The sequence below is a fragment of the Micrasema longulum genome, unplaced genomic scaffold (assembly GCF_059751315.1).
Source record: "Micrasema longulum isolate JH-2025_06_02 unplaced genomic scaffold, ASM5975131v1 h1tg001288l, whole genome shotgun sequence".
NCBI classification, from domain to species: domain Eukaryota; kingdom Metazoa; phylum Arthropoda; class Insecta; order Trichoptera; family Brachycentridae; genus Micrasema; species Micrasema longulum.
Genome location: NW_028278475.1, coordinates 1 through 106,086, shown reverse-complemented (window position 1 = coordinate 106,086; position 106,086 = coordinate 1). Strand labels below are relative to the sequence as shown.

General features: G+C 31.6%; 1 protein-coding gene across 1 annotated transcript; it reads left to right on the top strand.

Annotated features, from left to right (window-relative positions):
* Nucleotides 1-14,655: 14,655 nt before the first annotated feature.
* On the top strand, nt 14,656-102,988 carry LOC148276077 (adenylyl cyclase 78C-like; the record flags this gene model as incomplete). The annotated part of the gene is made up of 11 exons (XM_088234787.1): nt 14,656-14,757; nt 48,321-48,448; nt 49,861-50,064; nt 63,001-63,117; nt 65,738-65,855; nt 68,185-68,258; nt 75,438-75,530; nt 90,267-90,450; nt 92,404-92,585; nt 101,830-102,022; nt 102,839-102,988. Coding segments are annotated over exons 1-11 (1,540 nt in total), but the record flags the coding sequence as incomplete, so codon positions are not given.
* Between the last annotated feature and the right edge of the window lie 3,098 nt (nt 102,989-106,086).

Below are 106,086 nucleotides of genomic sequence, written 5' to 3'. Positions count from 1 at the left end.
ACACATTCGTCTAAGAGGTCGTATTTCAACCGCGTTCGCTCGGATTTCATCCTTCCTCTGCCAGTTCTATGTTTCACTTGTTCTAAATATTTTTTTAAATATGCTTATATGTCTTCTTGCCCATACTGATCATCGTGGTTTCGGATGTGACGGGGTTTGAAGAACACCTATATGTGTTCCTTGTAATTTCATAAATGTCTGTTGGCTTTCCAATAAAATAAAAATTAAAAATGTACGTCAGCCGAACGGTAGCCGAAATGGAACAAATCCATCGCACACGGTTTCACCCAAAAAGACGACACGTATTTGAACGTAGTTATGCAGAAAGCAGCCAGTCCACAATTTCGGAAAAATGAGATATTGATGTTGTTGGGTGCAGTAAGATCGATTCTATGTTCTGCTAAAAACAGCCGGACCGCTTTCATATGAAAAACTTTTTTAATCACCTCCGGAAAAGGGTGTTGATCACAATAACGGCATTTCTTAATTTGCAGAAAACACCCAAAAAACTAGAAAAATCTTATAGTACTTTAAAAATCTTTTAAACCTGGTCAAATACACAATAAGATACAACAACAACAAACCATCAAGCCGTTTCCCCGTAGGGGTAGGCAGAGAGGATAGAACGCCATAACACTCTATCTTGGCATACAGACCTGGCTTCCTCTACATTCATACATCTTCTCATGCACGCACGCCGATTATTCCTACTTTTGACATGTCCATCTTCAAGTATTTGATGGACTTGATCGCGCCATGTCTTTCTCGGTCTTCCTCGTTTTCTGCATCCATCAACATTTGCATCGTAGATCCTTTTAGCCGTTCTTTCGCTGTCCATTCGCTCTACATGTCCAAACCAACGCTGCACCCCTTTCTTGATTCTGTCAATAATGCATGTCTCAGCCTTACACACTTCACGGATCTCGACATTTGTGCTCCTGTCATACATTGTTTTACCACACATTCGCCTGAGGGATCGCATTTCGACAGCATTCGACCTACTTTCATCATTATTCAAAATTCTTGTTTGTAATATATAAAAAAACTTATGTATTCATTGTGTATCGTTTGTTAAAGTCAAAAACATTCAAACTATTGTGTAGATTTCAAAGCACTTGAAAATGGTCAGCAGATTGAAGTTCTCTACACAGATTTTTATAAGGCGTTTGACAAAGTAGATCATAAAATTCTCATGTATAAATTACTTGCCTTGGGAATAAGAGATCCATTACTCTCATTTATTAAATCGTATCTAACTGGTAGGAAACAAAATGTTCGGATAAATAACTATTTACCAATCAGTGTTGATGTTACATTGGGTGTACCTCAGGGTGCTCATTTGACACCCCTGCTTTTTAATTTGTTTATTAATGATGTTGCTAAATCATTATCTTACTCTCGTTTTTGGCTCTTCGCGGACGACAACGAAATTCTCAAAATAATTCAAACTTTACAAGACTGTTTTCTTCTCCAATCAGACATTAACTCTTTTAATCGATGGTGTAAAGTCAATAAATTAGAACTAAATATTTAAAAATGCAAAATAATGTCATTTCATAGAACAAAACAACCAACTTCCTTCGAGTACCTATTAGAAAACTTCAAAATTGATGTAGTTTTGTCCATCAGAGATTGAGGAGTTGTTTTGGACTATAAACTGACAAACAACGAGCATATGGATAATACAGTAAATAAATCACTGAAATTACTTGGCTTTATTAACAGAATATCCTCTGATTTTACTGATGTCCGTACAATCAAAACTCTTTATTGCTCAACTGTTCGCCCTCTTCTAGAATATGCCTCCGTGGTCTGGTCTCCATTCTATATCAATCGCATAAATCACATTGAATCAGTCCAACATCGCTTGCTTCGAAAAATAGCGTGGATGCTCGGACTAGAGAGAGATAATTATTCTTATGCTGAAATAGAGTCAATGTTAAATATTTCTAGTCTACAAAAACGTAGAACTAATATTGACTCCATATATATGTTTGGCATACTAAATGGTATAATCGATGTTCCATCATTACTGGGACAAGTAAAATTCAATATTCCGACTCGTAGATTGAGAAACAATGAAGTACTGTTCATCGATCAGCATAGAACAAACTATGGCCTTAATTCTCCAATGACCCGTCTTTGTCGTATTGTTAACTCAAGACAAGATCTGGACTTTTTTGGTTTAAATTTACAACGATTCAAACGAGCACTAAATAAATAGTTCAGATCTTGTCTCGATGTCCCTTGTGTTTGTCAATGCTTCTTTTCTTTTTTTAAAAATGTTTTAAACTATCTTTTATTGTTTTATTTAAACCTTATAAATTGTATACATGGACAATGTCCGTTAATAAATAAATAACTTCACTCTTTTCACAAAATGGCTATTATCTCAGTTACACTTTTCTATGGCTGGCTGCTTTCTGTATAACTACGTTCATTTGGCCGTGAAAATCTATGCACCTACCGACTATGTTGGCGATGTCGGGCTACACAAAAAACGATAATAGCTTGTTGTGATACCGACTTATTTAGCCCATACTAATTTGTATAGAAGAGTGCCCTTTGTTAGTACACGCTAGAACACCAATTATCGATTGTCTCCTAGCGAGCTTGATTACATGTGATAACGGATTTATTTGTGCGAGTGCTTCAGTAATAACACGTTATGTATGTTCGCGTCTACAATATATGAGTACTCACCAACTTACATAACCGACTACGCCATTTTTTATTTATTTTGTTGAACAAAACGTAAAATGGAAAGACCATATTAGTTAACTAGATAACCGAATTAGAAAATGTAAATACACATTTTATTTATTTATTTTATTTTACTTTATTTTATTTTATTTTTATTATATTTTATTTGATTTTATTATATTATATTATATTATATTATATTATATTATATTATATTATATTATATTATATTATATTATATTATATTATATTATATTATATTATATTATATTATATTATATTATATTATATTATATTATATTATATTATATTATATTATATTATATTATATTATATTATATTATATTATATTATATTATATTATATTATATTATATTATATTATATTATATTATATTATATTATATTATATTATATTATATTATATTATATTATATTATATTATATTATATTATATTATATTATATTATATTATATTATATTATATTATATTATATTATATTATATTATATTATATTATATTATATTATATTATATTATATTATATTATATTATATTATATTATATTATATTATATTATATTATATTATATTATATTATATTATATTATATTATATTATATTATATTATATTATATTATATTATATTATATTATATTATATTATATTATATTATATTATATTATATTATATTATATTATATTATATTATATTATATTATATTATATTATATTATATTATATTATATTATATTATATTATATTATATTATATTATATTATATTATATTATATTATATTATATTATATTATATTATATTATATTATATTATATTATATTATATTATATTATATTATATTATATTATATTATATTATATTATATTATATTATATTATATTATATTATATTATATTATATTATATTATATTATATTATATTATATTATATTATATTATATTATATTATATTATATTATATTATATTATATTATATTATATTATATTATATTATATTATATTATATTATATTATATTATATTATATTATATTATATTATATTATATTATATTATATTATATTATATTATATTATATTATATTATATTATATTATATTATATTATATTATATTATATTATATTATATTATATTATATTATATTATATTATATTATATTATATTATATTATATTATATTATATTATATTATATTATATTATATTATATTATATTATATTATATTATATTATATTATATTATATTATATTATATTATATTATATTATATTATATTATATTATATTATATTATATTATATTATATTATATTATATTATATTATATTATATTATATTATATTATATTATATTATATTATATTATATTATATTATATTATATTATATTATATTATATTATATTATATTATATTATATTATATTATATTATATTATATTATATTATATTATATTATATTATATTATATTATATTATATTATATTATATTATATTATATTATATTATATTATATTATATTATATTATATTATATTATATTATATTATATTATATTATATTATATTATATTATATTATATTATATTATATTATATTATATTATATTATATTATATTATATTATATTATATTATATTATATTATATTATATTATATTATATTATATTATATTATATTATATTATATTATATTATATTATATTATATTATATTATATTATATTATATTATATTATATTATATTATATTATATTATATTATATTATATTATATTATATTATATTATATTATATTATATTATATTATATTATATTATATTATATTATATTATATTATATTATATTATATTATATTATATTATATTATATTATATTATATTATATTATATTATATTATATTACATTTCATTTCATTTCATTTCATTTCATTTCATTTCATTTCATTTCATTTCATTTCATTTCATTTCATTTCATTTCATTTCATTTCATTTCATTTCATTTCATTTCATTTCATTTCATTTCATTTCATTTCATTTCATTTCATTTCATTTCATTTCATTTCATTTCATTTCATTTCATTTCATTTCATTTCATTTCATTTCATTTCATTTCATTTCATTTCATTTCATTTCATTTCATTTCATTTCATTTCATTTCATTTCATTTCATTTCATTTTATTTTATTTTATTTTATTTTATTTTATTTTATTTTATTTTATTTTATTTTATTTTATTTTATTTTATTTTATTTTATTTTATTTTATTTTATTTTATTTTATTTTATTTTATTTTATTTTATTTTATTTTATTTTATTTTATTTTATTTTATTTTATTTTATTTTATTTTATTTTATTTTATTTTATTTTATTTTATTTTATTTTATGTTATTTTATTTTATTTTATTTTATTAACATAAACGGCAAATCTGCCTTTTACAAACATTTGTAATATTAACATATTCGGCTTAATTTTTTTTTTTTTTAAAAAACATGAATTTCCTTATTTCCAAGATTTATAAAAAAAAAAAAACTAAAAATTATACAAGATTTATATTTCAAAAATTTACCCAACAATTATACAGTAGAAAGTATATGGTAGAAAGTTTAAACAATAAAACATTCTACAGTAAAACAACAAGAAAATCAAAAGTACTGTTTCATACAGCTGGGCAAAGTGAACAAAAAACTGTATATATTATGAAATGCATGAATAAATAAATATAATTACCATTCACCATCTTTGAAAAAGTTCAAAAGGTTTGTTCTATAGGAACAATACCCTACACTAAATATATCAGATACGTGGGAATAACTATTGCCGAGTTCATGAAGTCTATTTAATACGGCATTACAAGTATACACTGTCCGTGAATTGTTGCCACAAAACGGTGGCACCCGACTTTTAAATTAAGGAATATTTTAAAAATCAATCATTTAAAAATATCTTATTACTCAATTGTACAATCTTAGTTACAACATGGTATTGTAGGATGGGGTGGTGCATATGCCAATATATTAAACCCTCTTACAATAGTACAAAGATAAATTATTAAAGTAATTTTAAAGAAACCCTCAACATTCAATACGGAAAGTCTATAAAAAAATATTTAAGGTTCATACAGTAGACACTTTATAAAATAAGTTCTAATATACAAATGTATAACGAAGAAAAAATAAAAGAATTTGAGATAAATAAGTCACTCAGATACCAACATAATATTAAAATTCCCAAATTCCATACAAGTCATGGTCAAAATAGCTTTGTATTCAAAGGTGTAAAAAGTTATAATAATCTTCCCAATGAACTAAAAACTATTAAAAATAATATATCAATAAATAAATTTAAAGTTAATCTAAAGAAATTTTTTGAACACGTGTAAAAACAACATTAAATTTTAATTAGTATAAATGTATTATTGTTTTATATTTTTTTTATATATCCTATGTTTATATTTTTCTTTCTCGTGTACTCGTATTTAAAATGATATAAATTCTTATAAATAAACAACTAAAAAAGTGTAAGTCACCCTCCAAGCCAAGAGTTAGTCTCTTTTTTTGGATAGTTACAATGATAACATTTACTAGATGTGTAAATGTAGATATGTTTAGAATTTTACAAAAACATGTACTTTTTATGAAATTTATTAATATATTTTTTTTTTAAATGACTCCTCTACAGTTTGTATTAAATGCTGCAGCGAGACTTTTTTTCGGAATCTCTAAGTTCAGATTACTGGCTATACCTGTTATTATATTATTTCTTTTTTCTCTGCTGCATTGACATGTTTTTATACTACTTTTTATTTATCAAGCTGTATATGTATATAAAATCAAAATATTGCTGCTCTTACTATAATGTGTCATTAATTTTGAAGATGTTTTTTGAATTGACTTAAATTTATTGTCTCATATTTCATTTAAAGATTCTTCTCAACGTTTTTTTGAATCCCATAAAATATGTATTCCATGAACGCACATATAAAACATACACAAACATATACATTACATGCGGCACATATACATAGCCCAAACCACTCAAGATGTACATTCAGCAACTATCCCAAATAATCAACTTCATAAAGAAATTTTATTTTTTACAAACAAATTTTTAAATTTTGTTGTTCAACAATATGTTTATTTTTTTACACTGTCCCCATTATCAAAGTAAACTAATTAGTAGATAACCTCAGTGTACGACAATATTTAACCGCCAATCAATTAATCGAATTATCCCCGGCCGCAGCCGCCCCTAATAAGGGGGTGATGGAAAAGCTTTCTAGAAAATGGCCCACTTCCGCAATCCGGTTGGCGCTTCCGCGGAAATTGCGGAAAATTCCGCAACAGGCGGAGAGGGCCTACGTACCATAGTAGACAAAGTATTTACAAAAAATACATACAAGAGTTAAAGGAGATGCAAACACCACCAAGTCCGAACATGCACTGAAATTAAGTTAATAATATTCAGCGATTTGTTTGTAGGGGTTGGATTCAAAAATGAACAATTCATTTAACAATGTTTTATTATGTCCAAATGCTTGCAGACTGGCTGAATTTCCTCCCTAGGGAGATGTTCATATTTAAATTTATTTCAACAGAGAGGGAAAACATTTTTGAGAAGGTAATATGGAAGTCTAGGCATTTACAGGGCTTATGACCTGTCATTGGCTGGTTTAAGTGGCCACTTTACACACTGTGTAACATTCACTATACTGCCCATGTTTGAACATCCACATTTCCTCAACTCTTTCATCTGTTGACTTTTGTGAAGTAAAAGAGCTGAAACCTTTATCGCCACTTTATCTATTTGAAATAAATTTAAATTCGTTTAACGTTCTACCCTTTAGCCCCTCCTCTCTAATCCTCACCCCTACAAACATCTTGCTGAATATAATTAAATCAATTTCAGAGTATGTTCGGACATGATGGTGTTTGCACCCCCTTTAAATCTGCATGTAATGTAATGTATTTTTTTGTAAATACTTAGTTTAGTATTAGTACTACGTTGATGGTAAAGGTGAAAGTGTATTTTAGTATTTGCATGTTGGTGTTGTGAGTGTCCTGACGAAGAGACGGGTACGTCTCGAAACCGGTAGACATAAAAAGTCGGTAAGTTGTTGAATACACATATTTACTGACATGAATTCTGTACCCTAGAGGCAGACGGATGCAAATCCAAACGTCAAATGTTCAACACAAGCCAAAAGAATCTTCTTTCTCTAAAGGATTTCTAATAATTTACAACATTTATTTGTATTTTTAATATCTTAATACATTGGTTCTTTCACTATCTATATTTATTTTTTTTGATAAAAAAATATTTGCGCTTTTATGATTTACCCAAATATTTCATTTTGAGGGCCATTTTCAACGAGTTGTAAATAACTCACTATCAGAAAATAGAATCGAGTTGGGGTAGAGTGGGATTCGAACCACGGACCTTAGGTCCGTGAGTCCAAGACACTAGCCACAGGACCACAACCCGATTATACATATATATCTTTTAAGATATTTATTTTTATTTTATTTTATTCAGAAAACATAAAGTCATACATAATAAGCATTAAAAACAACATTTTTTTAACATAAAAAGACCCATTAAGTTTTCATAAATTATGCAAAAGATATAAACATAAATGTGTCAAAAAAATAAAAATAAATAAGAATTTTAAGTGAGAAAAGAATAATTATTGACACTTGCGTTTTCCATGGGGGTGATAAATTAAAATAAATAAAAATACTGAATGTACACTCCGAGCCATCCACGCACACACATGAATGCACATATCAAACATATACATAGCATAAACCACTCAAGATGCACATTCAGCAACTATCCCAAATAATCGACCCCATGAAGAAATTTTCTGTACAAATGCAACGTGCAGTTTAAAATGTCTACATCAATACTGAGTCCATTATAATTTCTACATGTATATATATATTACATATATATATATATATATTTTAAGACTTTCTGATAGAAGAATCCTAACTGACCTAATATTGCTTTTAAAAGTGATCAATTCATTAATTGACTGTTCTGATTTGCTGGAGTTGGTGTGTTTCCGTGTACCTGGTCGACATACCCGCAACAGATCTCCTTTTTGTTCTGCAAGTTCTAGGACCAACTATCACATGCACTCGCCTATCCCTAGGCTCCATAGATGTGGCAATCAGTATGAGGACAAGGCTGATACTCGTATATTTGGTTCTGGACTTGATAGTTTTAAAACTAGTCTGATTTCTTTTTTTCTCTCGCAATATTATTCTTAAACTTTTCTTTATACTTAAAAATGTTTTTCCTTTTTTGTTTTTTCATATTTATGTATTTATTTCGTTAATATTTTTGGTTGCTTATGTGTATTTACCTACTTGTTACTAATGTTATAGTTGTGCAATTTTATAAGTTTTTGTTATGTTTTTATATATATTTTTTTTTCATATTTATGTTCAATATATGTTAAAGGCAATTTATGCCGTTTATGTAAAAAAAATATTAAAAAAAAATTATAAGACTTACATTTCTTGAAAATCAATGGACATGATCATAAACTGGATACGAAAATCGAAATGTCATTTCATCAAATTCTGGGTTTTCATCCGTCTGCCTCTGAGGTACAAAATTATTCTAGCAGTTTCTTTGCCGTTGTTAAGAGTAAGGAAATATATTATACCGTATCGATTTCAGAAAAAAAGTTGTTTCTACTCTAAACTTTAGAATCGTAAATATTAAAGTGTCTTTGAACTGGAACCTGAAGCGTAAGAGTGATCACTTTACCTTTATATAAATACGAAGTTAATGGGCTGAAACAATTATTTATTTGAACGAGAATCACCTAATCGAATTATTTCGCAATAGTTTTCAGTTTTGATGCTTCTTCGGGGGCAAGTTGGTTCAGTAAACAATATTTAGGGAAAATATGAAATTCGCCATCAATTTTATAATTATTACCCAAGTACTTTTATCGGGTCAATAACCTAGCGAGAAAAGATTGAACTTAAATCGAAATCTCATTTATTTATTTAATAAAGTCTACAAAAATCCGCACCGCAAATCACTAAAATTTAATTATTTTTGCAATCTCCTTCACAACCTTGTAATACGCCCTCCAAAGCTTTTAAGATATTTTTATTGCCCCGAGAATTTAAATGTAACCTAATTTAATGAATTTCGGATCACTTAAGATGAGAAGTCGCTTATAATCAATCCAATTACCTTGATTCGAAATCGCTTCTCACAATCTAGATTTTTTACTTCTATTACAGAATCCTTCAAGAAGTAATTTATCTTAAGGGTTAAATTATTTTATCATCACAAGAAGAACCATTCCTCGGGGAAATCAAATAGACGGCTTTAAAGGATTTTCAATTTAAATACCAAAGGACTACACCTCACTCCCCGTATAACAGAAATAAAAATATATATAACATAGTCATAGGATACGCTCGTGGCTCGGAGAAGTTTCTCTGAAATTGGTTTTTAAAATGTTTTCTTAAGCATGCTTATTACTAATGCAAACGCCTAATTGTACGGAAAAAACTTTTCTAAAAGTAGCAACATTAGGGTCAACTCAAGTTTACGGGACTCCAGAGCAATATGTCAATAATTCTTTCTCTGTGATTTAAGGAAAAAAATACCCCGAAATAAAAGCATTACTTTACGAAATTTGACTCTCAGTGTTGGCAATAATACTTAAAATAATGATCATCATCATCATTAGCCATGATTAGGATCGCAGACATTTTATTTGATTTATTAATGGCTGCACCCAGTAATGCTTTACTATTGTTAGATTAAATTATATACTCGTGTATACATAGATTAAATTAACACAATCGAAAATTTATGGAATTAAGTTCAAGTTGAGTAAACGTTAAATTTTGTTTTAAGTAACCATAGCAACAGGTTCAGTTTTCTTAAATTAAACCTTTAGCCCTTTTAATATACACAGACCTTCTTAACTTTCTTCTATATCCTTTCTTTCCCACCTGCTGACAAGCCTCTAGAATAGAAGCTTAGCGGGTTATTCCTTTAAAAAAAAGACCCACCCTGAGGACTCTAAAATTATGAAACTATACTCACGGCCGAACACTCAGTCATGCCTAACGCGTGTTTAGTCGTTCTTCAACCGCCAGCCGGGTTTTGACGTGAGCTTAACATTTAACTCGGAACCAAAATGCGCGTATAAACCGTTCCGATATTCGCAAAAAGATAAAATGCAAAATTTCATTGGTAAGTAGGTACCTAGGTATTTGTTTATGATTGAATTCCAAAACTTGAAATGATTCATATTCAAATTTAGAATTCTTTTTGTAAATAAACTCTGTTATTCTACCCGACAGGGGTGCACTTTATGTACTCGTATTACGCAAAAAAAAAGATTTTCTACCTATTATTTTTAACTTATTTAGTTACGGAATATTTTTTTAAGGAATTTATTATTAATACACCAAAACAACTAGACTTTTTTCTTGCAACTGGCGGGATTTGAACTCGCGACGCCAGTTTCACAGTTGATCGTCTAACCAACTGCGCCACGGCGTCTATCAAATAAATTAAGGACACAAACGTCAACAGATGGAAGAGTTGAGGTTGAAATGTTTAACATAGACAGAATGATGAACGTTACACAGTGTGTAAAGTGGCTACTTAAACCAGCTAATGACAGATCATAAGCCCTGTAAATGCCTAGACTTTAATTTTGCCTTATAATAATGAAATAAAATAAAATAATTGTTATTTATTAAAAATCACCACCACCGTTTATATCTTCCTACGAAAAAATATCTATGCAGTACGCCCAGCGCCCAGGCCGTGCTCAGTGAACGACGAAACTAACCCATTACCTCAGCTTATTCCTCCATACAAAAAAAAGATACTTTATTCATTTTTAAAAAAAATATACAGTGTTAATGCTATTTACCATGTGATAGAGGACGAAAAACTTGATTTCAACATAGTTATAACTTATAACCCAATTTCATTATATTTGGAGTTGGCGTGGTTGACTTTTCGCAAGCAGATATGTTACCAATACCACACAAAATATTAAGGTACATCAAATCTATAATATTGATAGTCTAAAAATGATTGATTGAGTCTGTCGTCTCGCAAATTCACTCGGTCTGGTAAAATTAGGGTGGGTGACACATATTTATTATTTTCCTTTTTAGTTTCATTTCATTAGTTTCTACTCGCAGGTGAAAATTTTGCTAAAAGAAATCGAGTGGAGATTAGTTGACCTCATGGTGTACCAGGGGCGAAACGTGTATTGAAGCGATTATGCGCAGCTTACCATTATATTTTACAGACTATAATAATGTTTTATTGTAACTTTATTTACCGAAAAACAAATAAATAATCGCCATTTATTTTAAATCATTTTCACCGTTTGAATTTCTACCCTTATGTAAATATAAATTTTAATAAAGCTCCTGCGGTGAGCCAAGAAACTATCCGATTATTCCAGCTTATTTTTTCATACAAATAAGTATACTTTATTTTTAATGTCTCAACCCCAGTGCGGGTTTTTTGCAGATTACACAAATTATTTGAAGATTCTTGATTTGGAAAACAGTATTTCAAACATTGTTTCTTAAGAACTATTTTTTCTGAGATGGTACTTTTGACATAAGACCACAATTATTTTCATGCGTCATATTGCAGGACATGCGCTCCACGCGGCCGTTTTTAGCACTATTAATTACCAGAACAATTCGGCCAGTTGACATTTCAATTGAATACCTAATATCGACTGAATTCATCTTGGTATTTTTTAATGTATTCAAGTGATGGATAATATACCTATGTAATATATCACGAAGTTACATCGTTTGAGTTGATTTCATGGATGAGAGTTGTTGTATCACACAGATCCACAAAAAAATATTAATTTATAGTAGGTATTTATTACTTATATTATATTATGTACCTCCTATGTGGGTACAAATATATGTTTTTTTTGTATAGCTTACCCGTAAATAAAATCACCGCTCGCCACTGTGGTGTACGGATTCGTGTTTTTACCTGCCTATTAATTAATAAAATAATTAGAAAAAAATGATGTATAATGAATCCACCTAATGTTCAGCACTTTTAATCTATAGTATTGAGCAGGTCAGCGGTAGCAGAAGACATACGTCGTTTGGAAAGGAATACACATGCGTCCTTAATTGTTTTGTAAGGCGCTGTCTCTCCCTTGCGTCCGATTGTTGTCTCTTTCGCTTTCATATTAAAAGTTTTCAAACGTTTTTAAGTTAGTTACTGGTGAAGATACTTTAATTTATGTAAATATTAATTTTACTTTATACCGTATTGATATAATATATCAAAGTTGAAATTACTCTGTGTTAGTTTGTTTATGACGTAAAAAATGCTAAAATTAAAGTATGTTTGCTTTATAAAATGGGTTGATTTTTGTTCAAACATGTTGAATTTTGCTCAGGAGAGCGGTATGAAGTTGTTAAATAGTTTTAAATGTATCCCTCGAAGTAAAAACACAATCAATTGCTGTGGATATTTAAGAAAAAAACCTTCATTGGTACAATAAAGGTTTCAGCTCTTTAACTTCACTATAATCAACAAATTGAATAATTGAAGAAATACGGATGTGTAAACAATGTAGGCAAAATGGTGAATGTTACACAGTGTGTAAAGTGGCCACTTAAACCAGCCAATGACAGGTCGTAAACCCTGTAAATGCCTAGAATCCAAATTCCCTTATTTACGGTCTCCATCCCTGTTGTAATTTGTTAAGAAAAAAACATTTTAAATATGTATTTTTGATGTTTGAGGCACTTACTTTGTGGAACATTGTTATTTAATATATTAAAATAAAATAAAATCACTTTACCCACTTATATTTTTTATAATTTTTTAACCAACTAGTTTCGGCAATATTATGCCTTCTTCAGGGTTAATTACAAACTAACATAACATATATAAATTTTTCACAGTGAAGGTAGATTGGGCGTGGCTACGGGGGTAGATAAGAGAGGGGGTTGTCAAATTATAAAAAATATAAGTGGTACATAAAAACAAAGTGATTTTATTATATTTTAATATAATATTTAAAATATGGACTGTTAAAAATATACACCTTCCTTCCTGTGCATTACATATTTCAGGGATGATGTATTATAACTGATATTTTTGAACAACGAATGCAAAGAACTGAAGTATCAATTTCCAGGAGGGTAATTGCTGAAAATCGTTATAACTTTTAAGTACCCTGCCTGCTAGTATCCATTATTTTGAGTGACCGATTAATTTTTATTACATTTCGATTGCTCCGAACAATATAAAATGTGAGGTCCAAGGGGACGATATTTTTAGTCATCCTAGATTCTTATCAAACGAGGCCCGAAGGACTGATTAAATAAGGCTCGGAAGGGCCGATCAAATGAGGCTAGGAGGGCCGATTAAATGAGGCTCGAATCTTCTAGCATGCAACAGTCCGCCGATTCTGCTATTGTTTTCTGCTGACTGTTTTCTACTAGATATATTATTTTACCTTTAATCAAGTGACATTGATCAAAGGAATCGAATATTTTCTATCAGTCTTTAATGGTCCATGAATCGAATCAAAATTAACATTTGGCATAAATGCAATAAAATCTGTATTCGTTATTGAGGCCGATTTTCCATTTCACAGAATTTCTTATTTATTTATTTTTTTGTCACATTTCATGTTTATATCTTTTGCATAATTTATAAAAACTTAATTGGTCTTTTTATGTTAAAAAAATATTGTTTTTAATACTTATTATGTATGACTGTATGTTTTCTGAATAAAATAAAAAAAAAAAAAAAAAAATAATAATAATAAAAAATAAAAAAAAATAAAAAAAAAGTATTAAAAAATTTAAGTAATAATAATAAAATAAAAGTAAATAAAAAAAATAATACAATATAAAAATCTTTTACCGTTAGTGTTATTTTGCAGATTTGAAGATATGAGTAGCTCTGGTCAGCCGTGGAAGGCAGCTCTTCGAGATCCTCCAACTGGAGGAGCATCTGAAGATTTTCTGGATGTCAACTATAGAAAACTAGGTGAGTTGAGGGGTCAGATATTAGAAACATCGAACATTTTGAACTTTGTTTGAAACCGTTAAAATTTTTATAAAACATCGTTTCGAATCTTGACGTCACAATTATCAATGCCAAACATGTCGCATTTTTGTAGGGACATTTGAAAAAATATATATTTTTAAAATTAATATACGAAAACATTTCTCCGCAATATCCATATTGATTTCGAATATACAATTCATTTTCCTAAATCCATTTCACATAATATTTTTTTTTTTCTGTATTTAATAGTACAATACGCCCAAGGGGCACCTACAAAAATAATAAAGTTAAGTGCAAACAAAGTAAATAGGTAACAATATTAAAAATAGATATCAGTTTTTTTTTGTAACAACAGGTTTTTTGTAAACAGAAAAAGCATGCTGCAATGCAAAATCAAATGTAAAAAATGGGAAAAATATAAATATATATATAAGAAAAATGATAAAATTAAAAAGCCAATTGGAAATAACTTTAAACAAAAAATAAGAAAAAAAAATGTATGAACAAATTAATATTAAAAATAAATGTTAATTTACAGTAAGTATATATGATAATATATTATACTAGCTGACCCGACAGACGTTGTCCTGCCCGAACGTTGGCTTGCCTTGGGCAAATACTTTTTTTTGATAAGTAGGTACCTAGGTACTTGCCTGTGATTAAATTCCAAAACCAAAATAAGTTGATATTCAAATATTACATTTAATTAGGTACTTGTTTATGGTTGAATTCCAAAGCAAAAAATAAATGTTTTTTTCAAATATGGCATTCTTTTTGCAAACTCCGGTCGTCTCACCAACAAAGTGGTGTACTTATGTAGGAATACGATTTTTACAAATGTATTGAAATTAATATTATTAAAAATCCAATAAAAAGAAATAAATGGGTAGAAATTATAAGGAATTTAAGGAAAAAATCTGATTGAGATCCACAAAAAACAAATGATGTTTGTAAACATTAAAAAACAAACTTTTTTTATACACAAAATAAACAACATCTTTCCATTTTTTTGCAAATGCATTCTCCTCAAATGCAACCCTGATAGATCGTTGAATAAAAAAAATATGCTCCTGACTTCTTTTTTACATATTCGATTAAAGATTTTAATATCTACAAACACGCACAGCGCAAAGATCTACATTTCTCTGAAAACCGCACGTAAATCGGTTAAGCCGTTTAGGAGGAGTACGGTGACATCACACGTACAGAGGAATTATATATATAAAGATAACACCTGGTACATGGTACACATATTTAAAATATTTGAAAAATAAATTACAAAAGGAGAAGATAATAATATATTGTGAAAACACCCTTTTAAACCAATATTTCATATCCATGTCAGGAATCGTAGCCGAGACCTCTTGCTTCGTAGGCAAACGCGCTGACCGTTACACCACAAGACCGTCAATAAAAAAATCATAGCAATGATAATACGATACATAAAAATAAATTTTGTTTTTGCTTAGTTGGATAGTCTATTCACAAATAAAAAAAGAAAAAACACCCTACTTCTTCAGTATGCAATATTTCTTAAACGCAAAGCTTCAAACTTTCCTTCTAAAACGCCACCCTATTTTTCCAAATATATTATGTACGCAATACGCATATATTTTAGTACTTACGCAACAAAGGCATAACGAATATACAATACAAAACAAGCCGCAGTTCTTTGTATGGATCACATAAAAAAGTTACTGCATTTTTTCTCAAATAATGAAATACATTTTAGAGTTGGAAGTTATAGGCAGCGCAACTCTAAATATTATATTTAACTAGCGGATTTAACAGATGTTGTCCTGCCAGAACGTTGGCTTGCCTGCTATTACCTTGGAAAAAGACTTTTCATTGATAAGTTGGTACCTAGGTACTTGTTTATGATTGAATTCCAAAACTTAAAATAATTCATTTTCAAATATAGAATCATTTTTGCAAATGTCAAACTCGGCTCTTCTCACCAACGGGGGTGCATGTTATTTACGAATGCGATTTTCAAAAATGTATTGAATGTCACTTAATATTATTTAGTATTACCGAAAATCCAGAAAAAGAAAGAAATTGTAAGGAATGTAAGGAAAGAACCTGATTGGGATTCATAAAAACTAATGTTATTATTATTTATTATTTATTTATAAATTTATTTGAAAAAATAATATACATACTTAATAACAAGGAATCTATATAAAATCAATTAATGTAAAATGAAAACGGAGTATTCTCTGTTTATGATAGTCTCCATCTAACATGGCCAGCCTGTTCTAAGATGGAGATTTTCTATATTTAAAGTAGTCTTATACTAATAAAACAATAACATAAAAAAGAAAAACTAAAACTACTTAATTATAAATGCCTAGCTTATCAAATGTAAGAAATTAAAAATCATTTTTATACAAATATAGAGTATATATATGTGGCAAGAATACACGTTACCTTAACATAAATAATAAAGTATAATATATAATAAAACAAATATAAAGCAATGAAATACATAAAAATATAAATAATATGTGTACCAATTATATAAAGTACTACGTTTTTTTATTTACATATATTTTTCAAAAAAATCTCTCGCTACACTATTTATATGTGCAGTTATTTTTATTTTAAAATTTGTTTTACATTTTGAGTATTTTATATTTGGAAATAAATCATTAAATATAAACCTTTTTAAACACAAGAAAACAACATCCTTACCTTTTCCTTGTAGACGCATTATCGTCGAATGCAACCCTGATAGGTCGATGGAAAAAGATTTATGTTTCTAACTTTTTTTAACTAATTGATTGAAAATTTTATATCTACGAACACGCACAGCGCAAAGATCTACAGTTCGCTGAACACCGCACGTAAATCGATTAAGCCGTTTAGGAGAAGTTCAGTGACATTACACGTGCAGAAGAATTATATATATATAAAGATAAATAATAACGCATAAGGAAAAACAGAGTGGCATAATACGGGTTTTGGATGGCGATTTTTATTTTAAAAAACTAACTATCGTAGCGATAAAATAATTGCACCATGCATAGAGACCACTGTATAAGATTGTTTCGGTAATAAATTTATAGTATCAATGCTGTCTTCATTATTACCCTTATTTTTTTATTTTCTTTTATTCAGGATATTATATGTATACACGGTTTTTCAAGGCCAGACCGCGAAACTTCAGAGGATCATTCCTCATGGTAAGCTTTAAAAAATACTCTCAAAAAAATCAAAAAAGTAATTTAAAAAAAAAAAAATTAAGATCTCAAAATGGAAACAATCTTTAATTTTTCGGACAAGCATCCTTTCCGACACCCTCTGACATTTAAAAAAAAAAACGTACATGATTAACGAAGCGATACGCACCAAACGCGGACAAGGGAAGCGGCTGGGTAGGAGGAAGGTAGGGGTTTGTGGAGGGACTGCTTGTCCGAGAAATTCCACACAGTAGCCAGGCTCTCTAGGCTTGAAGGGCGTGAATTATTTACGGAGACCCGAATAATATTTTTTAATGTATTTTTTTCCATTTATTCAAAATTATTTATTAACAACTCTTACGGATTATTATATTTATTTTACAAAAATAATACATTTTATTTTATATTCCTGGAGCAAAAATATTTCGGCATGGTTTGTCAAAAGTGTCTTACGAACACAACATTTTACATATTAGTGACAGAAGCGCCACCTTTCCTATGGATCTGAGCATAAATGAGAGCTATGTATGGTGCAAATATAGAGCTTCTGTTAGAAAATTGGGAATCAAGGTATGGTGCAAATATAGAGCTTCTGTTAGAAAATTGGGAATCAAGTTGTGGTAGAGTGGGGATTGAACCTCGCCCCTCTGATCCGTGAGTCCGTGACGCTAGCCACGGGACCACAACCTATTATTATTATCGTAGTATATTATATCGCACCTTTAGGACGATAAAGACTCAACTCAAAAAATCTACTTTTTGGGAGACTGCAAAAGAAGAATGTAAACTGTGACACTTTAGTATTTTTCGAAGGAAGCACGAAAGTTTGAATTAAAATTATACCAAAGGCTATGAATCTATGGAAGAAAAGCATTTTTTGTTATTATTATAAGTTCAAATAAGCTAAAAAATGTGGCTTGATTGTGGGATTTTAGTTTTAGTAAAAATATAACAAGTGAATATTTTTTTTTTTAATTGGAAAAATGTATAATTATGCTATTAAATACAAGACATTTATTTAATGAGTCATAATTAAATTGAATAAAAAACAAACAAACGCATGCATACATTAATTTTGTTAAGTTTAATCAAATTTTTCTACTGAATATCGCTAAACTGAAATTTTATCAACTACCTTTGGTTTAAAATCTTCTCCTTATATTGCTTTTTCAAATTTTAAATATTACTTCCTATACCTGTTATTCTTTTTTTTCTCTGCTGCATTGACATGTTTTTATACTTTTAAACTACTTTTAATTACTTGTATTGTATATGTATATAAAATCAATATATTGCTGCTTTTACTATGTGTCATTAATTTTGAAGATGTTTTTAAATTGACTTAAATTTATTTTCTTGTTTAAAGATTCTTTAACGGTTCGTCTCATCGTTTCTTTGAAATCCTTAAAATATGTATGTGTATATTTTTGTTTTTCCTTTTTCAAAAATGTTATTATTATTTTATTTTATTGTTACATCTGAGCATGTTTTTCATTCTTTATTTTAATTCTTAACTTTCAATTACTTTCAAATATCTGCCTTCTAATAACGTACAAAATTATAAATCAAACCGCTCATACACGCGTTTGTGTAATAATCATGTAAAAAGTGAATTGAACAGGAATGTTGCGTCTCATGAAATGAAATAATACGGACCAAAATGGACACCAAGTCGTTGGAACAATAGGCATAACCCCCCAGTCTACACACGTGCGTTTCCAGAAATTCTCCCGCAGCCAGTGGGCCACATGGTGACGGTATCTACCTACTGTCTATAAAAGATTCTCTTCGGACATCTGTCTCCCTTTGTTAACCATGAAGTTGATACAGTGCTTTATTTATTTAGTTTTTTATTGCTTACTTCTTGGCACGAACACTTACTACTTTGCTCTATTTTTTGTAAATTTATTAATATCATTCTAACTTTGTTGAAATTCCACTCGTCCATGCGCTTTGTAGCTGCACGATGATTGGTTATCTAGCTTTCATATATCAACTTTAAAATACCTAAATTTTGTAAATGGGGTCTAGAATTCCAATCGTCTATGCGCTTAGTAGCTGCAAGACGTGTTGTAATCTTACTCCTTTTTACTATTCATATTATTTTTATTTTTTTTAGTATCATTAATACACTTAATTTATTTGTCAATTTTTAGAATGTGTAAATGGGGGCTAAATTTCTAACTGTCTATGAGCTCTGTAGCTGCAAGACGTTCTGTAATCTAGCTCCTATCTGTTATAATTTTTGATTGATCTTAATTGAAAACGAGAAACTAGAATCCCAACCGTCCATGCGCTCCGTAGCTGCAAGACGTACTGGGATATTTATTAATTGTACAGCGCCCTTGAGGTGATTTTCACAAAAATGGCGCTATATAAATTATCCAACTATATATATACTTTTACTTTAATTTTTAAACAACTTCTATTTATGTTTTTTTTCCTTCTCTTTTTTGTACTTTAATTAATAACCCCACATATTATAATATGGAAACTTCACTGGTCCACTAGAGTTAAGTCTAACTGTGTAAAATATAAAACTTTGTAACTGTACTGTATGTTTCCTAAATAAAAGAAAAAAAATGCCCTTTGATAAATAAGATAATGACATAATTCTTATTAGGTCAGATCAGGTCAACAAACACATGTTTTTATTTATTCACGAAATGACATAAAGTTAAATAAGTCACTAAGATTATCGGTAAGTTGGAACGAAACAATCACAAAGCTAAAGCGATCGTTTTAATATTATAAAAAAAAGGTAAATTGCCATTTGTATCGGAATAAAATCGACTCAACCGGCCTTCGGTCACTATATGTTTGTCTGCGCTGCGTCCTTCACACAGCAATATAAACACAACACTAATAGCGTCGCTTCCGTACTGACACGGTACCTAAATTCTCTGAGTAACAAAGAGAGTGATGTAACAGTTTTGTCCTATTCCCAATAGAATGTTGCATTTTTTTAAATGAAGATATATGGATAATGTTCATTGACGTCGTTTTATGATCTCAACTCATTTTAAGTTTTTTTTAGTTAAGGTGTTTTCGTTCTAAAGGTGCAATGTGTAGTATGTGGTCACAACTCAATATATGACTGTAATTCCATGGAGTTGGGACTCGTGTTAGGAATATGAACAATTTTTTTTTATTTTTATGAAGACACATTCTTTGAAAACAATTTTTTTTAATGAAATACTGCAAATAAATCCTGTCTTTTGTTCTATCAGCATATGTTACTCTTGTTTGTTTTTTTTTCTTCATGTTTATGACGTACCATATTTATTTATTTATTTGACACTTTATATACATATACAATATATATATATACATATAAAAGCGGGCATATTGCCTTAAGGCAATTTCTTCCTACCTACCCAAAATATGATATAAACTTTTAACTAATTAAAAATGAATGGCCCACGCTCAGACGCTGAAGGCGTTTTTTCAAAATAATTTATTTTATTTGTTTATTTTGGAAAAAAAACAACAGTTTTTACATATATCGTATTCAGAAAATAATAATGTCAAAAGTAGGAATAATCGGCGTGCGTGCATGAGAAGATGTATGAATGTAGAGGAAGCGAGGTCTGTATGCCAAGATAGAGTGTTATGGCGTTCTATCCTCTCTGCCTACCCCTACGGGGAAACGGCGTGATGGTTTGTTGTTGTTGTAGAAAATAATAACATGTATAAACGAAAATTGTGAAAACAGTCAATATAAATTTTCCACAGTAAGCTATTGATTAAGTACATTATCGGTATCAAAATAAAAGCAGAAGAAATGTTGGGCACTTAGAAGTTGCAAATAAAATAAAAATAGATATATTTATACACAGTTATGAAAATAAAGTTAATAGAAACAAGATAAAATTAAATTTAAAGAATAAGAAAAAAAAAAGTTACATAAAAATCATGTAAAAGGTACAAAATATAATAATGTACATACATAATTACTGACATCGTATTATTTTATAGCTTAATTTTGAGACGTATTTTTTAAAGTAAATTTTTGTAATTAAAATTCTATGTAAATGTATGGTAAAATAAACAAAAAAAAAAAGGGTAAACAAAAAAATTATTTCTGAATAGGTGAATAAATAAATGTGAAACTTTAATCATATTTTGGTATGTAACTATTCAACAGACTAAGATAAGCCGTCCTCAGACTTTATCCCTTGTCAAAAACCCCCGGAAACTTGAACAAAGTATGTACTTGGAATCTCGACAAGGGTGGCATTACAACCCCGTACCAAAAATGCGCATTACAAGTTGTAAAAGTTGAATTAAAATTGATGGCGGAACTTTCACAATAGTCTCAAATCTACAATGTCGTCTTAAGTCGCAAACATTGAATAACAAAACCATAAACATGAACTGAATGAGAAACTTTAACTATTCAATTGTTAATATCAATTATCATCAAAATTTAAGATGGTGTGCGTCGAACGAGCGATTTGATGAATAGGAATTTTAATACGGTATTTTTCTTATTTAAATTTATTTCAACAGAGGGAAAACATTTTTGAGAAGGGGATATGGAAGTCTAGGCATTTACAGGGCTTATATTCTGACTATATTTGAACATCTATATTCCTTCGATTCTTCCATCTGTTGAGGTTTGTGAAGTTAAAAAGCCGAAACCTTTATTGTTGCGGGTTTTTTTACTATTTTTTTTATTTGAAAATTTATTTTTAAACCCTTACGGATTATAACATTCATTTTACATAAAATAATATATAGATTTTTCATTCATACTCTGTTGTTCAAAATAATATTTTTTACATCTTTTGAAAAGTTTGTCTGAGTCTTTTGTTTAGTTTTGTCTGGTAGTTTATTGTATAATTTCAGTCCCTGGTTCATTAGTCTTGATTGTCCTTGTCTTAGAAAGTTGTATATGGTATTTGTTTGATATTCTCGTATTATGTCCATGTTGACTACAATTTTTTACAAGTTTTAGTTCTTCATCTACAATTACATTAGTGGCTAATTTATGGATAAATTTTACTGGTTCTAGTTGAAAGAGCTCAGTTATATTTAGATGCTTAGTTTGTTTAAAAAGTTCTCTAGTTGCACTTAAATAGGGAAGGTCATATACTAACTTTAATATTTTATTTTGTTGTTTTTGTAGTCTGTTTATGTCATTTTGATATCCTGCTCCCCATAGTAGTTGCGTATAACATATTTTAGTTTTTACATAGGCTTCATACATTAGATTTTTTCCGTTTTTGGAACAAAGTTTTTGATTTTTAAAAAAAGACTCGATAATGTCGCCACTTTGCTAATTAAATTGTTGCTACGAATTGTCCATGTTAATTGTCTGTCTATTGTTAGTTCTAAGTATTTAACATGTTTAATTTCAGTAAGTCATTCATTATTTATGTAAGCATCTACTTTATGACGTTTTTTCTAGATCAAAATGGATAATATTGCTTTTTTTGTTCATTAAGTGTAAGTAAGTTTGTGTTTGTCCATTTAGTCGAGATAGTTAGGTCTTTGTTTATGTCATTGTTTGTTTAAACGTCTGTTTGATTTTTATAGAATAGTCCAATGTCGTCGGCATACATAATAATTTTTCCCTTGAAATTGTTCAGTGACAAATTATTAATGTATAAAATAGTTAGATTTATATATGATGGAATTGTTTCACCTACATACCAGGCAACGCCTGAAATTATTTATCAATTTATTACGTACTTCTTTTTAGATCAGGTGGATTTATTTTTGCAGACAAGGACTGGATTTAAGACCCTGGGGAGGTCAGGGAGACAGAGATTAAAAACATTTTAGAGAAGGGAATGTATAGAAGCTGTAGCGGCGTTAGGGTAGGGCGCCAGATATAAAGAGGCGCCGCAGGCGCCCCATTTTATCCTCTCGCTCATCGAGCGAGTCCATTTTACTCGTAAATTTCGTAAATCTAGTGACAAACTCGTAAGAGTGGCCCACGATGAGCCTATAACTCCTCCAAAAAACAAATTTGAAGTTGAATTTTTCTAGTCTTTTGGACACTACCTTTATTTCACTCAATGGAAGATTTGAAAAGTTAAATGAGTACTCGAAATCTTGGTCTTTTTTGTTCAACATAAAAAAGATTCCGGAAAAACCAGACTTCTCAAACTCTGTAGAATTTTCCAATTAAAATTAACAGTAGATTTTAAATCCGATATAGATGTTTGTATGTTGTGTAATGAACTCGTAAGTCTGAAATCATTTTTGCCTGATCAAAATGTGTTTAATCCCGTCATTGTTTTGAATTTTATCAAAGATCGTAACTAAGAAGAACTGTATCCAAATGTATGGATAGCGTTGCTAGTTAGGAAAGGAGTTTTTCTAAGCTTAAACTGATAAAAAATTATCTACGATCGATAATATCTCAATCTAGATTGACAAACTTGGCATCTTTGTCAATCGAAAACGAAATTGCGGAAAACATAACCTTAAATATTTAAATAAAAGAGATCTTTGATTGAAAGGCTAGAAAAGTAAAATTGTATTAGTATTTTTTTTACTAAATGGTTATTTCATTATAAACCTTGCCTTTTTTCGTATGGGTTTAAAGGGGTGGAAGATAGGGGGCGCCGTTGGAATCCCGCCCAGGGCGTTGGTAGAGCTAAAACCGGCCATGTATAGAAGTCTAAGCATCCACATGGCCTGTCATTTTCTAAAATGTTCGTAAATTTATGGATTAGTTACGTAAACCTTGGCGAAGAAGTTTGTTTACTTTGAAACCGGTCGATAAAAAAAATAGTGGTTAAAAATACAGTTGTTTTATTTGTTTTATGAAAATATACATATTCGTACAAGAAAACAAAAAGAATTTAATTAAAATTAAACATATGTTTTTAATATATAAAATATATATAAATAATTAACATATTAAACAGCTCCCCAGGGAGTTGAATCCAGTCCTTGTCTACAAAAGTTTGGACAAACTCAAAATATTGTTGATAAATTACCTGGTCCATGAAGAAGTATAGAAATTGAAAAAATAATATTTTCAGGCGTTGCCTAGTATGTAGGTGAAATAATTCAATTAGTTGAATCTCACCTGCATAAATAAAGGATCCGGCTCTTTAACTTCACAAACATCAACAGATGAAAGAATTGAAGGAATATAGATGTTCAAATATAGGCAGAATGGCGAATGTTACGCAGTGTGTAAAGTGGCCACTTGAACCAGCCATTCACAGGTCATAAGCCCTGTAGATGCCTGGACTTCTATATTACCTTATCTTAAATGTTCTTCATCTCTGTTGTAATTTGTTAATATAAACAGCTCCCCAGGGAGTTGAATCCAGTCCTTGTCTACAAAAATTTGGACAAACTCAAAATATATATAAATAACTTTAAAAATTATATTTTCGGCGAAGATTCCTTCATCTGAGTCTTGACTGAATAATAGGATATCATCTTTGGAATCTTCAGACGATGGAATCATAAACTCAATACTATAATTATTTTTTATTCCTGATTACTTTTTTTTTTGCACCACTACAGGGCCAGGAGACCAATTACTGTGGTCAATTACAGAAAAGTCACATTTCAATTTTTATGTTCTCACCGGGAATTTAACCTGAAACCTTCCGTGCGTGATTCGAGCGTCTTAACCACTCGGCGTTTGTAAGCACCTTTTGGTGCACATAAAATTTTAATGACAAAAAGTTGTTTTTTTTCAATGCTGCATTTTCATGGAAAGACCCGACCAACGTTACCCATGTAATAAATACATTTCGAAAATCAAAATTATTTCTTCTGTCATTCCTTACTGCTACAGGAGCTCCCCAAACAACAACTTGCAAAATACTATAAATATTATAAATATACGTATGTTTTTTCGTTTTTATTCAATGGTCTCTATATTTGAGAGGGATGTTGGAAAATAATAATTCTCTTGAAATCAACATTTTATTCATGTTTAGCGTGTACTTTAAGCTCACTACTGATAAATTAATGATCCCCAGAGGCATTTTATATGAAGAAACGTTGATTGAATATTTTGTACTTTTTGACGGTACGCATATTTCTTTTTGCGTTCAATGGGGAAGTTCAGTGCTACGGAATATTGGATATAAAAAAGGTAAAAATTAGAGCATTTAATATTGTACTGCAAAGTTTCTCTAAAATTAATAAAAAATAATAATAAAAATGAGCTACTTTCGCTAAGATGATGATTTCACAATAAGAACGTTCAGCGGTTTATTTTATTTTTTATTTGTTAATAAACTATTGAACCAAACCAAAAATTGTTTTTTTATTTTTTTGTGTATCGTATTATCAGCGCTGTGATTTTTTAAAGTTTTATATTTCTGAAATGACTCCGCATGTGACGTCTCACGTTCTCTTCCGCTACTTCTGTCAGTTCGCCGATTGATCCGTTGTTATATCGTAAACCGGAAATCTTTCACAACTCTCTTATCGCTTTATCCTCCCCTTACGGGGGTGGTATTCGGATCCTCTGCCTCTGATCACCCAGGGAGTCCTTCTTTATTTAAAGCCGTTCTACCATTGTTAATGTTCGTGTTTTTAATTATGTTTGCTGTGTTACTTTAGTTTAAAGTTATTGTTTTTGTATATTAGCACAGATTACAGATGAGGAATACACGATGTCATTATTTAGTTTATTTTTTCATGTGTCTACAATAAAACACGCATAAAATATTAAAATATCATTATCATCGTTCCTTTTCCGCACCCAATGGTGCATAGGGCAATGCATTGGTACACCAATCGCAGTGTATCTTGATTATTTTTGTTACATGAAGGTAAGACGATCAGTCTTACGCTTCAGTCCAGGGACTATGAAATATTCTAGTGTGAAAACACCCTTTTGAATAAATATTTCATCATGTCGGAAATCGAACCCGAGACCTCTTGCATTGCAAGCTAACGCGCTGACCATTACACCGCGAGGCCGACATTACATTGTTTTGTACAATTGTATAATATGGACTTTTTTTTATTTTTTTTTTTATTAACATACACGGCATAATTGCCTTTTACAAATTTATAATATAAACATATAAGGTTTGATATTTTTTAAACTACATATTTGCACTCAAAACTTAGGAACAATAATCAAGCCTAAAAATTATATAACATAATATTTAAGAAAAAAAAAGTTTAAATAAAACAAAAGTTTGAAATAAAAAGTATACGAGAACTTTAAAAATTAATATAAAATATAAATCAAATTTTAAACATAATAAGGTTTATAATAAAAATATATATAAAAACAGAAAATCATATATGAAGTAACTACATTAAATATGATTACTACTCATCTTTGAAAAAGTTTATAAGGTTTGTTCTATAAGAACAATACCCCACATTAAATATATCCGATATGTGGGAACAACTATTGCCGAGTTCATGAACCCCATTGTGCCCCGGAGGAAGGGGCGGAATGGGAAATTTCCTCTTTTTTTTAGACACTATTTTTTTTATAGTAATTATATGTTTTGGACGTTAGTATTGGTTTTTTTTGTAGATAAATAAGTAAATAAACCTACAAATTGACAAATTATGATGGTATTCATTTTAAACTCTCACAAATTGCAATCAAAGCTTAGCTACCCCGTTCCGCCCCGGATTCCCCTACGTTTATTAGTGTAAATTGTTTGTGCAATTTTTGAATAGTAAAAAAACAGAGGCATTGGGGGATTCTGAAGGGTAGGGACGACGTGTTAGCCTCTGTCCATACATCCGCCTCCCCCCCCCTTAATCTGCATAGAGTTTGTATTCCTTAGGAATATTTATAATAACTTTTTTTTATGCGCAGCTGACAGAGAGTCCCTCAGGACTTTATAACAGCTGCGGGTGGATGTAAAAAAAACTTTCATCGTTGTTTTGTTGTTTTAATTCAAAGTAATCAGTGTTCAAAGTTTTTGTTAAATTTTTATAGGGGACTAAAAAACCTTTTTGTGTCCAATTTCCCGTATGTCTGAACTTTCTTATTCAGCTTATTTTACTGGAATAAACTTTTTTTTTTGGGTACACATATTTAAAAAAATATATTTTATCAATCGTAATTTCCAGAGTTTATCGTCCCAAGGCACCGCTCGCGGCAATCCTTTGCAAATCGTATCTACGTACAATAATGTATCGCTTAAGGAATCTAATATGACCAATAAATAATACATAAGTATAGACGTATTACACATATATTGCATATAGAAGAATGTATCGTATATAAAGAAGGTTATTGTAAATACCAAATGCGCCCCTAGCCCCTAGCTACTATAAAAGCAGTTAACCTTTTCCATAAGATACTTTTTCTACAAATTATAACAGTTACATTTTTTTATTTATTTTTTATTTTACTAACATAAACGGCAAATCCGCCTTTTACAAAAAATTATAATACTAACATATTTGGCATAATATATATATTTTTTAAAACATGAATTTCCTTTTACCAAAGATTTATAAAAAAAAAAATACAAGATTTATACAAAAAAATTAACCTAAAAATTCACTAGAAAGTTTAAACAATTCAAGAATAAATGTAAAAAACAATATTAAATAATAAAACATTCTAAAGTAATACAACAAGAAAATCATAAGTAATGTTTCATACAGCTAGGCAAAGTGAACAAAAAACTGTATATACTGTGAAATGCATAAATAAATAAATATAATTACCATTCATCATCTTTGAAAAAGTTCAAAACGTTTTTTCTATAGGAACAATACCCTACACTAAATATATCAGATACGTGGGAATAACTATTGCCGAGTTCACGAAGTCTGTTTAATACGGCATTACAAGTATACACTGTCCGTGAATTGTTGCTACAAAACGGTGGCACCTGTCTAGTCATTCTTCCAGGCACCCTGAAGTTGATGAGAGATAATAATTTGAATATATAAATAATTTAGTTTCCCTACTGATATTTTTTTGTCAAATGTTTTGTCGAAAATGTCGAAACTAAGGCTCAATCGTCCCAGTGGAGGGGGGCATTCTGGATCGCCAAGACGAAAATCGCCGAGCTCATAAAAACTCAACTAACTATAGCGGCTGCCACAGACAAAGTTAACAATGAATACAACTGAAATTTTTGGCATATTTCAGGGGTATGTTTACCAAATTATCATTTTTAAATTTGATATTCGGACTCTTTAAACCCGCGAAATTTAAAAAATTCCCATTATTTTCTGAACACACTCGTATACGGCAAAATTGCTTTTTAGAAAACTTATGATATGAACATATTTGAAATTTCATTTAAATTATTTATTGACAATTCTTGATGGAATTCCATTGTAATGATGTAATAACTTATATTTACATATAAGTTATTGATTTAAAAAATACATGGTACACTTCCACTTATTTATTTTGACCAATTGGCGCTTTTAGCCTCTAATGGGCATCTTCAGACTGGTCATATTTGATATATTAAAATAAAATCACTTTATCACTTATATTTTTATAATTTCACAACCAACAAGTTTCGGCAATACTATGCCTTCTTCGGTGTTAATTACAAGCTAACATAACATATATAAAATTTTCACAGTGAGGGTAGAGTGGGCGTGGCTACGGAAGTAGAGAGAAGAGGGGGTTTGTGTGTGGATTAAGGGAGAGGGAATGAAAAACAAAGTGATTTTATTTGAATATATTAAATAATAATGTTCCACAAAGTAAGTACTTCTTCAACAGGAGAGGTGGCTTTGATAAAACTGTTTCTAGATCTCAGACGCAAGGCCGTTGGTTGGTGGTGGTGTAGGGGATGTCTAGGATCGTAGGTTTGTTTGAACCTCTCTGCTTCTGCTTCTGCGGCTGTCCTTCTTCGAATGTGTGGTAAAGCGATTCCGATCATTCGGTGTTGGCTTGAGGCATTCTGCTACTATTCGTGCCATTTCATTAACTGCTATGTCCACCTGTTTGGAGGGAGCAGATTTTTGCCACACCGGACACGCATACTCCGCAGCTCATATGCATAAGCCTTGCACCGAAGATCCAAGTACTGATGGCGTTGCACCCCACGTGGTCCCCGTGAGTTGACGTATTATATTGTTTCCTGCACATACCTTTTGCTTAGTTTGCAATCAGTGCTCCTAATACGTTAGAGTTCTATCACGTGTGACTCCAAGGTATTTCGGTGTTTTGCAATGCTCTATCCTCTCTCTCATCCATTCTAAGTTCAGCTCTCTGGCAGCCTCCCTATTCCTTAGGTGAAATGCAGAAACTTGTGTTTTTCTTGGATTTGGTTTCAGGTTATTTGCCATATAGTAGTCTCTTAGTATCTGCAGGGATTAAGACAGATTTTCCTCAGCCATCTGGAATGTGTCCACCTGGGCAGCCACGGCTGTGTCATTGGCATAAATGAACTGTTTGGTTTTAAAGCCAGTTGTGGGTTGGTCGTTTGTATAAATTGTAGAAAAAAGGCGCAAGAACACTTCCCTGAGGTAGTCCATTTTTTTAGTTCTTTGAGGACCCATTAAATTTTAAGATGGAGACCTTGGGAGAATAAGCGAGGCGTCGAAAGACCTCAAAAATGATGGTCCGACGACATAGCTGCTGTAGGGGGTAAACATTGGCTGCAAGTAGCTACTGACCGAGAAAAATGGAAGAATATGAAAGAGGCCTATATCCAGCAGTGGAAAACAGAAGACTGAATAAGAAGATTCTTTCCTTTATCTTGTAAATAGTCATTATTATGTATTAAAATGTAATTGCCTATCTTGGGACGGGGTATGTACCCTTGTTAGCTAGCCGGGCAAAGTGTACAAAAAAATGTATGCATTATGATTAACAAATTACAACAGGGATGGAGAATACCTTGATAAGGAAATATGGAAGTACAGGCATTTACAGGCATGTCATTGACTGGTTTAAGTGGCCACTTTACACACTGCGTAACATTCACCATTTTGCCTATGTTTGAACATCCATATTTCTCCAATTCTTACATTTGTTGATTTTATTTTTTATTTTTTATTTTTCTTTCTGTTGACGCCCGCGGGGCTTTTACATTATACATACTATATAATAAGAAAAAGTTACACATTAAACATAAATAACATTTTTTCAAATATATTTTTTTTTTTGAATATTTTTAAAATTTAAAAATAAAGTTACATAGTTAACATAATACACTATTAAGACATAAAACATACATTATATTATGTTTATAATATAAGGCATAGTAGGATTCAAAAAAAACTTTTTTTATTTTTTTATTTTTTTTTTTACACCGGTAAACTAAACTTTAAAGTGAAGTTATCCAAAATGTTAAAAACTGAAAAGAGATAAACTAAAAATATAAAACATAACACGGGCTAACTTTTAAGCATACATAAATACGATCGAAGATTTATTGACTAGACTCCGTCGCGTCGGTCGCCTGTAGTACTTTGGTCTTGAATATGCTCAATGAGTAACGAAATATATCAACATCGCCATATTCATTACCAAGGCGATGGAGTCTAGCTATAGGTGAATTTACATAGTAGTTGTGTAATTTTAGTGAAGTTAAAGAGCTGAAACCTTTATCGTTGTGAAGAGATTCATCTGACTGAATTATTTCACATACTAGGCAACGCCTGAAAACAATTTTCCAATTCGTTAACTTCTTCTTGGACCAGTTGGTTTCATTACAATATTTGAGTTTGTCCAATCTTAATGGCTCCCGTGGGGGTGAAATCCAGTCTTTTGTCTACGAACATTTGGACAAACTCAAATATTGTATGTATTATGATAATATGTATGATTGAATAAATAAAAAACGCCTCGTTCTCGAAGGGTTGAAAACTAACTTAGATATACAGTTGGGCTCCATAATGTTCTGTAAACACACTGTGTGCAAATGTTGTGCCTTTTTAAAGTGTTTACTAAAGGGTTGATAGGACTTTGAGTCCCAGGGGGAAATCAGATGGAAATACCGAGAGATCTAAAGAATGAATGTCTAAACAAACTGTCTATTCGCGAAGTAAATACTTCTATTGATTGCCTTCCGTATTTTCACGTTTCAACAGACGTCAACGAAGATGAATAAAAACTATTAGCATTTGTATTTTCAAAATCAATATGGATATTTTGGAGAAATGTTTTCATATACTTAATAAAATTCAAAAGGTAAATTCATGAAAAATACGTCGCGAGATAAATGCGACATGTTTGGCCTTGATAGTTGTGACGTCAAGATTCGTGAGAATGTTCGAAACAAATTTGAATGGAAGGGAACAAATAAACATGAATCCCGACGTATTAGGGGCGTGGTCAATGGAATCACCGCTTTTACGGAAATCCGAAATTACAAATTCAAATTTTTTTTTTGTGCTACTAATAATTAGCAAAAAAAATGTTTTTACTAGACAGTAATTCATATATCAAGGTTCGTAGGTTTTCACGGCCTTCAGAATACAGATAGTGTTTTTCTGGGTTATTATGTCGTGTTTGTGGGCTTTGTATTGCCGACGTTTCGGAGCACATTGCAGTGTCCATCTTCAGGGCTGAATGTATGAGTGTAGTTTTTAGTGTGTTTAATTGTGAGGAATTTGTACCGTGTCGCAGTCGGGCAATGTATGTGGTTAAGTGTGTGGAGTTTGTACCGTGGGCTTTGGAAGCACCGGGTACCATGAGGTTCGTAGTCGACTACGTAGTCGAAAACTAACACTACACTCATACATTCAGCCCTGAAGATGGACACTGCAATGTGCTCCGAAACGTCGGCAATACAAAGCCCACAAACACGACATAATAACCCAGAAAAACACTATCTGTAGTAATTCATATACTTTAAAAATGTAAAAAAAACTTTTCGTAGGTCAATTATCAAATAATTAGTAAAAATTTAGTGTAAATACCGCTTTTCCGCTATTTTGATAAAATGTATTTGATGTTCAAAAGTTTATAATGGAAAATATTGGTCCAGAGAAAAAAAAAAATATGATGATTTATTTGTAAATTTTATTTTCACGGACTTTTGTATATTTTTTTTCTATAAAACTTTCAGAGACGTAATTATACACAAAAAACTGATTTTAAGCACCATTTTTTCGAAATGCTGGCATGAGCGGTGGTCGTTCAAGGCCACAAACTTAAGGTTTTACTAAGAACCCTATATCCACTGATCCCGATAACACTTTGTATCCCGGAGCCGTGTAAACACGTGATGATATAACCACGCGTTGTGTCCCGGTCCCGTGTTTTTACGTGATTTACCAGCTGTTCAAAAAAGTACATTTTATTGACATCTAGTGACTTTTTTTAGTACTTTTTCGCTGCTGGTTAGCAACGTGAAAACACGGGACCGGGACACAACGCGTGGTTATTATAATCACGTGTTTACACGGCTCCGGGATACAAATCACAAAAAAGGAGTGAGACCCTGTATATGTGCGAACATTGCAATGTGGCTCTCCATAAAGGCCAATGTTGGCAAAACTAACATACAAAAATGACTGATTGAATTGTTTCAAATAAATTTGAGAAATTAAAATTGATTTAATTTAGTGTTTTCATAATTATGACACGTTTAAGAAACCCTTCACAATGCATAAAATTTCACAAAAATGGGCCGGGCACAGAGTAAATTCTATGTGTATTCGGCCGGTGCTCAAAGTGTTAAGTTTCAAAACATAATAACCTTTTTTATAAAAAAAAGTAAAAAAGTACATACCGAATGACCTTGAACGTCCCATACTTCTAGTAAATCTCGACAACCACCCGATGGATCTAAACCTGGTTTTCGCAGTCATGTAAAGTGTCCTAAAACAAAGCTACTCGTAATTGTAATATCTTTGAAAAAAAAAATTTAGTACGAAAAAATTCGTTTCTTACCGAAAAATGCCGTATTTTACCAAAATCTGGAAAAATTCCCATAAGATACCGCGGTAACTTTACCGCCTTGCATTTCTAGTGAGTACCGGGAACAGAGTGAACGGTGCACTTAAATCAACCTTGGCAAATAAATGCTTGTCGAAAGAGGCAAAATTAGCAGTTCACAACGGAGTCCTAATCCCGACCACGATGTATAGGAGCCAAGAACGGACTTGGAAAAACAGGGATGAAAGTAGGCTGAATGCAGTCGAAATGCGATCTCACAGGTGAATGTGTGGTAAAACTATATACGATAGATGCACAAATGTTGAGATCCGTACTTTATGTAAGGCTGAGACAAGCATTATCGACAGAATCATTACATAGCCTCTTCTACAAAATTAAAGATTATCTACCAATAAAGGAAAACATTATGATGTACGAAGTCAAAGGTAAATTGAGTTACATGATCGCCTTCTGGGGAACTGGCAACAAGACAGACATAACAAGAATACAAAGACAACAAAATAACATTCCTAAACTAACATACAACCTACCTGACCTCTACGACTGAACTGTACAAAAAAACACACCAGTTTGACATAAACTACTTGACTGAAATTGAGACCTTAAAAATTGTGCACAAAATAACACTGGGAAACATACAAGACGACGACATAATATTAGTAAAAAATGCTGACATACACAAATATAACACCAAACAACAACACTATCATATTGAAAAAGCAAAGACAAACACAGGACAGTCAAAAATACTACATAATGGACTTAAACACTACAACGACTCACCTTACTACTTGAAAACTTTTAATGGAGACAAATTTAAAATCAATCTGAAAAAGCACACGATGACTGAACTAACTAGACTAGACGAGATATAAAATGACTAGACAATATTAAATTTCTAATGTAACCCTAACGGGTTTTTTAAAATTGTAAATAAATAAAAAAAAAATCAAGAATGGAGCTCTGCGCTGGTTTGGACATGTAGAGCGAATGAACAGCGAAAGAACGGCTAAGAATATTTACTATGCGAAGGTTGATGGATGCAGAAATAGAGGAAGACTGAGAAAGATACAAAAACACTGTAAAATGAAACATTTGTCATTGTGTAATAAGTTTATGTTAATTTAAATATGTTTATTTTATTATGATATCAAAATTTTGAATTTGTCAACTATATTATGAAAACCCTTCTCCTCCATTTCTCCACTCCTTCTAACGAGCTCTTTTTTTTTCTCATGTCTTATATAATACATTATTTTTCTCTTCATTGTGTAACACGTTCTCTCATTATATTTGTGAAAAACTTTAACTGGATGTATGTACTATTTTTTATATTTTGTGTTCTTATATAACAACTGTTGTTTTTCCTCAATAAATAAAAATAAAAAATAAAATAAAATAAAAGACATGGCATGACCAAATCCAACAAATACTTGAAGATAGGCATGTCAAAAGTCGGAATAAACGGCGCGCGTGCATGAGAAGATGTATGAATGTAGAGGAAGCGAGGTCTATATTTAATTATTTATTTATTTATGCTTTATTAAGTTAGTACATAACATCTTAAGAACTAATATAAACTTTTAATAATATTTTTTAAAAATTATCTAAATTTCTCAATAACATATTTTTTAAAATTAATTTTAAATATTTCCTTTTTTTTTTTATTTCATTTATTTCTTCAGGTAACTCATTGTACAGCTTCAATCCCTTGTACAATGAGTTTTGAGATTCTGTTTTTTTCCTCATTGGTATTTTTTTTTTGTACCCCTTGTTTCATATGTATGACATTTTTGGCTAAATTTTATTATTGTTTTTATTTTATTCATCCCCTTAATTATTGTATAAAAATTTTAAACCCCTTGTATAAAAATTTCCACATTATAATTTTTTTTTTTGCTTTACTGTATGCAAAGATAGAGTGATGTGGCGTTCTATCCTCTCTGCCTACCCTACGGAGAAACGGCGTGATGGTTTGTTGTTGTTGTTTTAAAATTGTATTTATCTTCGTTATTTCCGTATGAAGAATACAGTTGTGTGTGAAATAGAACCAAAACCTTGGACGAGTGTTTTTGACTTGATGGCAGCTTTGAGTCAAAAACCCTGAATAAAGAAATCAAGCGGAGCTATTTGCACAACGTCCGTTCCACTATGAGTTTTAAAACATTGTTTTTGCAATATGGCATGGAGCCTTGTAATAAATAATTCAAAGAAATATCGGGGATAAATTCTGATACGCGAAATAAAAATATTTCTGGAGGAAACCTAAGAAACGTATTTATATGGTTTCTGCTTTTGTAATAATAATTCATGCCCCCAGGCAAACGTCAGAATTTCAAATTCAAATGAGAAATATCGAAATCTGTTCTGAAATCAAATCAACCAATAAGAATATCGGAATACCAAATTGCGCGAGGGCTCAAACGCCATCTATTGGAAATTCTTTGAATTTTTAAACGATTGATTTCAAGACTTAGTAATGCACACCGATTTAAGATACGGATACAGTTCGTGTGAATACAATGAGGAACTTCAGCCCTACGGGAAATTGGATACAAAAAATGTTTTCTTACGTGGGGTAAAAATTAGAGTATTAAATTGTATTGCAAAGTTTCTTGAAATGTACAGAAAAAATAATAAAAAAATATTTTGATAAAAACGCACTACTTTAAATGACGTCACCGGTTCATGTGAATCGACCTATGATCTGAGAGCTATGGAAGATTTCCGGTCTGCTTGTCGCTTCTGGACCAATGGGAAGAACTGAATGAGAATAAGCGGAAATGAACCTCTGACGTTACATGCGGAGTTATTTCAGAAATACAAAACTTTGAAAAATCGTAGCGCCGATAATACGATACATAAAAATTAAAAACAAAAAATTTGACTCAGTTAAACAGTCTATTAACAAATTTAAATTTTTAAAAAAACCACTGAACTTCCTCATTATTATTTCAATCTGAGGCCTTGCAGCCTGTTTCCCGTATCTGTCGCGCACACGAATAATCAAACAAAAGGTCATTTTTTTCCTCCTTCTAAGTGTTCAGTTATTACATTTAGTCGCAAAGTAAAATTTTAACGAACTAACTATGTGCTTAAGGGTCAAAACCTCCAACGCGCATTATGTGTAAAGGATCTAGGTGTCTTCCATGATAGTAAATTACTTTTTGACGCCCATGTTGACAGCATCATAAAAAAGTCATCGCGTGCGCTTGGCTTTGTTATGCGCAGCTCTACGTCGTTCACTATGGCAAAGACACTTAAAATCCTTTACTGTACATTAGTGCGAAGCAACTTAGAATATGCATCACAAATATGGAATCCTATGTACAATGTGCAGATATCACGCATAAAAATATTTTAAAAAAATCGTAAAGTTCATGTGTTTCCGGTTGAAACTTAAGTTTAATTTTTTTTTTTAAATTTAACGAAGAGATGTTGTTAATTTGTTGTATAGGAATATGCAGCTTAAAATAATGAATCTTGAAAATTTTCGTTGGACTCTTTCATTATTTATGTGAATTTCGTAAAAAGGGGACCATATAGTAGAGTTGTACCCTAATTGGCTTCTAACCAAGGATATTATGTATATTACAAGAGTTTTATTATTTTTACTAATTCAAAATCCTTTGTGTCTCTAAGAATGAAACCTAAAGTTTTCATACTTTTAGAAGTAATGTAGTTATTATATTTTTTATTGACTCGGCGTTAACATTGTGGAATAACATATTGAATTGTATAAATAAAACACTTTGTTTTAAGTCCACTGAGTTTATATATTTAACACGATATGTTTCGGACACGCAGTACTGTCCATCTACAGGTGTATTTAAATTTTTTTTACAGTTTTTAAATACACCTGTAGATGGACAGTACTGCGTGTCCGAAACATATCGTGTTAAATATATAAACTCAGTGGACTTAAAACAAAGTGTTTTATTTATACAATTTAATGTAGTTATTGTGGCTTTTGAATTCAAGTTTTTCATCAAATATAACACCAAGATCTCAAATCTCTGTGACTTTTTCAGTTAAATGTTGTTAATTGAATACGGATATAAAATTGGAGATTTATTTTTACATAAAAATAATAATTTACAGTTGTCAACATTTAAAAACAAATTATTAGAGATATATAAGTTATTTATTTTATTTATGTATTTTGTTTATTCATATTTTTTGTCTTTTTTACAGCATACAGCAATTTGCAAGTAATTATTTATAAAACAAATGAATTAAGTTGTAAAAGTAAACATATATATTTTTTATTTTTGCTGTTGGTTCATCTAAACTGCCTAACTAGGGATAGCTTCCCCGTTCTAAGGCAGTAAATTATGTATTTTACAATAATATTAAAATGAAATTACAGTTTTATCATAATGTGTGCTTTTTCAGTCTTAAAAGTAAACAATAAATATCCTGAGAAAACATAAACTCTTATAAACTATAAAGTCTTACAAACTATAATTAATAATAAAAATAATGTGACCTCGGGGTTACCCGTGCCGAGGACACTTAACAATATACTTTTTTTTAAAACATTTTTACATTTGAAAATAAACAATGAAGACTAACTTAATAAACAGAAATAATTAACAACATGTTCAGACAGTTTTAAACACTTCATATTTATTTCATTTAAATTATTTATTGACAATTCTTGATGGAAATTAATTGGTCAAAATAAATAAGTGGAAGTGTACCAAGTATTTTTTAAATTAATAACTTATATGTAAATATAAGTTATTACATCACTACATATTTTTGTTTATAATTAATTTATGGACATCTATATTATTTATATTACAAAACACATAATGAAAGAACAAAAACCTAACATAAGCTGTGCACTTGTGGAGCAGTTGGTTTAGGCGAATAAGACGATTTATTTTACTTCTACCTAGCTCCACTATCCTTTTTTTATAGCCTTTTTGAACATTTTATAGTTACTAATTGTTTTAGTAGATATTGGAATCTATTTAAATTTAATTAAAGTGTGTAGCAGTCATTTTCATCTGTTATTTCCTGTATGTAGATCTTAATGTCGTCTGCAAAAAGTAAAAATTCGATATCAATATAACATTCAACAATATCATTTATAAAAATATAATCCTTAAAGGGCGTTTTACAAATACACGGCGCCGACTGTTGTCACCTCTTATGAAAGCTTATTCTTAAAGATTTGAAAGAGTGGTAAATAAGCTCCTAACATCACTGCGACCTGTGTAAATCTATTGTGAATAGGTTTGTCATATTTTGGAATGATCGCATTCAAAATTTAGCTAAGGGAATTTGTTAGTATGCAGTAGAGAAACTGAGTGGAGGACAGGTGCCCCCATATCCATAGATAAACCCTACTTCCCAGCCAGGGTCCTTAAAGTATTGGGCATAAGGTAGAGAGCAATCGCTAGCAGATCCTTTGGAAATAAAAATGTCATTATATTTTGTAATTATCAAAACGTTTGACATTACGAAAACACGTTTTTCGTATTCGCGTCGTTTTCATAAAGAGCGTTGATTGATGCATTCAAGATGGCGGCTCATCTGTCAGTTTTTCCCATTTTCCCGCCGACGCTAATCGCATTAGTGTTGCCACGAGTAAAAGCTCCCATCGTTGCGCTGGCGAAATTAGAGGTACCTCTCGTAAACTTATTATACAGATAAAAGGCGCGTTTAGTTTCTAGTCTCGCTCGCAAAGTGGTATGTAATTGTGTTAAAATTACGAAAAGTTAAACGTTACTTATTGTTTTCTCTTATTTGCATTTCTGAAGAGACTTTTTAGTTTACTTATTTATAATCAACCATTACAGACATCAACATGAATACATAACCAAATGCACAAACAATATTATATAATAACTGTAACGCAATCTTTATCTCTTTATAATATATATTTATATATATATAATTCTGAACGTGTGATGTCACTGAACTCCTCCTAAACGGCTAAACCGATTTACGTGCATCAACAATATTCGCTTTTTTATGGATCCCAATCAGATTCTTTACTCAAATTCCTTATAATTTCTTCCCATTTATTTATTTTTACTAGATTTTTAGTAATACTAAAATAATATTAACAGACATTCAATACATTTTTGAAAATCGCATTTATGAATCAAGTACACCCCTGTTGGTGAGAAGAGCGGAGTTTGACATTTGCAAAAAATAATTCTTTATTTGAAAATTAATTATTTCATGTTTTGGAATCCAACCATAAACTAGTACTGAGGTACCTACTTACCAATGAAAAGTTACACCATTTTTTTTACGTTTATCTGAACGGTTTTTACACGCTTTCACGACACAACCAAGCATTTCAGTTTCGAAATAAATGTCAAGCTCACGTCGTAACCCAGATGGCGGTTAAAGAACGAATAAATACACGTAGGGTAGGATTGAGCGTTTGTGCATGAGTTAAGTGTCATAATTTTCGAGGGTTCCGGGTGCATCTTTGTGTATAAATATGCTTTTAATTTAATACACCGAACCCGTTTCTATGGTTACATAAAAAAGCATTATGAAGTAAAGTTTTGTAAGTGTACTTAATAACGTTTAATCTTAAGACGAAACGCAGTCTGACTTTTTTTTCATAAAAACGTATTCCCGTATTTTATCCCTAGATTATGACACTAGAGCGTTTTTGACATTTGACATTTGCGTTTCCCTATTGTTTTGTTTTTACAAATGATAGTTTAGTACGTTCATTTAATATTTTCGTGTCGTATCTGTATACCATTATAACAACAACAACAACAAACCATCACGCCATTTCCCCGTAAGGGTAAGCAGAGAGGATAGAACGCCACATCACTCTATCTTTGCATACAGATCTCGCTTCCTCTACATTCATACATCTTCTCATGCACGCGCGCCGATTATTCCTACTTTTGACATGTTCATCTTCAAGTATTTGATGGACTTGATCGTGCCATGTCTTTTTCGGTCTTCCTCGTTTTCTGCATCCATCAACATTCGCATTGTAAATATTCGCTGTCCATTCGTTCTACATGTACAAATCAGCGCAGAGCTCCTTTCTTGATTTTGTCGATAATGCTTGTCTCAGCCTTACATAAGGTACGGATCTCAACATTTGTGCATCTATCGTACATAGTGTTACCACACATTCGCCTGAGAGATCGCATTTTGACAGAATTCAGCCTACTTTTATCTCTGTTTTTCCAAGTCCATATTTCGCTCCCATACATCAGGGTCGGGGTCCAGGACTCCGTTGTGAATTGCTAATTTTGCCTCTTGCGACAAACATTTATTTGCCAAGGTTGATTTAAGTGCAACGTTCACTCTGTTCCCGGCACTCACCCTCCTTTCAATATCTTTCACAGTAATGATATCCCTAGTAAACATACTTCCCAGATACACAAATTCCTCACCTTTTTTTTTTTTTTTTTCAAATAAATATTTGCGTTCTTATAATTTACACAAATATTTCATTTTGAGGGCCATTTTCAACGAGTTGTAAATAACTCGCTATTAGAAAATGGAATCAAGTTGGGGTAGAGTGGGATTCGAACCACAGACCTTTGGTCCGTGAGTCCGAGACACTAGCCACAGGACCACAACCCGATCAACTTGTTTTAGTATAACTCCATTCACAGTGATTTCACATTTATTCATACTTTAATTCCTTTCATCACATTCGATTTATCGACATTCATCAGCAAATCGCTTCCCTTGCATACATCGTAGGCGTTTGTTACCAAAAATTGCAGTTCCTCTTTGTTGTTAGCAAGAAGCACGGCATCGTTAGCATACAAAAGACAATTGACATTCAAATCACCCATTTTCGCTCCCATTCTTAAGCCTTTCAGTTCTTTCATGCAGTTATCGATATACACGTTGAGCAGCCATGGTGACATCACACATCCCTGTTTCACTCCTTTATGAATGTCAAACCACGACGCGTATGATCCGTTTACCTTGACACATGCTGCGCTGTCTTTATACAAAGAAGCAATAGCTCGTGTCAGTTTTCCGCTCACACCATACTCCGATAACACCTTCCATAATTTTTCTCTGTCAACTCTATCAAACGCTTTTTGCAAATCGACGAAGGCACAGAAAAGCTTTTGGTTTTTAGCAAGGAATTTCTCTGTCATGTGTCGTAAAGCAATATTTGATCCATACATCCTCTTCCATTCATAAAACCGCTCTGAATATCCCACACTCTATCTTTAGTAACTTTTCTTACTCTCTCAATCAGTATTCTTCCATACATTTTGCCAACAGCGCTCGAAAGGCTGATTGCTCTTTAATTTCCGCATTCCACCCCTGAATCTTTTCCCTTGTATAGAGGCATAACAACAGCCCTTCACCAGTCTGGAGGAGTGTATTCTTCCTATAAACATCGGTTAAAAAGCAATAACCTTTCTCAAAAATGTTTTCCCTCTCTGTTGCAACAAATTGAAAAATTGAAAGCATTTAAGAGAAGGGAATATGGTAGTAGTAAATTTTTGGAATACTGTCGGTTTACGGGTAAAACCCTATAAATGTATTACTGCTTATTGGTTATTCCGAGAAAAATCCATTTGAATGTTCGACTCAGCAAACGTATTTTTCCTTATTTATATTTTGACATTAAACGTTAGAGTAGGCCGATGATGTATGAAGTTTTTTATATTTTTAGACATCAAAGAAAAGGGGTCTTAAAAGTTGCATTTTGGATCACATTAAATGTAAAAATTATTTTTTTAAATATTCCATACTACTTTTGGCCCTCAACCGAGGTTTGAAGTTTATCACTGTCTGAACATTTTGTTAATTATCTATATTGATAAAATTATTTTTTGTTAGTAAAGATATAACCGAATCACATTACAAATTCGAACATGTTTTTAAACTACGTAAATGCAAAAAGTTTACACTCCGCGGAACTGATTCCGTTGAGCGCCTGGCTTATATTGACGAAAACAATAGCGCATTAAAACAATGCTACCCATTTATTACAAAATATAGGGCAACTCACGCCCTTAGATGCTTATTTAATAAGGTTTGATGCACATTATAACATTTAATTAGACTGATTTTCTTACTTAACTACGAAATGACAGCCGGTTTAGAGCAAAAAATTGACTTTTTCGAAAACTTCAAGCTCTGGTTGATGACCAAAAATAGAATCAAATATTTTTTTTGATATTTTTTGCATTCCGAGTAATCCAAAAGGCAACTTTTTAGACACCTTACATTTAAAAATTCGGTAAAAAAAAAATCGACCCACCCTATTATACGTACACGTGAAACCATCTCAAATTCTTATAGTTGAGATTTATAAAAAAAATATTTGGTAAATGGTTTTCAGTGTTGTGTGCCAACCTTTTTCAAACCTTTTTGCCTTTTGTTATATTCAAAACTAGCGCATATCCTTGTTAGATAATTGCCATCTGCCCCACGCCGTAAAAAAATGTGTGATATCACAGCTATTCTATTTTAATCTTTGGCTTGACATTGTGTTAACACTTTATTTTAGCCAAGAGTTATTTATCAGTCGTCGATACCCGGTTTCACAACTCGTGATCTTAATGCTCTCACATGCAAGGGCATGTTGGCTGTTTAGATAGATGCACGTTGCGATTTCTCCGAATTGCACATTTCCCAAATTAACGAACTATACTATACATAATCTACATATCATTTACTTTATAAGGCATAAAAAATGCTAGGCTTTTTAATGCGAATGTCTAATGACTTCAAAAACATTAAATCCTACAGTAAATTATTCTATCAAATCCCAAAAGGAACACTCCCACACTACCAGAAGTCAAACTAGAGGATGGGTCATGGGGTCTATCACAAACTCTGAATTCGGGCAAAGAAATTTCAGGTTTCTGGGCCCCAAAATATTCAATATGTTACCCAAAGATTGCAAAACCATGACCCGGATTCATTTTAACAAATTTGTAAAAAAAATGGTTACTGGATTTAGGTTGATAAAAATCGGAAAATTTACTAAAAATAAATTCCTAATAAGTTAATATTGTATAACTGTATAGTATATTAACAAGTTGGTAGTAATGTTATTGTTTATTTTTGCATAAAAATGTCTGCCTTAAAACAGTTTGTACCTAGTTAGGCAGACTAGACATGATCCAGAGAAATCTATTACCTAAGTGTTTATGTAGTTGATAAAGTTATTGTTTTTTTTGTTAATAAACTTTGATTATTATTATTATTATTAATAATAATAATATAGCTACATAATACATACGTGAGAAGTCAGTTAGAATATGCTTCAATTATATCGAATCCCCAATATAAAATATATTTAAACAACCTAGAAAGGATACAGAAGAAATGTATAAATTTAATAAAATACAAATTCCATTGTACACTAAATTCAATGAGGAACTTCAGCCCCACGGGAAATTGGATACAACAAATGTTTTCTTACGCGGATTAAAAATTGGGGCTTAAATTATATGGCAAAGTTTCTTGAAAATGTACGGAAAAAATAATAAAAAATATTTTGATAAAAACGCACTACTTTGAATGACGTCACTGGTTCATGTGAATCAACCTATGATCAGAGAGCTATGGAAGATTTCCGGTCTGCTTATCGCTTCTGAACCAATGGGAAGAACTGAATGAGAATAAGCGGAAATGAAAACACTGAATTTCCTCATTTAAACTCTGGAGTATAGAAGAGTGATTACAGATCAAATATTGTTCCTGTTTAAACTAGTAAACAACGTCGTAGACTGGCCATTACTTACAAGTTCTTTAGAATATCTTGTACCCAACAGAACAAGACTCCATACTACATTTAATTTGCCAGTACCTAGGACTAACCAAGGAAAAACGACTTTTTCTTTAGAGCATGTCATTTTTATAATTCTGTTCTCTCCGGAAACGCAGACATTTTTCATCTCTGCTATATGAAATATAGAAGATTCCTTATAGACAGTACATCCGCTTAATTATACGATGTCAGTAATTATGTATGTACTCGTATGTTTATTATTATATTTTGTACCTTTTACATTATTTTTATACCTTATAACTGTTTTCTTTTCTTATTCTTTAAATTTTAATGAATTTTATTTATATTTACTTTATTTTTATTACTGTGCTAACTGACCCGACAGACGTTGTCCTGTCCAAACGTTGGCTTTCTTTAAAAAAGACTTTTATTGATAAGTAGGTACCTAGGTACTTGTTTGTGATTAAATTCCAAAACAAAAAATTGTTAATATTCAAATATTAAATTTAAGTGGGTACTTGTTTATGATTAAGTTCCAGAACATAAAATAAATAATTTTTCAAATATGGCATTATTTTTGTAAACGTCAAACTCCGGTCTTCTCACCAGCAGAGGGGTGTACTTATGTAGGAATACAATTTTTTTAAATTTTATTTTATTTTAGTATTACCAAAAATCCAGTAAAAAGAAATAAATGGGTAGAAATTATAAAGAATTTAAAGAAAGAATCTGATTGAGATCCACAAAAAACAAATGATGTTTGTAAACATTCAAAAACAAACTGTTTTTATACACAAAAAACAACATCTTTCTATTTTTTTGCAAACGCATTTTCCTTGAATTTCTATTTAAAATCTTCAATCTTCAATCTAATAAGATTGAAGATTTTAATATCTATGAACACGCACAACGCATAGATCCATATTTCTCTGAAAACCGCACGTAAATCGTTTCAGCCGTTTAGGAGGAGTTCAGTGACATCACACGTACAGAGAAATTATATACATATATATAAAGATGTGCATATATTTGTATTTTTTTTACTAGTAACTTCTAGTGCCTAACTTTTCTAAATTGTTAAATTGCTTTTATTTTGATGCCGATTATGTACTTAATTATTGGTTTACATCACTGTGGAAAATTTATATTTACTGTTTTCACAGTTTTATATATACTATATATAAACGAAAATTGTGAAAACAGTCAATATAAACTTTTATTTTCTGTATGCAATAAATGTGAAAATTGCTGTTTTTTTCCCAAATAAAAAAAAAAAAAAAAACATCCCCTCCATGTATTGAAAATGTGCGCTTTATATTGGCATACATTGATTCCAGAAGGACACATTGAAATTAAATTCCTAGCTTAGTACGTCGTGACTACGATAATTTATTATTAAATATAAACTTAAATATTATTAATCATATGTACAGTAAACCTAACCAGTATAATTAAAGACATATTGTCATCTTCAAAAGTGAGCCAAATAAACAAATGGCTAATCTTAGGCATGTTTCACATTTTGTAAAATGTTTCTCTCGTCACGAGACCCCAGTGAGGGAACATTATTATGTATAAAAATAATACAAACAATGTAAAAGTATAAATATATGCAGAATAGTTAATGTTACACAGTGTGCAATGTGGCTACTTAAACCAGCCAATGACAGGTCATTAGCCTAGACTTCTGTATTCATTTCTATAAAATATTCTTCATCTCTGTTGTTATATATAAATGTTAACAGCTCTACAGGGAGTTGAATCCAGTCCTTGTCTACAAAAGTTTAGACAAACTCAAAATATTGTAGAACTTCTAGAAGGTTTAATCCAGCCCATGTCAACAAAACATTGTTCAAACTCAGAATGTTGTTGATTGCAAATGGCCCAAAAAGATGGACCAATTTTGAAAAATATTTACAACCGTCGTTGCCCAGTTTTGTACGAGTACCTAAAAATTAAATGTCCTGATTTAAGAGAAAAAATAAATGCTCACATTGTCTGTATACCGCACTCTGAATCTGAGAACTTAAGTCTACTTGGCGGAGCCCAGATACAAGGATAAATTGCTCCTTGCCGAATGACAAAAGCTGCCTGAAGGAGCTCTCTATTATCTGAAAGCCTTGTAGCTTTCATCTTTTTGCGGGAAAAAGATAATCCAGAAGTGCGTAATATTTACTTCATTGAATTGAGGAAAAGAGAGATGTGAATTCTTCTCTTTCGGGGATTAAATTGATTGGACGCGGTCAATTCGCCAAAATAATACAAAACCTTTGAGCCGGCTTGAAATTATTTTAGAAAACCACCAGGGCCTCGATTATGATGGGACGATAAACACGTCATATTCCCTTCACCTTGATGGTATAGTTGAAGAAAGATTCGCTCTAGCGATTACAAATATATACTACCGACCCCCACCTTCAAGATTTGGGTAAGTGCATCGATATGAAACAATAGGAAGCGTACGTCACGGTACGCATATCTACACACTGAAATGACATAGCTTCAGTATGACGTCATAGTAGAAGATAAAATTTTCCTGACCGACTACAAAGAAATACTGCCGATCCCCCCCACCATCAAGTTTCGATGTAAGTTCATCGGTTTATACCGACGGGTCTAGAATCCCTCGATACGTTTATCTACGCATTCAAGGTGTCAAACTTTTGTTCCACCGAGCAATTTTTCCTTTAATTATGATTTAAATTTTTAATCGTTTTGAGGTTGGCTTTTTTTTCTTAAAAGCCTATTAAAAATATGAGAAAAATAAGTTCATTTTGAAGTCGAATTAAATTACGACATAACTGTCAGTTTCGAAAACGAGTGGCCAGATGCAGTGGCTAGTCTAGACTAGCTAGGTGCTGCCCCATTAACATACAAGAGCATCTTGCCGTAAAATGTTACTAATGTAAAAAACAAATTGAGTTATTGTATTTTTTCCGTCTGTTTTACTATCTTCCGGAGTGTACGTATCGAGACGTTAAATGAGCCGGCTTTGTAGTCGCTCGGTAGATAAATACAGACAATCGTTAAGCAAATCGTCTTAACAAGTGGCAAAAACTTTTTTTAAATCACGTTCAAGCGAGCTTTTTTTGCTTGAATTGGGATTTATTGGATATAATCGCTTTTGTACTTTCCATCACAGAAGCCTATTTAAAATATAACCTAGAACTATTTTAAATGTTACTGACGTAAGAAACGCGGACTAATTGTTTGCGTTCAGCTATTGGCTTATTTTGATCATATGATGTCGATATGGCAAGTAGGTAGAACATACCGAGGTAAGATATAAATAGAACAGAAGTTAAGTATACCGTCTCGATATATACAGATGAAGATAGCGTTCATAATCGAGGCACAGATCTGTAAATGACAGGCAGGGTCGGCGACAGGTGGGACACTGATTTAAAAAACAAAAATATTTTTAATTTTTATTAATTTATTTATTAAATTTGCACACGCACATTTGCAGATACTATAATAATTAAAAAATAAAAAATAAAAAATCAAACTCCCATTTCTAAAAAAGGCGAAGTCGTAAAATTATATTTTATGTTAAGCAGTAAAAAAGTATTATGAAGAAAAAAGTACATCAAAATTCAAACATAAGGTTTAAGAAATACGTGTTAAATAGCCTTTCAGTGGCTCAATCACAAATAACTATCGACGTGCTCATAAACGACGTGATAACAATTTCTTACCGTGTTTGTTAATCGTTTTCGCGATTCGATTACATATAAAATAAATCACGGCTCGCCACTGCTAGCGATAGGATCTCTCGGAGGCGTTTGGTGATGACCTGTCGTGAGCTGGTTTAAGTGATCACTTGACAAACTGCCCTTTTTTACTCTTTCAGATAACGACACCGCATTTTCCGATAGCGCTGGGAATATGAGGACATCTCACTCTCTCCACGTGGACATGCAGAGAAATGATGACGACGTTAGACAGGGAGGTTTAACTCATTATCAGGATCACAGAAAAGTAAGCATTTTTAAAAATCACGTATTTGTTACTAAATGTCATGTCAGTAGTTATCGCTTACGAATATTTTGGGTATTCAAATATCTGTAATATGTCTTTTTCATCACAGAAAAATCCAGTGATTGTCTACACAGATCTGGACATACAAAAAATGAGGAGCAAACATTCGAAAAGTGATTTGTCTGAGTTTAGAAAAAAAATAGTATATTTCAAATTGCGTAATTCATATCTAAGTCTATTAAAATAAATTACACTCTTCTTTGAAAACACATTTTTTCCTACATAAAATATTTCCTTGAGTTCATACATTCAAACGAATGGTTTTGTTATTAAATTATTCTTTATTTATCAAGCTCTGTATTTATGTGACAATTCACTTTTTATTTCAACAATGTTTTGAGTAAGTCTAAATGCTTTCAGACTGGCTGGATTTTCTCCCTAGGGAGTTGTTCATATTTAAATTTGTTGCAACAAAGAGGGAAAACATTTTTGAGAACGGAATATGGGAGTCTACCTGTCACTGGCGGGTTTAAATAGCCGTTTTACACACTGCGTAACATTCACCATTCTGCCTATGTTTCCATCGGCCACTTAAACCAGCCAGTGACAGGTCATAACGAGAAAATGTTTAAAAAGGATATAAAAAAATGGATAGTGGAGCTAGGTAAAAGTAAAATGGATTGTCTCATTCGCCCAAACCAATATTGAATCAACCGCTCCACAAGTGTATAGTTTATGTTAGGTTTTTGTTATTTTCATTGTGTGTTTTGTAATATAAATAATATAGATGTACATAAATACCTTGTTTTTAAAACTGTCCGAATATTTGTTGATTATCTTTGTTTTTTAAGTTAGTCTTCTTTGTTTATTCTCAAATGTAATTCCGTATATTCTGTGTTTATTATTTAGTATGTTAGTATGTTATGTTTTTATTTGTTGTAAATGCCTTTTGGGCGTTAATGAACAAAATAAATAAATAAATATATATATTCATAGAGACACTGTGTGGATACAAATACAAAACATGAAATTCAAAAACAATTATATTTAAACAAGTCTACTGCTTTGGTGGGGTGACCATTTCGATACAGTTCTCGGGACCCAAATAAAGTAGCCATTTTTTTACAAATAATTTAAATTGCTCAAGATTTGTATCTACTTTTGTGGCAAATGGTATATTGTTATATATTCTTGGTCCAAGGTAAATTTGACTCCTTTGACCAAATGATGTTGACATTTTAGGTGCCATGTATACCTGTTTTGTTTTAAGACGCGTTTCATAGCTAGTATTGTAACTTTTGTTTCCACTATGTTTATGAGTGTGAACGAGAAGTTTAATGATTGTATTCTTTATACCACCCGGACAAGGTGGTATTTACATTTTTTTTATAGCTCATTCGGTAATTTTTCAGGGAATCGGACCACCTCCAAATTCCGCTGCTGTCAATGAATCCATCACATCTGAGGACGCCTTCCAGGGATCCAAGTCAGCGAACGAAGCGGAAGGTAAAATCGACTACGCAGCTACGGACGAAGAATGTGCAGAGGCTCTTGATGGCTTCAAAGACGTCATTTCCTCAACTGCCAGTGACATATATGTCGATATTGTTGAACCGGTAAGAACTTTGATATAACACGTTTTAAAAAGCTACTCCAATACGATTTTCCTAGCAATTGCACCCTTGTTCAAGCATTTGCCACAAATGCTAAGGATCCACCATTGGATCCGCTGATCAAGCAATATTTTAGTTATTTGTCCTGTATTTTCGTTCAATTAATGTTAATTCCAGAGCTGCAGAGTCCTGCTTTTAATTTTTCTGTTGGCAAAATTAATAAGAAACTTGGTAAAATCAAAGTCGATTGTTACCTGCTGAGCCGTAGTGTGAATGTTGCGATTATGCTACTGTAGGTACAATATTTTTATCTCCAGCCTAATAACGTCTGGACTATCATAGAATGTGCAAGTGATCTTGATATTCCTAGCGCGATTGCTAACAAACGATTTAAGTTTTCAATCAGTTATTCCATCCACTGTGTCGTCTTATTGCATGCATCAATAATCAAGAAAACAATAAGATCCCAGTTGAACACAAGATATCTGATAGCACCTGCCGCGAGAGAAGTTCTTGCATTAAGGTTGGAAGAAGCCCAGTACAAGGTAGGTAATTGTATTCATTTGTATTGGGGTTAGGTGGCAAATATGTAAAGATAACGCAATTGCAACTCCAAATCCGCGAATCAGCAGAAATCGGGAAATTCGAACGTCTACCTGCTATCTGGTAAGTGACGCGATCATCTGTCATATTAATTAATTTATATATACGCCCAATGGGAATTTTTAAGAACATTTATACATAGAAAATTATTATAAAGGAAAGTAGAAAGACACAATGGGATATGGTCAACTTGGTGGGAGTGGAAGCGGGAGAGAGTTGTTTATAATTTAATATGATTCAGTGATCGTATGAAAGAAGATAACTTGTTATCAAAGAAAAGAAAGCGGCCTCGGTGGCGTAGTGGTCAAGACGCTTGACGCATAGAAGGTTCCGGGTTCGATTCCCGGTGAGAACACAAAACATTTAATGTGATTTTTCTCAAGCCTGGGTGTTCTGTGATGTAATTCACCACTGCAATCGGGCCTCCTGGCCTGTTGTGGTGTTAAAAAAAAAAATATAAAAAAAAACAAGACTGATATGTTTGTTGGCAGACCTAAGAATTCTGGGCATGTGGGAATTAAAACCATAGTTAGTTCTATGGTGATCGCGGTATGAAAGAGTAATTTTTGTCTGCGTTTTCTAGTTAGGATATTTAATTCTATGGAGCTCAGTAGTTCAGGCGCATCAAAGAGTGAGTTGAGAATTTTAAATAGGACTAGAAGGTCGGATTTCTTTCGACGGTCTTGAAGAGAAGATATATTTAAGTTAGTTTCAAACTCAATTTATTTTTATTGGTCTCTTGATAAGCTTAAACTCCAGCCTATCTTTCTTAAAAATCTATGTTTTTTTTTTAGTTGCAAACTATTTGTACCTTGCTTTTGTTATATGCAAGGTTTTATCGAATATATTTATCTTTAGGTTATATTCAGTTGACTTTTACATGTTTCACAGTAGATAACAATAATAAAAATAAAAGCAGAAACATAATAAACATAATAACTTTAGAAATATTACACTAACAAATAATCAAAATATAAAAGTCGTAAAAGTTAGACACAAAAAAACAAAAGGAGCTAGATACCACCAAAAAATAACTTAGCCTGCTTGATCGACTATGTTAAACTGATTCAATATTTTTGATGTGAACATCATAATATGAAGACCAGATAACATAGGAATACTCTAGGTGCGGGCAAACTAAGGAACAGAATAGAGAATTTATTTATTTATTATATATACGGCCTAAGCCAATTACAACAATTACATGAAGAAACATAAATGCAAGAATCTGAACGAAAAGAACATAAAACTATTTAGCAAAGACTAACAAGGGCAAAACAATAATTATATACAATATAATCATAAAAACGAAAGACCTAAGACTTCGAGCTAAACCATGCCAATCCAACTTCATCTCACACTGTTTAGTCGCGAAGAGATCTTCTACGAAAAGCCGGAAGATCTATCTCAAAGAATTCCAAGTCATGTGATGAATTGACTAATCTACACATTCTGGACATTGGGGCATAAAAACCAAAGTTGCTCTTAGAAGAAACCATATTATATTGAACATAATTTAAATTATTGTATTAAGTGTAAACAATTTTTTTGGTGTGTGCATGAGTTTCTTACTCTAATATACAAAGAAATTGGCAATATATTTGTACATACTGTTTGTTTAGCTAATAAAATAAATAAATAATTCTAGACTCTTCCGAACTAATTTCTGGATAATTTCTCATTTTCGAGTTTAACAACATTACGCTTCTCAACAAGCAGATATCGTAAGTTTTCCGGTTAAGAGAATTCTCTCTTAACACGTTTGAGCGGATAAGATCGACGTTCGTTCAACGTTACACCCTTTTCAATAAGAAATCGAGGGTCGAAAATGATTCACGAAATACCTGAGCGAAATTCCCAACGAGAAATACTTGAATCAAAGACTAGAGAATCCCTTCATGGACGTTTTGTACGTCTGTTGAGTAAAGATCTTGTCAAATATGGATACGAGCCTACACTCGAGTTCATATGCTACAAAAACGATTTTTCAGACCATGACGCGAAACTTCAGAAAAACTTTTTTTTTAGAATAAACCATTAAGATTTAAAATATAATCTTTGCAATTGGTTGCTGCACATCGATAGGAACGAGGTTGTCATTTTTTTGAGATTAGCAATTAGCAAAAATGTACAAATCTGCTTTCCTTCCAAACTTTTACTTTTATTTGCTTTTAATAAATCTTGCTATTTTTATGTTTTTTCATTATGTATTTTTGTATTATTGAATTGAGAATTTACTCCTATTTGGCATATTTTTTATTACTCATATTTCTTACTATCATATTTATTTATTTAACTTTTTGTACATAATGTTATTTGTACATTGGCGGGCTTATTGCCGAATGGCAATTTCTTCCAACCATCCAATAAAATAAGGGTTTTATTTTTATAATTCAAGTTACAGAACATATTTGATAAAAAAAATAAGGTTAAAAAGCGAAAGATATATAAAAATAGAAATAAACGTATTTGTTTATAAATTACCTTAAACCAAAACTTTTACTTGATGGGAAAAAAGGAAAAAGAGGAAAGAGGAAAAAGGAAAGAAGGAGAGATTAAGGAAGAGAGAGGAGATGTTTCTTCAGACGTGATTTAAACAGAGATAATGTAGTAACATCTTTGATGGTGGATGGGAGATGGTTCCACAGTCGAGCCGCATGGACACTATATGAGTTAGAGAATGAGAGTGAGAGACTTTTTCTATTGATTTCAATGATAATATATATTTTTTTTTTGCAATACTACTATATATTATTATTATTTTGTTGATTTAATGATACTATAATTTTGTATATTTGATTATGTATGAGTCTAAATTTATATAGCTATTTATATTTTAATAATTTTACTGATTATCTTTTTTGTATTTTATTATTTATTACTTATAACTTGTTTTTCTAGATCGTTATTCTATTGCATCACATGTCATTATAATTTAATCTAATTACTTGTACTATGTATTTTTAATGTGTTTTTTTTTTTCTAAAAACACATTTTTAAATTTAAGTAAAATCAGATGAGAAACGCATTTAACCCTTTCCTTTCTGCGTCAAAAGCATTCTCGCGTTACGGTGATGTGTAATTACTACACATGCAAAAAATAAGATATTTGAAATCTAAAAATGGATACTAAGTATTTAAATTGCTTCAATTGTTTAAAGTTGAAGACAAAAGTGATAATATTTTTAATCTAAAATGGCTCTAAACATGGATAAACTTTTAGTTCATGTTCGCGGCGTGGTAAAAACAGACGCCTCTAACGAAATCAAATAATATAATATAAATAAAATAATGTAAAATAAACCTGTCTTAAAAAAAAAATGTGTACCACTCATGTAAGTCTTTAGACTTATAGTCCTTAAAATATAGCTGGATTAGAATGACAGCTGTCAAACTAATTTAAAAAGTGATGGGAAATTACTGATCACTAATCAAATCGATTTTATCAGTTATTTCATGCAATCATGAAACTCTGTTTCCGAAAATTGATATAAAAACGCAAAAACACGCTTATTATAGTGTGTTTAACACAATTATTCAGCAAAAAATGAGACATTTATACTTTTTTCATGAACAACATCAAATGAATTATTTTTTTATTCGATTAATTTACATTGATCAATTTGTCCATCTCTAACGTTTTTGCAAAATGATGTAACCTTGTAAGAACGTCGTTATTAATTAGGTTTATTTTAGTTTTTTTTTAATTTTAAAGCTGGTTTATAATGTTGATTAATGTGTCAAGCATTGTATTACAAAAATGAATTCACACGCCAGGTACGAATGATTTTTCGTGTGTCAATATTAATAACTTCTTTGACGCTACTACAAAGTTATGTCGTCACTTTTTCTGACAAATGTCATTCTAATCAAGCTATATTTCAAGGACTCTGGTAGGTAACAAATTGTAATATGTATTTTAAAATATCAAATAAACGCTGCTCTGCAGCACTGAAACTGAAACTGAAATCCGGAGAGCTACTAACTGGCGTCTGGCCGAAGTATTGGCAACTTTGATGTTCGCGCGTATGATGCGTGAGATTGTCTCTTTTGCTCCCGAATATACCCGTAGTATCGAAAATGAAACGTAAAGAGAGCGAACAGAACAAAAGCTTCCAAATTTGAACAAACGTATAACGGACGGTTTCGGTTTGCGCTTGCAATTCTTGAACTGAGTACCTACGGCCGGTTGAATCACTGTAAAATATAGCTAACTTCGTATTCTCAAAATAATCATAGAATGGTTTTTGTCCGTATAAGCGACTCTATAATTTATTTTTATTTATTTTATTTTATTTATGAATCATATGACACAAAGTATTTTACAAGTAAAATACGTTGAAATTACATTCCCAGGAGTTACAACAACTCAATTTGGGACATAAATAATATTAGCATTTAGAAAACACATATTGAGAACAACAAAGAAACAAAGCAAGTTTAGCACCTTTATAACTAAATATACAATAACAATAAATACGCCTAAAACATTTTCTTACACAAGCTAAATAAATATATATAAAAAGAAGCTTTGAAGAATAAAAAAAAGTAGTGAATCTACTAAAGGAGATAAGGTCATTAACATCACATGCCATGCAGATGATGCTGCCATAGTGATGATGAGAACATATCCATCTCAGTTAGTGAACATCTGGATGCCTAAGAAATGTCGTATGGTACAATGAACACATGATTATTGGAAACATAATTCGGACATACAAAACGTGTGTCAGACCAAATCATGGTGTATACAACAGAGGTGAGGATAGATAGAGAGAAAATAAAAAATACGAAAAACCAAGTAGAAAAACTAAATAGATAAACAAATAAGCGGGTTATATTGCAATTATTACTCTACGGACACACATGGCATATTTTTTTATTTGATTATGACCGGAGAAGTATTAAATATTGCGAACAATTGTCAATGCATAACATGAATCGTTATATATTTTATTTATTCTAATTATTTTTATTGAATACTGTCTTCGGAATTCTGGTATAGGTCCCGAGTGTGGATTTCGGCCTCAGAAAGGGGTAGTTTTGCGGGTAGAGAATGTGGTGGAAATAAAAAGGGGAAATTTCCACCCTGATATACCAATAAAACACCCCCGTAATAAGTGACGAGTTGCCTGCAGAAAATTTCAAATACTACAAATTTTGCAACAACGATGTTCACAGTTCAGTTTAGTAAACGGACAAGTCCAAAAAAATATATGTTATTTGAGAAGAGGTTAAAAAAATGTATATAGATGTATCAACAATACCTCAAACGACGCGGCGTCCATCCAGCTTCAACGTTGATCCTACACTAAAGTTTTTGAGACTAAGTTTACGTCCGATAGAAAATAAATTATCACCCGGTTCACTCTTTACAAATTTATATGAAAATCACGCACTTTAAAATAAATGAAAATTAGTAACGTTACATCAAATAACAGAAAAAATACGCATATTATTATTTTAAGTATTTAGGAAAAAAAAATAATAGTAAAATAAAATTGGCGGCCTCCGTGGTGTAGTGGTCAAGACGCTTGACTCACGCACGGAAGGTTCCGGGTTCGATTCCCGGTGAGAACACAAAAAATTAAAATGTGGTTTTTCTCAAGCCTGGGTGTTCTGTGATGTGATTCACCACTGTAATTGGGCCTCCTGGCATGTTGTGGTGCAAAAATTAAAAAAAAAAAAAGAAAAAGAAATTAAACAAATAAATACAAAAACCTCACCAAGGCACTTTCTGTGGGTAGTTGGTTAAAGTTTACCTATATTAATATTAATCCAACTTAAAAATAAATATTTTTACGTAAACAATTACATTCAAAATAAGGGGCAGTAGTTAGACTAAAAAAATAAGAAAAAAAAAACAATCAAAAAATATATATCATTAAAAAATTATATACATATAAATTAAATTTTATTATTAACGAGCTGAACCCGACAATGCTTTGCTATCGCTAGATTCAAGTTCTCGATAAATATATATAAATTATATTATATTAATTTCGATGTGTACGTGTACATTATTATTTTTGTGTTTCGATTTAGATAAATTGTGAGGACCGAAAATTTTGATAAATAGGTGTTCGAACATTGTTTTCCTGTCACTGTCTTGCAGATGCCTCCCCGATACTGAGCGAAAAAGACAACTGCAAGTAAGACCTTTTGTTAGAACAGACAAAATTGACGTTTCGCTGTACCGTTTTCCGCTCCTCAAAACTAAACCGATTTTGTTATTTTTTAGACAGATTATCAAAATAAAACTTTTTGTATCGGTATTTTTTGCGTTTTTTAAAAATAGTTATATTTGTATACCGTGGGCCGTGCGCCCGAAGACAGCAGATAAAACTGTGCTTTTTTACGGGTTTGAATGGTTCTAGTTCCCATAATGCGGCCTCCGTGGTGTAGTGGTCAAGATGCTTGACTCACGCACGGAAGGTTCCGGGTTCGATTCCCGGTGAGAACACAAAAATTAAAATGTGATTTTTCTTAAGCCTGGTTGTTCTGTAATATAATTCACCACTGTAATTGGGCCTCCTGGCCTGTTGTGGTGCAAAAAAACGAAATTAAATGACCACAAAGTTAATGCTTTAAATATTAATAATAAATATGTTTAATAGTGGTGAAGATATTAGGTTGGTTTATTCATTTATTATTTTAAAATTAGGGTTATTCGGATATTTATTAATTTCTGATTGTTTGAGTACATTAAGTTAACGCCCTTTGCTTTCAACATTAATTAATGTACATGCTATAGTTCATACTTCATTTTTATTTTTTACGTAAGTACCTTGAATTATATAACTATATAAGGATATTCTATCCATTTATTTAAAATAAAACACTTTGTAAATTTACCACACAAGAGTTTAATACATTGAAACACGACTAGTTTCGAGTAATAAATATTACCCATCCTCAGGTGTAAATATAAACTAAACTAAAATACATCCACAGATTCATACATAAGTAATAATAGGGTCAGGCGGAAGGGTGAAGACAATGTATGGTGGAGGGGATGGGATTTTCCTAATTATGGGGAATATTGATAACAGGGGTGATGCATTTTGAAAAATAATATTATTAATTAAAGTTTTCTCTGAAGTAATTTTTTTTAAATTTAAATATTTTCTAAATTGTTCATTGTGATTCCTTTATTACGCAAAACCGTATGCAAAAGTTTGATTTTGTGTGAATGAAACGAATGGTTTGTATCCATAAATAGTTTGCGAATTCAGAAAAACTATCACTAGAAAGTCCACGGCGGTGTTCGTTAATTCTATTTTTTTAATTTCTCGCAGTTAGGCTGATATGATATATTTGCTGTTGCAATCTCCACACGTAATTTCATATACACCGCTTTTATCAAAAAGTTTTATTTTCGATTTCGAGTTATTAAGTATTTTTCCAAAATTGTTATTAGTATAGAACGCGGGTTGGATATTGGGGGTAAGAATTTACTAATATTTAAAGATATCGGACCAGTGAATACAATTTTCTTCCCCCTTCCGCCCGACCCTATCAGTACCTAAGTATTGATCTGTGTATGTATTTTAGTTTAGTTTATATTTACACCTGAGGATGGGTGATACTGATTACCCGAAACTAGTCGTGTTTTCATGTATTTAATTTATTTATTCATTTATTTATTCAGATATTTAGAACATTACAGAAAAAAGACCCAATTCATTATAAATACAATAATACAATAATACTGGAAAAGGTGAACACCCAAATGAACGTCCCTTCTCCTCCATAATGACTGATAGCCTAGCATTCCCAGTAAAAAGTCGGTTGGAAAGAGCCAAGGATAATATCCACACTCTTTTAGGTACAGATAGCGCAGAATTTTTTTCTGCACTCTCTCCACCATCAAAGAGTATCGAGTCTCATGTGGTGACCAAATAATGAAACTAAACTCCAAACGACTTCTTACCAAGGAATTATACAATGTCCCCATAATCTGAGTGTTAGAAAAGATCTTGGCATTTCTAAGAACAAAACCAAGCATTTTAAGGGAGTCATTACATAGATTAACTATATGAAGATTAAAAGATAACTGAGCATCAAACAACACCCCGAGATCTCTGGACGTTGAAGCCCTTTTAAGCCTTACTCCGTATTAAACTCCTGTGTGGTAAATTTACAGAGTGTTTTATTTTAAATAAATTCAAAATGTTTTTCCACAAAGTAAATGCTGAAACAATAAATAATATGACATTCAATCCATCTAATCTTCACATTCGTTTTAAAAATGCCCTAACAAGGCGAAACAATTGTCACCAAATTTTTGTGTTCATATTTGTAAAAATAAAATAAAGTGTTCAGTAGACTCAAATCAGTGTTTGCTTTCTTGTATTATAAGTTTTTTTTGTAGTTGTAATTTTCTCTACAAAATAATATATTTTATGAGTAAAGGATGACAGATCCAGTCCTTTGTTATTCCAATTCTCTTTTACGAACATCAAATAGATATTCGATTGATCTTGTGGACGCAGACGGTCAGATTGAACTTATTTACTAGTATTTTCTCTTTGAGTAGAATCGTTACCCTATTCTGAAATAGATCAACCAATTATTACAGTAAAGTTTGAAATCAAACGAAATCACCTCTGATCATATTTATTTATATAATTATTCTGTACGTGTGATGTCACTGAACTTCTCTTAAACGACTAAACCGATTTACGTACGGTTTTCAGCGAAATGTAGATCTTTGCGCTGCGCGTGTTCGTAGATATGAAATTTTTCAATCGAATATGTCAAAAAAAAGTTGGAAGCATAAATCTTTTTTTCATCGACCTACCAGGGTTGCATTCGACGAGAATGTTTAAAAATAGTTTTTTTTTTTAATATTTACAAACTACCTTCGCTTTTTATGGATTCCAATCAGATTCTTTAAAATTTCTTCCCTTTTATAACGAAATAAAACGAAAATATATTAACTTTTGATCATACTAAAATAATGTTAATTGACATTAAATACATTTTTAAAAATCGCTTTCATGTATAAAGCCCCTGTTGGTGAGAAGAACCGAGTTTGACATTTGCAAAAAGAATTCTCTATTTGAAAATGAATTATTTTATGTTTTGGAATTCAACCATAAATAAGTACCTAGGTACCTACTTAATTCAATATTTGAATTTAAATATTTTTTAGTTTTGGAATTCAATCATAAACAAGTACCTCTGAATTACTTGATAAGTTAGAACGATTGCAGAATATTTGTAAACGTTATATCTTTGATCTTCGCTAATTTGGCCACATAACTGAGTATCGCACGCAACTACACTGGCTCAGTATCAGGCATAGAAGAAACATTCACATTCTATCACTTCTTTACAATATTTTAAATAATCCCTCTTCGCCTGTTTATCTGAGAGAGCTCTTCCAACCTCTGTCGCAACACGGACTATCTCTTCGTTCTAGTAACGAGAGAACCCTTTTAATACCCTGTCATCGCTCTAATTTTTATCGATTATACGTCACGAAACGTAAATATGTTGACATTTAATATTAGGTGTTCACGGATGCTGCATTGTGATCGCGAATACGATAAACATCCATGGTGAGAAATTGTTATACAACAACAACAACAACATACCATCACGCCGTTTCCCCGAAGGGATAGGCAGAGAGGATAGAACGCCATATCACTCTATCTCTGCTTACAAACCTCGATTCCTTTACATTCATACATCTTCTCATGCACGCACGCTGATTATTCCTACTCTTGACATGTCCATCTTTAAATATTTGATGGACTTGATCGTGCCATGTCTTTCTCGGTCTTCCTCGTTTTCCGCATTCATCAACATTCGCATCGTAGATCCTTTTAGCCGTTCTTTCGCTTTCCATTCGCTCTGAATATCCAAACCAACGCAGCACCCCTTTCTTGATTTTGTCGATAATGCATGTCTCAGCCTTACACTGTTTACGTATCTCGACATTTGTGCACCTATCATACATCGTTTTATCACACATTCGTCTGAGAGGTCGCATTTCGACAGCATTCAACCTACTTTCATCATCATTTTCCCAATTTCATACTTCACTCCCATACATTAGAGTTCTCCATTGTGAACTGCTAGTTTAGCCTCTTGCGATATACATTTGTTTGCCAAATTAGATTTTAGTGCACCGTTCACCCTGTTCCCTAGTAAACATACTTCCCAGATACACAAATTCTTCTACCTGATTCAGAATATCTCCGTTCACACTGATCTCACATTTAGTTATTGTACGAGACGCGTTTCCGCCTCGTATAAAGAATTGTGAGACTGTAAAAATCTCGGCAAGGCGCTGGTATTCTACTGCGAGCTGCGATAGGTATCAGTAGCCCGTAGGTATGAATATTTATTCCAAATACTGTCGACTGACAATGGCGGCTAGCAGGTTGTAAATCCGCTTCTGGATTCGGCTGAGTCCAGGAAAGATGTAGTGAAGATCTGAAGACGAAGTGGCGAAGTAATCGGGTAGAGTAGAGTTAAAAGAGAGTGTTTACTGTTTTCGATCGATGTCTTTATTTTTCACATGTGCACATATTTATACAAGATTACAAAATCTGACCCTACGGTTAATTTAGGTATGGGAATGGTGCCGGCCCCCCACTCCTGTCAAGTATTCTCCCGAGCGGCCAACGTAAATAGGCGCCCCCTAGCCAACGTATAAGCCCCGACCCCCGCCTCCGTCCCTCCATTGCACAATCGAGCCCCGACTAGAGCGGACGTGAAAGGGCCGCTAGCTTGACACGCTCCGCTCAATTCGTCCTTTATACGGCAGCGGCCGGTTAGACACGGAATTAGCCTCGCAGACTCATACATACTAGGTTATATATTAAATACAAGTAAACTAATAATTGAAACATTTATACTAACATACAAAAAAAAATAAAGGACTATGACGTCGGCTACAGTTATATTTTCATCCCTTTCAAAAACCACCACTTTCGATTTATCAACATTCATAATCGCTGTACAGTCGTTATCACGTCGCTCATTAGTACGTCGATAGTAATGAGGTACAGAAATTTTGGCGCCCAGCGTGGTCGCGTCTATTCGAAATATTCGTGCGAATTTTTCCCCACTTTTTTGTCTTAGTAAACAAGCTGGGTATATTCAGTGTCAACCAGCGTTCCAGATCTACCGATTTTTCGGTAGATCTACCGATTTTGGGAGCAATCTACCGATCTACTGAATTCGATTGAAATTCTACCGATTTTTATACATTTCCTTGTTTTTTCCACAGAACAAAATTTCAATGCAAATAAAACGAATTCATATTATAATAATTTATTGCTTGTTTGCTCACTTCGATTGCCATCAGTTGCTTATTTAAAAAAACTGCTTATCTAACGTACATAAGTAAACAATGAATGAAATATTAATTATGGAATTGGTAAGTATTGTTGAAAATAATATGGTAAAATAAATCATGGCATAGAATTTTGTGATATTATTAAAAAATGTATATATGTCTATTTTATGAAGTGAAATGTAGAGGGATCACTTTTCATATTGAAAATAATATAAATGGTTTTATCTTCAGTTAAATATCTATTTAAATTTGGTTGATCATTGTTTTAATAATTTGTTCAGTACTTCAGCAGTTAGCAGTTTTTATTAAGTTTTAAGTTGCACTAAAAGAACTTTAAAACGTTAATTATTTCTTTGTTTGACAATAAAAATACTATACATTTTGATAAAATTGTGTCATTCATTCAATAAAATAATATTTTGAATTTTAATCTATGTATTATTTTATTATTTTTCATAAGAACCAACTCAAATATTCCTTTTCTTGAATGAATATTTGAGTATTGAAATAAAATATTTTCATTTACATTTTTTGTAAGAAAAAGAAGACATTATAAATCACTATATTTTTGTGATTCACTTATTGCAGTCCTTTTGGTTTTCAATTGTTCATTTACCAAGCGTTTAACCTATTTAAAGCAACGGCCTTAGGCAAAACGGAGCTTTAATTTCGAACAACTGTCAAATTAATTTTTGCCCCCCTCCTCCCCTCCTACCCCCTCTCGGGAATCTACCGAAATCTACCGATTTATTTTTCTGAATCTACCTTTTTTCACTTGATCGGGTCTGGCAACGCTGGTGTCAACTCAAGTCAGTGGTAGCCGTGAGCTACTGAACGTGTCGTCCAAAAACTTGTCCGCGTGATATGCATACATAATTAGTACGAAATATGATGCACCGATTATCTGCGAACATTTGGTGGTATTCTAAAATATTATATTTGACTACAAGGTTCTGGACTTATGGGATCCGGCTCCGGCAAATTGACCACTGTACAGCGTGATAATTCAGATTTTTTTTCAGGAAGAAGCATTACCAGAACGGTTCCCGGGAGACGGGGCCTCATCATCAGTGGCTTACTCAGCTGAGGACACCAACCATGACTTCGAAATCGAAATTGATGACTGCAAGGAAGTGACAGTAAGAGTATCTTTTAATTTATTATTATTTATTTTTGTATTTATAAATCACGAGCTGAACCCGATAATGTTTTGCAATTAGATTTGAGTACATGCTCGTAAATATATTAAATTAACACAGTCGAAAGTTTAATACCAATTATTGTATTAAGCGTACTTGTACCTAGGTACATGTTTATGATTGAATTCCAGAACTTGAAATTATTCATTTTCAAATATTGAATTTAATTAGGTACCTACAGTAGGGCCAATTATATAGGTCACATTTGACACTTCATCACAATTCAAAAACATAACCTTAATATTATTATTTTTTATTTTTTTTAAATCTAGAATTGCACAATTGCTTAACTTTTTTCAATTACGATTACATATTTATTGTAATAATGACCAAAGAAGGTAATTTTACGATTTACTTTCACTAATAAACCATTTTTAACGTCGTTACAATCTTGCATAAGTAAACCCTTTTTAAACACGAGGGATGTTACCTAGAAAAATCAAATGTTGATAATTTTGTTAAATTATGTACTTATTATGTTCCTTAAATTTACGATAGAAAATAATAATGGGACAGGGATTCGACTTATGATTTTTAAAATAAAATTACAGTACCTATAAGTATTTTTTCATAGTAACTGAATTCAATTCACATATATTATGTTTGAAGTCCGAATCGATTCATTCACTTTAATCGATGTTTTTAAGCAGGTGACCTATTCAATTGGCCCTACTATAGGTACTTTTTTTATGTTTGAATTCCAAAACATAAAATAATGAATTTTCAAATATAGATTTTTTTTTACAAATGTTATACTCTGATCTTCTATCCAACAGGGGTGCACGCACTGTATGTGGGAATGCGATTTTCAAAAATGTATTAAATGTCAGTTAATATTATTTTATCACTACTGAAAATCCATTTAAATGACAAAACGGGTAGAAATTTAAAGGAATTTAAGGAAAGAATCTGATAAGGATCCATAAAAATCGAATGATGTTTGTAAACATTAAAAAAAATAAAAAATTAACATACCAAAAAATTACATCTTTAAATTTTTTTGGTATATGCATTCTCGGCGAATGCAGCCCTTGTATACAATGAAAAAAACCTTTTGCGCTCCTAACTTTTTTCTACTTTATAAAACGAAGATTTTACGAGCAACAAATATGTTCCTGGTAAAGATCTACATTTTGCTGAAAACCGCACGTAAATCGGTCCTGTAGTTATTCAGCCTATCAAGGACACACATGCAAACACTACCTTTTATATAATTCAAAGTATTTTACAAGTATAAAACATATGAATGACTTAATTTGTTTATTGAAATTTATATTTGTTATTTTTTTTATATTTTTTTATTTTTTTTTATTTTGTCTTTAAATAGTACAAACATAATAAATGAATGTCCTAATATTAACTTATATCTAATTATTATTTAAACATATTCTAATTATTAACATTTTTCAAACGATATACGTACACTTAAAAAGAAAACTTCTATAAAGCTAACACGAAAATTTATCTGCTAAACACATGGTTTTTTCACATGACATTTAAATGAAATAATATTTTTTTGCTCTCTTATTTCCAATGGTATTTCCTTATAATATAACTGTACAGCTCGGTGCATCAATGAGTTCTGTGTACTTGTTTTCCTACGAAATGGTAGTCTTACTTCATGTTTATTTCTTGTTTTATATCCGTGTTCACATTGATTAGAAAAAACCTTTTGAGTCAAATCTTTTGAGGTATAACCATTAATCATTTTATGAACAAAAAACATTACATTAAAATATATTAGTTGACGTACTGTCATAATTTTTGCTTGTTTCAGCATCAACTTTATTCTGGTGTATTTTTTTATTTTTTTTATTACTCTTATAGCCCCCATTCTGCAGAACAGTAAGTTTATTTTTTTCCCCTTCAGTTGCCAAAAACAAAATACTACTTCAATAATTTATATTTATTTATTTTTGCACCACAACAGGCCAGGAGGCCCAATTACAGTGGTGAATTACATCACAAAACACCCAGGCTTGAGAAAAATCACATTTTTATTTTCCGTGTTCTCACCGGGAATCGAACCCGGTACCTTCCGTGCATGAGTCAAGCGTCTTGACCACTACACCACGGAGGCCGATTATATGAGGCACAATTATGGAGTTATAAATCATCCTGCACGAATCTGCAGCTGTATATCTTCTAATTCTTCCCATAAGAGAAACCTTCCTTGCTATCTTATTTGTCACATATTTTGTATTCTGGGAAAAAGTCAATCTAGAATCTATTATAATCCCCAAATATTTTATCTCTTTTACATCCTTTAATATTTCTGCATCCATCATTATTGTTGTTATTATTTTTATTTTTAGTATTCATGCATGTTTCCACTTTTTATAACGTTGTATTCTTACCTGACAGGGCTGTAGACTCATACAGTCGGGGATTTTTTTTGGTAATACGTATCTTTGTAAAAAAAATCCATAAATAAAAAAAAATTATATTTCGTTTTTTAGTAAATTTTCAATTAGATTTTAAATTTTCTATTAGAAAACGGGAATTAAGTTGGGGTAGAGTGGGGTTTGGGTATGATTTAATATGATTGTATTTGTTACAGAAGCAAGACGCAAAAGACATGAAGGAAGAAAGCGACTCCAAGGTTTGGTATACGGATACCGTGGACTCTGCTCCTCTTCCAGTTGGAGAAAAGGAACTTAAATATGCTGGCCTCACAGGTTCGACTTCACGTTACTATAATTTACTTTAATTACCAACCATTTTGTAGAAAGATCTAGAAGACGCGAATGAAAAAAGTTATTACGAGGTTTCATATTTAAAAACTATACCATTCTTGTTGAATGAAAGTGAGAAAAAATACTGAATAATCAAGTATACACAACAGTTGAAATATGATAAATAATGCGTATTTTCGTTTTTTATAATACTAAAAAGATTTTAATTGTGTATTTGACCAGTTTTAATAATTTTTTAAGTCTGGCTGTCCACACAACTTAAGATGTGTATTTTGGAGAAAATGCCAGCCCTAGTAAAACTTTGACGTATTACGAATACGAATTAAATATACTATTTTATAATTTTTTTAAATTTTTTTTTTATTTAATTACAATTTTAAAAAAACCGTTAGGGTTACATTAGAAATTTTATATTGTCTAGTCATTTTATGTCTCGTCTAGTCTAGTTAGTTCAGTCATCATGTGCTTTTTCAGATTGATTTTAAATTTGTCTCCAGTAAAATTTTTCAAGTAGTAAGGTGAGTTGTTGTAGTGTTTAAGTCCATTATGTAGTATTTTTGACTGTCCTGTGTTTGTCTTCCCTTTTGAATATGATAGTGTTGTTGTTGTCTGGTGTTATATTTGTGTATGTCAGCATTTTTGGCTAATATTATGTCGTCGTCTTGTATGTTTCCCAGTGTTATTTTGTGCACAATTTTTAACGTCTCAATTTTAGTCAAGTAGTTTATGTCAAACTGGTGTGTTTTTTTGTACAGTTCAGTCGTAGAGGTCAAGTAGGGTAGGTTGTATGTTAGTTTAAGAATTTTATTTTGTTGTCTTTGTATTCTTGTTATGTCTGTCTTGTTACCAGTTCCCCAGAAGGCGATCATGTAACTCAATTTACTTTTGACATAGGCTTCGTACATCATATTTTTTTCCTTTCTTGGTATAAAATCTTTAATTTTGTAGAAGAGGCTATGTAGTGATGCTATTACTTTAGTGAGTCCGTCTATGTGTTTTGTCCATTTTAATTGTCTGTCCATTGTGAGTCCTAGGTAAGTCACATGTTCTAGTTCTTTAAGAGTTTCGTTGTTTATTTTTATGTTCATGTTATGGTTCTTCTTTTGTGTTTCGGAATGTATTATATTGCATTTCTTGGCATTTAGTGTTAAGAAGTTTTTGTTTGTCCATTCTAATAGTTTTTGCACGTCATTGTTGATGGTTTTAGTCGTTTCAATGTCATTTTTGTTTTCTAAGTCGTCCGCATAGATTGTTTTTATATAATTATATTAGGGTTCTTAGTTGTTAAGAATCGCTTAATTCATTTGAAACAATAACTTCGAAAATAATTTAACTGCGCATTAAAGCAACTTTGGTGATTTTTTACGATTTTTTAAAGTTTTGTATTTCTGAAATAACTCCGCGTGTGACGTCAGAATTTCATTTCCGCTTATTCTCATTCAGTTCTTCCCATTGGTCCAGAAGCGACAAGCAGACCGGAAATCTTCCATAGCTCCCAGATCAAAGGTTAATTCACATGAACCAGTGACGTCATTCTAAGTAGTGCGTTTTTATCAAAATATTATATATTTTTCCGTACATTTTCGAGAAACTTTGCAGTACAATTTAATGCTTTAATTTTTTTCCTCATAAGAAACTTCAGCCCCACTGGAAATTGGATACAAAAAATGTATTCTTGCGCGCGGTAAAAATTAGAGCATTAAATTGTATGTTAAAGTTGCTTGAAAATAAACGTTTTTTTTAAAAAATTAAAACGAACTACTTTAAAGGACGTCACCAGTTCATAAAACTCAACCAATGATAAGAGAGCTATGAAACAAAACTGGTTAAGTTACCGTCATCGAAACAATCGGCAGAACTGACCGACAATAACAGAAAGAGAATCTATGACGTCACATGCGGAATGATTTAAGAAATTTGGAACTTAAAAATTAATTGCGCTGATAATACGATCGGTCTCGCGGTATAATGGTCAGCGCGTTTGCCTACCTTGCGGGAGGTTTGGGGCTCAATTCCCTACACGGTTAATATGTAATATTTATTTAAAATAGTATTTTTACACCAGAGTATTCCATAGTCCCTTGACTGGTACCTGAATCGTAAGACTAATCATTTTACCTTCATGTGACAAAAATGAACAAGACACGCTGCGATTGGTGTACCAATGCAGTACCCAATGCACCATTAGGTGCGGAAAGAGAAAGATTTCAAATTGTTTTTTTTAATTGGCTCAGTTTCATAGTCTAATTCTAAGTCTATTAAACTAGGCCAATAAAGGTAAATCTTCAATTATTTTTTCTTTTTTTTCCAGATAAATCCGATGTTTTTAAAAAGGGTGTTTTGTACAAAGGAATCTACTGGCCTTCACTGACCAACAGCTTTCACGTGAGTTTATTTATTAAATCTAGCACAGAATACAGGGTGAGCCATTGCTAGCTCCTTTGTTTCATATATTGTTAAAAATTATCTTAATGTCTATAGTACCAATATTCAATACAGGAAATCCGTAAACAATCTAGCAGTACAAATGGATGAACATCTCTGCTGGCGAGCTCATACTAATGAATTAAGCCGCAAAATATTGTTCAGTCTACACTCACTTAGAAGGTTCCAAAAATTCTTACCCATTAATACTAAATGCACCCTTGTACAAGCATTACTACTACCCATTCTAGATTACGCTGATGTTTCCATGACTGATTTAAGCTGTGAGCAACTCGATAAACTTGAACGACTTCGGAATACATGCATAATGTACATTTTTGGTCTTAGGAAATATGACCACATTTCTGATTATCGTAGGCAGCTAAAATGGCTCAAAATTAGACAGCGGAGAGATTATCACTCCCTCTCACTTCCATTCAATGTACTTTATAGTCCTAACGCTCCTATATACCTGCGTGAAAAATTTCAACGCTTATCAGTTCATGGTTTATCTCTTTGTTATAATTCTCAAGGCACTCTCTTAATACCCATCCACAATTCCTCTTTCTTCTCTAACTCATACATATAGTGTCCATGCGGCTCAGCTGTGGAATCATCTCCCATCCACCATCAAAGATGTTACTACATTATCGCTGTTTAAATCACGTCTGAAAACCACCTCCTTTCTCTTCCTTAATCTCTCCTCCTATCCTTTTTCCTCTTTTTTCCTTTTTCCCATTGAGTAATAGTTTTGATTTAAGGTAATTTATAAACAAATTCGTTTATTTTTATTTTTATCTTTAGCCTTTAGATAAAAAAAAAAATCTATTGAATATGTTCTGTAACTTGAATTATTTAATTATATTTAATTTTTTATTTTTCTTTCTGTTGACGCCCATGGGGCTTTTACATTATACATGCTATATAATAAGAAAAAGTTACACATTAAACATAATTAACATTTTTTCAAATATAAAAATTAAAAAAAATATATATATTTAAAATTTAAAAATAAAGTTACATAGTTAACATAATACACTATTAAGACATAATACACACATTATATTATGTTTATAATATAAGGCATAACAGGATTCAAATAAAACATAATTATATTTTTTTATTTTTTTTACACCGGTAAACTAAACTTTAAAGTGAACTTATTAAAAATGTTGAAAACTGAAAAGGGTTTTATAAACTAAAAATATAAAACATAACACGGGCTAACTTTTAAGCATACATAAATACGATCGAAGATTTATTGACTAGACTCCGTCGCGTCGGTCGCGTCGGTCGCCTGTAGTACTTTGGTCTTGAATATGCTCAATGAGTAACGAAATATATCAACATCGCCATATTCATTACCAAGGCGATGGAGTCTAGCTATAGGTGAATTTACATAGTAGTTGTGCCCGCTGGACACCTCGACAAACACCGACTTATTTCGTGTGCGGCGGGAAGGTATTTTAATATTAACCAGTCGCGTTAAATCAGGGCTGTCCAGCGCGCCATTTACTATTTTATATAGGTTTACTAAATCGATTAAGATTCTCCTATTCGAGAGAGTAGACAATTTAAAATTATTTGATAGGAAGTTGTAGTCGATTTGGTCAAATTATAAAAATAAAACTATTATTTTATTGGTTGGTTGGAAGAAATTGCCAATTGGCAATAAGCCTGCCAATGTACAAATAAAATGATGTACAAAAAGTTAAATAAATAAAAAAAAAAAAAAAAAGGCTATTCAATAAAACAAATTTATTTCTAGGAATTTAATAAAACTACATTATAAGATATTGTATCTTACCTTGCTTTAAAAAGAACGTTATTACTATTATCAAACACTTTACATAATATAAGGGGGGGCAGAATAATACCTTAAGGCTATTCTTCCTACCTATCCACACTGTTCAGTCGGAGAAAATAAATTCTAGGTATTTGTTTTTTTTTCATTTTATAAACATATTCAGACAGTGACATTTCAATCTTTACCATCTCTGGAGGATCGCAGGAAAATAACTGACCTAATATTTTTATATAAATTCATTCATTCTAAAACCGCCCTTGAACCTGTAGCAATTGCACAGAAATCTTTAATCCGAGTAATTTTAAAAAAACATTTCGTTATCCAAGTGACTTGCTCTTCAAAGAATTCAGAGTTCTGAATATTATTCAACAGTATATATTGAGAACGGTAGTGGTTACACACATCAATAGAGACATATTCCCAAGCGTCAACCACAACCATAATATAAGATACTCTAATAGGGATCTGATACTAAGTGAAGGGGTCAACACTGTTTTGGCATCGAGACAACACTATTACGTAGGCAAAAAGGTCCATAATCTTTTGCCAGAATCGTGGAAAGACGGGAGTGTTGTCAAGTTGCGTTTGACCTCGCTCTTTCATGACATTGGTCGTAGGGAGTCAGAAAAGTTGATGCATGCCACGGATTGGAGATTCTTACTGGATGTCGAAAATAAAGTAAAAAAAATAATGAATAATTAAAAAAATATATATTTATAGATGACAACCATGAAGTTTCGCATAAATAAATTGTCTATGTTTTTATGAATGTATGTATGTGTATGCGCATGGGTGTGTGTATGTACATGTGTATATATATATATGTGTGTATATATGTGTATGTCTGTATGTATATGTATCAAAATGTGTATACGAATAAGTTTATATTTTGTTTGTCTGTGCTCTACATTAATTTGTTAACTATTATAATATATTAAAATGTAATTGCCTAGCTTGGAACGGGGTATGTACCCTTGTTAGCTGGGCAAAGTGAACAAGGAATTGTATTTTGATAAAGAGTGTAAATAAATAAAATAAATAAATAAATTCGATTGTTGCGAACTCCTGGATTTAATAAACATTAATATACCGATACGTAGAACTAGACGACATAGTATATATCTTAGAGTATAGATGTATATATTATTGTCACCCTTCTCAAACCAACTGTCTTTGTCACTCGCCAATACCGCGTATTAACCCTTACGCTGCTACGCAGTTTTTCAAGAATCTAATCAGAAACCTTATTATTAATACACTTTAAAAATATTTTATCGAATACGTTGTTTTCCAAACACACTACTGTTTTAAAAATTAATAGCAATTCTAAGAAAAATCTTCCATTTCATAAATATCTAATTCAAGCCCAGTGGAGTGAGCAAGATAGACAACTCGTGCCGCCCGCAACACATTCTCGTACAGCGGTTGTAAACCCTTTCTTAATCGAAAATAAAAACAAACAAAAATGATCTCGCACAGCAATCTCAAGGCGCATTGTTTTAATAGTTATTATTGAAACGACAGTATTATGATGGTTTTTTTGTTGATTGCGGGGCAAAGTGCCCTTATTATCAAACCTACCACTTCCATCAATGCATGCTTAACAATCTTTGAGTAAAATATACCTTGGATGATTCATATGAACAAGCGACGTCGTTCAAAGTAGTTCGTTTTTATTAAAATATTTAACATTATTTTTTATTAATTTTCAAGAAACTTTGCTGTACAATTTAATTTTATTTTTTCCCTTAAATATTTCTTTCTTGCAATATGTAAATATAACAATTTTATTTGTAATTTTTATTATGGATTGTTTAAAGGATGGCAAGCGGATGTATGATTTGTATCATATATTTGCTTGCTATCTTATTTCAGTTTTTATGTACATATTATTACTTGTTACTTTATTACTATTTGTTGCTATATTATTGTTGTTAACATACCTATGTGTAAATATTTTTCTGTCCCAAAATGAGTTTGTTGTAACTCCTGGGAGTACAAAAAAAATTTTTGTATGATTTAATAAATAAATAATGTTCGAATTTTTACCGCGCGTAAGAAAATATTTTTTGTATTAAATTTTCCGTAGGGCTGAAATAGGTACGAAACTGAATAATAACCCGTCGAATAAGTAATTTCTATGTTTTGAAAATGTTTTATACCACTGACGGTTAAGTGCAACAAGCAGTTCCCGAATTCATTTACCCTTTTGGGGATTATGACGTCAGCATCAGTCTAGTTAGAACTTTATGATAGGGATTAGCAACAACGATATATCATTGTTTAGCAGTCTAAGGGTTAAATACCGATTTGAACTGTCATGGCGGATCCTTTTTGTTTTTTGTTACTAGGACAACCGACCAAACAAAAGGGAATATCACATATTACGAATTCGGATAAAAATATATAAAATGGATTTAGAAAAATTAATTGTATTTTTGAAATCAATATGGATATTGTAGAGAAATGTTTTCATACATAACTTTAAAAATGAAAGTTTAACGAAATGTGTCACTAGAAAAACGCGACATGTTTGGCATTGATAATTGTGGCGTCAATGACTCGTGACGACGTTCGATATTAATTTTAACAGTAACAAACAAAGTTCGAAATTAACTTTATTCGTGACGTATTAGGGGCATGGCCAATGCAAAGACCGTTTTCACAGGAATTTAAAATTTAAAAATGTGTTTTATGCTACTAATAAGTCAAAAACATTTTGAGTTTGTCCAATTTTTTGTAGACAAGGACTGGATTCAACTTCCTGGGAGCTGTTAATATTAACTTATTTATTTATTTTTTTAATGCACAAAATACACAATTTTACATAGACACAATTATATGTTTTTTATGTCCCGACTTGTTAGAAAATTCCGTGTTAAGTCGGGACTCTTCGATATATAAATCAAAAATATTTATTTACATATTAAAACAATATACAGGTAATCAAAACAATATGCAAAATAATCAAAACAATATACAAAATAATAATAGAAAAATATACAAAATAATAATAGAAAAATAAAAATAATAAAAAATTATAATACATGTCGAAAATGGAATCAAAAGTTATATAATAATACGTATGACAGTGATGACATACTCATATCGATATACGTATATGGATAATAATGAAAACAGCAGCGATGTTATGCATTTATTCCCGGAGCAATCTCATACAGTGGTCTCTACCCCTCGATACAATCCAATTATGGACATTACAACAGAGATGAAGAACATTTGAAAATGAAACATCAACAGATGAAAGAATTGAAGGAATATAGATGTTTAAATATGGGCAAAATGGTGAATGTTACACAGAGTTGTAATTGAGCTACAGGAATCGAACCTTGGACCTCACCACCATATTACAAGGCGGATGTATCTCCATTTAACCCTCCCTCCCCGGTGATGTGTAGCTAGTACACATTGCGTCTAATAACTATAATATCTTTATAAGTGTAATCAATATTGGGTTAAGATTTTCAGTATTCCTCCATTACACATTTACGTACTAACTAAAATAGTTGGTTATTCAGCAATAAGTACTTATTAGGCACAAAAAAGCATTTTATCGGAAATCGGGGATAAATTACAAATCATCAAAAGTATACTCTCAGTCAGTCACGTAGTCCAGTACTATGTAGCTACTTAGTAGCTCTCGGGAAGTTGGCGCGGGTACACGTTTCGCCTGAGTCGTTAGCGATACACAATGGTTTTTTCATGTGTTCAGCAGTTAGATTAAAAATATTATCATCTTTGATTTAAATTATTAAGTATTAATAGACTAGAAAGGGTCCAACAATTTTTTTTCAAGCAGGTCGACTACCGGTTAAACATTAACTTTTCTAATCATGCTGAAAGTATGCAGTACCATGGAATAAACTCTCTTAAAAATCGAAGAATAATGTTGGACCAGTTATTTTTATCCAAATTAATAAATAATAAAATTGATTCTCCTAACCTACTAGAAAGACTTCCATTTCGTGTGCCATCTAGACCGACGAGACAAAATCTTTTGTTTTACACTGAAAACGCGTCAAAAATCTATTTTAAACAAACTACAATACCTAGAATATGCGACCAATATAACAATATATTTACCGAGGCTGATATTTTTGTGACAATGCATGTAGGTAAATTTAGGTAAAAAATTATAGAAATTTTGAGAGAAGCAGACATTTAACATTAACATTATATAATTATTTTTTCATTTCGTTTCTTTTACATTTATTATATTGAACATAATTTAAATGATTGTATTAAGTGTAAATAATTTTTTTGGTGTGTGCATGAGTTTCTTACACTAATATACAAAGAAATTGGCAATATATGTGTACATGCTGTTTGTTTACCTAATAAAATAAATAATATGGTTTTTTTTTTTTTTTTTTTTTTTAATTCCCGCCAAACTGCAGAAGCAGTTTTTTTGCAGGGATTTCTCTCTTTAAACATTTTTGTAACATAATATAATAAATGTTTACATAAAATATTTTTTTTAAAAAATCTTAAAAATATCAATAAAATAAAAGTTTAAAAAAAATTAAATACAAGTTAATCAAGTCTTTTTTGAAAACGAAATATATAAAAAATAATAAACAAACACTTTTTTTGACACTGTTTTAAATTGTTTGGTTTCCCCATTTTTTTTATATTTTTTTTTTTTTTTTTTTATAGACTAAACTTAGAATTTAAGAAAAAGATTTTTAAAACCAATTTTACTTTGTTTTTATTCATATCACTATTTTTTATTTCGTCCGGGAGTCTCTTTACTATTTGGTTGATTAAAGCCATTCCGTAAAAAGATTTATTTTTCTCTTTTTAATCTCTTTTTTTTAAATGTGTAGTGACTACACAGCACCGTAAAGAAAGGGTGTTTTTAGGACAAAATGGGAAAGGTCAATCAAATCATGTATAGGTCAATTCTAGTGTTGGCGCTTTTGCAAAACTTACACAAAAACACTTTTGATGTACAGAATATTGATTTTAAGTGAGAAATTGTTATCGCGTCGCTTATTAGCACGTCGATAGTTATTTGTGATTAAGCTACAAAAATTTCGACGCCCAGTGTGGTCGCGCCGATTCAAAATATTCGTGCCAATTCCCTTTTTAAATATCTTATTTTATGAATGTGTAGTGACTACACAACACCGTAACTCGAGGGTGTTTTTAGGACGTCAAGGGAAAGGTTAATATTATTTTTCAGAAAAATTTCCTGAATTTTTCGAAAAAACTCGTCCTGAGTTCAGGCTCTATTAACCAATGAGAACTGTGTTCTACTTTCGCACGGACACAGAGAACAATAAATCAATGATGTATTCTTTTTGTTGCAGGATTCTCACTTGGAATTATCCTACCTAAAATATTCACACAGACAACGCCAGAAGTCCCTGATCATCGTGAACTTGGTGGACATACTCCTCAAGGTAAGAATCTAGAGTGGGTTTTTTTTACATTTTTTTTATTCGGAAAATATACAGTCATACATAATAAGTATTAAAAACAACAATTTTTTAACATAAAAAGACCATTAACATATCACAACAGAGATGAAGAACATTTCAGAAAAGGTAATATAGAAGTCTAGGCATCTACAGGGCTTATGACCTGTCATTAGCTGGTTTAAGTGATTTATAAATGGGTATAAGTGAGTTATAAAAAGACCAATTAAGTTTTTATAAATTATGCAAGAGATATAAACATTAAATGTGACAAAAAAATAAATAAATAAGAATTTCAAGTGAGAAAAGAATAATTGTTAGCATTTGCGTTTTCCATGGAGGTAATAAATTAAAATAAATAAAAATACCGATTGTACACTCCGAGCCATCCACGCACACACATGAACGCAGAGAGAACCCCTTTAATACCCTGTCATCGCTCTAATTTTCTTGCCTCCTCTTTCACAGTAGTAGCCGCTCGATTGTGAAATATTCTACCCACTAATGTTAGAGACCTCTTCTTTATTTACATTTAAGTCAAGATTGAAATGTCACTATCTAAATATTTAAATTGTTCCTTTATCCTTCTTCTTTGCTTTCCATCCCCTCTCCTCTCTTCAAAGTATAGTGTTATTTTTTTATATAGTTTTATTTTGTTAATCTTTGTTTTTAATTTTTGGATAAAATTGTAAGATTCAATATGTCCATTTATTTATAATTTTCTTTGGGTTTGGGTAGATAGGAAGAAATTGCCTTAAGGCAATATGCCAGCCCTTATATGCATATATATTGTATATCTATATATATAAAGTGTCAAATAAATAAATAACGCACATATAAAACATAAACAAACATATATACATTACATGCGGCACAAATACATAGCATAAACCACTCAAGATGCACATTCAGCAACTATTCCAAATAATCGACCCCATGAAGAAATTTTATGTACAAATGCAACGTGCAGTTAAAAATGTCTACATCAATACTGAGTCCGTTATAATTTCTACAGGTACGTCTAATGAATGAATTCCAGGTATTATTGTTTTTACAAGTTGGTATATAAAAAAGGAAATTTAATCTGGTATAGCGAAGAGGACAACGGAAACCAATATTTTGTAAAAGATACGGCGAATCAACTATATTATTTAGAATTTTGAAAAGAAAAATTAAATCACATGTAAAGCGCCTTTTTTGTTGTAATTCTATATTAAAATTAATCAAAAATGCGCCGTAATCGTTTTTAATGTTCTGGGTTCTGCAATGCAGATGAAATAACACTTTTAATAAAATTCAATTCATTTATTTTAAATAATACATACATTACAAACTAAAATTAAATGCGAACATATTATTGAAATACAAAACAAAACAAACAAACAAACAAACAAACAAACCATCACGCCATTTCCCCGTAGAAATAGGTAGAGAGCATAGAACGCCATAGCACTCTATCTTGGCATACAGACCTCGCTTCCTCTACATTCGTACATCTTTTCATGCACGCACGCCGATTGTTCCTACTTTTGACATGTCAATCTTCTAGTATTTGATGGACTTGATCGTGCCATGTCTTTCTCGATGTTCGTCGTTTTGTGCATCGTAGATCCTTTTAGCCGTTCTATCGCTGTCCATTCGCTCTACATGTCCAAACCAACGCAGCACGCCTTTCTTGATTCTGTTGATAATGCATGTCTTAGCCTTACACACTACATCGTTTTACCACACATTCGCCGAGGGATCGCATTTCGACAGCATTCAACCTACTTTCATCATCATTTTTCCAATTCCATACATTAGAGTTGGCACTAGAACTCCGTTGTGAACTGCTAGTTTAGCCTGCTGCGATAAACATGTGTTTGCCAAAGTAGATTTCAGTGCACCGTTAACCCTGTTCCCGGCACTCACCCTCCTTTCAATATCTTTCTCGGTCTTTCCATCCCTAGTAAACATACTTCTTAGATACACAAATTCCTCTACCTGATTCAGAATATCTCCGTTCACACTGATCTCACATTTAATTATATTTTCATCCCTTATCTTTCGATTTATCAACATTCATTGGAAAATCGCTTTTCTTGAACATATCGTAGACTTTTGTTACCAAGAATTGCGGGTCTTCTTTGCTGCTAGCAAGAAGCACGGCATCATCCGCATACAGAAGACAGTTAACAGTTATACCATTCATTTTTGCTCCCATTCTTAAATCTTTCAGTTCTTTCATTCAGTTATCGATGTATGCGTTGAACAACCACGGTGACATTACACATCCCTGTTTGTGACTCCTTTAAGAATGTCAAACGACACCAGGTACGGCATTATCCGCATACAGAAGACAGTTAACAGTTATACCACCCATTTTTGCTCCCATTCTTAAATCATCCAGTTTAATATAATTGACTCTTGTCAAAATAGTAGGAGAATCCTGCTCCGGAAAACCCCTCCAGATACATGGAACAGATCAACATCCGGAGCGATGTTGTTCAGCATATCAGTAGCCCTTCCAACAGGCATAACCATCGCCAGGTTGGTCCTGTATATCGAAATATAAAACAATCTATGCTGACGCTGTCTTGGGTAATTATGAGGAACATACAAACCAATGCTAATCATAATTAAATTTTGTTCCCCATATGAATGAGATGGCAAATAGAGCCACAAAAACCCTTGGCTTTGTTTTCAGAACAACAAGAGAGTTTAAGTCGGTTGATGCATTTAACATAGCCAGAATATGGATCCTCAGTTTGGTCTTCTCATTATGTTACCCATATAAACAGTGCGGAGGAGGTCCAACACAAGTTTTTAAGATTTATGAATTTCAAATTAAACATTCCAATTGAAGAGCTTAACTTTAAATGTTTAATGAAGCAGTTAAAATTAATATGTATGAGTGATAGAAGTGAAATTTCAGATTTAGTGGTGCTTTTCAAGTTATTAAATAATGTTCTTGAAAGTCCCGCACTTTTAAATTGTGTTAATTTTTATGTGAGACAGCGTGGGACGAGACAAAATACTTCTTTTGCTGTTGATTTGCATAGATCAAACTATGCCAAATATTCGCCTATTCCACGGTTCCACATGTTAGCAGACAAACATGGAAACTTAGATTTATTTAATTTATCTTTATGCCAATAAAAATCATTACTTTTTAATCACTTCTTTTCTAAATTATAAAAATGTACCAAGTGTTATACTTGTTTTACTGTTTATGCTATGATGCATCGCCTCTGTTACTTTTCTTACTTCAATACTTTTTATATTTAAACCCTTCATTTATTGCATAAAAATGTCTGCCTTAAAACAGGTTGTACCTAGTTAGGCAGACTAGACATGATCCAGAGAACCTAAGTGTTTATGTAGTATATAAAGTTATTGTTATTTTTGTTAATAAACTTTGATTATTATTATTATTATTATTGTTAATTAGCTGCATACCTATGTTATAATTTCTTTTTTAATTTTTCTTTATTATTTCCTTATTTTTTGCCGATTTTATTTCAGGTATCTTTATTCTTTATACTGTGTTCAGGTGTTTTTTTTCATTATGATTGTTTTTAAATATTATTTTATACTTTGTCAAAGGCGTAAGCCGTCGAAATAAATAAATAATTTCAGAATTATCGATCACACCGCGCAACAATCGATAAAAATGTGTAGTCAAATACACATTCCTTCTAGTCTCTAAACTATTGTAGCCAAGCATACCCTGGAGAAACTCGGTTGGGTAGAGCCGAGGGTAATACCCGCACTCTCATGTAGGGATATCTCAGAAACATATTTTAGATTTTCTCTATCATAAGATAGTACTTCAGTTCATGTGGCCTCTAAATCATCGAGCCACTCTCGAGTCTACTTCGCACCGAAGACTTGTAAAAAGTTCTCAGTACTCAGGTATTTTCGAAAACCCTGGCAGTACGCAGAACAAATTCTAACACCTTCAATGCATTACCACTGATTGTCTCTATGTGTTCATGAAATGTCAGGGTGCTCACAAATCTAACGCCCAGATCCTTAACATTCGATGTTCATATCAGATTCTGGTACCACTGATAGAGATATCTCAGAAAGTTCTTATGGATTTTCTCTATCTTAAGAGAGCATGTCATGTGGCCCCCAAATCATCGAGCCACTCTCGAGTCTACTTCGCACCAAGGAGTTGTAAAGAATTTACCCCACTTTCAAGTTTTGGGTAGGTACATCGATATGAAACAAGGGAAGCGTACGTCACGGTACACACATCTACGCATTAAAATGACATAGCTTCAGTATGACGTCATAGTTGAAGATAAAAGTCTCCCGACCGACTACTAAAATGCGCCACCGATCCCCCCACCATCAAGTTTTGATGTAAGTACGTCAGTTTGTATCGACGGGTCTAGAATCCCTCGATACGTTTATCTACGCATTAAAAGTGACAAAAATGTTGTTCCAACGCGCAACTTTTCCATTAATTACGATTTACTTAAAATTTTTATCGTTTTGAGTTTGTCACATTTTCCTAAAAGCCTATTAAATATATGAGAGAAAAATAAGTAAATTTTGAAGTCGAAATTAATTCTGACATAACTGACAGTTTTGGAAACGTGTGGCTACATGCAAAAAATAATGTCACTAAATTCTGCCCTCTTAATATATAAAAGTTTCTAGGCGTAAGACGTGCCTCTATAAAAAATAATTTGTCATTACATTTTTTCCGTCTGTTTTACTATCTTCCGGAGTGTACGACGAGACGTTAAAATAGCCGGCTTTGTAATCGCTCGGTAGATAAAGACAGACGATCGTTAAGCATACTGTCTTGGGATTTGTCAAAAGTTATATAAAAATCATGCTCAAGCGAGTATTTTTTGCTTGAATTGGGACTTATTGGAGTTTGTAGTTACTTTAAAGTGAGCACTTTTTATCACAGAAGCCTATTTAAAATATAAATGAGTCTTTTGTAAATGTAAATGTCGACTTTTGTGAAGTAATGGAGCTGAACCTTTATCACCTGGGTGAGATTCGTCCGGCTGAACCAATTGACCTACTAGGTAATGCCAGAAAACAATTTTCCAATTTTAATACGTATTTTTTTACCAGTTATTAGATTAAAAAATGTTTTGAATCTGTCCAAATGTTTGCAGACACGCTGCCTGCAAACATTTGGATGTACTAAAAAAATCTTTGAATACAAATACAATGTTATTATTATTGTTTTCAAAATAAACGCTTTAAGATTCAATTCAGAGGGGAAAAATAAAGCCTTATTTCTGTTTTAACCCCTTAGAGGTCAACAGCACGTAATATTGTTTTGACCCTTCGCGTGTGCAATATCCCATCTTTGCATGTGTGTTTTACTGCCTTGTACTTATAAACATATACACATATATGTATGTATATACATATTTACTAAGTGACGTCATTACCTCACCGCGTTTGTAAACGTACTGACCCGATTAATTTCATAGAAATGTGAAGGTATATTGTACAATTAAATTTTGATGACAATATTCAATAATTGTATTCGGGCGTTGCCTATTATGTGAAATAATAGGGTATTACCACTCGTGAGGAATATCGAATTTAACCTACTCTACAAATAAAATATTTATTAGAGATTCTCCTAGTGTTAATATAAACCCTAAAAATGAATATTTTCATTCGTTATTTTCGTTTTGAAAATAAAGTCTTTCGAAAACGATAGTTTCGTAAGTTGGTAATAAATTGTGTCACAGAAGTTCACGAGTAATGCTTTCATTTTAATGTTGGTAATGCCACGGGCCACAGATAAAAAAATATATAAGGAGAGTTGTCTATGCATATTATCTTAAGCCCCCCTTACCCACTCCAGTCCAGGCACTGACATATTAATTTATTATGATCATGATACACTGATAATTCAATTTATCATGATAATTATAAATCACAACTTGTAGCGTCGAAAATGTAAACAAACGACACATAGAAAAAGAAAGCTATCTACAATACTCTATAAAATCCATAGACATTGATGAAAAGAATCCGATGACGTCACAAAACATCCTAAGACGTCACACTTGATGACGTCACGAATTGTTCGTTTTAGCACCATTCAAATTACTAGAATTTAATCCTTTATATCTTCCTTATTCCTTAACAGATTTTGTTAAAAATTGTACCGATCGGCTTGTGATTTTAGATTAATTTATTAGTTAACAAAAAAATCCATGATAATTGCCCATTTAGTCAGATGAAGTAGAAGTAGTTTTAAATATAAATATATGTAATTTAAAAAAGAAAAATCTTCGTTTAGCGTTATTCAAAATTGTTTTAATTTTTTTTATTAATATATGTTGCTTTCTTAATTTTTTTTTCTCTTTTTTTTACAGGTTCAAAATAATTCAAATAATTAAATATTTAATTTTTCAAGCATTTTTAAACCGTGACTTTGTTTTTGACCCCTTAATTTGTAAATAACGGTTTTGTAATAATTTATTTTAAATACTTATTTCACTTACATGTATGTATTTTATTATATGCAACTTATATGTAAAAGACACCAAGTGCCGTTTATTTCAATAAAATAAAATAAAATGAAATTCTTCTACCTTTTTAACGACTATTTATTCCCATGAGAAAAAACGTTTTATAATTATAATTCGTGCATATTGGTGTTAGCTTCTAATAGCGTGTAACTAGCGTGTGTCTGATGATTAGTGTAGTACATAAGATTTGCATGGTAATGTAAATAGTGTCCTGTAAACGTGCAGACAAAGAAAAGTCGGTAAAGCTATGGTTTCCTAGGATAACGGCGCCATTATTGTTATTAACAATTGTTTTATGTTGATATTTCAAGCAATAAAAACAAGAAAAATGCTTTTTTCCCAGAATCCTAAATGATTATATCAATTTTTTTCTGAAATCGATATATATTTTCTCACTCTAAACAACTATAAAGAATATGCTAGAACCTTAATAGGAGCAAAAATGAGTGGTAACGCCGTTAACTGTCTTCTGTATGCGGATGATGCCGTGCTTCTTGCTAGCAGCAAAGGAGACCCGCAATTCTTGGTAACAAAAGTCTACGATGTATACAAGAAAAGCGATTTGCTTATGAATGTTGATTGTTCGAAAGTGACGGTGTGATTTATCAGGCTGGACCAATTCACCTCACCTACTAGGCAACGCCTGAAAACAACTTTCCAACTTTTATACTTCTTCTTTTACCAGCTAATTAATTCAACAAATATTTTCTCTCTCTGTTGCAACAAATTAACAGCTAAATAACTCCCTAAGAAGGAAATCCAGCCAGTCTGCACACATTTGGATATGCTCAAAACGTTGTTATCCTTAGCTTTGCTATTTGTCCATGCGATGATATTTCTTCACAGAGTGTCGAACATCTGTTTTTTCAGTTTACAACGCCATTGCCTCGAAGCAGAATGCAGGAAAGATAGAATATCCTTAACAGATATCCACACTGTCGTTGAAAGTAGTTATCAAGCGCCATTGTTCTTGGACTTTGCAACAATGGTGATTGGACTCATAAAGGTAATAAACCTAAATCAGTGATCGAACATCCCATTTCCAAAACAAACAAAAACGATTTTTTCAGAGTACCTTAGCCTTGTACATGACACCGAAGGCTACTAAACACAGGGGTCTAAATATATATTAAAAAAAAAAACTATTATAATTAATAATATTTTGAGTTTGTCCAAATTTTTGTAGACAAGGACTGGATTCAACTCCCTGGGGAGCTGTTTATATTAACATTTTATAACAGAGATGAAGAACATTTTTTTTTATTTTTTTTTTTTTTATTTATTTACTTAAGTTAGTTAATATTACATTGTATATTAACTAATATATTTACAATTATAACAAATACTTATTAAATATTTCTTACATAACTACATTATTACAATAAACATAACTTTTTTTTTTTAAATCCGTAAGTTTTCTTTCATTCTTCATACTTTCAGGCATCTCATCATACAGTTTAAGAGAAGGTAATATAGAAGTCTAGGCATCTACAGGGCTTATGACCTGTCAATGGCTGGTTTAGACTTCTATATTACCTTCTCTTAAATGTTCTTCATCTCTGTTATAAAATGTTAATATAAACAGCTCCCCAGGGAGTTGAATCCAGTCCTTGTCTACAAAAATTTGGACAAACTCAAAATGTTGTTGATAAATTACCTGGTCCATGAAGAAGTATAGAAATTTAAAAATAATATTTTCAGGCGTTGCCTAGTATGTAGGTGAAATAATTCAATTAGATGAATCTCACCCGCATAAATAAAGGTTTCAGCTCTTTAACTTCACAAACATCAACAGATGAAAGAATTGAAGGAATATAGATGTTCCAATATAGGCAGAATGGTGAATGTTACACAGTGTATAAAGTGGCCACTTAAACTAGCCATTGACAGGTCATCAGCCCTGTAGATGCCTAGACTTCTATATTACCTTCTCTTAAATGTTCTTCATCTCTGTTATAAAATGTTAATATAAACAGCTCCCCAGGGAGTTGAATCCAGTCCTTGTCTACAAAAATTTGGACAAACTCAAAATGTTGTTGATAAATTACCTGGTCCATGAAGAAGTATAGAAATTTAAAAATAATATTTTCAGGCGTTGCCTAGTATGTAGGTGAAATAATTCAATTAGATGAATCTCACCCGCATAAATAAAGGTTTCAGCTCTTTAACTTCACAAACATCAACAGATGAAAGAATTGAAGGAATATAGATGTTCCAATATAGGCAGAATGGTGAATGTTACACAGTGTATAAAGTGGCCACTTAAACTAGCCATTGACAGGTCATCAGCCCTGTAGATGCCTAGACTTCTATATTACCTTCTCTTAAATGTTCTTCATCTCTGTTATAAAATGTTAATATAAACAGCTCCCCAGGGAGTTGAATCCAGTCCTTGTCTACAAAAATTTGGACAAACTCAAAATGTTGTTGATAAATTACCTGGTCCATGAAGAAGTATAGAAATTTAAAAATAATATTTTCAGGCGTTGCCTAGTATGTAGGTGAAATAATTCAATTAGATGAATCTCACCCGCATAAATAAAGGTTTCAGCTCTTTAACTTCACAAACATCAACAGATGAAAGAATTGAAGGAATATAGATGTTCCAATATAGGCAGAATGGTGAATGTTACACAGTGTATAAAGTGGCCACTTAAACTAGCCATTGACAGGTCATAAGCCCTGTAGATGCCTAGACTTCTATATTACCTTCTCTTAAATGTTCTTCATCTCTGTTATAAAATGTTACTATTATAATTATTTATTTTTCCAACTGCGCAATGAAAACCTGGCCGAGGGTAATATCTCGTGTCCTGAGTCATGTCGTGTCCAAGCTTACTTTCCCATTAAAGAAAATGGCTCGTCTTCCTAATAACTGCTGTTTGTTTTAATGCGCCTTCCACATGGCAGTTTTTCCCCCAAAACGAGTTCATTCTTTGATCACTTCGACAATAGTGCAAGCCATAAAACCGCACATTGCTGATTCATTTCAATTAGAGAATGTCAATTTTATCACTAATTAATTATAATGTTCCGAAAAGGACAACTCGGCAAACCTACCAATACTGTGGCAACAATACTTCGACCTCATATGGTAAAAATACAGCCATCAATAGACTTCACACTCTAGGCAATGAGTATCAGGACGTTGGTGACTCATATCACATGAAATTTAATACATATAGAACGGCTCTTCTCGCGTATTTCATTGGTAATAGTTCTACATAACTAACTGTTACTATTGTTAAAAATTGTTTAAACTTCTTTATTAGTCAACAATATTTTGAGTTTGTCCACATTTTTGTAGACAAGGACTGTATACTCCTTGGGGAGCTGTTAACATTAACATATTACAACAGAGAAGCTTCTCTTCGGACATCTATCTCCCTTTGTTAACCATGGAGTTGAAACAGTGTTTGATTTATTTAGTTTTTTATTGCTTACTTCTAGGTATGAACACTTGACCAATTTACTACTATACTCTATTTTTTATAAATTTATTGATATTGTTTTAACTTTGCTGGAATTCCTCTCATCCATGCGCTTTGTAGCTGCACGATGCTTGGTTATCTAGCTTTAATATATCAACTTTAAAATACCTTAATTTTGTAAACGGGGTCTAGAATTCCAATCGTCTATGCGCTTAGTAGCAGCAAGGCGTGTTGTAATCTTACTCCTTTTTACTTTTCATATTATTATTATTTTGTAATACATTAAACTTATTTGTCAATTTTTAAAATGTGTAAATGGGGGCTAAATTTCTAACTGTCTATGCGCTCTGTAGCTGCAAGACGTCCTGTAATCTAGCTCCTATCTATTATAATTTTTGATTGATCTTAATTGAAAACGAGGAACTAGAATCCCAACCGTCCATGCGCTCTGTAGCTGCAAGACGTACTGGGATGTTTATTAATTGTACAGCGCCCTTGAGGTGATTTTCACAAAAATGGCGCTTTATAAATTATCCAACTATATATATAGAGATGAAGAACATTTTGGAGAAGGTAATATAGGAGAATATACTATAAGAGTACACTTCTATATTACCTTCTCTAAAATGTTCTTCATCTCTGTTGTAATATGTTAATGTTAACAGCTCCCCAGGGAGTTTAATCCAGTCCTTGTCTACAAAAATTTGGACAAACTCAAAATATTGTTGATAAATCCACCTGGTCCATGAAGACGTATAGAAATTTAAAAAAAAAAATTTCAGGCGTTGCCTAGTATGTACGTGAAATAATTCAATTAGATGAATCTCACTCGCATAAATAAAGGTTTCAGCTCTTTAACTTCACAAACATCAACAGATGAAAGAATTGAAAGAATATAGATGTTCAAATGTGGGCAGAATAGTGAATGTTACACAGTGTGTAAAGTGGCCACTTAAAACAGCCAATGACAGGTCATAAGCCCTGTAGATGCCTAGATTTCTAGATTACCTTCTCTTAAATGTTATTTATGTTTTTCTTTATTAGTGATTTTATTTTCTTTTTGCGTTTCTTTTCTTGAATTTATTTATAAGTACAATATATTTCTCATCATCATTTTCTTTTCTTACATCATTGTATATTTTTATACATAAATATTTACTATTTACCTAAGTATTAGTTTTAAATAATAAAACATATTTTTTTTTAAACTTTTAATGTTATTCAAAACAGTTTTGTTAATTTTTTTTAACTGTTTCATAGTATTTGTATTACCAAATTATATTTTTTTATCGATAATTCTATAATTTAAAAAAAATTACAACAGGGATGAAGAATACCTTAAATAAGGGAATATGGAAGTCTAGGCATTTACAAGGCTTATGACCTGTCATTGGCTGGTTTAAGTGGCCACTTTACACACTGTGTAACATTCACCATTTTGCCTTTATTTTAACATCCACATTTCTTCAATTCTTCCATTTGTTGATTTCAGTGAAGTTAAAGAGCTAGAACACTAAAATCATCAAATGGAAGAATTGAAGAAATATGGATGTTTAAATAAAGGCAAAATAGTGAATGTTACACAGTGTGTAAAGGGGCCGCTTCAACCAGCTAATGACAAGTCATTAGGCCCTGTAAATGCCTAGACTTTCATATTTCCTTATTTAAGGTATTCTTCTTCCCTGTTGTAATTTTTTTAAAATCTTAATGACTCCCGAGGGGGTGAAATCCAGTCTTTTGTCTACGAACATTTGGACAAACTCAAATATTGTAATTCTGTAATTGGTAATATTTTATTTGTTAAAAAGTTTATCTTTTTTGGACTTTCTTAATTTGTCAATAAATAATATTGATTTAAATGCTCTGTATTATTTATAATTATGCTTACATGTATCTATATTTTATTGTTTTTGTAAATAATATGTAAAAGGCATTAAGTGCCGTTCATTTCAATAAAATAAAAAATGTCGGACAATTGTTGGACATTTTAAACTACAGTATTCATTGGCACGTCTGCAAATCGTACTAAAGTTATCGCACATTTGGGACGAAAACGACTCAAATAAAAAAAAACAGCTTTTTGGGAAACGGCAAAAGAAGAATTTTTATTGAACGCTTTTTGTACATAATGTTATTTGTACATTGGCGGGCCTATTGCCCGTATTAAACGTAGTTATGCAGAAAGCAGCCAGTCCACAATTAAAAAAAATTAGTCAATTCAATGTTCTGCTAAAAACAGCCAGGCCGCTTTCATACAAAAAACTGTATTAATCACACATATTTTGAGTTTGTCCAAATTTTGGTAGACAAAAACTGGATTCAACTCCCTGGGGAGCAGTTAAAATCCACCCGGTCCATGAAGAAGTAAAGAAATTAAACAAATGAAATTTTCAGGCGTTGCCTAGTATGTAGGTGAAATAATCTCACCCGCATAAATAAAGGTTTCAGCTCTTTAACTTCACAAACATCGACAGATAAAAGAATTAAAGGAATATAGATGTTCGAATACGGGCAGAATGGTGAATGTTACACAGTGTGTAAAATGACCACATAAACCAGCCAATGGCAGGTCATAAGCCCTGTAGATGCCTAGGCTTCCATATTATCTTCTCTAAAATGTTCTTCATCTCTGTCGTAATATGTTAATTGTAATAATCACCTTCTGAAAATAGTTTCGATCACAAAAACAGCATTCATTTATTTGCAAAAAAACACCCACAGGACTAGAAAAATCTTACGGTATTTTAAAAATCATCAAAACTGGTCAAATACATAATTAGATTCTTGTTTCCACGGTCTTCTGCATGCTGATGATGCCGTGCTGGTACCGAAAAATCGGTAGATCTGGCAACGCTGGTTGACACTGAATATACCCGGCTTGTTTACTGAGATAAAAAAAGTGGGGAAAAATTCGCACGAATATTCCGAATAGACGCGACCACACTGGGCGCCGAAATTTCTGTACCTCATCACAAATTACTATCGACGTACTAATGAGCGACGTGATAACGACTGTACAGTGATTATGAATGTTGATAAATCGAAAGTGATGGTTTTTGAAAGGGATGAAAATATAACTAAATGTGAGATCAGCGTGAACGGAGATGTTCTGAATCAGGTAGAAGAATTTGTGTATCTGGGAAGTATGTTTACTAGGAATGGAAAGACCGAAAAAGATATTGAAAGGAGGGTAAGTGCCAGGAGCAGAGTGAATGGTGCACTGAAATCTACTTTGACAAACAAATGTTTATCGCAGGAGGCTAAACTAGAAGTTCACAACGGAGTTCTAGTGCCTATTCTAATGTATGGGAGCAAAGTATGGAATTGGAAAAATGATGATGAAAGTAGGTTAAATGCTGTCAAAATCAGGCGAATGTGTGGTAAAACGATGTATGACAGGTGCACAAATATCGACATCCGTGAACTGTGTAAGGTTGAGACATGCATTATCGACAGAATCAAGAAAGGGGTGGTGCGTCGGTTAGGACATGTGGAGCGAATAGACAGCGAAAGAACGGCTAAAAGGATCTACGATGCGAATGTTGATGGATGCAGAAAACGAGGAAGACCGAGAAAGACATGGCACGATCAAGTCCATCAAATACTTGAAGATGGACATGTCAAGACTAGGAATAATCGGCGTGCGTGCATGAGAAGATATATGAATGTAGAGGAAGCGAGGTCTGTATGCAAAGATAGAGTTATATAGCGTTCTATCCTCTCTGCCTGAAACGGCGTGATGGTTTGTTGTTGTTGTTGTTTCCACAGTGGCGGTGACGAATGTGACGAGCCGATTTCGCGACCAGCGGTTATATACAGAGGGGTTACATACTGTAACAGATGATCGAAATACTTTATCATAATTTATTTATTTTTATTTATTTATTATTTACATACAATATTACATTTTAGTTATTTTAAGACATTTTTGTCATTTTTTTTTTTTTACAGGACTCACCAAGCCAATGAATATGGCTTGTCGGTAAAGATCCTTTACAATTAATCATATGATAGTCCTACATGGTTTTAAATTAATAATTACTACTAACTTAGATATAGGGAGCGAAAAAAAAGTACATGAAATTGATGCTTTCAAAAAAAATATTTAGAAGATGTAAAAAAAAAAGCAAAAAAATAAGTGAATGATCACGCAATTTTAAGATAAAAAATAAATAAATACAGAACCGGAGTACCAAAAATTTAAACAGAAGTGTTTACATATTTAATAGGCACAAAGCATTTTATTAAAAGCATTATTTAATAACATATCCATAACTATATCTATATCTATATCTATATCTATATCTATATCTATATCTATATCTATATCTATATCTATATCTATATCTATATCTATATCTATATCTATATCTATATCTATATCTATATCTATATCTATATCTATATCTATATATATATCTATATCTATATCTATATCTATATCTATATCTATATCTATATCTATATCTATATCTATATCTATATCTATATCTATATCTATATCTATATCTATATATATATCTATATCTATATCTATATCTATATCTATATCTATATCTATATCTATATCTATATCTATATCTATATGTAAGTCTATATCTATATATCATCCTCATCCATATCCATACATATTTATACCCGTACATGCACACGTACATATCCATACATACATATATACACATATATACACATACATACATACATACATACATGTGAACATACATGTACACACATAAACATCAACAATGAAGAAGAAAATATTGTTAAACGAGTTGTTCTTTTTTCAGTGCGCGTTAGCGACCCTTTGGGCGGCCCGCTTTAACGGCGACATCCCCGCTGATGGAGCTGCTTGGACGGCCTGCGGCGCTGCGGCCAACCTGGCCCTCTGCTCCTTGTCATGCTGGCGATGTTTCGCCAACAACTACCTGCACTGGGCAGCTGTCTGCACTTGGCTGCTTCTCAACTCCCAAGGTAACGTTTGGTTCCAATCCGGAATTGGTCGTCCAACTCGTCCATCCGTTTAAGAGCTGAAACTAAAATTTTGTCATTTATTTTTTATTTATTTTTTTTTATTTATTTTTCTTTTTTAAATTCAAAACAATTTTTTTTTAAATTCCCGCCAAACTGCAGAAGCAGTTTTTTTGCAGGGATTTCTCTCTTTAAACATTTTTGTAACATAATATAATAAATGTTTACATAAAATATTTTTTTAAAAAATCTTAAAAATATCAATAAAATAAAAGTTTAAAAAAAAATAAATACAAGTTAATCAAGTCTTTTTTGAAAACGAAATATATAAAAAATAATAAACAAACACTTTTTTTGACACTGTTTTAAATTGTTTGGTTTCCCCATTTTTTTTTTTTTTTTTTTTATAGACTAAACTTAGAATTTAAGAAAAAGATTTTTAAAACCAATTTTACTTTGTTTTTATTCATATCACTATTTTTTATTTCGTCCGGGAGTCTCTTTACTATGCGAGGGAGTATGTTTTAGTGAGTGAGCTGAACCAAGAACTCTATATTTTCCTACTTCTAGTCCAATTTAAAATTGTCAACTGGACAACAAAGGTACACTTTAGGAAGGCGCCATATTTCGGGGTATCTTAAACTGTTACGGCTCCACCACTCAAATGGGTCATCGCTGCGATCACCGGTAACGCACAGTACGAGTGCAGTTCATGAACTGCACTTAACTTATCATCAATTATATCTTCAGGAACATGCCACGAAAATATCCGATGCCACACGAACTCCACCGAAAGCAATAATCGGCTAGGCTGACCAGGTTGGTCAGCCTAGGTCGATTTTTGCAACCGACTGTCGGCCAGTCGGCTAGTAGGCTAAAGTCATAGTCGGCCAAAGTCATTGTCGACCCATCTCTAATTATAACTCTCTTCTGTTCCCTAGTTCGCCCGCACCCAGAGTATTCCTCAGTTATCCGGTCTCCATATTATGATGTTCCCATCAAAAATATTGAATCAGTGCTACATCGATTTTAAAGAAAGATAGCCTGGAAATTGGACTTATCTAGAGACCAATATACGTATAATGAGTTAGAAACTACCTTAAATATATCTTCTCTTCAAGACCGTCGAAATAAATCCAACCTTCTAGTCCTATTTAAAATTCTCAACTCACTCTTTGATGCGCCTGAACTACTAAGCTCAGTAAAATTAAATATCCTAACTAGAAACCTCAGACAAAACTTACTTTTTTATACCGATAACCATAGAACTAACTATGGTGTTCATTTCTCTACTACTTCAAGTCCTACTTCAAAGTTTAAAGTTACTGTAATATTAGTATCATTTAGCCTCTTTGAAAATAAACAGAAACAATTAATACTAAACTAGGTACTACCAGAATACACACTACATAAACACCACATCTTATACACATCACTCCATACACCTCACTCCACGCACTACATTTCATACTCACAACAATAAAAACACAATCACTAGTAAATTTACACATAGCACAAATTCTTCTTACATCTTGTTGTACTGTTAGATAGTTGTTTCATATATTGTGTTGTGTACGTAATTGGTGCTGTGTTAGGTTTATTTTTTGTTCGTAATATTGTCTAGATTTATATTAACACTGTGTGCACAACATTAAATTTAAACAAATAAATAAATTTCCCTTTGCGCAGAATTCTTAGGTCTGCCAACAAACATACCAGTCTTGATTTCTTTGATAACAAGTTGTCTTTTTTCAAACGATCACTGAATAAAATTCAATCATAAACACCTCTCTTCCGCTTCCACTCCCACAAAGTCTACTATATACCATTGTGTCTTTCTGCTTTCCTTTATAATAATTTTCTATACATAAATGTGTCCTTAAAAATGCCTATTGGGCGTTTATATAAATAAATATTTATTTTTCAATTGAAAAGAATCGTTTTTTTGCCTTCCAGGTTTTGTTGGTGACGGTCTTGGGTTTACGAGACGAGAATACCTGGTGTGGTACGTGCTCTTCATAGTGTTTGTCCCTTACGCCATGCTGCCCCTTCCGCTGCGCTGGTGCCTCCTGGCAGGTACCGTGTCGGCTCTCAGCCACCTCATCGTCTTCGCCGTCACGATGTTCAACTCCGAAGCTGTAAGTATTTTTTCCACAATATTTTTTTTACATTTTCACGTTTTTTTAACATTTTTAAAGTAATAAAGTTCTATAAAACACTGTCCTGTAAAAAAAAAATGTTTGCTTATTGTTAGTAGCATAAAAAATACTTTTAAATTTTATTACATTGGCCACACCCCAAATACGTCACGATTCATGTTTCTTTGTTCCTGCCATTAAAATTTGTGTGGAACAGTTTCATAAATCTTGACGTCACAACAACCGAGGTCAAACACGTCGCGTTTGTTTACTAACATATTTTAATTGAATTTCCTTTTTCCATTTATGTATGAAAACATGTCTCTATAATATCCATATGGATTTTGAAAATACAATTAATTATTCTTAATCCATTTCATATATTTTTATCGGTAATCGTAGTAGGTGATGATTCCCTATCGTCCAATTTAGACTTATCAAATGTGCTTTATTTGTTTGTGATGCATGTTCATCAATGCACCTTCTTCTTCATCTGTCGATGAACTGAAAGATTTGAGAATGGGAGAAAAAATAAGTCGTACAATTGTTAACTGTACGCTGATGATGCCGTGCTTCTTGCTAGCAGCAAAGAAGACCCGCAAGTTGCAACAATGAGGAACTTCAGCCCTACGGGAAATTGGATACAAAAAATGTTTTCTTACGCGGGGTAAAAATTAGAGCATTAAATTGTACGGCAAAGTTTCTTGAAAATGTACAGAAAGAATAATAAAAAAATATTTTGATAAAAACGCACTACTTTAAATGACGTCACTGGTTCATGTGAAACGACCTATTATCTGAGAGCTATGGAAGATTTCCGGTATGCTTGTCGCTTCTGGACCAATGGGAAGAACTGAATGATAATAAGCGGAAATGAACCTTTGACGTTACACGCGGAGTTATTTCAGAAATACAAAACTTTGAAAAATCGTAGCGCCGATAATACGATATATATATTTTTTTTTTTTTAAATTGACTTAGATTAACAGTTTATTAACAAATATTTTTTTTTTCAAAAACCACTGAACTTTCTCATTCGCGAACCGTATACTTATTTATTTGACACTTTATATACATATACAATAAATATACATATAAGGGCGGGCATATTGCCTTAAGGCAATTTCTTCCTACCTACCCAAACCGTTCAGTTTGAGAAAATTATAAATACATGGACATATTGAATCTTACAATTTTATACAAAAATTAAAAGGGAAGATTAACAAAAATAAATATATATAAAATAAAAATAAAATAACACTATACTATGAAGAGAGGAGAGGGGATGGGAAGGAAACACTATACTCGTATAGTGCTATTCTGAATCGACTCCATGTTCTCGGCAATAACGATTTTGAAGTTGCTGATATTTTTCACTTAAAGTATAGCTTATATAAATCAACTTTATTTAATCATTTCAAAGATGATAAACGGTAATTTACATATTTTAGATTATAGTGCTTTCTATGTTTACTTTTGTATGGGTACTATTGTGTGCCATATTTACGTGTATACTTATTTTTTAAATTACTTTAATTGTCATTATTATTACTATTTATTTATTTTTTGAGACAAAAGAATTTTATCGTATTTAATATACCTATATTTTGTACCTTTTAAAGAAATATATATAAATAAATTATTTTCCTTTTAAAATTTTATCTGCACACACTGTATATTATTTTTTTATATACAATACGTTTTTATACAAATTTGCTGTGTTTATATATATAGTATTTATGTAAAATAATACATTTATATTTAATTTTTTAATTTTTCTCATTATATTGAAATGTTTATATTATTTTTAATATGTATCATGCATATTAATAAATTAAAATAAATAAATTCTTGGTAACAAAAGTCTACGATGCATTCAAGAAAGGCAATTTGCAAATGAATGTTGATATATCGCAAGTGATGGTTTTTGAAAGGGATGAAAATATATCTAATTGTGAGATCAGTGTGAACGGGGATATTCTGAATCAGGTAGAAGAATTTGTGTATCTGGGAAGTATGTTTACTAGGGATGGAAAGGAGGGTGAGTGCTGGGAACAGAGTGGACGGAGCACTGAAATCTAATTTGGCAAGCAAATTTTTGTCGTAGGAGGCTAAACTAGCAGTTCACAACGGAGTTTTAGTGCCACCTCTAATGTATGGGAGCGGAGTATGGAATCGGCAAAATAATGATGAAAGTAGGTTAAATGCTGACAAAATCAGGCGAATGTGTGGTAAAATGATGTGTGACAGGTGCACACATGTCGAGATCTGTGAACTGTGTAGGCCGAGGCGTGCAATATCGACAGAATCAAGAAAGGGGTGCAGCGTTGGTCTGGCCATGCGGAGCGAATGGACAGCGAAAGAACGGCTAAAATGATCTACGATGCGAATGTTGATGGATGCAGAAAACGAGGAAGACCGAGAAAGACATGGCACGATCAAGTCCATCAATTACTTGAAGATGGACATGTCAAGACTAGGAATAATCGGCGTGCGTGCATGAGAAGATATATTAATGTAGAGAAAGCGAGGTATGTATGCAAAGACAGAGTGATATAGCGTTATATCCTCTCTGCCTACCACTATGGCGTAGCGGCGTGATTGTTTGTTTATTTATATTCTATAATATTCAACTTGCGGTTTTATTTCAATTGTTGAATTGGGATGAGCTTTTTACTTTAAAAGTGCAATATCTCACAACTAGTAAAATGTAGTTACCAACTTGTGCCAGAAACCCGACGAATATTTTAATTCATATTTTTTTCCAAAGTCCAATGGCATGATTAATAATGAATTATTTTAATTAAACCATAGATGAATCATTTCAGAATAATTTTGCGACTTTTCAAAATAATGATTAGCGTTAAATGCGTAAGCGCTTTTTTAAAATATTTATTTCGAATACAAACAGATGTACAGGTTAAATGATTATAAATAAAAAGTATAAAAAATGTCTACATAGTAGGGCCTGCCATCTAATAAAATTATTCACTAAATTATCTAAACTATCTCCTTTACACTAAATATATAGAGAACATTATCAAAGAATGTGTATTGTGGTCGCACTGCTATGCAGATGATACGCAGATTTATTTTTATTGCAAACCAGGCGAGAGAAGTGTGCTTGTCAATTTAATTGATGGATGCATCAAGAAAATAGGAAACTGGATGGCTGAAAACAGACTAACATTAAACCCATCAAAAACTGAACAACTGTGGGTGGCTTCAGCCAGACGACAGAATTTGATCCAGGATACGGCTCTACCTAATGTAGGGAGTACCGCTTTACCCACCGTTAAACTACTGGGAGTTTTACTCAATTCTGACCTATCTCTTGACGCTCAAATTAGTAGAACGATAAGTTCATGCTTCTACCAGCTGAGATAAATTAAATGCATACGCAAAAATTTGCCGGTTGATGCCGCCCGTCAATTAATAAATGCGTTTGTAGTGTCTAGAGTCGATTATTGTAATGGTATCTATGCAGGTCTACCAATGAACAAAATGACTCGCCTACAATCTGTATTGAATGCCGCAGCGAGACTTATTTTCGGAATCTCTAAGTTCAGTCATATCACTCCACTACTTCGGGAACTACACTGGCTACGTTTTCCTCAGAGGGTCGAATACAAACTCTGTTGGCTTATGTATAAGTCACTGCACAACTCGGCTCCGGAATATCTAAGGGAACTATGCATTCCAGATGAACTAGCTGACAGGCGTCTCACGCTTAGATCAGCTACGTCTACGGCGAGAGGAAAAGTTATTATACCTCTACGCAAACAGCGCACTAAATTTGGTGAACGCGCATTTGCGGTCGCAGGCCCTATGACATGGAATGCTCTCCCAGCAGAGGTGCGAGGCTGTGAAAGTGAAGTGATGTTTCGGAAAAAACTTAAAACCCACTTGTTCTCTAAATCATTTGAATAAATCATTAGAAAATGAAAAACTTAATGAAGTCACTGAAATTAAATATTTAGGTGTAATGTTGGATTCAAAACTTACATTTCACCAAAACGCTAAGATGGTAATAAATAAGATTGCAAAAAAAATATCAATTTTGGGAAGGATCAAAAGATTTATTGATAAGGACTCCTGCAAAACTATTTACAAAGCAATTATTGAACCACACGTTAACTACTGTAGTAGCATTTTATTTTTATCAAACAAAGAAAACATAGATCAACTAACTGTATTACAAAATAAAGCCTTTAGAATCATTTTGAAAAAAAACAGATATACGAGGGTAAAGTCGATGGTAAATGAAATGAAATTATTAACATATAAACAAAGAATATTTTACAATACAATGATATTTGTTCATAAAATTATAAACTCTAATAAAAAAACAGAATTTTGGAAAAAAATTGATCGGAACCAGCATGAACACGATCACAATACTAGAGAAAAGAACAAAATTAGACTTCCATTTAGGAAAAAGGCAAAGTCACAAAATTCAATTTTATTTAAAGCAATTAAAAAGTATTACGAAACGGAAAAAAATATTTATGAAGAAAAAAACATATCAAAATTTAAAATAATGGTCAAGACATATGTGATAAACAATTTATAAATTAAATATATTTGCGATGTTATTATTAGAACACACATAACAATATGTATGATATGTGTGCCCCATTTTAAGATTTAAATAAAAATAAAAAAAATCCGTAGCACGTGACAACAAAATAAATCATTTTAATTAAATTACAAATTTAAAAGCTTCAATTAAATTAACTTAACAATAGAATCACCATGTAAAGCGCCCTTGAGGTATTTTATTACGAAAATGGCGCTATATAAGTTATCCATAATTAATTAATTAATTATACTACGATAAAGCAACGCCGGCGCCGGTTTAAACTATATAAAGAATAAATATACTATACAGTGTATACAGGTGGCTGGGACTGAACCCGCTATAGCTAATTCGCATATAGAGGAGGTTATTTGCTAATTATTGGATATTACTTTCTCTATCTAAAGTAATATAGTTTGGGAGATATATCAATTTTTATTGAGATTTTTACAAAATTTGACCTTTTAAGCATTCAACATGTAGTCATAAACAAACCAAATACGTTTTAACCTCCCTCAAACTAGTGTTAAAAATCATATATTACGCTTGTTAACAAAAAAAAATTAAAAATTTAACCAGAAATAAAAAAAAAAATACGGTGTTTCAATAATTTATTCTACTCTAAGTTAAATAGGTGTGAAGGTTTTCACGGTCACTGTAACCAATATGTTTCTTTTTTAGGCGATAATGTGTGTGTTGGATTTGTTCCGACGTTTCGGCTACCATTGCAGGAGCCATCTTCAGGGTAAACTGAGTGTTTTGTAGAAAAAAATATGTGTTTAAGTACTAGTAATTTGTACCGCTTCGCAGCCGGCAGTCGGCATATTTCTATTCAGTTTTGTAGTATGTAGTGCTGGGAACCATGTTGAGTTTAATTTCAGCCCGTCGTCTTTGTTTATGTTATTTGGGTGTATGTGTATTTCAATAGTCTCTTTCACTATTCGTGCACTGTAATTACTGGGTTTAAGCAAAATTTTCGGTTCAAAGGCGAAAGAATGTACGGTGTCTATAAAGTGTTCCGCTATTGCGGATTTGTCAGGATGCCCAAGTTTACACGCTCTTTTGTATTCGTCAATCCTTTTCTTTGCTGTGCCCTGTTTGTCCTATTTACACTTGATCACATTTTGCATAAACCCAGTAATTGCAGTGCACGAATAATAAAAGAGGCAATTGAAAAAATACCATATAATCTTTTACAGAATACTTTATTTTCTCTTTCTTATGTTACACAAAAATATTACAACTGTTTATTATTTATTATAGAAGCAAAAATTCATTAATATTTTCTTGTATACCCACGAACAGGCCATGCCTTTGTGGGTTTTTTGGTTTACTATTTTTATTTAATTAAAATTTTTATTTATTTATAATAAAAAATAAATTATAATTAATTTATAAAAATACATAAATTCCAATGCATTTATTCTGCCATATTAGAAATAAGAAGTCAATGGTATTTCATTAAAAGAATGTTCAGAGGGAGGATTGTTGTGTAATCAATCAATATTAGTATTTATTTGATTATTAAAAATAATTATTTAATATGTATTTAATTGCTATGTAATTATGCTTTTTTTAATACACTGTTTTACCTCTTATATATATTGTAAAAATAAAAATATATTTAAAAAATATAAAAAAATATATAAAAATAAACAGACACCCAAATAACATAAACAAAGTCAACAAGCTGAAATTAAACTCAATGTGGTTCCCAGCACTACATAGTACAAAAATGAACAGAAATGTGCCTACTGCCGACTGCGACACGGTACAAATTACTAGTAGTTAAACACATACCTTTTTTACTAAACACTCAATTTACCCTGAACATGGCTCCTGCAATGGTAGCCGAAACGTCGAAACAAATCTAACACGTAGTATCACCCAAAAAAGAAACATATTGATACTCTAAGTTAGTTCTCTAGTTTATCACTTTTTTTTTTCAAAGCGTAACAATTTTTTTCTAACCTTATTTTTAAGGGAAGTTTCGACGTCTTTTAATCACAAATGTTCATGACTATCAAAAAATAATAAAAAATTAAGTTCTGAATGCTTGAAGGTCGAATTTTGGAAAATCTGAATAAAGTATAAAAATTTACATATCTCCCAAACTATAAGACTTTAGCTACGAAAGTAAGGTCTAATAATTAGCAAATGACCTCCTCTACATGCGAATTTGCTATGGCGGGTTCAGTTCCAGTCACTCTGTATATTAAAATAAAAGAAATATGGACAAAACAAGGAGATAGTGGGAAGAAAAAGAAGGAAATTGATAAGGAGTGGTGAAGGATGATTGAAGGAAAGTAGGAGTGGAAAATTGCATTTGATTTAATGATTTAGAGCAAGAAAAGAGACAAATTTATATTCTCTGTTATTCTGAATCAAGCCTATTAGTTCTCTTCGGGTACCTATTGTATGGAGTGTTAAATATATCAAGACTATTCAATTATTAGGAAATATATTGTTTTCTCTGTGAACCTTTATTTGTATTGGCCATATATTATTACAAGCTACCTTTCTTGAATACACAACACGAACTGGAAACCAATTATATTGTGAATTATTATTCATCGGAGCGCGGAGGTTCGCAATTCGTACGGTTTGGAAAATATTTACATGAGAAATGAAGGTGAAATGAGAATAGTATTCGCCTTGCGTAGAGGATTATTTATTACGCATACTAAATATCTTTAATTAACAAGAACTTGCTGTCGACGGGCTTATTTAATATTACAGTATATTACGTACGTAATTATTAAAATATTACAACAGAGATGAAGAACATTTTAGAGACGGTAATATTTATTTAAACGCCTTTTCGGCTTTTACATGTGTATCAATTTACTATCTTCAAATTGCAATACCTAAATAATACTATGTTGATTTCAATTGTTTACCGTTTATTGACTTACATCTGTATTCTAAATTAGTGTTTTTCTAACTTCTTCTAATTTTTAAGATTATTTTAATCTGTTCTCCACTGCAATATACGTATGTATTATTATTATGTTCGAGGACTACTGTGGCTTTGCATCATTTTGGAACAATTTAATAGTAATACATTCAAGTTTCCTCTCAAACATAACCATAATACACGCTTCACGTCTAATGAATCTTTAAAATTTATACATAAATTAGCTACTTATGTAATTGTAGACGAAGAATTATAACTTGAAAAAAACTGTACTAAACATGAACACAATACTGGTGTATCGGACATCGCCGCGCGTGCGGTGAGGGAACGTACAACGTGGCCTGTGACGCGGCGAACGAGCGCCAAACATTAGGCACCGACACCAAGCCGAGCGGCCCTTTTGCGGGCGCCCAGGCGAAGATGGTAGCTGCACGGAGAAAATGGTGGGAATGACCACGGAGAGGCGGTCGAACCCCCGGCCGCGACTGAAGCTTCCCGAGTGGCCGCTAGGGCGACGAATGGCGCTCGGACGAGAGTGTGCGGTGCCAGTGTTTCTATGTCAATATTTGTATGTCATGTTTTCCTGTTTATTTTCGGCTAGGAGTCTCGATTTGTAATCTAACTAGCTGCCCCTTAAATAAAGACGGTTAATTATGTCACTCGCAGGGGCAGAAGTTAGAAGATCGAGACCCTAGCCACATATTTGTATCAGATTGCGGGGAATCAGACCCTGTCAAATCCTCTTATAACTCATGTCACCCTTTTTCTCAGTATGTAGGACCTTTCCCTGTATCATTTGTACATTAAATAAGATACGGGGAAGAGGCCTACATACTCGTTTTATGTGTAAAACTCATCTCGAGGGAGTTATTAGACCTCATAAGCAGGAGCATAAAAACAATATGTAAAATTGTCCAGCCAATAGGAGAGCGTGCTACGGCGTAAGCCGGGAAAGTCCGACCCCTTCTCGCTCTCCCTTGCGGCCTATGTATGCTGTCTCGTACCGTGCCCGACTGCGGCACGGTACAAATTTCTTAATAGAACCCTTGCTTTTTTGATGAATAAATTGTGTATAGTGTATAAACCAAGACTGCGTTTTTATTGTATCTACGCCCTCTCCGCCTTCGATGTCGCCGCCTGCCCCTTCTGAAGAAGAAAACTGAAGCCTAAGCCTGAAGAAAGCTATCACCCGAGATAGCCGGTAAAATAGCAGCTCCAGACCCACCTCCTATCTACAGTTCAACTGTATGCACGGCGAGGTGTTGTGTATAACTAGAATATCAGAAAAATATCATATACAATATTTTAAAACGAGAAAAGGACAATCGAGACTTATAAACCGTGGACTGAAATTATACAATAAACTACCAGACAAAACTAAACAAAAGACTCAGACAACCTTTACAAATTAGGTTGAAAATATAATTATTAACAGTAGAATGTGAATTTAAAAGTGAAAATATTTTGTTGAATGTATGTAACCCGTAAGGGTTTATCAATGAAATTTAAATAAAAAAATAAAATAAAAAAAGTTCTATTTGATATGGAACATATACATTGATTTTAAAAATTCTCACGTTAAAGACATCTATGTTGTTAGCACATTGGTTCGCGAGTACACGCATCCGTACTACTGGTGAATTCGCGCTGTAATTGGTCGATTTAATCGAATTACATTCAATAATCTTTTTCAGATTAAATTATAATATTCAAGTTTTCACTTCAGCCTAGCGGTCTTTATTTTTCAGGATGTCGGGTGCGCCTTGCGTCAGTTGTTCGGGAACGCCCTTCTGTACTCCTGTATGAACCTGGCAGGAATGTATACTAAATATCTGACAGACAGGGGACAAAGGCGAGCCTTTCTGGAGACCCATCGCGCAATGGAAACGCGCTGTAGGACACAGGAAGAGAACTCCAGGCAGGAAAAACTATTACTCTCTGGTAAGCATAGTTATAAAAATCGTCACTGTCTGATTAGTATGGTTATGAAAACTGCTACTCTCTGGTTAGCATAGTTATGGAAAATGTTACTCTCTAATTAGCGTGGTTATGGAAACTGTTACTCTCTGTTAATAATAGTTATAGAAACTGTTACTCTCTGGTAAGTATAGTTATAGAAATCGTTAATCTCTGAGAGGCATTGTCATGGAAACTGTTACTCTCCGTTAAGCTTAGTTATAGAAACTGTTACTCTCTGGTAAATATTGTTATAGAAATCGTAAATCTCTGATAAGCATTGTTATGGAAACTGTTACTCTCAGTTAAGCATAGTTATAGAAACTGCTACTCTCTGTTAAGCATAATTATAGAAACTGTTACTCTCTAGTTAGTAATGTTATGGAAACTGTTACTCTCTAGTACGTATGTTTATGGATACTTTTAATCTCTTGTAAATATTTTATGGATACTGTTACTCTCTGGTCTCTGGTAAGTACAGTTATATAAACTGTTACTCTTTGGTAAGTATAGACTTTAAATCGGTCCAGTAGTTATTCAGTCCATCGAGGACACGCGTACGATCATTCCCTTTTATATAAATACAATAGATAAGGTATTTTTAGTACACTATTCATTCTTTGGCTAGATTTATTTATTTTTTTGGAAATAAGTGTCGGTGCATAAAAACATATTTTAGACACTGTTGACAATAAATTTCTGTTAGCTCCAAAAGTTCAGCTTCCTGGTATAATGGTTTCAAGAAAAGACCCGTTTTAGTACATTTGATATTTTCAATTCCATAATTGGTCAATTTTCCAGTTTTGCCTGACTTCGTGGCTAAAGAAATGATCAGAGACATCGCCCATGAGGAAGAAAAGGGATCTTTCCAGCCACACCAGTTCCACAAAATCTACATCCACAGATATGAGAACGTCTCCATATTATTTGCAGACATCAAAGGATTTACTGGTACGTAAAACATATCATTTACATTGTGACTTAAATTATATGGCTTCCTGCAAAAAGCACTACTTGCTTAGTTAAGAAGATCCCCGTCTACTATTAGACATGGGGGTCCTTCGTGTCATACTCAGTGGACACCTTGATAGTCCGGCTCTTATGTCAGAGTTATCATTAAATGTCCCTGGCTACCGCACCCGTCACACGTCGAGCTCTCTATTTCATGTGCCGGCAGTTCGTACGTACTATGCCCGGAACTCTCCACTTGTACTTTTGGCTCGTGAGTATAATTTGAATCTTTCCCTTATTGATCCATTTGATTGTGACAATTTTTTTATAAGCGCGTTTTAAAACACACATTTCCTCTTAGTAGTTTCTATAACAAAATCTTATTTTATATCTAATTCTTTATATATTATATATTTTGACACTTGTGCAATAATATTTACACACATGTCCACCATTAAAGTTCCATTATAACACCCACTCACCCACCCTAACACACTAACATGTATTGTACGAGTAGTTCATGTATTTCTGTGGATATCTGTCATTGGTTTTAATCTCTGTATATTTTATTTGTTATTTTTGTTTTACGTGTATTACTGTTGATATCCCAATAAATATATATTTTATTTTTTAAATATATATATATAAAGGTACATAATTCATTATATTATATATATTTATTTCCATAAAATAAATTATGTACCTTAATCACGGGAGTCACATTGAACGAGAAAATAAGATTTTGTGGTTGCGCGGTTTTCACAACATCATAACTTTTGAACCAAATAAGATGCAAATGAGATCATATTACAATAGCATATCTCGGACTAATGATGTTTTTTGCATTCAAACAAAGTGGATTTTAGATTTTTATTTAGTCACCATTTATAGGATGAGTGCGCGTGAGTTTATTTGAGGTTTTTTTTTTTATTATTTGTTTTTTTTGTTTTTTACAATAAACATAATAATAAAACAGAGTATTAAAAAAAGCATAATTACATATTAATAGAAAAATAGTGAACAAAAAAATCCCACAAAGGCATGGCCTGTTCGTGGGTATACAAGAAAATATTAATGAATTTTTGCTCCTATAGTAATGGACAGTTATAATATTTATGTATAGCATAAGAAAGAAAAAATAAAATTTTCAGTAAAAAATAATATAGTATTTTTTTATAGTAATTAAAAAAGGAAATAAATAATATTTTTAAAAAACACAAAAATATTCCTTAATATTAAAGGGTAACAAAATAAATCATAGAAAAAAGAGTTCATGTCTTTAGTTTGAATCCAGGATAGTGCGCATGTTTTTTAAAAGAAGAAAAATTTTTAAAGTTTGGAATCAATGAAATATTATCAGTAAAAAAATAATTTAAAAAAATTGGGCCTATAAAATATCCATGTCTCTGTGCGAGCCTCGTTTTACAATGTGGTATTTCTAACACACGATTCCTTTTTTGACTTGATCTATTTGAATTACTTGTAAATATATTTTGGTTCTTAAATATATATTTTAAACATTAAAAACAATATATTTTTTGTCTTAGATCTAAATGTTTAGCTTCTTGGAACAATTGGAAAGAGGGGAAAGTGTGATTTTTGTAAAGCATTATTTTAATATTAAATTTTTAACCGAATGATGATTATGATGAATTTATCTTTCAAATTTAAATACTGATCTTAGGATGAAAACTAAATTAATTTTTTAGTTTTTTTTCTTTATTTTGATACATGACATGTAGTGATGACACGCATAGTATAGAAACTACAACAAAAACGATATTTTCTTTTATATCGTTTTTCTCAGAAACATGTAAAATAAGGTACTGCAATCTACAAACCGAGGGCAGAATACATTTTTATCAAACCGCTCTTCACCGCATATCCATTTAATAATTCTAATAAATACGCGTTCAAACTGGAACAGCCTCAAATAACTGTAATTAGTTTCACTGTTTTATATTATTTTCAGAATTGGCAAGTCGCTGCAGTGCCCAGCAATTAGTGAAAGTCTTAAATGATTTGTTTGCAAGATTTGATAAACTGGCTGCGGTGAGATATATATTTATTTATCGAAATTTTATTGATTTAAGAGAACCTACAGCTGATACTGTGAGACCCTAGAAGAGCTCAAAAGATTAATTCAAAATGAAAGTAAGGTTAAAGTTATTTTGACAAAGGATGTGTGTTTGTTGCACGACAACACCCGCCCGCGCACGGCTAACGCCACCGAGGCGCGTTTGAACTCATTTGGTTGGGACATTTTGAACCACCCTGCATACTCCCTTGACTTAGCGCCTTCAGATTTTCATCTTTTTAACTTTCTGAAGACTCACATGGGTGGAAAAAACATCTAGCCGATGAAGAGCTGAAACAAGAGGCATTGAAGTGAACGAAGGAGATGGCGGGAGAGTTTTATGAGGAGGGCATCAAAAAATTTGTACCACGACTTACAACCTGCTGGGAAGGCGACTGCGTGGTAAAAATAAGGAATATGTATTTTATTTTTATTTATTAAGGAAAAACAACAGTTGTTAAATAAGGATACAAAATATAAAAATTGTACATACATCCAATTAAAGTTTTTTCAAATATAATGAGATAAAATGTTACACAAAAAAGAGAAAAATAATAAATTATATAAGACATAAGAAAAAGAAGAGCTCTTAAGAAGGTTAAGAGGTGAGGAAATAGAGTGGAGGAGTAGAGAAGTGGAGGAGAGGGATTTTCAAAATATAGTTGACCGATTTAAAATTTTGATATTATAATAAAATAAACATAATTAAAGGAACATAAACTTATTGCACACTAACAAATATTTTATTTTATAGTGTTTCAAAAAGTCACAAAATTTTGTATTAAAAATATCTAAATGGGGACAAAGTAAATTAAATTTGGAGCAGCTACGATAAATAAAAGAGTTTTGAAGACAATTTTTTTTTACAAACAAATACTGTTTGCAAATATTTCTTTAAATACAAAAATTGAGTACACTTACTTTCTGGACATGCTTGGTACATTTTTTATTGATTTTAATACGTCTTTTTTCCTAGGAAAATCACTGCCTCCGTATAAAGCTGCTAGGAGACTGTTACTAC